This window comes from Marmota flaviventris, chromosome 3 (genome assembly GCF_047511675.1).
Source record: "Marmota flaviventris isolate mMarFla1 chromosome 3, mMarFla1.hap1, whole genome shotgun sequence".
Lineage (NCBI taxonomy): Eukaryota > Metazoa > Chordata > Mammalia > Rodentia > Sciuridae > Marmota > Marmota flaviventris.
In genome coordinates, this window is record NC_092500.1 from 165,121,044 (window position 1) to 165,263,058 (window position 142,015).

Sequence of the window (142,015 nt, forward strand, 5' to 3'; positions counted from 1 at the left end):
TTGGCATTAGTACTTAAATGTTTGTAGTACTTACCATAAAGCTCTCTAGCCTGGGTTTTTGTATATGTTGCTGGGGATGAAGCCTGTGCATCCCATGCTAGGCAAGTTCCCTACCACTGAGCTGCACCCCAGCCCAGTAGCCCATTTTGCAGGGGAAGTGGGACAATAGATATACTCAATCTTTCTTTTATTTTTTGAGTGATTTATGGTAAGTTGTAATTTTTCTAAAACTTTTTTTACTTTCTCAGTGTTTTCTAATTTATTGGCATAATGTTTTTGGAATTGTTATTTCTTAATTTCTATACTGTCCTGGAATTAATTTTTTTTTTTCCTGAGATGTGACTGTTTGTTTTAGCAAGGATCTTTGAATGAGAATTTTGGTTTGCTTTGTCTGAAAATGTTTTTGTTTCTCTCTCACTCTTGAAAGATAATATATGTGGGTATAGAAACAAAAAACAATTGGGGCAGGGTTATTTATTTTCTCACTTATTAAGAAGGTGACTCCATTGGCTCTTATTTTCAGCAAGTCTGTTGTCCCTCTCCTCCTTCTGTCTTAAGTCTGGAACAGTCCCAATTTACTCCTGTGGTCTTGGGATCTGATCTGGCTTAGCATTGTTTGAGATAAAAGTGTCTCAGTTTAGAAAATGAAATGTGTGTTCCCCCTATTTAAGATCTTCTCTTTGTTTTACATGTTTTACTACAAAGTGTCTGGTGTAGGTTAATTTTTATTGATCATGTTTGATAAGTTGCATCTACTAAAATCAAGTCTTCATGGTTTTCATCCATTCTGGAGAATTCTCTGATTTTTTACCTTTTCCATTCTCTCCCTTTCTGGAAGCCTTTTTTGGGATCTATTTGATGTCTCTTATGAATGTCTCAACCACTCTTTCATATTTCATGTTTTTTATTTCTCTTTTCTATTCTGAATTATTTATTTATTCTAAAAAGACTTCTCTTTTTAGAATACTAACTTGTTCTTCAGATGCAATTATTAAGTTGTTTAGCATAGATTTTGAGAAGCTTTTTATTTTATAGGATGATATTTTCCATTTTTCAAAGTTTTATTTCATTTCTGTTCAAATCTGTTCTTTTTTCATAGTGTCTTGTTCTCTTAAGCTTTTTAAACTTAAACAGTTATTCTCATCTCTGTCATATTATTCAGTTTCTTAGATTCTGAGCTGAATTGGTAGTCTTATCTATGGGAACCTCGTATGACCTGGGTTAAGAAAGAGGTTTTTGCCTTTAATTCCACCTGGCACAGAAGTTTCATTGGCCCAAAGACAGTTTATATGTCAGTTTCTTTTCCTGCCTGAACCAGAGTTTGACACCTGTCCTTGTTACAAAGTCTTAGTAAGTTTTTGTTTTTCCTTTACCCAGAGTTTAGATCAAGACAGACCAGGTTTATTATTTCCTGTACTGGTGGGCAGATTTTAAAACTTAGTTTCATTACATTTTTAGTCTACCTTTTTATTGAGATGCTTGGTTATCTAATATGAATTAAGAATCCAAGCTGGATGTAGTAGTGCATGACATTGTAGTCCCAGCTACCTGGCAGGCTAAGGAAGGAAGATTGCAAATTCTAGGCCAGCCTGGACAATTTAGAAAGACCCTACCTCAAAAATAAAATTTAAAAGGCTCAGTGGTCTAATACACCTGGTTCAATCCCCAGTACTGCCCAAAAAAAAGTAAAAGAAAAAAGAATCCCTAGGGTCTAGATTCTAACACCCTAACTGATGCAGGCCCAGAGCAATCTGTTGTGCTTATAGAGATTTAAAACTCAAGCCCCTTGATTACCAAGATCCCAGACCAACATTCCCCATCTGCAACAGAATGCTTGCAGGTTCAATCCATGTTTACTATGCTGGTTTTTAGTTCCCTATTCTGGTCCTAGTTGATTTGCCTTACTCTTTAGTACAGCCACACATTTAAGAGGATTGTTGTATTATTTTTATAGCAGTCCTAGATGTTTGTGGCAGGAAATTTGGAAGCTAACTGGTTTGCCATATTGTCAGAACCAAAAAATACTGAGTGCATAGGGTATTTTCAGATGCATTTTTTTCTTTAAAAAAAAATTTTTTTTAATATCAAGATAAAAGCTTCTTCAGGTGAACAAAATACTTGGAAATTAAGCTTTTGAGCTTATTTTTTGTTTGGTTGGTTGGTTTTGGTTTTGGTTTTGGGGTTTTTTGTTTATTTGTTACCAGGGATTGAACTCAGGGGCACTCAGCCACTGAGCCACATCCCCAGTCCTATTTTGTATTTTTTATTTAGAGACAGGGTCTCAGTGAGTTACTTAGCACCTCACCCTTATTGAGGCTGGCTTTGAACTCTTCCTGTCTTAATCTCCCAAGCCCCTGGGATTACAGGTGTGTGCCACTGCACCCTGCGAGCTTTTAAGCTTTTTAATCCAAAATCACACAACCAATGAGAGCCAGGATTAAAACTCTACTTGAACTCCAGGTTCAGGTATCTTGCCTTCTTTTCACAGAAAAGCTTGACCTTTTACTTTTTTTCTCATAGACTGAACTTTTTTTTTGTCAATGGACCTTTATTTTATTTATTTGTTTGTGGTGCTGAGAATCAAACCCAGTGCGTCATGCATGCTAGGCAAGCGCACTACCACTGAGCCACAACCTCAGCCCCTCATAGACTGAACTTTAAGGAGAATCTAGATTTTTAGTATAACTTAGTGGAAAGAGCATAGGATTTGAAGACAGACCCAAATTTTAATCCATTTAATAGTTTATTACTTTAGGCATACAACTTACAAAAAGATGTTTTGCATTGCCCATTCAGAGTCCCCTTGAGGAAAATATATAAAGTTAAAATATATTAAATATATATATATACACACACACACACACACACACACACACATATATATATATATATATATATATCACCTTGTACCCTACCTCAACGTACCAAATCAGAAAATTTTGCTTTTTTTATTTTGCTGTGCTGGGGATCAAACCCAGGGTCTCACATGCTAGTCAAGTGCTCTGCTACTGAGCAATGCCCCCACTCTGAATCTCAATTTTGATTGTGGCAATTTGTTTTTGTTTTAATCAGCACCCTCAAGTATTTTTTTGGGGAGGGGGGTGGTGCTGGGGATTGAACCCAGGGTTTTGTGCCTTCAAGGTAAGCATTCTACAAACTGAGCTATATCTCCAACCCCTCAAGTAATTCTAATTTGCCGCCATTTAGAGATCATTGGTAATTATTCCTTCCACCGTGACCTTTCTTTATAGCCAGTAGATGTGACCAAGAGAACAATTTTTGTCCTTTTGTTTCACAGAGGCAATTTGATTCTCAAAATTTGTAATCCCACATAACATCCAGTTTGCTACTTGGGAGGCTGAGGCAAGAGGATCACAAGTTCAGAGCCAGCCTCAGCAAGGGCGAGGCTCTGAGCAACTCAGCGAGACCCTGCCTCTAAATAAAATACAAAATAGAGCTGGGGATGTGGTTCAGTGGTCAAATGTCCCTAAATTCAATCCCTGGTACCGCCTCCCCACCCAAAAAAAAAAAAAAAAAGAGTAAGTGTGATGCCTTTCTCACCAATGTTAAGGTAAGGATTAAATCATACAGATTCCAAAATAGTCTCAAAAGTTTAATCCCCAAACTTCCATAAATCTTCAAATTTGTGAGACCACAAAAGCAGCACTTCCTCAGAGTTCCATGTATCATTGGTCTTAGAAATTGGAAAACTACACATTGTATATCTCTTAGAAATTCTTCTGTTTAAAACTGCCTTTACTTTAAATTGGCAATTCCCAAACCAGAATTTCTTGTATTCATGTAATCCTATTAGTGACCAGTAAGAAGTGCTCACTGCACTGTGGGGCGTTTTTAGTTTTGTTTTTGTTTTCATTTGAAATAGAGGAATTGTTTCTACTTCATGTAGGGTGGTATTGGGTAGAGTTCAGAGGCGACGCTGCCCCAGATCTGCTAGACTGTTTATTTCTTGCCTTGGTGCCTTGCTGCTACTCCCTAGCCAGCATAATCGGAATTTACTGTCATCAACCTGTGAGTCGCTCTTGACAGACTCAGACTAATCGAATCTAACCTTCAGAATCATACTCTTCTTTTTAATGCCTGGCAGAGTAAGGGCTCAAAATTTTTTAAAACCTCATATCTTCTGAAATTTTCAACAGATGGGCAAAACCTGTTTAACATTTAGAATTATATAATTATTGGTCCATTATATATTAACACCATGGAGCATATACAAATTTATGTTGACTGGAAGAATTAATCAATCTTTTGAGTTTATATTTTCAGAACATACCTGAGTCCATCATGAACTGTATTTGATTTTTTAAAATATTTTCGTAGTTGTAGATGTACACAGTACCTTTACTTTATTTATTTTTATGTGATGCTGAGGATCAAACCCAGTGCCTCAACCTCAGCCCCCTGTATTTGACTTTTTAAAGTATCTTGATCTGTTATGTTTCAGGCCCAAGCACTTTTGATCCCCCTAGCACTGAGAAAAGCAAACCTCTAGTGTTCTATGAATAATAGCAAAAGTTTTAATTGATTTTTGTTGTTGTTGTTTTGTTTTTTTGGTACCAGGGATTGAACCCAGGGTGCTTAACCACGGAGCCACATCCCCAGCCCTTTTTATATTTTGTTTAGAGACAGAGTCTTGCTGAGTTGCTTAGGGCCTCACTAAGTTGCTGAGGCTGGTTTTGAACTCACAAACCTCCTGCGTTGTCCTCCTGAGCCACTGGGTTAATTGATGTTTTGCTGGTGGACTCTGTGGAAGCTGAGTTTACCATACTTTCCAAACTGTGCTTATCTAGTTCCTTCAGATTCGGAAGGAGCTTCTAACTGTGTCCTTCTGTTCCCATTATTGCTTTTTGTCACTACAGTGTCCCCATCTGTATCATCTATCAGTTGTCAGCACAGGGAAGGGATTTCTTTTTTGAGTTTGTTAATTACTACAAGGCTTGTTAAAAAATGAGTTAAGAAGTTACTGACTAGTAACTTAGTTTAATTGTAGAGGATCAAGCAGAAACTGAAGTACCCTGACCAACAGGGAAATCAGTGCCTAATTCTTGGTACCTTTGTTCCTTATTTATAAAAGCTAGTATATTTATAAGAAGATATTACACTCAAAGTGATACTCAGTTTTTGTAGTAGAAATGTTATATGGATAAAAGAATCTTCAAAGGGCTTGGAGTAATTAATAAAGAAGGTACGAATTTTGTAGTAAGTTCCTGATATTCCTATACTGATTTATTACTAAAACTTCAGATATAAGGGCTGGGGGTGTGGCTCAAGCAGTAGCGCACTCGCCTGGCATGCGCAGAGCGCTGGGTTTGATCCTCAGCACCAAATAGAGATTAAAAGGAATGAAGATGTTGTGTCTACCGAAAACTAAAAAATAAATATTAAAAAATTCTCTCTCTCTTTAAAAAAAACTTCAGATATAAAATATGAATAACACTTATGAGTCTTTTGTATCAGTTCTTCTCAAACTTTCTTAATATATAACCCCCTTTTAAAGGAGAACAGTATCTCGCAGACCTTTCAGTGTTGATTTACTATTTTGATTTTAATGTAGTATATTAACAAACATAGAACTAGGTGTAAATTCCTCAGGGTTGTCACTCTTTTGTAGCTTTAGATAGAATGCCTTTATTTTGTTTATTTTTATGTGGTGCTGAGGATTGAACCCAGTTCCTTTTGCATGCTAGGCAAGCGCTCTGTCGCTGAGCTATAGCCCCAGCCTGGGTTGTCACTCTTATGTAACTGTAAACTGATATACAGATTTTGAACAAACCGTAAAACCAGTTACATTCAAATTAGCAGCATACATTTGATGTGCTTGATGATATCTCTAATACTGACAGTATGTCCTACATTCTATTCTTTGTTTTATGAGGTAAAATTCACATAGTATAAATTTACCAATTGAAAGTATACAATTCAGTGGCTTCTGACCATTCACAGTGTTGTGCAACCATCACCACGGTCTGATTCCATAACATTTTCATCACCCCAAAAACAAATTCCAAACTCGTGAAGCAGTCACTGTAATTTCCTTTTTGACTTCATTGTACCATTGCTGCTGTGTACCTGTGAGGACTCGACTCTTATGCCATTTTTCTGCATTCAAAGCACTGAGAAATTCTGATTCATAATGTAATTTGACCACCCCCCACCACACCCACACACCAGTGCAGAGGATTGAACCCCAGGGCCTCATGCATGTTAGGCAAGCATTCTATCACTGAGCTACAAACCCAGCCCTGGTGTTCACTTCATAGAAGGCATCATTTACCTATCAAGCCCACTTTGATCCTTTTTTATCAGCCCTCCACTAAAACACTTGGTAGTAGTATACCCCTAAACAGAAATGTGAACACCAAAATCATGATACAATGCTTGATCAGCAACTGATCCTAAATATGCTTATATTATTTCTTAACACTCATAAAAGTGAAAATACATTATTTTAAAATGCCCACTGGGAACTCATGGAGCACCAAGACTATCTCAAGATCCCATGTTGAGAAGCACTAATATAAATATTCTTGAAGTTTTACGTGTGCTGCTTAATAAGAATGAGGAGCATGGGCATTTTAAATCTGTTATTATACTTTTAAATGTTTAAGATAATTGCCCTGCTGTCTGGAAACTATCTTTTTGGGAAAATTTTATTTGTATCTCATTTTAGTAAGAGCAAAATTTTATTTACATAAGTTTTTTCACTGGGAATATGAAAAATACTCCCTTTTGGAAACTTCAAATTGATAATAAAGTGAAATAATTTTATATTTAGCCCTTGCATTCTTATTTTGTTCGTATATATTACTTTCTAACTTAAAATAGATAAATGTAGGCTTTGCCTACAGAATGCGCCCATTGTTTTTATATGCTTTTTTTTCTATTGACACAATTGCACATATTTTGGGGGTACGCTGTGATAATTTGATATATTTATGCAATGTGTAATGATCAGATCAAGGTGATTAGCATTTCCATCTCCTTCAACATTTATCATTTCTTTGTGTTGGAAACTTCTAGTTCTTTATATAATAAATAATAAGTTGTTGTAAGCTGTGGTCAACCCTACTGTGCTCTAGGACACTAGCACTTATTCTTCCTCCAATATAACTGTATTTTGATACCCTCCAGCCTCCCTGTCTACTCTCCCCCAAGACCTTCCTAGCTTCTAGTGAGTAGTATTTCATTCTCGGAGAACAGCTTTTTAAGCTTCAACATATGAATGAGAACAGTACTTATCTTTCTTTGTCTGGCTTTACTTGGGGATTTTTTAGTAACTTTAGAGTAATTACTTCCAATAATTGCGTCAGGATTTTTCTCTTTATACCAAAGTTAAACAAGTCAGGTTCTTATAAAATTGTAATATAAGTTAATTCAGGTGGATAATTTTTTAAACTATATGTCAGAAAAACATCTTCTTCAAACAGGCACAACTTTTCAAGGGAAAAAAATTATACTATCCTAAAAGATCAGAGAATAAGTAACAAAGTGGCAAGAGATGGACTATGCCCAAATCATGACATGCTTTATGAACTAAGCTAATAAGATTTAATTTTATTCTGAAAGCCAAGGGGAAGTCATTGAAGCATTTTTTTTAAATATAATTAGCAAGCATTTACTAAACTAGCCTTTTAAAAAATTTTTATCTAAATTTATTATATATTAGTGGATGGGATAAGAAAAGCATAAATCTTTTAATCTACCCTGAATTTTATCATGTATTTAAGAACAAATTAGTTATTAACCTTTTTCATAACTGAAATACCTTTGCTTATAGAGATATAGTTTTCAAGTGTGAAGTTGATCTTTATACCACTATATTAATGTGGTTAAATCTAGTCCTCAGTAGCCAAAACATGCTGTTTGAAAATTTTGTCAGAGGTTAACCAGATATGTTTAAATCCATGATTTTGTATGTTGCAGGGATAGGGTGCTGGGTGTAGGTCCTCAAACACTAGGCAGGTGCTCTACCACTGAGCTACATCCCTAGCCCCCATGAGTTCTTAATGATATTTATAAGTAATGATAAACTAAGCACAGTGGCACACACCTATACCAGCCACTCAAGAGGCTGAGGGAGGAGGATCACGAGTTCAAGGCCACGTCAGCAACTTGGTGAGACCCTGTTTGAAAATAAAATAAAAAAGAACTGGGATTATACTTAAGTGGCAGCATACCCCTGGGTTCGATCCCCAGTGAGACAAAAATAAATGAATTAATTAATAATAATAATAAAAATAATTGGTCACATGCAGAGAATGAATGGTAGGAGAACAATTCATTATCTTAAAAATTGGTCAAGAATTGAGTACCCTGCCTTTTCTATGTGATTATAACCAATGAATAACCAAATGGTCAATGAAGAACAAAATACTTTATAAATGTATTTCCACTAACAAATGATAAAGAAATGATATGTTTATAAGTGTCACCATTTCACAGTCCCTACTGACTGAATAGATGGGGTAGTAAGCTTCATTGGTTCTTAAAATCACAAAGAGAGGCATTTCTCTTGCCAAACACTCCCTGTGTATGGTCTTGCCAAGGATTGCGGAACCTAAGTCTGATCCAATCTCTGGATCCATCTGTCAGTTTTTAGAAAATACCCAAATCTGAAGGACTATACAGGTCGAATAACCTAGGTTCTTCCATAGATAAATTACAAAGAAGTGAAAGAATCCTGAGAAACCAATGAATTAAAAGAAAACTAAAAGACTACATTGTTTGCCTGAGCACAGCTGAACTGTAGAATCTAGGGAAGCACACATAGGTGCTGAAACCACAAAGAGAAAACAACTAGAAAGTAATCACTATAAAAATCAAATAACAGTTGCTTACATCTAGAGGGGAGTGTGTTATGTTTGGGGTGGAACACATGGAAAAGGCTTCTGGGGTGTTTGGCAAAGTTCTATTTCTGGATTCAAGTGATGTTCACTATATGATAATTCTGTTGGTCATACATTGCAGCAAATAGTGTTCCTAAGTATTTCTTGCTAAGTTGGAAAAATTGTAGGCATGGTGATGTTTTTCATTCACAATTCTCAAACTTTTTGGTCTTAGGAGAACCCCAAGTGCTCTTGTTTTTGTGGGTTATAACTAAAACATTTGCTATATTAGAAATTAAAGCAAAAGCCACATGCAGTGGTGCATGCCTGTAATCCCAGCGGCTGGGGAAGCTGAGGCAGGAGGACCACAAGTCAAAGCCAGCCTCAACAATTTAGCAAGACCCTAAGCAACTTAGTGAGACCCTGTTTCAAAAAGTGAGGGTTGGGGTGGGGGTGGGAGGTGGCTCAGTGGTTAAGCACCTCCGTATTCAATTCCTGGTACCCACCTCACCCCACCCCCCCCCCACCCCAAAAAAAATTAAAGCAAAACTTTTAGGATATATTTAATTCACTTAAAATAACCATCATAAACTCTTTATAATAGCCTGAAAGAAAACATTTTCCAAGACAAAACACTAAAATTTTAGTAAGATATCATTTGCATTACTTTAAAAAAAATATGTTTTTAGTTGTCAGTGGACCTTTGTTTTATTTATATATGTGCGGTGCTGAGAATCAAACCTAGTGCCTCACACATGTTAGGCAAATCTCTACCACTGAGCCACCACCCCAGCCCCATCTTTTTTTATAAATTTCTTTAATGTCTGTCTTAATGGACTAAAGGTAGATTCTCCCTTTTGTTTCTGTTTGTTTTTCTTTTGTTGTGTTGCTGGGTCTTGATACCAGGGGCACTTTACCCTAAACTACATCTTTACTCCTTTTTGAAGACAGGCTCTCACTAAGTTGCTTAGGGCCTTGCTTAATTTCTGAGGCTGGCCTTAAACTTGAGATCCTCCTGCTTCAGCCTCCCAAGCCGCTGGGATTAAAGTGTATGGATTGAGGGAAAGTATTTTAATAACCTTTTCAGATAATTGTGGATGTTTCTCAGTACTGTTTAAAGTGGTCATTTTGTAAAGCTTACTTGCAGTATGGAATCTGAAACTGTATCTGAACTTCCTTTGCTGTGCTAAGCAAAAACCATTGGTATGCTGCACAAGTATTTTATGCATATTTCCATTTTGTCACATGGAATATTAAAAATATATCTCAAGGTTGAGTTTAATAAAAAGAAATGTTCTCCTTCTTTCATCAAAGATGTTCTTAAGTCTTGAGTTTCTTCTTTTGTTTTAAATGAGTGTGTTGCAGCACAGAACACAAAGGCTGCCGGTACACTTTAAAACCAATGCCTTGATTTGCAATGAGGCACCAGTGGTTTTATCCACCATTGCCTTTGTACCTTTGTGTACCATTTGTGTCAGGACAGTGAAGAAAGTATAAATAATAACTTGGTGTTATTGTGAAAATAACCTGCATCCTACAGACCTTCCGGAAGAGTCTCAAAAATCCCCAGCAATCCTTTTACCACATTTTTGAGACACATGAACTAGAGAACTTTGTATATTCTCTCTGGCTGTTATAGTCAGCACTCATCTTGGTTATATTTTAAGAGAGATATGAAAATAACTTGTGTTTTTAAGGAATTGACATACAATATGGCTTTTCCTGGCTTGTCAGGAATTAAGAACTTGATATTTTATGGCAGTTTCTATTTGGGTGTCATCAATTAAATAAAATATTTAGGACTGTAGTGATAAGGTGAAATAGTGATTGACAGTGTGATTCAAAATAGTCTATTTCCCATCATCTGAGAAATACATATGCCCCTTTACTTTCTGGATTACTGTAACTGAATACATTTCTCTCATAAGCCACATCCCCAGCCCTCCAAAGCATATTTTTAAGGTCATCCTTATTAAGGTCTGGATTTTGGGAAGGGTTGGGGGAGGGGGGTGACCGCTTTTTGTTTAATTAGCACATGTCTGCCCATCCCAGCAACTTTGGAGGCTGAGGCAGAAATATCACAAATTTAAAGTGAGCTTGGACAACTTAATAAGACCCTGTCTCAAAATATATAATAAAAAGGGCTAGAGATGTAGCCCAATAGTACAGTGTCCCTGGGTTCAATCCCCAGTACCCTCCCCCCCACACACACACACACACAAAATAGCATGCATGTTAGATTAGGTTTGTTTTTTGTTTAACTCACAACCATACCCTAGACTACTCCAGTATCCATTTGGGCTGAATGAATGTAAATTATCTTCTCAAATGTAGTTTATTTTTTGTGGGCTTTTAAGGACATTGTTAAAGAAATCCTTGCCTGAAGACTTAATTAGTATTAATATCATTTGTTGAGGTATATTTCATGTTCATAAACTACAGAAGCTAATTTTTGAGAAGAGTAAGTGATATCCCCTTCCAATGAATAAGATTTGTTGGGGAGATTATGTTGAGGTGATTAGGTTGCGTGCGTCCTTTTGTTTCTATGAACATTATTGAGTTCCTTTCATTTTATCTTCTTTGATTCTGCACATTTTGCATAGATTTTCCTTGGATGAATTCAGATTGAGGTGTCTTGCATTAGATCCTGGTAATTTAATAAAACAACAGTGTTTTATGAATTAAGCATATATGTATGTATGTAGTACATTCATGCATATTCCTGTTTGTATTTCCATAGATGTTCTTTAAATTAACTCATGTGAAGTATGTACTTGTCTTTCATTTGTGTGTGTGTGTGTGTGTGTGTGTTGCTAGGAATTGAACCCAGGGCCTTGTACTTGTGAGGCAAGCACTCTACCAACTGAGCTATATCCCCACCCTAACACTTTTTTTTATTTAAATGAGCATAACAACCAATGGAACTTTAAATTTTGTATAGAAAATGAGATGTGCTTGCATGCCTGTAATTCCAATGGCTTGGGAAGCTGAGATAGGAGAGGATTGCAAGTTCAAAGCCAGCCTCAGCAACTTAGTAAGGCCCTAGCAATTTAGCAAGACCCTGTCTCAAAATAAAAATGACTGGGGTGGCTCAGTGGTCAAGCACCCTTGGCTACTATCCCTGGTACCAAAAGGAAAAGAAATACGTTTAAAATACCTAGCACATAGTTGGCACCCACCCAGCAAAGTGATCTTTCCCTTTGGAGGAATGTGTTTCATCTTACCTATTAAGGAGCCTTCTTGAGACGAGTAGATGTGCCTCTTGGCTAATTTCTTCACCCCAAAAAATGTGGATTCATTTTTTCGCTTTTCTATGAGGCCTACCTTAAATACTGTAACCTGTAGCTCTCTCTATCCTTATATGTACATATATACACTTTCTTAATTCTCCTTATTCTGTTCTAGTTTTTCATAGTGTATATCATATTCTAACATAGTTTATAGCTTTTTTATTGTGTTGAGTATTATTTGTCTTCCCTTACTATAATATCAGCAGCAGTGGTACGCAGGGATCTTTGTTTTGTTTGTTAGAATGGTGCTTTAGCACATGTTAGGCACTCACATTTGTTGTTGAATAAATCATGTTTCCTAGGTGATAGGAAAGAGACACTCAAGACTTAGGGTATTCTCATGTCACATAAATAGTCTGGAGCAGAATGGCACATAAAACCACTGATAAAAACTCTCTTCTCTGACCTTCAAGTCTGTGTTCTTTTCATCAGCCTGCCTTTCTTCGCATTTAGTTTAAATATTGATGCAGCCTGTCAGCATTTGGTCACACTTGGAGAATTCAGTAGTCGTATAGGTGTGTAGTCAACTATTTTCTTACTGTTTCCAACTGCTGCTAATGTTTTTCAGAGCCTCGTGTTCTTAGTTTGGAAAATTCCTTTTGAAGTGTATTTATAGTACTGGAACTTACATTAAGTTCTTATGTTAATTATGCATATATATTGTTTATAGTCAATTATGAGTTATATGGTTATGTTGATCCATAGAAGTGATGGAACACAGCAGTTAATCAAGATAGGATGGTGACAACTCAGTCCAAACTCAGAACATTTAAGTACAGTTCATCCAGTCCCACATGTACATTGTGGGGAAGTGTCTCCATGGTGTTGGCTTTTTCCTGGGATGTCATCTACATTTTGTCTACCCATTTCCTTTGTGAGAATTAGCTCAAAAAACATAACACCAGTTTAGGATGAAAGAGATGGTAAAATACCTGATACTTGTAGTCATTTCCTACGAGTTTGTTTAAAAAATTTTTTTAGGGGTGTTCAAAAATAAGTTTTTTGATATGATACATACTTTTTTTGTTTCACATTTTGTTATACATGCGGCAACAAATCTGTTACAGTTTACTGTCAACTGTTCCTCAGGTGAAGTGAGTGTTGTGTTTTGTTTTTCATGGAAACAAATGCATGATTAAGCTGGAGGAACTTAAAAGAGAAAAATTTTCAATAGTTGAATGTCCAGATTGTATTTAGCATTTTTCAGAGAAGGGCAGAACACCAGAGAGGGCATATGAAATAGCAGATCCCTAAGGCAAACCAAACTGTTTTTGTGTCCCATACAGACAAATATTTGAATGGGTGGTAGGGTGTAATTTAGAAAAGTAACAGTAATATATGTCTATGTGAGCATTACTTTGAAACAATATAAGTCTAACCATTAAAGATTTTTCTACCAGATAGGTATAGTATAGGTTCCAGTTTAGATAGGCAGAGAACCACAGTAACATAACCACGGTTACATCTTCTCTTACTATGAATACCTGTGTATTAAACTAGAGAATGGTATTCATTCTGCTGCCCTGTCACATACACCAGTGGTGGGGTAGGGTGTGAGCACTAAGATATATAATGACAGTGTTTTAATATATAAATACCATGGGTTAGTAAACCCAGAAAAATATTAAGATAAAAATTGAGGCGGGAGAGTTGGACTTCTTAAACTGGCAAATTAAATTCGGTTTTTGCAGACTTTGTTTTTTAGAACCATTTTAGGTTTGTGTAAAAATTGAGCAGAAAGTACAGAGAGTTCCTCCACAGCCAATCACCCTGCCCTCCCCTGTTTCCCCTATTTATTAATGTTTACTCTTTGTGGTGTACAGACAAAGGTGTAATGGCAGGTACTCCATGACAGTGTTAATACAGAGGCATTTCACTGCCTTAACATCTTGTGCTCCACTGTTCAACCCTCCCCACAACCCCGCACTCATCTTACTACTGCCTCTGGTTTGCTTTACCTTTTCAAAAATATAAAAATATCATTGGAATCATTCAGTATGTAGCCTTTTTAGATTGGTTTCTTTACTTAGCAATGTGCATTTAAGTTCCTCCATGTCTTTTACTACCAAGTTTGCCGCTTATAAATAAGACTTTTATAAACATTTGTGTACAGGTTTTGATGTAGACATAATTTTTCAATTCATTTGGGTAAATACCATGGAGCTCAGTTGTTGAATCATATGATAAGAGTATGTTTATTTTTATAAGAAACTACCAAACTGTCTTCTAAAGTGGCTGTACATTTTACATTCTCACCATCAGTTTCTGTTTCACGTTTTTGCCAGCAGCTGGTATTATCAGCGTTTAGGGTTTTAACCATTCAAGTAGGTGTATAGTGGTGGTATCTTTACTATTGGTGTAATGTGTAGTATCCTCATGATTCATAATGTTTGGCTGCTTTTCATATATTTACTTTCCATCTGTATATCTTCTTAGGTGAGGTCTGTGTATCTTCTTAGGTTTAGACTTTTTGCTTGTTTTTAAATTGGGTTCTTTTCCTATTGCTGAGTTTTAAGAGGTCTGTGTGCACCATAAACATACATTGGAGAAAAGATAGCCTCTTCAACAAATGTGCTGAGAAAACTGAAAATCCATATGTAACAGAATGAAATTAGACCCCTGTCTCTCACCCTGCACAAAACTCTGCACCTACTAGGAGAAAACGTAGACCCAACTCTTCATCATGTCAGCTTAGTAACCAAATTCCTCAACAAGACTCCTAAAGCAAAAGAAGTAAAATCAAGAATCAATAAATGGGATGGTATCAAACTAAATTAAAAGCTTCTTCACAATCATAAATGTGAAGAGAGAGTCTACAGAATGGGAGAAATCTTTGCTACCTGCACCTCAGATAGAGCATTAATCTCCAGGATACATAAAGAACTCAAAAAACTTAACACCAAAAGAACAAATAACGCAATCAAGAAATGGGCTAGGGTCTGTGGGTATAGCTCAGTTGGTTGAGTGCTTGCCTAGCATGCACTGAGACCCTGGGTTCAATCCCCAGCACCATAAAAAAAGAAAAATGAAACAGAAGAAATGGGCTAAGGCCGGGCATAGTGGCACACACCTCTAATCTCAGAGACTCTGGAGGCAAGGGGATCACAAGTTCAAAGCCAGTCTCAGCAACTTAGTGAGGCACTTAGCAACCCAGTGAGACTTTTGTCTCTAATAAAATATTTTAAAAGGGCTGCGGATGTTGCTCGGTAGTTGAGCACCCCTGGGTTCAACCCCCAGTACCAAAGGGTGGGGGGGGCCTAAGGAACTGAACAGACACTTCACAGAAGAAGAAATATGATCAGTCAACAAATATATTTTTTTAAAAAATCAACATGTCTAGCAATTAAAGAAATGCAAATTAAAACTACACTAAGATTTCATCTCACTCCACTCAGAATGGCATTATCAAGAATACTGGTAACAATAAATGTTGGCAAAGATGTAGGGGGAAAGATACACTCACTCATACATTGCTGGTGCAACCACTCTGGAAAGCAGTATGGAGATCCCTCAGAAAATTTGGAATGGAACCACCATTTGACCCAGTTATCCCACTCCTCAGTAAATACCCCCAAGGACTTAAAATCAGCATACTATAATGACATAGCCACTTCAATGTTTATAGTGGCTCAATTCACAATAGCTAAGCTATGGAACCAACCTAAGTGTCCTTCAACAGATGAATGGATAAAGAAAATGTGGTACCTATACATAATGGAATATTACTCAGCCATAAAGAAGAATGAAACAATGGCATTTGCTGGTAAATGGATGGAACTAGAGACTATCATGCTAAGTAAAATAAGCCAATCTCAAAAGAAAGGAAAGTCAAATAATATGCAGAGAGTGACTCACAATAGGGGGCAGGGGGTTCACCAGATTGGGGGAGGGAGGGAGAGAAAGGAGTGATGGGAATGGAAAAGAAAGTAGAATGAACCAGACATAACTTTCCTATGTTCATTTATAAATACACAACCAGTGTAACTTTACATCATGTACAACCACAAAAATGGGAAGTTATACTCCATGTAATATACAATATGTCATATCTACGGGGGCTGGGGTTGTGGCTCAGTGGCAAAGTGCTCACCTAGCACATGGGAGGCCCTGGGTTTGATCATCAGCACCACATTAAAATAAAGGTATTGTGTCCAACTACAAAGTATCTTTTAAAAATACAAAGAACACATTTTAAAAATTTTTAAAAAGGTATTTGAATATATTTAATACCACTACTATGTCAGATTTTTGGCAAGATTTTCTGCCAGCTATAGCTAGTTTTTGTTGTTGTTGTTTTTCATAAGCAAACTCGATTTCATTTGTAAATACATTTTCTATCAATCTTGGAAATTCTAAGAATTAGTAAATAGAAGGGTGAAAGCCAAAGATTCTTGAAGCTCCTTGAACATTTTCCAAGTCCATTTACATTTACATTTATTTGGGTAGCTTATTAATTGCTTTGCTTGAATATACCCTTTTCATGTAGTTAATGCAAAGCAGTGCTGAAGCCTGATGATTGGTGGACTCAGAGATGGTGATTGTGTTTGTGATCACTTCCTTTGTTATATATATAATTCAGTGTTTAAATGTGGCTTTTAATGTATTAACAGTAGTCTGCACAAAATGCCTCTAGTACTCTGAAGTTTGAATGTTGTACCAAATTGATATTAAAAACATAAATTTAAAACAATAAGTATGCTCTGGCCCTACAGTGTTCCTCTGCAGGGTAACTTAGAGAACTAAAAAGACAAACAGCTCTTGAAAACCAGGACTAAATGAAGTGAGTGTTTAAACTACTTTTATTTTTGTTCCTTTAATACCTAACTAAAAGGCTATCACTTTCTGAACTTTGGAAGTCAGTTGTTTTACCACGCTTGCTACATGGTAAAGATCACTATTAAGTTTGTAAATCTGCTAATATCAAGATAGTTCACACCAATTTAAATTGTTAGAAATGTATGGTAATATTCTTTTCAGTATGGGGGAAATAAACCCAAAGCCTCACACATATTAGGCAAACACTGTACCACTAAGCTAAAATAATTTTATTTTGAAACACAGGGTCTTACTAAGTTGCCCAGGCTGGCCTTGATCTTGCAATTTGCCTGCCTCAGCCTCCCAAGTAGCTGGGATTACAGGTCTCTACCACTATACCCAGGGTATGGTGACATTATAAACAGAAGTATTAAACCTCTGTCATGAGGATTGTTGTCCCTATATAGATCTGCTTATTAACATGGAGTTTTAAGGGAAATGTATTTACATATATAATTATTTTAAATTATAAATTTGGGTTCCCAAATACCTAGATGTTGACTTCCTTTCCTTAGGTGATTATCTCAGCCTACATAATCGACTTTCTTACTCAGCTATTTTCATAGCAGAGTATATTGTTTTGGTCTTTTAATACTGACAGCATAGCAGAATCAAGTCCCATAAAAGGCAATTTAGAGACCAACAGATTCTTTTTGATAAAGAAGGAAGTGAAGGTGGCAAAAATGCTAGTATGTGATGTTTTTTTTCTTCTTCTTCTTTTTGGAACTTCATTTGCAAATCACAAGATACAGAATTTTTTATGCCCAAAGCTTATTTCTCTTAACCACTACACTATGTTACTGTGTAGTGTCTATTTCAAAGCCAACCTTCAAGGTTGCACAACTGCCCTTGTCTTTGGAATGTTAGTTAAAAATGATTTTGCAGCTCTATAGAAAAACTTTCCAAAATTTGAAGGAGAACATGACTTCATCAGTTGAAGGCTTTTTATGTTAATTAAAAACTTCAACATGGATCAAAGTAAGGACTTAAAATGAGAAATCCCACACAGGTATTCTGTCCTCTGGTTAAAGAGGCCAGTGGTGGTAGGGATCTTGGTAGAATTCCACTTGTCCCTTGAGCCACTCTGCTTGAATAAGTCCTGGATGGTCTCCATGCCCGGCTTACTCTTCAGTAGTTATCCTGGGGTCTGTCTCACTTCTCCGTCTTCTCCAGGGATTCCCTTGATATTCTTGTCCTGTGTTGGATTCCCATGCTCTCCCTTCCATGCTTACCTTTCTCATGAATTACTTTTATTTTGATTTGAAGCACAATCTTTAATGGCTCCTTGAAAAAGGGAGCATGGATGAGAGGTTTCTTGGCCTAATATTCCCCAAAATAGATTTGTCCTGCCCAGCCCTTGCTTACCTCTGGCTGGGTAGTCTTCCAGGTTGAAGTTCATCTCTCTTCAGATTTCTGCAGGAACTCCTCTCAAGTCTTCTCGTTTCCATTGTTGCTTTTGTGATGTCCAGAGCCTTCAGACTCCTGATCCTTTATATGTCACCTATTGTTTTGTCTCTTGGTCATTCTGGCAGCTTAAGGAATCTTTTTGTCCTTGGGTGGACCTTTTCATTCTAGCAACTGATATTCTTAAGTTCTAGGAAGTTTCTCTGAATTTTTTTTTTTTTTTTTTTTTGATGATTTCTTCTTTCTCCCCAATCTCTGTTCTCTTTCTAGAACTTCTGGAACTGGATGAGGGACATTTTTCACTGGCCTGAGCTTAAATTTGCTCTCATATTATCCATATAGGGTCTTCTCTGCCGTCTGTGGCGATTTTTACTTTATTTCTAATCTGCCAGTAGATTTTTGCCTCTAATGTCACAATTTTATTCTCTAAGATCTCTCTCTTCATGTACCTAGAATGTCTCTTCAGTAGGCTTAATGGTATATCTTTTTTCCTGGGTGGGAGGTGGGGGACACTGGGGATTGAACTCAGGACCTTGCTAGTCACAAACCTAGCCCCTTTTTTTCTTTTTTATTTGGAGACATACATGGTCTCACTAAATCGCTGACACTAACCTTGAACTTCAGCTCCTGCTTCAGCCTCCTAAATAGCTGGGATTACATGTGTACACCACTGTGCCTGTCCCAGATTATTTTTGTGTACTTATTTAGCTCTCTCTCTCTTTCTTCCATGTGAAAGGCTTTCTTCTGATATCTGGTACTCCTTGACGGCTCACTATCAAGATTAGAGACTCCAAAGCCAGTTGGAAGCTTGAAGAGTTTGGGTGAGGCTTGTGGGCTTGAGGCATTGCAGGAGAATCATTTGCCACTTTTGGGGTAACCCCCATATCACTGTATCGTCAGCTATTTCCTTTGTGACTACTGAGATTCTTGAGGGGGGAATCTTTTAAATTCCTGCTTAAAGAGAACCATTTGTATATGACATATCTGGGTAGATGCAGTAATCGAAGACACAGCCCCCTTCGGGGTGGAGGCAGCCACTTTATCAACCCATTTGGTATGTAGTGCCCTTATCCTCAAGTGTGCACTCAGCAGGCTTGGTGTCTCCAGAGAGATGGACAGACATTTAGAGGCACAGAATAGGGGAAGATATCTGGTAATCATAACTTTTCAAAAAAAAAAAATCTTTGTTGTTCTTCCTCATCTAAGCCTCCCACTGTACCTCAGTGTCTAAGCAAGTGCTGTAAATCAGGTTGGTTTTGTGTATTCTAAAATTTTTTTGCTATTGTCCTTTGTCCTCTTTTCCCTATTCTTGTGGGAATATGAGGTAGTGGTTGTTGTTTTTAATGCACTCTTAACCTGACCATCCAATGTGTGTATACATAACTAATACAAGTGGCAACTTTAGCAGATTATTGAGACAATTCAAGAATTTTAAACAACATTATATATATTAATATGGAAGTTATGCAAATAGATTAATAAATACCTCTGTTTTAACAAATGACTTGAAACAATGGGAATAAATATAGTTGTTTCCGTGGGAAAATATGTAACTGGTACCTCCAGTGAGGCCAAAAATATGACTGCATTATAACTTAATTGTTCCCTGTAGTTATGTTCTGTAAAGTCACCAAGAACATACTGAACCATTTCTGTTTGGGGAAATACAAAGTTAAGTTCCTGTCAAACTCCAGTCACAAAATTTTCATCAACCAATCAGTATATAAACTTGCTTTATGTGTGTTTCTGTTTAAAGGCGTTATATTTAATGCATTTTGTTGATTCACTAATCTTGAACTCTGGACCAAAATATAGCATTGGATTCTTGGCCAAAAGCACTCATGCCTCAACAAGCTTTATCTGAGATACACATTTTCTCTATCAAGCACATCACAACCTTCTTGCACATAGGCACACTAGACAGCACTTCAGCATTGTGCTCAGGGCTACTCTAAGCAGTAAAATCAACAAAATGCCCAAAATTACCCAAATACTACCCAAAAAAATGCTACTAAGTAAAACATCAAACGGACTGTACACTTGTTTACACTGTGAGATTTAAGACAAGAAAGCAAAGTGTTACAGTGTTCAGCCTCAGCTGGAAATGTATGTCCAGCAACTCAAATTTTTCTCCCCTCTGTATATCCATGTAAAACTCCATGAGCAAATACTGATTTGTGAGTTACAAATATATTTTAGTAAGTACTGAATTCACAAAAACAGAATTCATGAGAGGGAGGACCAGTTGTATATCCTGTCCCCAGTCCCTCTAGTTCTACAGGGAAAGGGCATTTATAATTCCTTTAGAACAACCATAGCATATTAAGTAACGCATTTGTGCAAACAAATATAAAACTGCTGTTTTTTAGAGCTTTTAGTAGCCAGTAGAATAGATAATAGCCAGTAATAAACTCAGTCATTAATACATCACCTCACTGACATTTACAGCCTTATGAAGTAGGTGTTATTTCTATTTAAAAGAAGAAAAATCTAGTTTGAATGACTTCAATGCTTTATACTCCCACAGCTAATAGAAGGAGGAGTTGGGATTTGTCTGTAACCTAAAAGCTTAACCATTACTTGGTTTTGAACCTCAACTCAAAAGAACCCTTGTCCCTGCTGCTAGGTCACTGAAGTTGTTTGTGGGGAAGGGCACTGTGCTACAATGACAAGATGTGTGTATGTGTTACCTGATTTATATTTAAGGATAATTCTCTTTTTTAAAAAAAAAGTTGTACTGACTGTTGTCATGATTATTTTAATTTTAGTCTTTTGCCCACTTTTAACTCTGATTTACTAATATAGTTAAAAATAGAGAAAAATAGCATATTATAATCATAGAATTTTAGAACTAGAGTTTCTTTGTAGATTGTGTAATATAGTCCAGTTACTTTACACATGAGAAAACTGAAGCTCCTGGAAATAAACTTACCAGAGTCACATGGTTAGTTATCACCAGTGTCCAAATTGCTTAACTCCCAATCTCTTTTCTCTGCCTAAGTTTTTCATAGCCCCTTTTATTCAGAAGATTGTTGTAACCAAATTTGGCAGACTTAGTTAAGACAAAATCTACAGTACTGGTAGCTACCAACTTTTTACATCTGACTTCTTGGATTGAGCCCCTAAACCCAGGATATTTGCAGGGGAACTGGCAAGGGAGGAAGCCGGCCTAGGAAAGCACTTCCTTCTCTTTACCAGTGGCACTGGCTAGTGACCCTTCAAAATGCAAGTGTTTTTAGACTTTATAATTTTTCATAGGAAGCTGGAAAATCAGATATTGTTACAAAATATTGGCAGCCATGTCAAACTTTAACCCATATACTGCAAGACCCAAACCAGAAATAGAAATGTCTGTGGGCTGTTTTGGGGTGCTGGCTTGAAACCTCTGTCTTAGCAGATTTTTCTTATGCTACAGTTTTCAGTTCTCAACACCACTAGTGACTATGAGAAGGAACCCAGTTTTCAGTGACAGATTAAGTGAATGCTCTTGGGTTACATGTATAAGTCAAAAACCATTAAGTGACTAGGCACAATCAGTCTGGCTGTTTATTTTGTGAAATTGTTTATGTGTATTTTGGCCTCATATTACCCACAATGCAAAGACCATATGTGTTTATTGCAAGTTAGAATTGATTCATATTTGGAAGTTAGAATTTTGCAGTCTCATATGTTAGCAGACTTGCCATCCTTATCTAATGCATGCAAGGTTCTGGCACAGCATTATCACATGCTGAAGTATGTATTTTATCTTGTTTGAAGGCAGTAGACAAACTACACACCACCTGTTACTCCTCTTCTCAGTACTCTAAAAAGTAGAATGTCCCCAAATATATCCAAAAATCTTACCTTACTCGTTTCCTGAGAAAATAATGGAAATAATGCTTTTTCAATTTAAAAAAAAACATGAATTAATATGAAACTAAGCATTCTAAATCTGAAGTACAACTGCAGGTTATTGATGAACTTCTTTCCCATTCATATCAGAAAGTAACAGGTAAGAATAAATACCTGGAGAGTTCTGGGAGGAGCAATATCATTTATCTATATATTCAAAAATACACAGATTATAAATGTGCAATTTAGTGAGTATTCACAAAGTAGACATGCCTGGGTAACCTGCACACAGGTTAAAATGTGAAATATTTATAACTACTATTAATGGGTACTTGGCTTTTCATTTGTGAACTATTACATTTAGTGCTGCCATAAACATTCTTGAACATGTTCTTTGATGAGTTTCATATTCATCCCCACTGGGCCACATACCAGGCATGGAGTAGCAGGTCGTGGGGTATCCACAGGTTTAAGCTTTAATAGCTGCTGCCAGGTTTCCATTGTGTTTTGATCATTCAGACTCCTTGAGCAGCATGTGAGTTCCACATTCTAACCAACAGTGATCTTGGCTTTTCCGTTTTTATTCTAATGGGTGTCTGTCTCATCATTGTTCATTTCCTGAGTGATTACTGAGATTGAAACCTTTTCATTTGCCCATTGGCCATTTGGATATCCTCTCCTAAAGTACATTTATTTCAGGTTATTTCCACAATAGCTTTGTAAACTACTTAACCAGATTTTTTAAAATGAGTAGTTTGCATGTGTTAATATTCTTTTTTAAAAAATATATATATATTTTTTTTAGTTATAGGTGGACACAATATCTTTCTTTTCATGTGGTGCTAAAGATCGAACCCAAAGTCTCACACATGCTAGGCAAGCACTCCACCTCTGAGCCACAACCTCAGCCCAGCATGTGTTAACTTTCTTATTCAGAGAGCTAGTTAGCTTCCCCGTTGACTCCACTGCACAAATAACTTCTGAGAGATCTCTTGATATATGTATAAAACCAAAATGACTTTGGCCTCCAAAGATTTGGCCTCTAACTTTTGATCCTCCTGCCTCAGTCTCCTGTGTAACTATGATTAGAGGCGTGTGTCACCACTCCCAGCTTGCCTTTTGTCTTTTTGGGTTCATAAATTCTGATTGGTAACAGAATAGCTGTTAGTAAATATAGCATTAGTAATTAGAAGAAGAATGGAGCTTAAATTGCCTTTAAAAAATTTTTATTTTGAGAAAGGGTCTCACTAAGTTGCTTAGGGCCTTACTAAGTTTCTGAGGCTAGTCTCAAACTTATGATTCTCTTGCCTCAGCCTCCTGAGTTGCTGGGGTTACAAGGTATGAGCATCTGTCCCTGCGTAAAAAATATTTTATATGTACAGTTTTGGGGAATTTTTTTCCTGCTTATAGATTAATATAAACATTCACAGATTTGTGGTCAAAAATTCAAAACTTATAGAAATATATACCATAGATATTGCAGGTCTTCCATAATCTCACCTTTGAGAGATGATTAAATTTGGTTTTATTCATACAGATTTTCTTAAAATTTACTGACATATATTACAACTGATAATATACTTTATACCGTTTTACCTCTTGCTCTTTTAACCTAACAATAATTGTCGATCCTGAATTTTTAAATTTTTTAGAGTTTATGATAATTGGATACTTATTATTGAAAGTAAGAATGCCTTAGTGGATAGATTTTTAAAATATAACTTATATATTAGTCTCATTAACCATCTAAGCAGTGGCTCATTTTCTGGCAAGACTCAATGTCCATCTTTTAATTTACGTAACATTTGTGTTTCCTAGTATACAGAAGAGTTATAACTAGAAGAATCTAAATTTAACAGGTTGAAATTGACCTGTTAATCCTTTTTCCTAGTTGAGATAGCATAATTATGAAGCTTCAGTCTCCAAGCTGGTAAATGCACTCTCTGTTCTTTGAAACTCATGGATTACCTACTCTCTATAATGTGATGGTGGCTTCTCTCATCTCAGATGAGCAGATGACAGTTAGGTCATGGACATGTGCTCAGATACCTGCAAATCTGCTGGTTCTTCAAGAGTTATGCTTATTTCTAATTTGGTAGTTGCAATGGACAGTGTCATTAAACCCTTCCAAAAGCAAGTATCTTGGTCTCTGGAAATCTCTAAGATGATTTTTAATTTTTTTTAAAGCAGTGAGGCTAATTTAAAAATATAGAGTATAAGGCTATTTTTAAAAACAATAATAGGCAAATTAAATAAAATAGTTTCCAAAGTGTTCTGCTTTATAGAGGAGCATAACATCTAATCTACAAACAAAATTTTTATTTTCCTTTAATCTATGGCAACTTTTCAGATTAATCATTATTATATTTGAAGGTCTGTAGTTTCAACAAACTGCACCTTATGTGGAGAATTATTGAACTGCATTTTCTCTATCCACGCCAAAAGGACTAATGTACAAAATAATGTTACTAAATAAAGGTGGTGTGCTTTTTTTAATACCTTCAATGTGGTTTTTTGCAAAATCAGTCTGGTTCTATGTTTGGGGTTAATTGGCTGAGTTTCCTGTACTAAAGTAGTACTTTGCTAGTTGAGGATTGTCTTCCAGTTTTATAAATGTGACTTTCTGTTCCATTGGCACCAGATGGACGTTTCTGTATGGATTATAGGCTTGCAATCTCAGGAACAGAAAATAGACATTCTTCTCCAGAGGCTTTTTTGTGACCGAAGTAGCATCACATAATAGCTGTCCTTAACAAGAACTATGGAACAGGGAAAGGTTTGAACATCAGTGTTATCACATGAAGAGAATGCTCTGCTGTGTCATTGCCACCCTGAGAGTGAAATCTTGGTTTTAATAGCTAATCAAGGGCTGGGGTTGTGGCTCAGCTGTAGAGTACTCGCTTAGCACATGTGAGGCCCTGGGTTCGATCCTCAGCACTACATATAAATAAATAAAATAAATATACTGTGTCTAACTACAACTAAAAAATAACTATTAAAAAATAGCTAATCAAATAATTGTAAAATAAATTATTTTAAGTTGGGCCCCTACCCCCCCCCAAAAAAAAATGATTCAGAATAATCCAACCATTAAATTTGCTTTGGAAACACTAGGAGATGAAAGAGTATAAACTTAAATGTCTAATTCCTCCTTTCTATGGATGGTGACTATCCAAGACAAAGTGACTATTAACCCTGTTTTTCACATGTTACCACTAGTTGTTTGGGAAAACAAAATGGTTCCCCATTTGCTCTTCTGGAAACAAAAGAAATAGAGCTGTAGTTCTTCAAACTGTTTGTGTAAATGGTCAAATTACTTTTAAATTACTTTTGTTTTTTTAGCAGTCTTGTTTCCTGAGCTGAGAACTCATTACCAGACTTACCCCCAAGTATATTTTGTCTGCTAAATTAGCAAATCAAAACAAAACAACAAAAACTCCACCATAACTTGCATGTAGGTTTCTAGCAGTAAGGAAATACATGTGACAGATGCTTAGCCATTGTTGTGTGAGCAAGTTTCTTGCAATAAACATAAACAAGAATTGATGAGACCTTGAGGAGAGTCATTACACCCTAAACAGCAGGTCTGTCTAGGGATTGTCTGTTGGAGGTTGGAAACCTCCTAGGATAACTGTGGGGTTGCTATTGCTCCCTAATACCACATTTTATAGCTAGCTTTCATATTTTAGTTGGGGGGGGCGTCCTTCTGTTGATGTCTTCTATATTACCGATGTTTTAAATGTGTTCTGGAGGAAGTAAAACCAGATTTCGATGTTGAAACAAAACCTTGTGAAGGAGACTTAATCCCTTGTTTAGGAATGTGGGGATTTATAATTAAACTAATTTAATTTTTAGTAAGGTCTCGAGCCAGTACTGGCAAGCATAAAAGTTTCTTTAACACATATTTTATGGCATATATAAAATTAGCCTTGCTGAGCATAGTGGCGCACACCTATAATCCCAGTGGCTCAGGAGGCTGAGACAGGAGGATCTTGAGTTCAAAGCTAGCCTCAGCAATGTGAGGCGCTAAGCAACTCAGTGAGACCCTGTCTCTAAATAAAATACAAAATAGGACTGGGGATATGGCTCAGTGGCCAAGTGCCCCTGGGTTCAATCCCTGGTACATCCCACCCCACCCCCACCAAAAAATTAGCCTTATCTTCCATTTCTTGTGTTTGTGAGCCATGTGGGGGGGGCGGGACAGGTACTGTTTATAGACCTTCATTACTTGGTGTCTGACTTTACAATTGCAGTTTTCTCTGCGCTTTTGAATTGAAGAGAGTAAGTGGGACCCCTAATCAAAGACCTAATCAAAGACCCAAAATATTTTGAATGAAGGGTAGTTTTGTTGTTTTGAGGATAGAAGATGTTGTTTTATTCTTTTGGTGGCTCTCTGAAGTGACACTGAAGATCTTAGAATATCAGTATTTATCTTTCTTGTTTCCTTTAGGTTAAGGTTAGAAATTTGTTATATCGGGTTAAATAAAATAGCAATTCTGCCTTAAAGGCTTTCTTGCTTAGTGGAAAAGCTGTGATTTATAAAGCCACAGTGTAACAGAAAAAGGTGATCGTGAAAAGCCTTGGGGCAAACTGGCTGTGTAGTATATTTTAAGCAATTTATATAGGTTACTTTAATTATTATCTTTTTGTTGTTCTTATTAGAATGGCCATTTTTAATAGTAGGATCCTCCGAACTGCTTAAACCAAATCTTGCTTGCTAGTGTTGAAAATAGGTTCGGATTTCTTCTTAAAGTCCAAACCATTTCTTTAAAGGCTAACAGATGTTTACTGTCCTTCCATCAGTGAAAGGTGATAGTTAAGTGTGGTCTTAACTAGTTCCTTTCCTCTTTTCCTTGAACATCATGTTCAGTGCAAGTAGATTTGCTTGCATCCACTTGGGCTTTTGACCAAAACACACACCCATACCCTGCCTACCTCTCTGGAACTGGTTCAAGATTTGGAGAGAAGGGTTTATTTGGGGGTGTTTCCCTTGTCTTATCTCTGGGTGAGCAGATGCTAGGGTTGAATTTATTTTGGCCCTTTCGTTTTAAATTTGGAAGTGAAGCAAGAGTTTAAAGTACAACAGAAGAGACTGCCGAACTTTAGACATGAGGGATCCGGGGAGGAAGGTGCGTACCTGCATGCTGAAATATTCTTCTAGAGTTTCTCTCGGGAGTGATGGTCCTTATGCAGATAGATAACTGTAAGCTAATAACTACCACTCAAGAGGAAAATATTTAAAACTGTGTAAAGATCTGTGTAGCACTCAAATTGTATGTTTGTGTGCTTAATTTTGGCAGCAATGCCTCTTGTATTCATACTTGTAAAATTGATGGTAGAATCAGTGTATTTTGAATTTTATTTGAAAGCCTTTTGGAAAACTTAGGAAGATGAGTGTTTGCAAGGAAAAATGTTTCATTTGTTATTGATCTTCAAGGGAATGACTGAAAAAAGTATATAGATACCTTAAGCGTTCTGTCATTTTGTCTTCTAAAGCCTCAAATAAAGAGAGCTACAAATGGTTATCAGATAAAGGTTACCCAGCTTCTCAGAGATGAAAAGCAATTCTCTTCATTGGTTGTTAAAATTTATCTTTATCCAGTAATTTCAAGCACAGTGTCTTGAGTAGATAGGAGACCAGACTGACTTCTTTCTTTTTTTTCCAGAGCCTGGCCCAACTAGAGAATCTGTGCAAACAACTGTATGAAACAACAGATACAACCACTCGACTGCAGGCAGAGAAAGCCTTGGTTGAATTCACCAACAGCCCTGACTGCCTGAGCAAGTGCCAGCTGCTCCTCGAGAGAGGAAGTGTACGTAAGATTTGACAAATCCTAGAGGATAACAGAGGCTTAGGGAAAATATTCTGGTTCTAAGCTTAGGAATTCGTCAGGATGGCCTCTGTTCCTTGATCTTCTACATGTCCCAGCTCTCTCCATTTTTTTTTATATTTATTTATTTTTAGTTGGACACAATACCTTTACTCATTTATTTCTATGTGGTACTGAGGATTGAACCCAGGGTCTCACACATGTGAGGCGAGCATTCTACCGCTGAGCCACAACCCCAGCCCCTCTCCATTTTATTTTTGAAAAGCATCATATTTGCCAGATTTGCATATGACCTCAACAGGAAAATTTCTTGAAATGTGTATTAGAGTCCTGTCCCTGTTCATCTTGCAGAAGACAGGGCTATATATAAATGACCTCTCCTACCTAAAGTACTTATCGCTGTATAAGACCCTCAATCTTTTGTGTTTTGCCTCCTTCATATCATAGCTTCTGCTTATTACCTTTTACAAGTCTAGGAAATAAAGACCTTGACAATGAAAATTACAGGAAGTTTAGCTTTCAACATTAGAACCTCTTCCAGCTTAAAAATGGCATGGTAGTAATCAAAATAATACTTCTAATGAGACATAATTTGATAAAATTACTAGTTTTTGCAAGAAGGACATCTTAGTAAGATCCCATCAGGGTACCATGAAAGGGCATGGAGAGTCAGAATCACAAGTAGTTATTAGCAAGTAACGCTAGCTTGCTTGCTTTCTCTGTGTGCATGTATGCACATGGCATGCACATGTTGGGGATTGCACCTAGCACTTCACACAAACTAGGCAAGTGCTCTACCACTGAGCTACATCCCCAGCCTTTTGAGACAGGAATCTGAATTACCCAGGCTGGCCTCGAACTTATGACCCTCCTGCCTCAACTTCCCAAGTAGCTTGGATGACAAGCATGCGGCACTGTGCCCTGCTAGCACTAGTCTTCTCAGCACAAATGGTGACATAGTCAGGTGCAATTCTCCTGATTGTCCTAATGTCCAAAGAACTTTAGGCATGCCTAGCTACATTATCTTGTTTTACAAATGAAAGGGAAGAAACCAATAAGTGCAAAAAGTAACTAAAATTATTATCATTGTAGTAAAAGTTTTTAAAATTAGAAATGATAATCCAATATTATATCCTGATAGGAGGGTATCATTTTTAAAAAAAGTTTATCCCTAAAAATTGGTTTATAAAAATTACTTTCCATCTGGAAGGAGATGTAAAATAATGAAAGCAGTTAATCTGTTGAGAGGGCAGAATTCTAGATAACTTTATTTTTTCAGTTTTCATTACTATTGTCATAGTGTTGTTTATGTAATAGGTAGTACAAATTTTAGTTCAGATTATCCTTTAGTAGCTAAGGATTATAGAGAGTGAATAGTGGTCTATTCTATTCTAAGCTTTCTGAATCTAATATTTAAGTCATTTATCCTTTGCATTTGCCTGTGGGAGATGCACAGCCAGCACTTCCAGTTGACTTCTGCTAAAGCTCCAGTGCAGTCTCTGACTGCTAACTCTGGGGCCTTGTTGACAGTTCACAGACTGGAAAGCAGAATTGGTACAATATGTGCTGTGGTTATGGTAGACTCTTGCATTATTAGTGGTTTGACCTATCAGTCTAAATCGTGTTCTAAGTGACTTGAATAAATATCACATGTCAAAATTGCTTTTATTAAAGATTTTTTTATACCATGGTATATTACATAATTCTCACAGCTGTGAATAGCCTACTGTCTTTAGGACTTTTATTTTCATGGAAAATTATTCTTAGACTCAGGTGGCTCAGGCAGGAGGATGGCAAGTTAAAAACCATTCAGGGCAACCTAGTGAGACCCTTGAGACCCTGTCTCAAAACAAAAAATGAAAATGGTTGGGAGTGTAGAACAATGTTACAGTGCTCCTGGGTTGGATTCCCAATATGATTGATTGACTAATGATTAATGAATGAATGAATGAATGATAGATAGATAGATAGATAGATAGATAGATAGATAGATAGATAGGGCTGTTGATGTAGCTCAGTGATAGAGCATTTGTGCAAGCCCTAGTTCAATCCCCAGTACTGCAAAAAAACTATCATATATATTCCCCAGAGTTATAAATGATCAATAGGTTTGCTGGTGGAAAGAAATAATTTGGAGATTAACCATGCAGCATAATGTGGTAGTTTCCTCTAATATTTTTCTTTTTTCTTTTCCACTACCATACTACAGGAATATTTTGAGGTGAAACATCAGTATAAAATCTCTAACAAATCTTGTGACTGAATTACCAATACAATTTTAAGTCCTTCTTCCCCCTCTTTTACAGTCATCTTACTCCCAGTTACTGGCAGCTACATGCCTTACCAAGCTTGTGTCACGCACAAACAACCCTCTACCATTGGAACAACGAATAGATATTCGTAAGTATGGAATTTTCTGATCTGGCTTAAAGAAATTAATTTGTTTAGTGGTGTACTAGTAATAGATAAATGTAAAAAAGTTTGGTTTTTTTTTTCCAGTTTTATAATAGATATGGGCTTGTTTGGTAATGTGCTAAAATTGCTAAGCATACAGAATATCTAGAATCCAGGTTTTCCCCAGAATTTTTGGCCTATGAAAGTAAAGAGGATCTAATACAATTACTTCCAGATAAATCCCAAGTCATCCCTTTTGTTGTCAGATTTCTTTCATTTAGTTTTTATTGTCACCTATAACTCAAAAAACTTTTCTAGGGATTTTGAATTCTGTGTAAGACCATGTTATCTAGTCATGTAGGAGTAGATTCAAGGCTGCTATGCTTCATATGAATTTGAAAGCCCATCAATAATATTAAATATGAGGTCCCAGCATATTATTTCTCAGCATAAACAATTAAGAGAGTAAAGGGTGAACAGTCTGATATTATGATTTCTTGACCTATGCTTGCTTGAAGACAAACCCCCTTCTCTGGCAGAGCTGTCTATTAAGTGGATGTTTCTTCCCACAGGGAATTATGTGCTCAACTACCTTGCCACACGGCCAAAGTTGGCTACTTTTGTGACGCAAGCACTTATTCAGTTATATGCCAGGATCACAAAACTGGGCTGGTTTGACTGTCAGAAGGATGACTATGTCTTCAGAAATGCAATCACAGATGTCACAAGGTTTTTACAGGTATAGCATATGTGTTTGATATAATAGGAATGGGAAAAGCAACAGAAACATCTAACTTATGTTAATCTACTTAAAAAATTACACAAAATGGGGTTTTTGGCATATTCTCTTCTTCGTCTTTTTTGTCGGCACAAACAAACCTTGACTCATCTTTTCAAAAATGCCTACATAATATTCCCAGTGAAATGCCATAGTTTATTTATTTAGTCTCCTATAGCTGGGCATTTTGTTTGTTTCCATTTTTTGGCTGTTAAATATGTTAAGTCTATTCCAATATATATATTTTGTACTTGAGTAAGTGTATTTGAAAGGCAAATTTTTTGCCTTGGAATTAATTCAGCTGAAGGGATAGTTAATATTTTCAAATAACCCTCAAAATGTTATATCTCATTTATACTTCATCAACATTTTCTAAGTGTATCTACTTCATATACCTCAGCCTGAGCAGGGCATAGTGGTGTACTCCTATAATCCCAATGGCTCAGGAGGCTAAGGCAGGAGGATCGCAAGTTCAAAGCAAGCTTCAGCAAAAGCAAGGCACAAAGCAACTCAGTAAGACCCTGTCTCTAAATAAAATACAAAATAGGGCTGGGATGTGGCTCAGTGGTCTAGTGCATCTGCGTTCAATCCCAGTACCCATCCGCCAAAACAATACCTCAGCCTGAGAAGCTAAACATTTATTTTTCTTTTAAATAGGCAGAGCAATTCGTATCTCATTGTTTGTTGCGAATGAGACATGACATGTTTTTATTTATTAATTTAATAATATTTGTATGTACTTTTCTGTGAACTCCCTATTTTACGTTTTTTTCCTCGGGGTCTTTGTCTTTTGTCATTTACCTTTCAAATGTGTTTTGCATTTTATCTTATAATAACGTATATGCTGTAGTGCTTATCGGAACTTTTTAAAACCAAAGTTTTAAATCTTGCTGAGGTCAGATTTAGCAGTCTCTTCCAATGAAAGTTAGCTTTTATATCCTGTAAGGCAACAGGTTGAAACTGATTTCTTGCTGCCTTGTCTAGCCAGTTTTATTAGTGACCAAAGAATCTGTCATCCAGTAGCATGAGTGTATCCCAAATGCTAAAATCAAGCACACATGCCAACTCTTTCTGCCTTAACATATTTTTTTAACCAGGACAGTGTCGAATACTGCATCATTGGCGTCACAATTTTATCTCAGCTAACCAATGAAATTAACCAAGTAAGTGCTACAGCCTTCCTCATTGAAGTAAGTGACATATTTTTTCTTAGTCTTGGTGTTTTCTGCTATGTGTGGGATGATCTTTTTTGGCCGTTGTGTGCTTTTGCGGTAAGTGATTAATGCCCTTTTGAAACAATCTTGTTCCATTGGGCTTTCCTCTGTAAGTGCAACCTAAACTCATTCTTTTTGTCCTGGTCCCCTTCTGTCTCCAGAATATTCCACCCTCCCATCTCAGCTTTTCTCATTGGTATTAATGTTCATTCTAAAGATGAGAATAATGGTCCTAAGTTAAAACCAGGAACCTTAAAAATAGAACCAGCATCATTTGTGTGCCCCTTTTTCCTATATACATTAATGCATTATAGCCATTTATACATTACTTATTTCCCTGTGTTACTCCTAAAGATTTTTTCCTAGATTCTTTTTAGAATGTATGAACCATTCTGCTAATACCAGTTAATTTTTTTCTTGCAATTCTGGGGGTCAAATCTAGGGCCTTTCACGTACAGGCAAGCACTCTACCACTGAGCTGCAACCCCAGCCTGCGTGGGGTTTAATTTTTTAAATAGTCATTGATGTCACATAGTACTACAGAGGAAATACCAGTGGCTTTTGTTTCTGTTTGTGTTTTTGCTCTGGCTTTTTTTTTTTTCCAGTTATTTATTTTCATATTCAGCTAAAATTTTATAATTATTGAACAGGCCAATATTAATATTAATCATAATATCTCACCTTTAAGTTGTCAGTGTATTAATTACATTAGCACTATTGTTGCTATTGCTCATAATTATGCAGACATTTTTATTAACCCCAAGAAATTTTAACTGTGAGTCAATACTCTTTTAATGCACTAGCTTATAGCCTATTAAAATCTGAAATCCATGTGTTTTCTGTCACAGAAATTATCAGTAATTATCAAAATAGTAGCTTATACTTTTAAGTGGTTATGATGTACCAGTTCCTTTTCTTAGCATTTTATATTAACTAATTTTAATCTCATAGCAGTCCTACATAATAGGTATTGTAGTTATCCCATTTTCTGGATAAGAAAACTGGGGCACATAAAGGTTAAATAATTTGCCTACAATTAAATAGTAAGCAAGAGCATCTGAATTAGAACCCAGATAGTCTTGTTCCAGAGCTTGTGCTCTTAACTGACTGTTTAACCACTATTTCCTTTCTAGTAGGAGAGCATTCATTAACCAGAGATTGTGGCCTTAATGTTCTCCTCTTTGTAGTTTGTCCCCATAAAATACATAAATAGTTGATATAAAATCTTGCATGGCTTTGCTTCTCTTTCTTAAGAAAGTGATGAAGCGGTGTAGCGCCCCTGTAATTCCATTGATCAGGTGACTGAGACAAGAGGATCATGAGTTCAAGGTCAGCCTCAGTAATTTGGTGAGGCCCTAAGACCCAGTGAAACCCTGTCTCTGAGTAAAATATAAATAAGGGATGTAGATGTGGCTCTGTGGCTTTAAGCTCAGTGATTTGGTACCTTAGTTCAGTTCCCGGTACCAAAAAGAGAGAGAGGGAGAGAAAGTGATAAAAACATGTCTGCCATAGTTTAAGTGTACTCTGTATTATGAACAGTACAGCAGATTATATATGGTTCATGATATATGTTGTAGCAGCTCCTTTGTTATCTAAGACTACATGCTAACACAGTGACACTGAAACTAGAATTGGAATATTTTGAACCTTAAATACCATTCATTTTCCATAATTTTTTGGCTGTCACATTCAATTCAGAAAGTATATTTCTGTCAATTCCTGTTTGCACTTAGAAATAAAGTCAAGGAAAACTTTGTTGTCTGTCAGACATTTTGCTGATTTGATCAGCAAACAGATTTACATTTTTAATAAGGAATCAACTAAAGATACCCTGGATAACCTTGAAATTCTTGCATTCTATTTGTTGAGTGCCTACTATGTGTTCAAAATAGAAGGCATGTTAAAGAAGTAAAAGATTTAGTCCTAGTCAGTGTGATGACACAAGCCTGTAATATCATCCTCTCAGGAGGTGGAGGCAGGAGGGTAACAGGTTGGAGGCCAGCCTGGGGAATTTAGCAAGGCCCTGTCTCACAATTAAATGGCTGGGGATGTCGCTTAGTGGTATAGCACCCCTGAGTTCAGTCCCCAGTACCAGAGGAAAATAAAAGATTTGATCTTTAATTACAAAAATATTTATAACTTAGCTGAAAAGTCATGAACAGAAATAAGTAAAAGACCAATACACCACTCATTGTCATTTATTTTAAGTCATGACTGTTAAAGACTATTTTGGAAATTCAGCAGAAACTTCAGCCCTGAGTGGTTTGTTTACCAAAAATAAAGGCTTGCTATTCTGTTTTTGAGACTAAGCCACAATATGACATGACAGTAATTATTAGCAATGTCTGCCAATAGTTTGTTAAGTTTTACCTCTCCAAGTACAGAGGAAAATAAAAATTTGCAGTAAAAATATTTATCCCTTCTTTTGTTTTTCCTCTGTAAGCTATGAGAAAGAGATCCTAGCTAGCTGTCCTAGCAGGACACTGAAACTAGAATTGGAATATTTTCTCACTAGATGATTTAACTATAATTTAAGCTTTAAAAATGTGTTTTGTATTTATGTTGCTATTATTGGAAATCCTCTGTTTTAAAGTCTCTGAAAAATTCTTTCATTTGCTTTTTTTTTCCTATTAATTCTAAAACTGGCATTGGTCTATTCTGTTTCTACACAGGCAGACACCACCCATCCTTTAACCAAGCACAGAAAAATAGCTTCCTCTTTCCGAGATTCATCACTGTTTGATATCTTCACGCTTTCCTGCAATTTATTAAAACAGGTATAGTCATGGGTTGGGTCAGGCTTCCTACTTTTCTTTTGAAAAGATGAGAATATGTGGGAATTTGTTAGGGGACAGCTCCAAACTGAGGGCATTAGAGTTTTGCATTGCTTTAATCATTCCTCTCTCATATACTGTACATCTAGAGATATACAAAAAGCCAGCCAGATTAACCACTGAAGTTAAAGAAAAAGACTGTGATTTTCCTACTTCAAAACTATTCCCTTAGGTAAACAGCAGTAAGTGAACACTTATCCCATTCTCCTATCTTAAAGGAATCAAGAATTTACCACAAAGTTAGAGATTTTGCTGTTTGCTTTTTTATAACCACATAAAATCTCTATTCAGAGTGAAAGCATGTTAGTTTTATGGTGTTTGGATTCTTGGTACTTTGAAAGTAGGTTCAGACTGCACTGTTACCACACAAAACTAGGCTGATGCTTCTGTCCCCTGCTGAGTTAGAAACAGCAAATAAACAAGCAACATCTGTAAGGAAAAGTAGATTTTGAATTTTTAACATCCATTTAGATTTAATAACCTGAAGGGATATACAGTATCACATAAGGAAATTACCTATTTTAATGTAGAGAGTTGGTTTTCAATTCATTTATTGATAGAGTTGAAGAAAGAAATATTAACCTACACATTTGTAACAATATTTGGGTTCTTGGTCCCTGTGAGAAATTAAATGGGGTTAGCTACTAGCTTTTGTTCATTTTTGGTTTTGGGGGGGGTGGGTTTTGTTTGTTTGTTTTGTTTTGTTTTATTTTGTTTTTTTCCTCGTTTTCCAATATTTCCCAGTTTAATTTTTAAAGGCAAATTTGGATTCTTTCTGTTGTCACTGTTAATGATACTTATCTTTTACTCAGTTACTTAGTGTTACCTCTGAATTCCCGAATATTCCTGAGGTTTGGCAAGTTGCCTGGCAAAGCTGTTATACACCCTGAATGGGGGAAAGCTTTGGAGAAAACCCAGGGTTGAATCCTCTTCATTGATCCTATCAAAAACAAATGGCCAGCCAGTCACTGAGACACAGCTGGTATAACCTTGGAGTCAATAAACATGCTCACTGTGGAGCTATAATCAGTTGTATAGTCTGCAGGCACACTGCAGGTGAACAAATAAAAAGCATTGGTGATTTTGTTTTAATTATGGTTAAAAAGATTTCTGGTGATCATGGTAAGGATGGTGCTAAAAAGAGGGAGGAAGGAAGGTGACAGGTTGTGAAATTTCCTCAGAACTCCATCCAGAGTTTTACCATAGCCATGTCTAGAAATTGTTAGCCTCTCACAGGCAAATTTCACAACCCATCTTGCTTCAAATTCCCTGTGGCCATTTTGTCTCAACATATGAAAAATAAGTTTTTTAAAGTTTATTTAAGGGCAAGGATGTAGGGGGAAAGGTACACTCATACTCTGCTGGTGGGACTGCAAATTGGTATAGCCAATAGGGAAAGCAGTATGGAGATTCCTTGGAAATTGGGAATGGAACCACCATTTGACCCAGCTATCCCTCTCCTCAGTCTGTACCCAAAGGACTTAAAAACAGCATACTACAGGGACACAGCCACAGCCATGTTTATAGCAGCACAATTCACAATAGCTCAACTGTGGAACCAACCTAGATGCCCTTTAGTAGATGAATGGATTTTTAAAAATGTGGCGCATATATACACAATGGAATATTACTCAGCAATAAAAGAGAATAAAATCATGGCATTTGCAGGTAAATGGGTGGAGTTAGAGAAGTTAATGCTAAGTGAAGTTAGCCAATCCCAAAAAACCAAATGCCAAATATTTTCTTTGATATAAGGAGGCTGATTTGTAGTGGGATAGGGAGAGGGAGCATGGGAGGAATAGACAAACTCTAGATAGGGCAGAAGAGTTAGAGGGGAAGGGAGGGAGCATGGGGTTAGAAATTATGGTGGAAAGTGATGATCATTATTATCCAAAGTACATGTATGAAGACACGAATTAGTGTGAGTGTACTTTGTATACAACCAGAGACATAAAAAATTGTGCTCTATATGTGGAATAAGAATTGTTGCTGTCATATATAAATTTAAAAAAAAAAACGAAAGGGGGGAAAAAGTTTATTTAAGTACCAACTGTACGTTTTTATAATAAATGTTATTAGTAAAAAGGAACAGAAGGGATTTTTATAGTAAGATTAACATGATAAAGTACAGCATCTTTTTGTGTGGAAAACCATCAGTTTGTTCTGCTGAAATACAGTCCGCCTTTTCTGGCTCAGCATCCTGCTGCTGAATCTGGGAGCAAGCTGGGAAGAGAGGAACAATTGTTTGGGGCTCATTGTGTGCCAATTTTTCCAGGCTTCAGGAAAGAATCTGAACTTGAATGATGAAAGTCAGCATGGCTTGCTCATGCAGCTGCTCAAACTCACCCATAACTGCCTGAACTTTGATTTCATCGGCACATCTACTGATGAGTCCTCAGATGACCTATGTACAGTACAGATCCCCACCAGCTGGAGATCAGGTAACAGAGAAATCGCACTGCCTGTATCAGCCTGCCCCACAGCTCCTCAGCATGTTCATAGGATAATCCAAAGAACCCCAGTGATTGCTTGTTACTTAAAGCTTAGAATTTTGATAATTTTGATGTCTATTTTTATAATACAAGGGAGAGGTTGTTGGAGGAATCTTATAGATCCCCCAGCATGGGAAAACTCTTAATAATGAATAAGAGTGGGCATGTATGTTCTTGTATTAATCATTAAGAGTCTTGTTATCTATTTAGAATAATACTGCCTTTAAAAATAGTATCAACCCAGCTACTCAGGAGGCTGTAGCAAAAGGATCGCAAGTTCAAGGCCAACCTGGGCAACTTAGTGACACCCTGTCTTAAAATAAAAAAGGTCTGAGAACATAGATCAGAGATAGAATGCTCCTAGCCAGTACCAAAAATATGTATATATCATACAAAGAACTTGAGCTTACATTTGTTTTTGTGTTCCTAAGGAAAAAATTTTAAATTCTTGATGTGGTTGGAGGTGTTAGGATTGTCTAAAATTCCCTGAGAACCAAAGAATGAATGTTTCTTATAGTTGCTGCAATTGATATTTTAAGGGGAAAAGTGGAAAACAAAAAGATCCTAATAGTTACCACTTGCTAAGGAGATAGACATTCTGTAAGATAAGTAGGCAGCGGGATGTGCTCTCTTAGTATCTTAGAACAGAATAATATGATAGTACTCTGTGGACAAAGTAAAAGTGATGTCATTTGTCTTTTTTCAGCATTCTTAGATTCTTCAACTCTGCAGCTGTTTTTCGACCTGTATCATTCCATCCCTCCTTCATTCTCACCTCTGGTGAGTCAGAACCACTATTTCCAACACAAACTGTTTCTAAAAAATAGCAATGAGTGTTCATTCATTTTGTTTTATAGGATAGAAATACTAGGGTTAGTTATCTAGCCTTATGAGATTAAGCTTACAGCCTAAAGGTTCTGGCAATAACAGTTTCATTGTTTTTAAATTATTCCTGTCTATTGGCCAGTTGCTACAAATGGTCAAGTTCTTTTTGTTCATCTTGTGTCTGTGTTTGACTTTGTACTATACTTCACATCCATGTCACGGGCTAGAGCATGAGGATTCATCTGATACTATCCGACTGAACCATTAAGATTGTGCTGAGAAGTTTTGACAATCCCCCAGGCAAATGTTACATAGTGATAAATGGAAACTGTAATGGAAAAACTAATTTGCATACTGTCCTAAATAACATTTGAAAGATATTAGGAATGCTGTATTTCCTATAGCAACGATTAATCTCAAAATCATTCAGATTCTAAAACCCTATTGGTCCAGTGTTTAGATTGTTGGTCTGAAATGCTGTTGTACATAAAATATACATAAGAAAATACAGTGAAGTACTGGTTGTTCTACATGGTGTCCACAGTGGACTAATTTCCTGGCAATTGTAATACTTTTCCAAATTAATATGGACCTTTGATTTAGAAGAAATGTGAATTCAGTGCTGTGTGCATCATTCAGGTCACTGCAGGAGAAGGGAGCACAGCCATGAGGGCTAATTAATGAAAGGATTGTTTGCAAAGGTATGGGCAGAATTGAAGGGAATTCAGCAAATGGTAGTGGTGCATGATCACCCCCAGGAGCGGGGGCCTCCAGGAATGGAGGAAGGAAACCCTGAAGAGAGCTGAAGTTGTAGCCAAGGGGAGGACTGAAAGCAATAATTGTGGTCATTCATAGAGAAATTATGCCAACCCAGCCCAACCAGAGGGTGGGGAGAAGGGCTCCTCTTTTTTTCTGCCTTCTGACCTCCTGCTGGTACTTCCCAGTGGCTTAAGCCAATCAGAATCCAGAGGACAAGGGAATGCTGCTATTGTTGAGAGGTCATATAGTCCCAGGGGACAAAGAGCAGGGTGGAGAAGGATACAAAATAGATTTGGGGGGAGCAAACAATGTAAATATGTAGCACAGCAGGGAAAATGTTTTCAGTGTAAAAGTTGTTTTTTCGGGGAATAGATCTGACTTGACTTGTTTATGTAGTGATGTATATGATATATAAAGCCTGATTAGCCAAAAGTCTTTAAATTTTAAAACAAAAAAAAATAAAAATAAGCCTAAAGTTTTATTTAAAATATAATTTTGCTTCATATTTTCTAAGCAAGAATCATTAAAGAAGCCTATGGGATTGTCTAAGAATAGTGTCTAAGGGAGCTTTCCAAGCTGTTAATGTAACCAGGAGTGGTTACTGTGATCAACTTAGATCTGATACTCTTTCTTTTGTAAAGTTGTTCCAGATACCCTAAGGAATATTATAGGGGGGAACAAGGTGTGGTAAAAATAGCCGTACCATCCTAATCACTGTATGTGTTGTGTCCTGCTCAGGTATTATCCTGCTTAGTACAGATCGCTTCTGTCAGGAGATCCCTGTTCAACAATGCTGAGAGGGCCAAGTTTCTCTCCCATCTTGTCGATGGTGTTAAACGAATACTGGAAAATCCACAGGTAAGATTTTTGAGAATTTATATATGTATAGAATTAATGTATGACTAACTATAGGAGTCAGAAAGAAGTTCATCTAGATGCCACACTTAGAAATCTCAGAGAACCATTTCATCTTGATCTTTAAGAGTTCTGTGAGTCTACATTTTAATCAGATTCTGAGAGTATTTGCCCCAAAGAGGAGTCAGTATCCTCCAGCTTCAGAAATGTAGGAGTCTTGGGAAGAGATCACTTTGATACAAAATAATAAGGATAGAGTTAGTCATTTTCCCCCAAGAAATTTAGCCTCTAAAGTTTGGATTTCGTTTTTGTTTGCAGTTTTTTTAATATATAAAGATACTTAGATAATTGTAAATAATAATGATATAAATATATGAAACATTTGTATAACTTTGCCATTGTAGTAAATTACAGTATTGCGCTTAGTGATCAGTTTGACAGATGTAGAAATGAGAAATTTTATTAGGTTTTCTTTGGTGGGAAATACACAGGCCAGTCACATCAGAGGTGGTGTCCTTCTGCCATTAATCAGCTTTAGAACCATAGGCAAGGGTTATGGTCCCTCTTGGATTTCCTTTGCAAACTCTGCCTATTGAAACTAATAATCTCATCTTATTGGTGGTTATTATGAACACATAAAGTGTGATAAATCACATTTTCCATTTTATCTTCCCCCGTGTTGTTGCCAGAGTTTATCAGACCCAAACAATTACCATGAGTTTTGCAGACTACTGGCTCGATTGAAGAGTAACTATCAACTGGGGGAACTGGTAAAAGTGGAAAACTACCCTGAGGTCATCCGATTGATAGCCAACTTCACAGTGACCAGCCTACAGGTTTGTCTTGGATTGCTTTTGTGTTTCTTCTTAAACATTGGAATCTCTTCTCTTGCTTATTGATTTTGATCTTTTAAGGATACCTCTTACCTTGGCAAAGGTTATAAGTTACCCTGCAAAGTAGTTCCTGTTGTAGCTTCGTCTTTTTTAAGTTTACAAAAGTGCAGGGAGGAGCTTAAGTTGTGGCTCAGTGGTAGAGCGCTTGCTTGCCTGGCATGTGTGAGGCACTGGGTTCGATTCTCAGCACCACATATAAGTAAATAAATGAATAAATGAATGAATGAATGAATAAATAAAGGTTCCTAAACAAACAAAAAAAAGTTTTTTTAAAAAAAAATAATAATTTTTTTCAAAAAAAGTGCAGGGAGGGGGCTGTGGATGTAGCTCCATGGCAGAACACTAGATTCGCTTGCAAGGTTCTCTGTGTGATCCCCAACACAACCCAAAAAAAAAAAGTGTAAGGGATACGATTAAAGAAACGTGGGAATTACAAATATAATATTCAGATTAAAAACAGAGGAAACTCCCTTTTAACCTCTCTGAAAAAGACAAAATAGAACAGGGGGCTAGACCAAAGAATAAAAAGTTAGTAGCCTCTCTTTTTAGTCTTGTAATATAGATTTGTGGGTCTCGAACAGTTTTGCATCAGAATCACTTGGGAGCTTGATGAAGAATACTGGTGCTTGAGTCTCACACCCACCCCACCCATAGTTTTCAGTTCCCTAGGTCCAAGGTGGAGCCTTGACATCCCTATGTCTGACAAGTTCTCTAGGTGATTCTCATGCACACTGATAACGGAGAAACACAGAGGGCTTTCTTTGTGGGTTAGGTTTACATAGCCAGTATAGAACTGTCTTCTCATTAGATGCTTACCCTCTAAAAATACTAATAACTTTAAACTAGTTGCCACACATAGAACAAAGCCCATAAAATCTTATCCTCTTTTTTAAAACTTCTTTATCCTGGCTGGACATGGTGGCTTACACCTGTAATCCCAGCAGCTTGGGAGGATCATAAAACAAGGCCAGCCTGGGCAACTTAGACCTTGTCTCAAAATAAAAAAATTAAAATGGTTGGGGATGTAGCTCAGTAGTAGAGTGCTCCTGGATTCAGTCCCCAGTAATTAAAAAAAATAAGTCTTTCATTTGTGACAAGTGGTCTGGGACTATGTATACAGAAATGAAAAATATGCCTTCTGCTCCTTTGGTTGTCCTTAGCACTGGGAATTTGCCCCAAATAGTGTGCACTATCTCCTGAGCCTGTGGCAGCGGCTGGCAGCCTCTGTGCCATACGTCAAAGCCACAGAGCCCCACATGCTGGAAACATATACTCCTGAGGTCACAAAAGCCTACATCACATCCCGGTTGGAATCTGTGCACATCATACTAAGGTAAGGAAATTTGGACTGATTCCTTCATCCCATTATACACACCCACTTGGCAAAGGGGGACTTGACATGAGTTCCATCAGTGCCAGTACTGTTTATGGTTATCCCTCCTTGTCAGCCTAGCAGCATAAAGTCTGAAAGAATAGTCTTTCTTTTAAACATCCTGTTCCTGTCCGCCTTTTCACTGTCTATAGAAATGTCTTTGAATACAAAGCACATTTGTATGTTTGTTCTTGCCACTGGTTTTCTTCAAATGTGAGAAATTTATAGGACATAGGTGATAAGAATTCTTAATATGTAAGTTATGGTGCTTAATGTTCACTCCTAAAGAAATAAGTCCAGTCATCAACTCTGACTTCAGAGCTTACTCAAAGACAAAAGAATTCAAGGCAGCTATCACTGATTGCAGTATATTAACACAGAGTTTCTGTCTACATTGACTATTAACTGGATCAGAAACCTATAGTTAAAGAAATGTCAGGTTCTTTTAAAAATGACCCATATTAAATGAAGTTGTCTTTGTTTGGGGACTCTGAATGTCTGATATGTCTTTTTTAAAGTCACATTCTTAATTTCCTCAAAGTCAAAGTTTTAACTGCAATTTGAGTCATTTCAAAATCAGAATATTCATGAAGTTCACTGGAAAACATTGCTATATGCAGCAGGTTTCCAGGAGGCAGTGTTAAGGTAGAGAAGTGGGCCCAAGGAGTCAGGTAATAGCAGTGTGCTTTTGGTCAACTTTCTTCATTGCATTATTATAAAACACAAATAATAATAGGCCTACCTTATAAGGTTCTTACAAGGATATAATTAATATAAATTAATATAACCTTGCCTGGTGTGTGGGACATTGCAAACACAGTCAGCTGCGAACTAAGATGGAACAATAGCAGCACACCATAGAACAAGGGGTTAAAATCTAAGAGCCAGTAGATAAGGCAAGACCTCATACAGATCCATTTTTCCCCAGGTGCAATTCTGAAATCCAAGAAGATGCAAAGCTAAATTTTCTCAACAGTTTGGTGGCAAAATGTGATATGAGCTATTAGACCATTTATAGACTTATATTTTTAAATCCTGTTTAACATGACTGTTCACAATATTCATACATTTGCTATGGGAATATTAAGTCTAATAAGCCACAGGGCCCATCAAGGGCTTTATATTACATGGGAAAAGCATCATATTGCCTTCCTCAAATCTGAAAATTTCTGAAATCCTAAACACATCTGACCACAATAGCCTCACATAAAAGACTGTGTACTTATAGTCCCAAAGTTTATTGTAGTTAGCAACAAGTGAAAGGCTAAATAAAAGAGCTCAAAGAGGTGAGAAGATAAGGCTGCCAGGTTCACGGCAGACAAATTATTAAGGGATGGGAATTCAGGTGGGAAGATTTACTGCTAACAAATATAGTATACCTAAGGGAGACATGCCAGAGCAAAAGGCCTCTGCCTTCTTACTTTTAAAATATACTTCCTTGGGGCTGGGGCTGGGGCTCAGTGGTAGAGCATTTGACTCACGTGTGTGAGGCACTGGGTTTTATCCTCAGCACCACATAAAAATAAGTAAATAAAGATATCGTGTCCATCTACAATTTAAAAAAAAAATTTAAATATCCTTCCTTAGGAAAAAGTAGTATTGTCCTCTATGATAGGAAATGATAATTCAGTAGGCATATTTTAAGAGAGCGTCCTTCCTTTTACCCCTTTGCAAGTAGAGATGGCCTGGAAGATCCCCTAGAGGATACAGGTCTGGTCCAGCAGCAGTTGGACCAGCTGTCCACCATTGGGCGTTGTGAGTACGAGAAGACATGTGCGCTCCTCGTACAGTTGTTTGACCAGTCGGCCCAGTCCTACCAGGAGCTGCTGCAGAGCGCCAGCGCCAGCCCAATGGACATTGCAGTACAAGAGGGTGAGTATATTGTGCAGAAGGGTTCTAGACCCCTGAGGAGATGCTATCAGAACCCTTAACTGCATGCCACCCTCCTTTGCAACCCCACCCCCATTCTTCATCCTCCATGTACACAGGAGAGTATTTGTGAATGAATGAATATCACAGGGACAAGGGAAAAGTAACTAAAATCACACCTGCAGTGAGGGCTTTTAAATATAAAGAATTGCTGCATTCTAAAAGTAATGACCTTGTCTACATGGAAACATTGATTATCTGGTGAATTTCCCCCTTGGCATCACTGTTACTAGAGCAAGGGAATAGCCATCATGTGCAAGGAAAGTAAGACGTTATGACTTCACCAGAGTTTCCTTAAGATTAAGGAAGAGTGTCTTGGTGAAATTATCCCTGGAGGGGTCACTGATGAGGCTTCCTCCTGCCACAGGGAGGCTGACGTGGCTGGTGTACATCATCGGAGCTGTGATAGGTGGCCGGGTTTCTTTTGCCAGCACTGACGAGCAAGATGCTATGGATGGCGAGCTTGTCTGTCGGTAAGACCACTCCCCAGCCACTTTGGATGCCCTGTTGACGTTCACTTACAGACCAGTCTTAGGAAGCAGAACACCGTGAAAATAGGCCTGCTACAGCTCCAGCTTCCAGCCTTCATATGTGCAGTGAGAGCTCTGCCTACAAACTTATCAAAAAACATTTCAGTAATAATTCAGCAGGAAATGATGAGGACAGAATTAGGAAAATTAATGTGGGAGTAACCATTAGTTCTGTTTAAGGATCATGTCTCAGCGTTAGTGGAATGTAGGCTGCTTTTGCCATGCCAACACAAGTTACAAGAGAAACTGGTTTCTCAAGTGTCACCAAAGGTAAAATTATAGAACTACAGACTTTCAGATCTCTCTCTCAGCCATACATCCATTCATCAAGTTATTTTGCCAGTGTGTTGGCACATACCTGAAATCCGGGCAACTCAGGAGGCTGAGGTAGGAGGATTGCAAGTTTGAGGCCAGCCTCAGCAACCCTGTCTCCAGAATAAAAGCTGGGGTGTAGCTTGGTGGAAGAGCACCCTTGGGTTGAATCTCTATTACCAAAAGAAAAAAAAATTTTTTTTCAAGTTATTTTGTATCTGTGTAATCTTCATTTTATTAAAAACCTTTTAATGAACATTACAACTTATTGAAAACTTTTCGAAGTCAAAGAGAAGAAAGGTGGCACATAACTAGTGATTTCTGAAAGTTTACATAGCAGAAATAAAAGGCAGAATTTTTATTTATTTATTTATTTAAAGGCAGAATTTTTTTAAGGCAGATGTTCTCCAACATGTTGATCTTAGACCTACCTTACCCTCTTAAAGAAAAAAAGGCATTGAGGTCCCCAGAAGAGCAGTTGGGGTTTTAAAACAATATGTATATTAATTTATTGTAAAACACTAATGAGCCCATTAAATGCTAACATTGTTTTTTTTTATGAAGAAAACTATTTTTCAAAAAAATTAATTTGAAGAGCAGTGTTGTTTACATGTTTGCAAATCTTTTTTTTAATTTTTTTAATATTATTTTTTAGTTTTCAGCAGACACAACATTTTTATTTTATTTTTATGTAGTGCTGAAATTGAACCCAGTGCCCTGCGCATGCCAGGCGAGCACGTTACCGCTTTAGCCACATCCCCAGCCCCAATTTGCAAATCTTTTTCATGTCTGCATGGTGGAATTCAGCTGGATTCTCATACCTACTTCTGCACTCAGTCTGTGTGTCTCATGTGGCCTGTAGCCTCTGGGAAACCTACTATACACTCATGAGATTATAAGCAAAAAGGACCAAAAATGTCTTTCTACTGTTGTGAATGATTTTGTGACCTTGCAGAGAGCTACTACTGTAAAGAGTTTTAAAAGTTCAGATGTTCTCTTTAGGGATGCACAGACTTTAACCTGATGCCGTAGACTTTACTGGTCCCCAGACATCTCAATCTATAATTTTATTTGCAGTGCTGTGGATTGAACCCAAGGCTGAGCTGTACCCTCAATCTATAATTCTTATTCCTCTGAAATTCCCTTTTTGTCTCTTTCTATGCCCATTTGCCTTAGCTGCCTTAATCCTAACAAGAGTCTCCATGGTATTGTCCATTGGCGTTCTTTGACAAACTGAGCAAAGATGAAATGAGAACGATCAAGTGTGGTGGCACACACCTGTAATCCCAGCTCCTCATGTAACTGAGGCAGGAGGATGGCGAGTGTCAAAATAAAAAGTTTTAAAGGACTGAGATATAACTAAGTAGTAGAGCATTCCCCTAGCATGTGCTAGACTCTGGGTTCAATCCCCAGTACTGCAAAAAAAAAAAAAAAAGAAGAATGAAATTTAATGCCTTTCTGATTTTGCTGTCTATTATGGTACTGTGTGTATCATGATATATAAATTTAGTTTAGATGGTGTCTTATATTTCTTAGCTCAAGTGTTGCAACACAGTGACTGAGTCTAATTTACTTATGATATGTAACAAATAGTTTGCTGCTTGTTCTCACACAATGAAAATGTCAGATGACTCACTTAAAGTAACATCATGCCTATTCGTTCAATATTCTTTCACTTGCATTCCATTATGCTTTTTTGGGAAGAGAGCAGTGTAGGCAAAAGAGACAAAAACACGGGTGCACATCTCTCTTTGTCCTTGTCCCTGGACGTGCTATGAACATGATGTTTCACATATCTGTATCTCCTTCGTGGCTCTGAGAGAAAAGATTGAGAACCCTGGGCTAGTCCCTCATTTGTATAGATGAATGGAGTGCATAAAATTGTTCTATCCAATATCTCAGAAATTTTAGGAAATACCATGACCCGTCATGCCAGTGTGTTCCATAGTTTTTAAGCTGATTCTTAGTTCTACCCCTATCCAAGATCTTGGTGACAAACATCTCACTACTCATTCCTTAGTTGTGGTTCCTGTGGGGCAAGAAATGGAGACTGTTTTTTCCCTCACCCAAGCTTACAACCTGCAGAGAATGCCTTTCAGATAGGCTAGATAAGGAGAAGAGGAGGTATGTTTGGCTGTTTCGGGGTAGGTTGGGGTGTGTAGGGTGACGAGGCTATCCTGCTGTTGAGAGTCATTGCTCCTCTTCCTCTAGGGTGCTCCAGCTGATGAACCTAACAGATTCTCGCTTGGCTCAGGCGGGTAACGAGAAGCTGGAATTGGCCATGCTGAGCTTTTTTGAACAGTTTCGTAAGATCTACATTGGGGACCAGGTGCAGAAATCCTCAAAGGTAACAGACTTACAATTGGCTCCATTTAGTTCTCACTTCTCACACGTGAAATTGCTGATTGAGAGAAACTGTTGAGATACAGTCTCCAGATTTTAGGTACTGGGATACTACAAATGTTTTCTCTTAGTGTGTAGAATTCTGGAGACTTATTGAGGAATTGTGTCTGTTCCTCCTGAATTCCATATGCTTAACAAATGGCCAGTCAAAACATCTGTTGTTCTTCCCCAAATTGGCAGTTCTTAGTCTCTATACATGAATTAATGTTCAGAACAGCAGAAGGTTTTGGCAGACTTTTTGTGATTTCAGGATTGAAGGGGACCAGTAAGAGAGCTCAGCATCTATCCAGTATTTTGTAATACTTAGAAACTGGCTCATCCCTTCAACAGAGGTTCACAGGATTGTTTTCAATTTTCTTCCCAGATCTTACTCCCTGAATATGTACAAAAACAGTCCAGGTATGTGATTGTTCTAATATTCTCTGGTTACTTTCTTTTCCTTTAACATGACACCAGCTGTACCGCCGACTCTCAGAAGTTCTCGGCTTGAATGATGAGACCATGGTCCTAAGCGTCTTCATAGGAAAAATGTAAGTGTTTCAGCTTGCCCTCAGCAAGAGGCCCTTGCAGTCCTGTTGCAACTGTACAATGTGATCTGGGCATTGTGCTGCCAGTGCCTGGGTATTACAGCATTGATCGTTTGCGTCAGAAAATTGTGCCTTTGAGTGTGTGACAAGCTGTGGTTAGAGATATGGCCCGGCCCCAGAGCATTCCAGGCTTGTACAGAATCTTCTCTTTAGCCTCTGGGATCACAGGTGAAACCTTGTCATGGCATTAGCAAAATGGCTGTCCTTCCCCATTGACTGGTGCTTGACCTCTCACCTGATCCCTGAGCTACCCAGGATGCCCAGAGCAGGCATCACTTTCTGATGCTGATTTCCATTAGTTATGCCCCCAGGGGAGAGCCCCACTTTCAGATGGGCTTACTCCTGTCAGGAAGCATCATACCCACTGAGGGTCTTAAATCTCCAAAATCTGGTGCTATTATTTGAATTGTCTTCAAAGTTGGCGCTCCTGATTGGCCCTTTTTTTGTTTTTGTTTTTGTTTTTAAGTTATGCCCCTTTAGTTACATTTTCCCCTCTTTAGGAGCTCAATTTATCAAAGCGCACACTAGGAGCCAAATATATTACCCAGGGCTGTGTGCAAAGTGATGTTTTGCCTCCTTCCAACTATCCCAGCCCTAAACACGCATATCCATGAGCTGGTTAATAATTTAAGATGGAAAAAGCAAAGGGGGTCTAAAGGACTCTGCCAGCCAAGAATCCAGAAGCAAGGGCTACTAGAATTCTGCAGCTGACAGTGGATGGTGCAGGTGCAGAATTGCATACGTCTGCATGTTATCACTGCCGCAGAAATCTCTTACCCTTGCTGCAGAAATCAGCCCTGGAGTGCCCCAGAATTCCAAGGGCCTGGGTATGGGCCAGTGTAGCTTTGGAACCAAGTAGTGAAGATTATCTGAAGGATAATTTTTCTAGTCAACCAAATGTAAGTACGGAGATTTTATACCCATTTTTTTTTTGTGGTCGTGATGTCTGTGAATTGGTGATGCAGATGTGTGGTGACTTGATGGATGATATTCTTCTTCTCCCAGCCTTCAAGGAGACCAGGCAAATCAAAAGTGTCTCTTGCTTTTTTTTTTTGTTTTTGTCCTCCAGCATCACCAACTTGAAGTACTGGGGCCGTTGTGAACCAATCACCTCCAAGACACTACAGCTTCTCAATGACCTGTCCATTGGATATCCTTTTCTAAACTGGCTTCTGTGCACAGCAAAAAGTATGGCATGCTAATCTTGGAAATTATGGCCTCCTGCTGTTGCTACTTTCATTAACTATAGTATATACTTGGGTATCCTCCATTTTCCTGAAATTAAAGCAGTACCCACAGAGAATCCAGAATAAAAGTTCCCAGCTGATTGGTGGAAGCATCCTGATGATGTTAACCTTTGCAACTATAAAGTTTGAATTGTTCTTGGTGAGCTTTTCACCAAGAACAGTAAATCCTATAAAAGTATTTGAGCTATTTTTCTCCTCAATTCTCCCAAAGGTTGTACACGGCTGGTGTCATTCTGAATAGGAGAGGAGCTTATTCTTGATACACAGTGGTTACCTTAGGCAAGAGTTTAGGGCTCAAGTTAAATTCTCTCTTGGAACCCCCCACCCAGAGAGCTTCTCTAGAATATTCATAATTCATACGAGAAACTGCTGGGTTTTATCGATTTCCTTACAGATAGGTGTTTAATATGACTGTTCTCTTATTGATCAGTTAAATACTGCTTAGAAGAGAACAATTTTTTTCCACTTGGCAATAGTATACTCAAGTGGATTGGAAAAATAGATGTTTGGGTAAACCGTACTTAATCCAAGGAGTTTTTTTCCATCTTAAAGATTCTTGGTTGGCTTCACACTTTCCTTGACTTTGTCTTTACGTACAGTAGTGTAAGGAAGTTAGTGAAGCTTAGTGCGGTACAGTTCATGCTGAACAATCACACGGTGAGTGATTCAAACCCCTCTTCCATCCTCTCTCCATCGTCCACACACATGAAGGAGAGGTCAAGCTGAGGTCCTGGCTGCCACCACAGCACAGGCTGTTCCCACTCCCATCACACTGCCAGATTACAGTTCCAAGCATCAGAGCTGCTTTTTGGGATCAGGGTGACCTGAGTTACGTCGACATCACCTGCTACATTTATACCTGAAATAAGTTGTTAGCAGGCAACAACCACAATAATTTTAAAAAGAAAAGAAAAATACCCTTACATCCTTAAGGAATGACCATGGAGCCATTAGCCTAAAAGGGCTCAGTAATTCTCAAATTACTGGCTTGCATTCTGCCTCTAACCCATGTTTTCACCTTTTTAACGTGTTTTCTTTTTTTCAATAGAGCGAGCACTTTTCATTTTTGGGTATTAACAATCAGTCCAACCTGACTGACATGCGGTGTCGGACTACCTTCTACACAGCACTTGGGCGTCTCCTCATGGTGGATTTAGGTACTGCAATAAATCCTGAGGCTCATGAATTAATCTGGCACTGTTTAAATTTTTATTTGAGAACAGAAAACTGTATGTGGGGGAAATCTTCTCTGTTGTTTCAGTAATAGCAAAATCATCTGGAATAACAGTCAAATTTCACCAAGAACACATCATGCTGGCATAGTCCCTATAACTGGAAGAGAATACTGCATACTCCCAAAGTTTCTGATATGCTTATGGCTATAAAATTCTCATCCATAAAATAAGAGAATTGTGCTTTGAGACTCCTGAACGCATCCTGTTGGCCTGATACCTCCTCCACCCCAAGTTGAGGTGCAAACCCAATAGAGACGGTCAGCAAAGGGTTTATTGTTCAGGTTTCCAGCACATATGAACCAGGAGGGTTTGATCATCTCTGCAGCACTGATGGTGATAAAAGTAATTTGGGGTCAACTAATAACTGAAGCTCAGTGGTTATTCTAATTTTAAGCTATTTGAATTTAATCCTACTAAAATGACATTATGAAAAATTACTAAGTAAGCATGAAGAAAGCTTCCCAAGTACCTCTTTCAGGTTTGAGTCTTGCCTAGTTCTCATACCAGCCATTGTCCTTTCTTGACTGTCTCTTAATTCTTACTGAAGGCTAAGTCACATCGTACCTAATACACATACCTATATCTCTGATACTGAGACTCAACATCAAAAACTTAGGCTATCCCTGCACTAGAAAGTTTGTTGTTTTTTAGTTTCCAAATTTGTTCTTAAATTACTGTGAACTCTATTAGGATGACGGGACCCTTGGAATTACTCTGGGGCCTACTATTCTTTCATCCCGGCTTATTTCTCAGGCACTTGCAGCTTGGATTGTTTGGAATCAGGGTAACACATGGGGTTGTTTCTCTTTCAGGAGAGGATGAAGATCAGTACGAGCAGTTCATGTTACCACTCACAGCAGCATTTGAGGCTGTGGCCCAGATGTTCAGCACTAACACTTTCAATGAGCAAGAGGCAAAGGTGAGTCTGACACCCACCAGCTAATCAGCTTCTGGTGGAACACGGTCCCTGAGAGAGCCCAGGCTAGCAAGCACTGCCAGAATAGTGCTCATCCTTATACTACCCACTGGTTAGCACTAGACTTAATCTTTTGGGATTGTGAAATTGAAGAACTAGTAGAGATTTATTGAAGTCTAATATTTTGCATTAAAGTATATTAATTCTGAAGCAACTCTTAAGACTTTTTAATGTGCATTTTCAGATATATTAGCATAAAGTTATTTACAATTTCCTGACTTTTCGGTCACCGCTGTATCTTTAATTATGTCCCCTTTTCATTTTTGATAATGTTCATAGGACGTCTTTTTTTTTTTGGTACCAAGAATTGAACCACTTACCATTGAGCGACATTCCCAGCCCACCTCCCCCTTTTTTTCCCCCGCTATTTTGAGACAGGTTCTCACTAAGTTGTTTAGGGCCTTGCTAAATTGCTGGGGCTGGCTTTGAACTTGTGATCCTCCTGCCTCAGACCCCTGAGTTGTTTGGGGATTACAGGGGTCCACCACCACTGCTTTTCTGGATCAGTCCTGACTGAGAGTTTTCAGTCTTATTAGTCTTTGCAAAAAACAAAACATAGTTCTGTTTTACACATTCTATGTGGTTTATATTTTATTCATTTCTACTCTATTCCACTTTATTCCTTTCCACTCTCATCTTTGTTTTCATGTTATTTTCTTTAGAGTTACCCAGTTCTGACTTATTTGCAGCCCTTCTTTCCTGGTATAATCAATATATAAAACTATCAGTGTCTCTTAGCATATTATTCCACATTTATTTTTAATTGTGGTAAAACTTTACCATCTTGACTATTTTATGTATATAGTTTAGCAGTGTTAAGCTGTTCTACATTGTTGTGAAACAAATCTTCAGAATCCACAAGGGTTTTTAAAAATTTTTGTATACACATGATGATAAGTTTTTTTTTATAATTTATCATTTCTGTTAAGATTCCTGCTTCAAATTTCTGTGTGTATGGATCTTAAGTTACTTTTAGTTGTTAATATCTGGCTCTCAGAATTGTCATTCATTGATCGTTGCTTTCCTCATCTTTTTACTTCACACACACCTGCTCTCCTGACCTAGAGGTAACTGCTCAAATCATAAGATACCAGGATGTTAATATATTGGTAATGCTTTCTACTGCACTCCTAACAGCACCGTGGCTGAGTAGGAGAACCACCAGATAGGGTATTGCAAGGCTTTACCTGAGTTTGTGAAGTTCTCCTTTTTTATCTTTAAGTATCATAGTTTTCCATCTTCACATCAGCAGGCTAGTTAGCAACATCACTTTGTCCAACTCTCTACCCTTTGCCCTTGTGTTTTTGGGGTCTGATGAGTACAATTCTAAAAGATGAGGGTAAGTGTGGAACATATTGGTGACTTAGGCTACAGTATTAACCAGTATCAAGGACTTAACCAAGGGGGATCAGTGAATATCAGGTCTTTTCCCATCATATTAGTTACATTAAAAGCAAGTAAAAATTACCCACAAGAACCTCCTTGACAATGGACTATAGCAATCAGACACATCTTTGTCATGTCCCATGAAACAAGTCTTTTAGACTGACCATGTTTTAGACTAGAAAATTGAGCTCCTGGTATCAGCTCAGAAATAGAACCATATGCTTAAAGCACTCTATTCAAAAAAGTATGGTAATTTTTGCCAAAAGAGTGAGGATCCCCATGTGTTCTACCTTCTTGAGCATATTGATAACTGTTGGCGTTTAAACGCAATCTTAATGCTGATAGAACACCCCCCCCCCCAGTAGAAATTTTGTTGATGGAATATTGGGTTTGACATCTTGGTGCATGCTTGTGAGTCCTAAGATGGGCCTTCCTACCACCTAGCAGTATGAGCACTGGCAAGTTATTTGACCTCTTCAAAACCATGTCTCTGTCAGTGATTTACAGCCCCAAGGTTTGACATAATAGTCTTATTTCCAGACCCCAACCAAACAGAAGGTACTTTGTAAATTCCCCTTATCTTCCTTCTGGTAGGGTCTGCATTTGAGTTCTTTTAGGACCCAACCCTTTAGGATATATTCTTTCTTTTCTTCTGTGGGCTTTCCCCCTACCCCATTCTTTTGGAACAGCTTTTTCCCCCCCTTAAATTTATCATTTTAATATCTTTAAAACTTATCAGCCTTGATTTTTGCTATACTGAGCCACAGGCCATCCTGTTTTCTTAGTACAGCTTGTATGTCCCTTATCTGAAATACTTAAACCAGAAGTGTTTCATATTTTTTTTACTTTTTTTTTTTTAATATTTGCATACACATAATGAGATATCTTGGGGATAGGACCCGAGTCTAAATACAAAATCATTTGTTTCATATCACTCAAAAAAGTTTTGGATTTTTGAGCATTTCCTACTTTGGATTTTCATATGAGGATTCTCAACACAATAACAAGCTTTCCAGAACTCATTTTCCAAGTGAAAAGATCTCATTCTAGCATGGAGGAAAGTGATTCAAAATATTCAGTAAATATTTGTTGAACTAGAAGGAAGAATTTGATTACAAGGTGTGTGAAATCCCCCATTGTTTGGCTTTTCTTCTATTTTTACATTTTTGTCTTCTGTTACAGCGAACTCTAGTTGGCCTAGTGAGAGACCTGAGGGGGATAGCTTTCGCCTTCAATGCCAAGACCAGCTTCATGATGCTGTTTGAATGGATGTATCCTAACTCAAACTAGAATTATAGTATACAAGCCTCAACTGGAACATAACTTGGTGAAGGAGTTATGGGAGTTGGGGGGTTGGCAAGGGAGGTATGGTGAGGCAAGAAGATGAGGAGTTTCCCATAAGGTCTGCCATGTGTCTGTCCTATAAGCTACTACTTCAAAGTGGTCTAATGACACAATGTTGCCTGAGGTTAGGACATGAATGAGATCATTTCCCAGTTTCTCTTATAGGGCCCAGATATATAAATTCCTGTGGAACTGTTGCATGTAAACTCCATTACTTTTAGAAAAGAGAGATGGTTCCATGTACTCCCCACCCCCGAAAAAAAATGAAAGGAAGAAAAGAAAAATAGTTTTTAGTATTAGGAAGTCTAACTTTACTTCATAATCTTGAACAGATCATTTCAAATCTGTGTGCCTCTGTTTAAATAATTATGACAAGGAAATAGTTTATCCCCTGTCCCATCATAGCAGTGGTAAAGAGTAAATAACAATACGAAATACACTGTGCTTTGCAGAAAGAAAAGCACTGTATAATTTAAAGTGTATCATTAGATACACTTTACAGACTAAAAGAGTACAAAATCACTTCAGCGTTTTCTAGATAGAATGATTCCCAGGTTAGCAAGCAAGAGACAGGAAAGTAGAGGACTATAATTTGAGTTTATACTTGGCTAGTGCTGACAAATTATTTAAAATTCTGTATCTTTCTGGATTCAGAAATTCTTCCTCAGCTTCTTATTTACAGATACCCATCCTACATGCCAATTCTCCAGCGGGCCATTGAGCTCTGGTACCATGACCCAGCCTGCACCACACCTGTGCTCAAGCTGATGGCTGAACTAGTTCATAACAGGTAAACAGGTGGAAGACATCAGAAGGGCACAGCTACTCTTTAGCTGAGAAAGCCCTGAGAGAATTTTCTTAATCATGCTTTGGGAAGACTGTGGGAGATAAGATGGCACTGCTATCAAACTCGAAAACCTATAAAAGTTGGTTTTTCTTTGAAAGAAGAATATCAACCACACAAAGCCATAGCGCCTGCAGGAAATAAGTCACCTGTTAGTCTCAGGGTTTCCATTCTTATGAAAAGGTGTTTGGCAAACAAGATTCTGATTTCCCTGCCTACAGATACAAAAGTTAATGTGGTAATGGTGTCACATCTGGCACATTTCAGAGTAGAGATAGTTGAGAAGATTATGAAATAACCTTCTTTAGAAAAGTCCTTATTTAGACAAATTGAAGAGGGATCAATAAAGTTTTGCTTTTGTTGAAAAGTAAGAAATACTTCCAAAATACCAATTTTAAAAAGATCTGGGGATATAGCTGTCATAGAGTGCCCCTGAGTTCAATTCCCAGTACCTCCCAAAAAAAATTTAAAAAGAATTATTTATTTATAAAATAGATACTTGAGAGTACCCAGTGTCTGCCGGGCCACTTCCTTATCTGTTGTGCTAGGCAGAAAAGAAGACAATTTCAGGTTGTGATTAAGTGCTGTGGGAAAAAAGAAAAATTGAAAGGAATAGGAAGCTCAAAAGGCCTCTTAGAGACTCAATGACAAGATGACTCTGGTAGCCCTGCAAGGGTAAGGCGTGGTCTAAACTGAGAACACAACTGCAGAGTACTAAGAGAGGCAGAGTTTGCTGTGATCTGAGACAGACAAATGCCACTGTAATGACAGCCTGGCAAGGCAGGCTGTGATAGAGAGAGTCAAACCAGTAGGCAGAGGCCCAGTTTCCTGTGTCCCACACAGCAGTAGAGGAATTGGCATTGATTCTCATTGCAGTGGGAAGCTTCTAGGGCATTTTAAGCAAGGTTGTAAAATGATCTTGATTACATCATCTAAAGGTGTTGTTCTAGCTGCTACTGTATAAAGAATGGGGACCACTGCAGGCAAGAGTAGAAACAGGGAGGTCCTTTAGGCAGTGGGTGGATTCAGGGCACATTTTAGAACTAGATCTTCATGGATTTGATGGAGACGGGGGGAGTCAAGAAGGGCTCCTGGATTTGAGACTTCACCAACCTTTGTCAGATGCTCACAAGTAGAGCAGACAAATCCCAGCTACTAGGGAGGCTGAGGCCAGCCTGGACAACTAAGTGAGACTCTGTCCCAAAAGGGGATGGGGGTGTAACTCAGTGATAGAGCACTCCTAGGTTCAATTCCCAATATCACCACCACCGCCACCCCATTAAAAAAAAGAAAGAAAGAAATTTGACAAAAGAAGAGGTTTTATGCTCTCATGAACAAAGAACTCAAAACAATATTGTTGGAAAAAAATCTTCCTTTTCTACCTAGCTTCTATTGGAGCAATCCAAGTCCCTTTGTATCTTTTCTTCTTCTAAAATGATAACAATGTATATACCCCTCCCTCCCTTCATTGCCACTGAGGCTATAAGGGTGATTAAATTATTGTCTGAAGGGCTGTAATAGGAGCTATATGTTAAGTGAAATTGGGAATTATCAAAGAGTAATTTTAGATGTTGCCTCTTTTTGTTTGCTTTGGTGCTGGGGGATTGAACCCAGGGACACTCAACCACTGAGAGACATCCCCAGTCCTTTTTTAATTTTGAAACAGGGTCTCACTAAATTGCTGAAGCTGGCTTCAAACTGACATTCTCCTGCCTCAGCCTCCCAAATTGCTGGGATTACTGGCATGCACCACTATACCCAACTTGTTTGCTTTTTGGCTTTTCTTTTTCAGTGCAAAGGATGGAACTCAGGCCTTCACATATGCTAGGCAAGCATTCTACACTGAGATACCACCCAGCTCTGTTTGTTTCTTGAAAATATTTTCAATTTGAGTAGCAGAAACATGAATACAATATGTTGGGCTTCTGGGGATTAGCGACATAACTGTATAAATATCTTCAGCAAACTTGGTTATCCTCACCTTGGGACAAGTTGTCTGTATATTCTACTCCAGTAAGAGCCTCATGTACCCCTGTTTTCCAAGAAAACACTTTTGACTCTTTCTCCCTGTATATTCTCTGCTCAGATCCCAGCGACTCCAGTTTGATGTCTCTTCTCCCAATGGCATCTTGCTTTTCCGAGAAACCAGCAAGATGATAACAATGTACGGTAAGTACTTTAGAGCAACAGGCCCCTGGAAATAGTCAAGATAGCATTCCCAGGGGTGCTTTGTTCCTTATACATATGTATCACAGTGCCAGTTGCTAGCATGCTGGAATTTGTATACCTTTGGAATAGGAGGGTCAGGGTGGCATAAAAATATTAATTCTAATGTGGCTGATTAAATATTTATCTTACATGTCTACTCAGGCAATCGCATCCTGACACTAGGAGAGGTCCCAAAGGATCAAGTTTATGCCCTAAAGCTCAAAGGCATCTCTATCTGCTTCTCTATGCTGAAGGCTGCTCTCAGTGGGAGTTACGTCAATTTTGGAGTCTTCCGTCTCTATGGAGACGATGCCCTGGACAACGCTCTACAGACCTTCATTAAGCTGCTTCTCTCTATTCCCCACAGTGATCTCCTGGTAAGCCTTAAGCCTCATTCATTGATAGGATCTTGCCCCACATCATTTTTTTTTTTTAACCTAAGACTGTGATTGAATGTTTCTCCCAAGAAACCACAAGCTAACCCCTTTCTGCTAACAAACTTTTTTTTTTAACCAAGTGAAAGGAACAAAACTATTTTATTTAAGGTCTGCTTCCTCCATGCCGAAGACCACACTAACTAGGATGATTTTCTTCCTCCTCTGCCATAGGATTACCCCAAGCTCAGCCAGTCTTACTATTCACTACTGGAAGTCCTGACCCAGGACCATATGAACTTTATTGCAAGTCTGGAACCTCATGTTATTATGTATATTCTCTCTTCCATTTCTGAAGGACTTACTGCACTTGGTAAGCAACACAGTGGGCTGACTTATACCACTTAACAGAAGGAAAGAATCTTGCCCCAAAGTTCAAAGGATTATTGTTTTAGGAAGTACACCCCAACAACCAAGTATGATAGTCATAGCACATTCTCATGCAGCAAGTTCTTATTGATCCCCTCCTAAATACCAGGCACTGTGTGAGATACTAAGGATACTATAATTAACAACATATAGACCCTGTCTTTAAAGAACTTTGTACCTAGTGAATTAAACAGGCACACAAATGGATATCTGCCTGTTTACTATACTTACACACTGCAGTGAGGTGAGTGCAGTGTGCCACAAGCCCTCAGGAAGAATACCTAAACTCCTGGCTTTGAGAAGATGTGATCAGGGAAGGCCTGCTGAAGGCTTGACAGCAAAGCACCCACCAGGCTGGGCCAGTGGCACACACCTGTAATCAAGAGCAGCTCAGGAGGATTGCAAGTTCAAAGCCAGCCTAGTAACTGAAAGAGGCCCTAAACAACTTAGCAAGACCATGTCTCTGCATAAAATATATATTTTATGTATACATATATGTAATATATAAGGGCTGGGGATGTGGCTCAGTGATTGAGCACCCTTGGATTCAATCCCCAGTACAAAAAAAAAGCATACATAGCAAATCTGCACAGGTGTTACCCAAGTTGCTAGCCATGAGCCCTGCTGGCAAGGAGGAGGCAGGAATTCCAGATAGCTACAGTAATGCAGAAGAGTTAGGAATGAAGTGAGGCTGAATTCTGAGTAGGTACAAAAATGAATGTCATGAAGGGCCCTTCTAGTAATATTAGGGTGTGTTTAGACTCTTTCCTGAAGGCAGTAGAAACTCCATAAGTTTTTCCATCCTAGTCCATAGTCCATACAGTTCCTATTGACTGTTTTGTTTCTACGTTACCTCTCCAAAGTTTTTGTGTATACATATGCATGTGTGTGTTTTTAGAGAATAAAACACTTTTTTTTTTTATATTAGGGTGGGCAAAACAGAAATAAGGTTAAGTTAACTGCAGAATAATCAAGCTATATTACAAATGTACACAGAATGACTTCTAGATTATCGATTGTGAATTATCCGTATGTCTGGGCCATTTCTATGATACACATTTACTTCCATCAGGAGCTTATCCATATCGAGGACAGTCCAGTCAGGTGTCAGATCTTGCTTTGGAAGGCCATTTTATATCTTCTTAAAAACAGAGGGACCGAGCTGGGGTTGTGGCTCAGCAGTAGAGCGCTCGCCTAGCACATGTGAGGCCCTGGGTTCAATGCGCAGCACCATGTAAAAATAAATAAGTGAAATAAAGGTATTGTATCCAACTACAACTAAAAAATAAATATTAAAAAAACAAAAAGAAAAATAGAGGGACCTCACTGGGCACAGTGTCACACACCTGTAATCCCAACAGCTGGGGAAGCTGATCCAGGAGGATCACAAGTTCAAGGCCAGCCTCAGCAATTTAGTGAGGCCCTAACTAACTTAGTGAAGTGCTACCTTAAAAAGGACTGAGGATATAGTTTAGTGGTGCAGTGCCTCTGGGTTCAATCCCTAGTACTGAAAAGAAGAAAAAAATAGAGGGACCTCAGCACTCCAGGAATCAGAGATTTATTTACTCTTTGAAGTATTTATCATTCAGCCCATTTGCTTCACCTAGTCAGCATTCAGTCCACATGGGTTGTGCTATCATGTTGCCTTGGTAAAAATTCACAGATGAGTTGAGCACAATGGTGCACACCTGTAATCCCAGTGACTTGGGAGGCTGAGGCAGGAAGATTGCAACTTTGAGGCTAGCCTCAACAGTTTAGTAAGACATTAAATGGGCTGGGGCTATAGCTCAGTGATAGAATACCCACAGGCTCAAGCCTTAGTGTATATGGGGTGGCGGGGGGTGCAGGGGCAACAAAGGCTGGCTTTCCCCAAGATGCTTCAAAGATAACAATACACTCCATTCTAAAAAATGTAGATGTCCACAGGCTATATGAAGTTGGTTTTAACGCCATACCCTCTACACCAGGTAACTCAGCATAGGCCCACACCTCAGCCTTGTTGGATTCTAATCACAGTGTTTTCAGTTACTAGCGCTGTGTGATTTTTCAGCAAGTTTCACAGCCTCTCCAAACTGTGCTGTTCTTGTGTGTAAGGTAGAACACATACATCCTAGAGTTCTTGAGAGGATAGAGATAATACCTATAATGTACTCAGCACAGTATTTGGCACAAATGAAGTGCTGGATGAATGTAAACTAGTTGTAATTTTTTTAAATTGAAAGTAAAATTTAAGAAAATTCCACAAACTAAAAATACACACACATCTTTCTAAACTATTTGTGATTTTTTCACAAAGCAAAAGACATATATCCATAACACATTGAGCCAGTAATTTAATTAATATTATTACCATACACTCAGTATCAATAGAAATTGGACTCGGTATGGTGGCAAACACCGGTAATTCCAGGTCTGTGGGAGACTAAGGCAGGAAGATTGTAAGCTCAAGGCCAGCCTCGGCAACTTAACTAAATGCCGTCTCAAAAATAAAAAGTCTGGGGCTGAAGCTCAATGGTAGAGCACTTGCCAGTGTGCTACCAAAAAACTTAGAAGTTGGGCCTTGCTATATGATAGTATGATGGGGTAAGAGGTTAACAGGAGACATCCTGAGTTGGGCTTTGGCTGAAATGACCACATGCCCAGTCTTCATGGGGTACTTCTCTGGGATCTAGTCAAGCGTGATCCCTATTGCCCAAGTCACCTTCAACAGCTCAGTATCCCTCTCTTCCCCCTGCCCGCTTGGCTCCAGACACCATGGTATGCACAGGCTGCTGCTCCTGCCTGGACCACATCGTGACATACCTCTTCAAGCAGCTGTCACGTAGCACCAAGAAGAGAACAACACCCCTGAACCAGGAGAGTGACCGCTTTCTGCACATCATGCAGCAGCATCCAGAGATGATCCAACAGGTAAGGAAGCTGCCAAAGGTTAGGAAGCAGTGACAAGGTGTCCTACAGTAGAAGAGAGTGGAGGCCAAGCAAGATGATGAATTGACCTCTCAGGTTCACACTGCTAAGGTAGAATTCATGTCTTAAAATCAGTGGAGCTGGATGCTCATGCCTGTAATCCCAGAAACACAGGAGGCTGGGGCAGGAGGTTCACAAGTCTGAGGCCAGTAACTTAGCAAGACCCTGTCTCAAAAAATAAAAATTAGGCAGGGGATGTAGCTTAGTGGTAAAGCACTGGAGTTCAATCTCTAGTATCCCCCCAACCAAAATTAAAATTTATAGTGGATTTTTTTACTAAATAATCATTGGATATAGAAAGTCTAAAAAAAGTCAGGTTCTGAATTGTTGTTCTGAATGGCACAAACCTTTTGTCTTGATCCTATTTCATGCACTGTCCTCTTCCCATGCACTGCTGCCCATTGGTGAACACTGAGTGTAAGTTAGCAGTAATCAACCTTCTTTCTGGCTTATGCTTCCATTTGCAAAGCTAGAACAAGAAAGTAACTGACCACACAGATCACACATATGTCTCCATATTTTATTTGTAACAAAAACAAGATTTGAAGGAACCTGCAGAAATACAATACTAAAATGATGAGAAACTGGGATTAGTAGAATTTTTCATATTTAAACCAATAGTGTTTTAGACGCTGTCACCATTGTCTGTTCCTCAATAGCAATGAAATAATTCACAACTCCATCATATCCACAAAATGTCAAAAAAGCTGTCTGAGACCAGTACTTGGAAGCAATACTCTAAGGTGGTTTCGCGTACTGTAGTTGGTTTACTTGACTTCATCCCAGTCCCCACAAGTCAAAAATAAACTGGGAAGGTCCATTTGTAAATGAAATTATCAAGTCAGTTTAAAGAACAGGAAATCTTAGATGAAGAAAAACTTACCTTGAAATAAGACTGAAATTAAGCGTCACAAAATATTTATCTGGTTTACCCTACATAGAAAAAGCTTTTCCTAATACCCTCCTCTATTTGGGATCTATCAACTTATTTTGGGTAACCACATACTAGGTCACTGCCTGGTTTTCCATTTTCAGATGCTGTCCACGGTGCTGAACATCATCATCTTTGAAGACTGTAGGAATCAGTGGTCTATGTCTCGACCTCTGCTTGGCTTGATACTACTTAATGAAAAGGTAGGAAAGCCAGCTTCCTAATGGCAGAGGCAGTGGTGACATACATTGGCTGTCCCAGGCACTATGAGAAAGGCTTATAGAAAGCAGGCATGGTGGTTGTATGCCTGCAGTCTCAGCTACTCAGGAGATTAAGGAGGATCACAAGTTTAAGGCCAGTCTAGGCAACTTAGTGATACCCCATCTCAAAAGAAGGGGCTGGGAATATAGCTCAGTGGTAGAACACTTGCCTAGCATGCATGAGACTCTAGGTTCAATTCCCTAGTACGGCAAAAAAATAAAAATAAATAAAGGCTAATAGAAATATCCCAGAATGCCGCAGTCTGGCTGGGCACAAAATCACGAGCCACCACACAGCTTGTAGATTCAAACAGCAACTCTTTATTCCCGAACTCACACGAGCCGTCTACAATCACGTTCTGGGGAAATCCACGTTCTCTGCACAAATCCACCCCCACTGGGCTTCTGTCTCCCAAAAAATACTGTCTGAATCCCGTGAGAACTCAAGGGGAACTCAGGCAGCAGGATACACCCTATTCCCAGCAGGAATAACCTTAAACCTGGAACCACCCTAAACCCGGATTGTCCTAAACCGGGAACACCCTAAACCCGGATCCACCCTGGTCCTTGAGCAAGGTCACCTTACATGCAATGTCACTGCAAAATGTCCTATTTCCACAAGTCCTTCCACTAAGCAACATGGGGTACTCTGGCAAGGAAATTGTCATACCTACTTGGCTAATGGCTCCCAGCACCAGAAGTATGGCAAAACAGGGAATTTGGGCCATTTACTGAGCATACCCTATTCCTGCTTGCCTGATAGAAGTAGTCCATGTGGCAGTTCAAAGGGTAAAATTCATTTCCTCTAAGTAGTAAGAGGACTCCTTTAAAGGAAGAATGTACCTGGATATCACAGCACTTGATAACCCAAATTCTAGTTCCAGTTCCACCATAAATAAATAGGTCTTGATTTCTATAAAAGAAAACAGCTTAAGGTACTTTAGAAATTTAAAATTCCGGATTTTTAGTTGTGCACACTCCTGTAATCCCACCTGCCCAGGAGGCTTAGGCAGGAGGATCACAAGCTCAAGGCCGACCTGGGCAACTTAGCAAGGCCCTATCAGAATTTTAAGAAAAAAGAAGAGGGTGTAGCTCACTAGTAGAGTGTTCCCTCCTAATTATCACACACACACACACACACACACACAAATACTAATGATTTTTCTAAGTAGGATATCCTGAATTTTTAAAAAAAAAAGTATCCAGGGGCTGGAGTGGTGGCTCAGTGGTAGAGCGCTTGCTTAGCATGTTGTTGAGTCACTGGGTTTGATTCTCGGCACCACATATAAATAAATAAAATAGGCATACATTGTCAACTAAAAAAAATTTTTAAAAAAAAGTATCCAGTTTTAGTAGGTAGTGTATTCCATTCCTTCTTTAAAAACATTATTCCACCACTCTGTAGGTGAACAAAAGGCTAATCTGCCTTTCCCCCATCTTCCCTTACCTTCTGTTTCATTCCTTGCCCACAGTATTTTTCTGACCTAAGGAACAGTATCGTCAACAGCCAGCCACCAGAGAAGCAGCAAGCCATGCATCTGTGTTTTGAAAACCTGATGGAAGGCATTGAGCGGAATCTTCTAACAAAAAATAGAGACAGGTAAGCACAGAGGACCCTGCCAAGAAAACCTGGGCAGCTGTTAAATTTTAAATCATTGAAACAAGGGCCATTCTCTGTATTTGAAGCCCATCTAAACCAACGTTGTCCAATAGAAAGCACGCCACATATATAATTTTAAAGTTCTTAGTAGCCACATTTTTAAAGAGTCAAAAGAAACAAGCAAAATTCAATTCAATATTTTATGTAACCTAGTTTGTCTAAAATATGTCAATATTATAATCAATACTTTACAATTGAGTCTTAACATTCATTTTATTGTACTATCTTAAATTCCATGTATTTTATACTTACTGGCACACCTCAGTTCAGAAGCTAAATTTTCATCAGTCATCCTTGATATCTATTTAGATTTCATAAATTTATTGTTGACAAAGTAGATTCCCATACCCAGGTTGTTCCAAACATACTTAGATGTTTTCTAGTAGCTGAACTGAATATCTGGGTTTTTTAATTCATTTTTATTTAATTCTAGTTAAGGTATTTTAATTTAAAATTAACTAAAATCTGACTGGAAAACTGAATTTTAAATTCTATTTGATTCAGTTCTAAGTCACACAGGCCACAGATGTGGCTAACGTGGTTAGCAACTGCCATATTGGAAACACCAGCTCCATATCACTGATCTCTTGGCATTAATTAAGAGATGAGATAGCTTCATCCTCTTACCACCCTCTCTTTGTGAGGGGTTACTTAACACACCCCTGTGATTGATACTCCTTTTATACTGTCATGCTGAATTTCAGGTCCCCGGATTTGACCACCTCTAGCTTGCTATGAAATTGCCAGGTAGAAAGTGGGGCAGAACTTGGCCAGCTTTCCCTTATAGTTTAACAGTGAGATTAACTGACCTAGAACTAGAACCCATCTGTCTATTCCTTTGTTTTTCTTCTCAGTAGCCACTTCTCTGATGTCTGTCTGTCATATTCATATATATATATATATATATATATATGTGTGTGTGTGTGTGTGTGTATATATATATATATATATATACACACACACACACATATACATATATATGTATGTATTTTTAAGCAAAAACTTTTCCCTACCACCCTCCCCCAACCCACATGCATCCTTTCTTCAGGTTCACCCAGAACCTGTCAGCATTCCGTCGGGAAGTCAACGACTCGATGAAGAATTCCACTTACGGCGTGAATAGCAATGATATGATGAGCTGACACCTCCTTGGACTCTACTTGTACAGAGCAGCATCCCTTTGGTGTGGCCCAGAGGGGCAAACAATTACAAGGGAAAGGGCCTGGCTGATCCTGGCTCCTTCCTCCAGGGGTGTGGGGAAAATGGCAAAGGTCAACTAGCTACTTCCCCAGGGAATAGGGGTGTGTGTGCACTCACTAGTGGGCAGGGCGCTGCTGGTTCCTGGGCAACTGGGTGGGAAGGGTGGTGGGAGGAAACAGAGACACAAACATCTGAGACTCCAGCCCCTTCCTGCTGGGGCCACCCAATGGGGGAGAACCCCCAGTGTCCTGCCACAACCTGCCTTGTATAAACATGTACATTTTTTCATAACATTTTGAACAAGGTTTATATTGACTCAAGTTTAAAAACAAAAAGTGTGACTGAAAAATTTTTACAGAGTCTAGTGCACCAATGCTGATGTGAGGGGTTATGTATGCGAGTGAAGAAAATGTGTATTCTGGTGGCCTGAAGCTTTACTGGACAAGGATGTGTGAAAGTGCAGAGATATATTTAGTGACACAGTGTAGAGAGGCAAAAAAAAAAAAAAAAAGTAAAAATTCCAAATGTATATTTTTTCTTATCGCCCTTTCCTTACCCCAGAAATGATCACTTCCTGTTGCTGTATTAACCCTTGTTATTAGGAACTCTAAGCCATGCCAGAGCACTGTCCTTCCCGTTTAACTGTGGATGCTGCCCTAGGTCCCCTGACCTCTTGCAGTGACAAATAACTCCAGCTAAAAGTGTTTGGTGTTCTTATCACCATCCTTTCTCCCACTTTGCTTACCCTCATCCTCAGACAGATGCCTCTTGCTTTTAAAAGTTGGATTTAACTATGTGTTTTAGGGTTCTTGGTCTCTGTATAAAGGAGAGACCATAGAGAAGTAAATGAGCCAGTTGCTCTCTGGTTGAGCAATTTGGGTGAGTCCACCAGAGGCCTGACTGTGTGTGGCCATAACTTTGTCTTCCCCAGCCCTCGAGGCAGTGTGTGTGGGTGTGTGTGTGTGGATATTTATGTATGTACCCTGCACTCGTGAATGTATGTACTGGAGGAAGTTACGACAGGGGAGGGGTTCTTAATAACAAGGTCTACCTAGCATGAAGTATTTAACATTTTCCCACCCCTTGAAAATATACATTTTTATAAAATGAAAACCATAATAAATGTTTTGAATATAAAAAATTAACCTACAGAGGAAAATTAATGGAGAAAGCTATTTGCCTTGTACTTTTTCCACAATTATTGCTGCTAGTTGTTCACATCTCTAGTTCAGCTCTTGCCCATGGGACACTCATCAATTAGGTTTTGTTTTTATTTCTCTCCTCTACCCCCAGAAACAAGCCTGTTGATTTTTTTTTTTTTTTTTTTTCCTTTTCCTCTGGCGACTGTGTGGTGACTCCTTTCTTGCGTGATCAGGTTGCGGATAGACTTGTAAGGGTGTTTGCTGCATACAGTGTAAGCATTGTGACCGCCAATAAACTTCAATGGTTTCTACTGACCTGGTTTCAGCAATCAAGTCTAGTGTGTGTTCAGGGACGTGTCTCACTCTAAACACAAAGCTGTTTGAAACATGCATTCTTAAAAGCCAGTGAGCGACAGGGGCCTCTCAGCCTTAAAAATTAACTTTGTTTCTCGTCAGAGTAAATGCAAGTGGTGGCCACACCTATAATCCCAGTGACTCGGGAGGCTAAGGCAGGAGGATAGCAAGTTCAAGGCTAGCTTGGGCAACTTAGTAAAACTGTGTCTCAAAATACAAAAAAAAAAAAAAAAAAGTCTGGGGATGTTGTTGCCCAGTGGTAGAGCACCCCTAGTTTAAAAAAAAGCATTGGACTAAGTCTCACTCAACTTCGTTTTCAAAGTATGATTGGTTCGGCTGACGTGCATAAGGGATAGCATATGTTGTCCACAGCTGAATGAAGCCACCTCTTTACTAGCATGGTACTAATGTGGCCACCCGCAGACAAGCAGTAATTGAAGAAAGCCCAGCTTTGTTAGTGTCTTGACATCTGCTCTTCTGGTGTGGGCTGGGCTTTATTCAGTAGATCCTGACAAGTTCAAAGGCAAATGCTATCCCCTGGAATACTTCCAGACCTTATGGGCCAGATTTAGCAAATGAAGAACACTAATGAAATGTGAACTCCTAATTCCTAAGCTGCACGCAGTACCTAAGTATGCTAGAGCTTCATTACCAAAAACACTGGAAAGCAGGTGTGTACCTTACTGTGGGTTAATAATATCCAGTGAGGGGTTAGGGATGTGGCTCAAGCCGTAGCGCGCTCACCTGGCATGCCTGTGGCCCGGGTTCGATCCTCAGCACCACATACAAACAAAGATGTTGTGTCCACCGAAAACTAAAAAATAAATATTAAAAAATTCTCTCTCTCTCTTTAAAAAAAAAATAATATCCAATGATTCATAGGTTCAAGAGTGCCATCTTGTCTGACTTAAATACTCATTTTTATGCTGTTTCAGCCTTCTTCGAATAGGTATAACCTCAGTTTTGTTTTGAAGGCAAAAAAATTGTATTCTAATGGCACAAGCTCATATCTGTGATCCTGGCAACTCTAGAGGCTAAGATGGCTACAAATTCAGAGACAGCCTCAGCAACTTAGCAAGACCCCATCTCACAAAGACAAAAAGGACTGGGAATGTAGCTCAGTGGTAGAGGACCCCTGTGTTCAATCCCCAGTGCCACCAAAAAACAAACCCAAAAAAGGCAAATAGAATTGACTGATATTAGCATCTGTAAGCCTAGCAGAGAGATAAAATAGTGAGTGGTGAAGTTCCATTATTAAGCAAAATTCTCCTGTGCTCCAGGGACTTAGAATTCTAATTCTGAAGACAAAACAGTAACAACTTTCTCACAGGTACTTGAAAAAGAGTCCCTTTTCCCCAACTATCTTGACATGCCTATCCATCTGCAAAATCCCAGAGCCCTCTTCCTTCCCTTCCACAAAAATAATTTGAGGCAAGAAACTCATCAGGCATGGTGGTCTCATCAGGACAGGCTGAGTACATGGCCAAGGGACTGTTCTCTCCTAATTGCCAATTATAAGAGCAGGTACCCCCCCGCCCCGTAGCCTTTTTTGGTAAAACATGATTATTAATTTCATATAATTCAACCTAATAAAAGCCAAGTTAAATCTTAAGTTCCAGTTTCTCTAGAAATCATGTGGTTTTTATTCAGTCAAAAAATGAATTTATGTAGGAGTCTCTAGACTATTACTAGGTACTTTTTCCTGAAACAAACTGTACCTTACCCTGAAACAACAAATTCTTTTATTTTTTAATTGATTTTTAAAAAATAAATGACAGCAGAATGAATTACAATTCTCACTACACATATAGAGCATAATTTTTCATCTCTGTATATAAAATATGTTCATACCAATTTGTGTCTTCATACATGTACTTTGGATAATGATGTCCATCACATTCCACCATTTTTGCTAACCCCCTGCCCCCTCCCTTCCCTTCCCACCCCTCTGCCCTATATAGAGTTCGTCTATTCCTCCCATGCTCCCCCTCCCTACCCCACCATGATTCAACCTCCTTATATCAGAGAAAACATTCTTCATTTGTTTTGGGGGGGATTGGCTAACTTCCCTTAGCATTATCTTCTCCAACACCATCCATTTACCTGCACATGCCATGATTTTATTCTCTTTTATTGCTGAGTAATATTCCATTTTGTATATATGCCACATTTTTTTTTTTTTATCCATTCAACCAGTGAAGGGCATCTAGGTTGGTTCCACAGTTGAGCTATTGTGAATTGTGCAGCTATAAACATTGATGTGGCTGTGTTAAAACAACAAATTTTTTTAAGAGAGAATTATTTTTTAATATTTATTTTTTAGTTTTCTGTAGACCCAACATCTTTATTTTTATGTGGTGTTGAGGATCAAACCCAGGGCCCCCGCGCATGCCAGGCTTGAGCCACATCCCCAGCCCACAACAAATTCTTTACTGTCAATTATTAACTGTTTTGTGTGTGTGCACTGGTTTTCTTTTCCCACTAAAGTATTAATCAAAAGAAGGGAGGCTGGGCACTGTGGTGAATGCCAGTAATCCCAACCACAAGTATGGCAGCAGATGCCTCTAATCCCAGGGACTCCAGAGACTTGAGGCAGGAGGATTGCAAGTTGAAGATCAGTCTCAGCAACTTAGACCCTGTTTAAAAAAAAAAAAAAAAAAAAAAGTGGGGGGTGGCTGTAGATGTAGCTCAGTGGTAAAGAACTTCTGGGTCCAATCTTAAGTACTGAAAACAAATAAGGCTCAGGTTCACATTTTTTAGTTTTTAAAATTTTAGGAAGTAAGGACTCAGAATTTCTAACTTTCTGATGACAAATGATAGCCAACTAAGAAATTTTTTTCATTCTCCAAAATATGGGTTTATTAAGGATTTTTTACCTGCAAGTGAAAAAATGTTGAAGTACCCTATGAAATTTCATCCAGGTACACAGATACTTTCCAAAATATCCATGGTAATGGGATAAGAATGATAAATACAGGTCCAAAACACCACCCCCCGTGTCCTACTTGCCACCAGTCAACCCTGTCCTCATACAAAATTTTTGGTTATATCTAGAAACCTAAGCTGACATCTAATGTTGCCAAAATCTCAAGTGTCAAAGCAGAAGAATATAGTCACAGGGAAATTTAGAAGAATAAAAATGTATTTATCAGCCATAATTATGCAACTGTTAATTAGATTCTAGATAATGTCTAGAGGGGTTCTTGCCTTTAGCTGTTTTCTGGATCCATTACCTTTACCTTGGGTGCCTTAGATACTCTGAATTCAGTGGTTGTTAGCCACTTTAGTGTGTTTTCAGAACCAGTGGATCAACTAGAGGAAGCAGCTATCAGACAATTGGACATGAGACCATCAGGGTAGAGAATGGAATCAAGTTTGGAAAGTACTCCCCTTCCTCAGAACATAGTTCTTGGGAAAATTTAATGTCTGTCCTTTATGATGTGTTCATTTGTCAAATACTAAGCATCTATAAATAATTTTCTGATTGTCAGCAGTGGAAAAGGAAACTCAAAACAGAAAATGTCATCTGCAAAGCAAATTTATTTCCACTCTTAGGTGTAGATCCCTGATAGTTCAAACTGGCTTTAAAATACAGTCAACAGGTGATGCATGTTCCAGAGGCTGAGGCAGGAGGAGGAACAAAAGTTCAAAGCCAGTGTCAGCAACAGCAGGCACTAAGCAACTCAGTGAGACCCTGCCTCTAAATAAAATAGGGCTAGGAGTATACTTCAATGATAGAGTATGTGCTTAGTATGTGCCAGGTCTTGGTTCAATCCCCAGCACCTCTTATTTCCCCCCCCCCCAAAATAAACAGTGAACAGATCTTATAGCACCTTACAGTTATACTTTCGAGATCCATGAAGACAATTCATGATGCACTTAAGCACATAGTATCTGTACAATCTAGCCTATCTCATTATTGGGTTGCAAAGGAGTGAAGAATGACAAGTGAGGAATCTCCTAGACTCTTATTACTGTTTCACAAATTTATCAAGTTAGACATCAGAATTCAAGATCCAGAGGAACAACCAAGCTCACTGGATAAAAACTGACCAGCGGATAGTGTGTTTGTCCTATGTAAAGCTTAAAGAGATACTGATAAGTAATCACAGCTAGTAAAGGGGTAGGAGAATTTTGACCGAAAATTCAAGCTGAATTATTTCAACTGGAAAATGAGAGTACCAACTAAGATAATGGAAATGAAACCATTTTTCAAAGTAACTGGGCAGCCAGGTGTGGTGAAAGATGCCTGCTATCCCAGGCACTTGGGAAACACGCAAGAGGATAAGGTCTGGAGCAGTCTGCAACTCAGCAGGACCCTGTCTCAAAAGAGCTGGGGACCTAGCTCAATGGTACGGCGACCCCGGTTCAAACCCCAATATCAAAAGAAAAATGTAACAGGCCTTTATCATTTCATCAGAAAACTATTCCAGTCAACCATGGGGACAAACTTCACCAACCCAGCTACAAACACCGCAGTGGAATCCTTCCATTCAACTAGACAGATGCAACTGCTGCCACACCTTCTTTGATGTCTTTTCCAACCCTCTTTTCTCATCTAAACTTAATGCCTTTTGTTCACCTACCCTTTCCCACATCACAAAATCGAGCCTCACGTCCTCTCTAAAGTACCCGTCTACAGTTTCCATCCCTAAACGCCTAAACCTGCTAATTTATTTGAGCTGTTCTTAAGCCGTCCCCTCCCTACCAATCAAACCAGGCTCCCGACGAGCCGGGACCCGACGATCTTGGTACGTCATGATGAAGACAAGGAAGTGTGAACTCTGGGTTGCGGGAGCGTCCGCACAGGCGGTAAGTGGAGAGAGCAGGTGGAACTATGCGAGTGACGCCCTTGCGGAGCCCTCCACTGCCTGGTGCAGAGCGGTTAAGCCCACACAAGCGCGGCAGACCTCTGCGGAAAGGGAAAGAGCAGAAGGCGACACGGTCCCGCCTCAACCTCACGAAGAAAATGGGGAAACGTCCACGACCGACAAGCGACCCCTCACTCTTCGTTGGCGCTGCCCCAGCAGCCGCCGGACCGCGGACCCGGAAGTGGTTCTTCGCGTCGGGAGCGGCGGTGTCCCCGTGCGTCTGCGCACACCGGCTCCAAGCGCGCCCTTCGTGCGGCGTCGCTAGACAAGCCCCGCCGTCCTGCGCAAGCGCAGTCAAGGACTCGGTCCTGCGGTAGGTTTGAGTTTGGGACACCGTCTTTACCTGCTCTGCGAAGTTCCAAAGGCACTTGTCAAAGCCACCTAGTGAGGAGTCTTTCCACCCCGGTGCGCTTGCTAGGAGTTAAGTTCGCTCGCACCCTGGAATAGGGCTGGGGGACGGGGGTTGGGGACTTGGTCGCTGGCTGGGAAGACCCCAGTGGAGCAGGCCGACTGAGAGGGATGCGCACCTGCGGCCAGGAGCGCGGGGAGAACGCCGAAGGGGCACCCAGGCGCAAGGGGCAGGGCTGGCCAATCGAAGAAGGCACGGACGCAGGCATGAAACGTCGTTTGCCTTCCTAGGAGTTTCGGAAATATGACTAGAGAGCGCAGCCCTGTATGTGTCTAGATGAGGGGTGGAGCACGAGAGGTGACATTTGATCCTAAAAGCTCTTAATTTCCAAAGCCACTTGTCAAAGCCACCTAGTGAGGAGTCTTTGTTTAACCCACCAGCTAGTGGGTAATACATTGGAACGAGGCAAGGGTTGGGAAAAGGGAGTGGAGTGAGATTAAGGGAAATGGAGGTAACTGGGCTCTGTGACCAGTTGGATTTGGAGAGTAAAAGATGATTCTTGCTTGATTATCAGGTTCCAGAATAGAGCGGCCGCTAAATGAGGAAAAGAGGGATCGAGGGCAGTACAGCTCCTGAGTACTGTAGAGAAGGCGGGGTCTTTGAAGAGTCTCAGCGAAACTCTGATCCCAAGAGGATTCCCTGCTTTTGCACGCAGTGCCTGAGAGACATCAAACTGAGGAAATAATACCAAACACAAAAGTTCAGTAGGCGGGAGCACTTCCCAACTCATTTTACCAAATAGGCATCTCCCAAGCCGAAACCAGAGATTAAATGAAAAAAGCAAAACAAAGAACCCTTTAGATTACCATATTTTATGAATCCATATGGAAATATAAACAAGGCAAATCCAACAATATATAAGAGCTACCTTGACCAAATGTGATTGATTGATCTAGGAATCAAGATCAAGGTTGAAAGCATTTGAAAAACAACAATAAATTTAATTTACCATATAAACAATATTAAGGAGAAATAATAGATGGTTTCAGTAAATAAAAAACATATGACAACAAAATTCAATTTTTATTCCTAATTTTTTTTTCTCAGTGCTGGGATTGAACCAGGGGCAATTTACCACTGAGGTACATTCCTAGCCCTTTTTAATTTTTACTTAAAAATTGAATAAAATGGCTCACTAAATTACTGTGATCCTCCTACCTCCTGAGTTCATGCACAGACATGCACCACCATACCCAGCTATTAATGAATTAAAAATATTAAAAAAATTTTAAAAGCTTAACAAGTGCTGGGGTTGTGGCTCAGTGGTGGAGCGCTTGTCTCACATGCATGGGGAACTGGGTTCAATCCTCAGCACCACACAAGTAAATAAAATAAAGGTTTTGTGCGCATCTACAACTGGAAAAAAAAGGCTTTAAAAAAACTTTTAACAAACTAGCAATAGAAAGAAACTTTCTGGTTGGGGGGGGTTTGTTGTTGTTTGTTTGTTTTCTTTTTGTTTTTGTTTTACTTTTGGCTGAGCTGGGGATCAAACCCAGGGTCTCATGTATGCCACCATCTATAGCTCCAGGTCCAAAATAAATGTTCTCAAACTGATAAAGGATATCTACAAAAAGCCTATCACCAACAGCACAGTAACAGGTGAAAAACAGTGTTTCCCCAAAAGCCAAGAAGGTAAGCATGCCCATTCTTACCACTTCTATTCAATATTTTACCTGAGGTCCTAACATGATCACAAGAAGGAAAAGGCGCACTGATCAGAGAGGAGGAAGTAAAACTCTACTCACAGATATCATGACTTAGGGTACAAAAAAGCTACTGGGACTAATAAGCAAGCAGAAAACACAGAATACAAGACTAATATACAAGAAAAGCCACAGTTGTGTAGAGTGCTTGCCTAGCACACACACAAGAACCTGCGTTTGATCCTTAGCAACACACAAGTACACATACACAAACTGTAATTCTGTATACTAACAGCAATTTGAGGAAGACATTTTTAAATATATACCATATGCTGTGGCATCCAAAACATGAAGTATGTAAAAATAAATCTGCGCTTGGGATGTAGCTCAGTGGATACAGAGTGCTAGTCTCGCATGCACAAGGCCCTGGCATCACAAAAAATAATAATAAATAAATAAATTTAACAAGATAGATGTCAGGCCTGGGCACAGTGGCTTGAGAGACTGAGGCGGGAGGATCTCAAGTTCAAAACCAGCCTCAACAACTTGGGGAGGCCCTAAGCAACTTAGCGAGACCCTGCTTCAAAATAAAAAAGGTTGGGAATGTGGCTCAGTGGTTAAGCACCGTGAGTTCAATCCCTGGTACAAAAAAAAAGATACAGATCTGTACTCTAAAATCTACAAAATACTGCCAAGGAATATTAAAGATCTAAGCAGATTGTAATGCATTCATGGATTGAATAACTCAAAACTATGTCAGTTATACCTATATTGATCTTTGCATTCAATAAAATCCCAATAAAAATCTCAAAAGGGTTTATTAAAGAAACTGACACACTGATTATAAAATTTACATGAAGGGCTGGAGCTGTAGCTCAGTGGTAGAGCACTTGCCTAGCATGTGTGAGGCACTGGGTTCAAACCTCAGCACCATGTAAAAATAAACACATAAAATAAAATTTACTTGAAAACGCAAAGAATCTGGAATCCCTAATGTTTTTTAAAATAGAATAACAGAGCTAGTGGGCTTGTGATTTCAAGATTTTCTATGAAACTAGAGTTATCAAGACATTGTGGTATTGGCCTTAGAGCAGGCATATAGATCAATGAAACAGAATGAAGTCCAGATATAGAACAACTTTTACAGCTGATTTTCAACAAAGGTAAAACAATAGGGAAAGGATAATATTCAAAATTGGTGCTACAGCCAGGTATGGTGGTGCACACCTGTAATCCAGCAGCTTGGGAGGCTGAGGCAGGAGGATTATGAGCTCAAAGCTAGACTCAGCAATTTAGCAAGTCCCTAAGCAACTCAGCGAGACCCTGTCTCTAAATAAAATATATAAAAGGGCTGGGGATGTGGCTCAGTGGTTAAGCACCGCTGGGTTCAATCGCTGGTACCAATATATATGTTGGTGCTAGAGGAAATGGATATGCCATTGGGAGGCAGACATTGATCCTCACCTAAGAGTATTTACAAAAGAGTATACTCAAAATATTTCATAATATTTCAAGTTAAGCCAGATGTCTTAACAAACCAAAACCATTAAAAAAAAATGGGTTTCATCAAATCTTGAAAAGATACTATCTAATGGAAATAAAAAATCTTTGAAATACATAATTTGACCCAAAACAAGCATACAGCATATATAAAGAATCTCTACAACCCAATAAGAAAAATAACTCTTTTAAAATAGGCAAAATAGGCCTGGGGTTGTGGCTCAGTGGTAGAGCACTCACCTAGAACATGAGAGGCCATGGGTTCAATCCTCAGCACCATACAAAAATAATAAATAAGGGTATCGTGTCCAACTACAAAAATATGCAAAATATCTTGGTGCAATGATGCATGCCTGTAATCCCAGCAGCTCACACAGGCTGAGGCAGGAGGATTGAGAACCTAAGCCACTCAGTGAGACCCTCTCTCTAAATAAAATACAAAAGGGGATGAGGATGTTGCTCAGTGGTTAAGCATCCCTGGATTCAATTCCTAGTACCAAAAAAAAAAAAAAAAAAACAGGTAAAACAATGACTAGCATGGAAAGAATATCATACTGCATATCACTAGGCTGTAGGGTCGTTGCAAAGAATAAATATGATATATGTATTACTCAAAATAGCACCTGATCTCTGAAGAGCACTTACTACTGATGATTTTCATTACTTCATACTGATGATTTGCATTACTTCAATACAATTTTAATTTGTATTGAGTTTCAGCATCTATCCATCTTTAAAAGCTATTTATCTATATGTTAAAAACCATTTGTATTTAGGACTTAAAAATAGGCAAAATACTTGAACAGGAGTTTTTCAAATGACTGTATACACGTGACCAGTAATTGCTTTAAAAGATGTTCAATACCATTTTTCGTCAAGGAAATACAAATAAAAACCACAAATTAAATATCGCTAGAAAATCAAATACACCCGCTGGAATGGCTAAAGTTAGGAAGAGTGACAATGTCAAGTGTTGATGAAGATGCAGAGCAATCAGAATCTCCACACTTCGCAGGCAGAGATGCAGAATGGTGGCCAATGGGAAGAAGGAGCATGCACTAGGCTTAGTGAATCCCTGTGGCCGTGACAGTGGTTCTCACTGAGTGGTCCTGCACCAGCAGCAGCGGCCTCACCTGGGTGCTTGTTAAAGATGCAAATTCTCTTGGCCCCACTCAGACCTCTTCAATGGGAAATTAGAGGTCAGGCCCAGCAAAGTGTGTTTTAATGAGCCCCTCCAGGTGATTCTGGGGCACAGAGGAGGAGAGAATAGGATGGGGGAAAGGACTGCTTCTTGGATGCTGATTGGACAGCTCCCCTTCCTCTTCCCCTTCCCAGGCTTCTTTAACAGCCTGGTGTGGACATCAAGCCTCTGGTGAAGGAGGACGAGGCCTAAGTCAGTAGGACAACACATGACCTGAGCAACAGCAAGGTGAGATTCAAGAGGGGCTGAGGAAGGCTGGGACCCAGGGCATGAGTGGCATTAAGCCCAAACTAGACATTCTCTCTGTTTTCTGAGACCCCCACCCCAATGAGGTCACACACACCCTGGCACCCTCCCACAGGGCTGGGAGGGCCCAAAAAGTGATCTCACAGCAAGCTGGGCTTGACAGAACCGCCTTTCTCTCCCTGGTACTGCTGTTTCAGGTCTGGGCTGCCCTCATCTGTAGGGCCATGGATACTTGTCTGTCCTCCAGGAGTTTATAATGAGCCCTTGACCATGGCGCCACTCTTAGGCTGCAACCAAGGCCTCATCACCTAACCCTGCTAGCCCATCGGGCACCACTCAGCTGACAAAGAGGGCTGCTGAGTACCAAGCAGGGTCCCTGGACCTTGACTCACGGCAGGCCCCCTCCTTACAGCTGTCCGGCCACCCCCACTGCTCTGCTCAGCGACATGAGTCGCCCTAGCATCAGCAGCACAGCTGAAAAAGCAAAGACCCTGCTCTGGGGTGAGTGAGGGCCAAGAGCAGCTCCGTCCACCCTCCCTGTCCCCAGCAGAGGCAGGATGGAGATGCTGATAACCTTCCCCTGGGGGTGGGCTGCAAGGGAGCTTGGAGAGTTTTCATGGGCCTCCCAGCCCCAGCCCTACCCATCCCTCTCCCTTGGCAGGCGGTGAACTAAATGTGGAGAGGCGAAGTTGCACCTTCAGACCTCAAGCAGAGAGGAAGGAGAACTGTAGGCTGTTGCTCAATGCGGTGGGTGCCCCTCAGGGAGGGGAGGAAAGAGGGAACAGAAGGGATTCTCTGTTCCCAGTGAGCGACAGTAGAATTCCAAGGTCTGCTCTTGGGGTGATGAAGTGCCTCTGTTTGCCACCACCCTCAGATTTGCCTGGGGGAGAAAGCCAAAGACGAGGTGAACCGTGTGGAGATCGTGCCCCCCACAAACCAGGAGGACAAGAAGACGCAGCCCATCACCATTGCCTCGCTGAAGGCTTCAGTCCTACCCATGGTGAGCCTTTCCCCATAGCTGCCTCCACTCAGCTCAGGACCTCATACCCCAAAAGTCCTGCTGTACTGCTGGGGAAGCAGTTTAGTCCACCACTCAGAGCCTGCTTTTCATCTCAGCTTCAGGACTTTGGGCAAGTCAAATAACTTCCCTTCAAAAATTCCAGCTTTAAACCAGGCGCAGTGGCATAGGCCTGTAATCCCAGTGGTTTAGGAGGCTGAGACAGGAGGATCGTGAGTTCAAAGTCAGCCTCAGCAACAGAGAGGCGCTAAGAAACTCAGTGAGACCCTGTCTCTAAATAAAATACAAAATAGGGTTGGGGATGTGGCTCAGTGGTTTGAGTGCCCCCGAGTTCAATTCCCAGTACCAGGGGGAAAAAATTCCAGCTTTAGTTGGACACACATTTGTAATCCCAGTGCCTAGGGAGGCTCAGGCTGAAGGATGACAAATTCAAGGCCTCACTCAGCAACTTTGCAAGACCCTGTCTCAGAAATAAGAAGTGCCAGAAATGTGACTCAAAGAGCTCCCCTGGTTTCTACCACCTCTATCAGAGAAGGGCAGGTTACAGCTTTAAACTGTTCACAGCTAGTGAAAGAGACACTTGGTATGCATATTGGTTTTATATGCAGAAATTTTCTTGTTTTCTTATTTTTTCCAGTGCCAGGGATAGAACCCAGGGGTTTGTGCATGCTAGGCGAGCACCCTACTCCTGAGCTACAGACCTAGCCCCAGAAATTCTCTGTTTCTAATAATTTATCTTAGCTTTTCTGTACAATTAAGCAGTGTTTGTGAATAATGTCAGTTTTGTTGGGTTTTTTTTTTTTTTTCCTTATTCTTCTGTAATCCTACTACACCCCTGCACTGGTGAGGGTCTCGGAGGTAATACAGATGGACTTGTGTTCTGATAAATGCAGAGTGGAGAATGGTTTACTACACCTAACCACCTAACCACACTGTCCAGGGTTGGTTATTTGCCTGCAGAATGTGGGGCTGACAGGGCCACAGCTCCTTGCAGTTACTCGCCATCAACAGAAAGGATTGAACCATGTGTGACTAGCCCGGAAAAAGTCCAAAGTGAGTATTCAGATATGGTTTCTATTGACGTGTGCGGCTTTCATAACGCTTTATGAAATGTGAGTTGAACCATCGTTAAATCGGGGATTGTTTGGGATAAATGTAAGAATAGTTTTCTTCCTGATTTTTTTGTTGTTGTTTGGTCTGGTTTTTTTTTTTTTTTTTTTGTTTTTGTTTTTTTTTTTTTTTTTTTTTTGAGACAGATTCTCACTGAGTTGCTAAGGGCCTCACTAAGTTACTGAGGCTGGCTTTGAACTTCTAATCTTCCTGCCTCAGCCTCCCAGAGCCACTGAAATTATAGGTGTTCTTCCTGTGTGTTTGTTTGTTTGTTTTAAATGCTTCTAATGCTCCTTTATTAAGTATGAAGTGTTTGGCAAATACCCTTTCCAAGTTAAGAAAGCCCCCAACTAGTCCTGCTTTGTTTAATAAGAAAACAATTTTTTAAAAATTAACTTAAATTTTATCAAATGCTTTTCTACTCTTATGATCCTGGGATTGTTGTTCTTTATTCCATTAATATAGAAAATTATATTAATAGAATAATATATGAATCTCTTTACATTCCTGGGATAAACACTACTGGATCACATAACTTCTAGATTTGCTTTGCTAATGTATTATAGAAATGTATTTACATATTGAGACCTTTCTTCTATACTCATAAGTGAGATTGGCCTATAAATTATCTTTTTGGGCATAAGGCATAGTAGCCTCATGAACTGAGGATGAAGTGTTCCCTCCCTCTGTTCCCTGAAACAGTGAGCAAAAGTCTATGCTTAGTAGTCCTTGAATCTTTGGGATTCCCATCTGTAAAACTGCCCTGAGACCTACTTTCTTCTCAATCTACAAACACTCCCTAGAGGGGAGGGTTTCATCCAGTCTCTTGGGTTTAAAAACCCTCTAGACAAATGAAGACTTTGAAACCAGTTTCTGTAAACCCAATATCTATCTATCTATCTATCTCTCTCTCTCTCTCTCTCTCTCTCTCTCTCTCTCTCTCTCTCTCCCTCCCTCCCTCCCTCCCTCCCTCCCTCCCTCCCCCTTGATCCTATCTCCAACTCAATATATTTAGTAAAAGCCAGGTGCAGTGGCTCAAGCTTGTGATCCCAGCTTTTTGGGAGGCTGGGGTAGGATGATCACAAGTTCAAGAACACCTTTGGTGGGGCTGGGGATGTGACTCAAGCGGTAGCGCGCTCGCCTGGCATGCGTGCAGCCCGGGTTCAATCCTCAGCACCACATACAAACAAAGATGTTGTGTCCGCCAAAAAATAAATAAATAAATATTTTTTTAAAAAAAAAAAGAACACCCTTGGCAATTTAATGAGACCCTATCTCAAAAATAAAAATAAAGAGCTAGGGATGTAGCTTAGTGGTAAAGTGCCCTTAGATGATTAAATTCCCCAGTACTAATATATATATATATTATATGTATATATATTATATATATAATATATATATATATAATATATATAATACATATATATATAATACATTGGTGTAAGTACATATATATATTATATGTATATATATTATATATATAATATATATATATAATATATATATATATAATATATATATATATAATATATATACTTACACCAATGTATATATGTATATACCTATATATTTAATAGAAATCTAATAGATCTCCCAAACCTAACATGTGCAAGCCCAAATTCTTGATTTTTATCTGTAATCCCCTGCCTATCTTCTCCCAAATAGCTGTTCTTCCAATTAATCATACAAAATGTCTTTGTCTCTCATTCCCTATCTTACCTGCAAACAAATCCTATTGGCTCTACCATTATAATATACCTGACCCAGTCCTGTCTCGCCACTTTCCAGCTATACCCTGGTACGGGTGACTGACACTTCCTCCTTTATTTTATTATGGGACCTCCCAACTGGTCTACCTTCCTTCCCTTACAGTTATTCCTGGGGTTAACTGTTTTCAGCCCTGTGTGAATAACTGTATCTAGCCCACTGCCTGTTTTGTAGGTAAAGTGCCATTTGAACTCAGCCACACTCCTTCATTTCTATATTGTTCTTGGCTGCTTTGCCTCCATAACAGCAGAGCAGGATAATCTCAACAGAGACCACACAGTTTGCAAAACTAAAATATTACTGAGCTAGGTAGGGGGGTGCATAGCTGTAATCCCAACAACTCAGGGGGCTGAGGTAAGGAGACTGCAAATCCAAGGTCAACCTAGGCAACTTGATAAGACCCTATCTCAAAATTAAAGTTGGGGGTGGATGTTGGGGATATAGATCGGGGGACAGTGCCCCTGGGTTCTATACCCAGTACCCCCCCCCAAAAAAAATCTGGCCCCTTACAGAAAGGACTGATCCATTTTGTACAAAGCTGCCAGAAAGATCCCTCTGTCTGTTTGTTTGTTTGTTTATTTATTTATTTTTATTTGCGTGAGTGTGGTGCTAGAGATGGAACCCAGGGCTTCACTGCATGCCAGGCAAGCATCTACCACTGAGCTACACTCCCAGACCTGGAAAGATCCTCTTAAACACAAGTGAGATCATGTTGTTTCTCCTCTAGAATATCAGGTCAATGGCTTCCCATTCTACTCAGAGTAAGATTCGAGCGTTTAAGCCGGGCAGGGTAGCACACACCTGTAATTTCAGCAACTCCCTAGGCTGAAGCAGGAAGATCACAAGTTTGAGGCCAGGCTCCATAATTCATTGAAGCCCTAAGCAACTTAGTGAGATGCTGTCTCAAAAATTAAAAAAGGGCTGGGAATGTGGCTCAGTGGTTAAGCACCCCTGAGTTCGATTCCTTGTACCCAAAAAAAAAAAAAAAAAAAAAAAAAAAGTCATGTAGCCCAGCTCAAAGCCCTCAGCAACCTCCTTAAACCTGTTCAAATCACATTGGTTTCCCTGACTCTACCTTTGAAATAATTTTTTTTGGCACTGGTGATTGATCATAGGAGCACTCTAACACTGAGCTACATCCTCAGCCCTTTTGTTATTTTGAGACAGGAGCTTGCCAAATGGTAGAGGCTTGCCTAGATCTTGTAATCCTCCTGCCTCAGCCTCCTAAGTCCCTGGGATTATAGGTGTGCTTCCCCATGCCCACCCCCTGAATATCTCTAAAATGCCAAGTGCTCCCCCTCCTCAGCATCTTTACCTTGACTGGTTCCCCCTGTGTGTTCCAGGGCTTGCCTTCCCACTTGAGTCCGGCCTTGGTTCCCATGTCATCTCATCTGGGAGGTCTTTCTTGACCACGAGCAGCATGGCCTCTTCCTGCCTCACCCATGAGTCCCCCCCACATACACACACCATGGGACCCGTCACTAGCATCAGTTTTCATTTGTGCACTGTCTTTCTCCCCAACCAGAATGTAAGTTCCAAGAGAGCAGGGGCTTGTCCTGTTTAGTGTGCTGCATTATCTGTGAAGCCTACGTAATAGTGCCTGCCATAGCGTAGGAACTCAATGTACCATGAATGAGTAATTAGAAGAATGAATTATATAGAATTGGTATGATTTTAAGCTATTATAATTTATCTAATGGATCCACCCAAATGTTTTTATTTCTTTGAATCAGTTTGTCAGCTTTATTGAGGTAGAATTCATGTCATGCCATTTAACAGTGTTAAGTGCACAACTGGATGTGTGTGTGAATGGTTTAATTGTGTGGCCACAACCACAATCAAGGTAGAGAAAATTCCCATCACTTCCCAAAACTTCCCTCTGCCTCTTTGGCAGCCCTTTCCGCCCATGCCTGACTCTGGCAACCATGGATCTACTTTCTACCACTGTGTTCTTCATTTTCCAGAATTTAACTTAAATGAAATCACGCAGTATGTAGTCCCTTGTGCCGGCTTCTTTCATTTGTGTGATGCTTTTGAGATTTATCCGTATTGGTAAACAGTCACATGCTCCTTTCTGTGTTGCAGTAACATGCCATGTTATGGCTCCATGTCATGTTTGTTGAATAACCTATTTATGGACATCTGGGTGGTTCCCAGTGTTAAACTATCATGAATAAAAAATGCCATGACTATTCGAGTGTAAGTCTTTGGGAAAATGTTCCATTTAGCTTGAGCACAATGGTGGAAGTGAATCACTGGCTCCTATAATAAGCATATATTCAACTTTATACCAAATGGCCAGTTTATTTTCCAAATTGCTGTGTGATTCTTGCCTTCCTACCAGCAAAAGTTTGAGGAATCCAGTTGTCCCTTTTACAACATACCTCTCACAGCTCGTGTCTCTGTTGGGCATTTGTCTATCTTCCTTGGAGAATTGTTGATTCAAGTCTTCGTTTTTTTTTTTTTTGTTGTTGTTGTTGTTTTTCCCTTTGGGTTTCAGGTCAATTATTTTAAGATTTGTCTTTCTGCCATAGTTATGCTAGTTCTTTCTATCCCTTATTAGATGATTTGCAGTATTTTGTTCCATTCTCTAGATTTTCTTTTCACTTTCCTGCTATTATTTGCAACAGAGAAGTCTTTAATTTTTATAGAGTCAAATTTATTTTTGTTTCTTATGTTGCTTGTACCTTTGGGGTTGAATCTAAAAACTATTGCCTAGTCCAAGGTCACAAAAATTTAAACCTACAACTTCTTCTAGGAGCTTTAGAGTTTTAGTTCTTATATCTAAGTCTGTGATCCATTTTGAGTTAATTTTTGTATATGATGTGAGGTACACAGGTGGGATTTTTTTGTGTGTGGGCATGTGGTCCTGGGGGTTGAACCTAGGACTTAGCACATGCTAGGCAAGTGCTCACTGAGTTACATTTCCACCATTTTTATTTTGAAACAGCATCTCACTAAGTTGTCCCAGATGGCCTTGAACTTGTAATTCTCCTGCCTCAGCCTCCTGTGTAGCTGAGATTTCAGGCATGTGCTATGGCCCTGGCCAGATGGGCTTTTTAAATTTTACTTTGTGATTGTTCATAACTAGTCTACAGCTATACAATTGGTTTTATATCATATGTCTTTTATATCATATGTCTTTGCTAAATTTATATATTAGTTCCTTTGAATTTATGTGCATATTCGTGTCATCTGTGAATAAGAGTTTAACTCCTTTAGTTTCCATATGCACACCTCTGTGCCTCTGTGTGTATTTCTGGCCAAACTTCACTGACTGGGACCTTGAGTATATTGTTGACTAGAAATGGCAAGAGCAGGACCATCCTTGCCTTGTTCCAGGTCTTCGGGGAAAGGCAAGCCATCTTCCCAAGATGTCCTGTACCAGGTTGAAGATGTTCCAACTATCCTACTCTTCTGAGATATTTTATCATACATGGCTACTCAATTTTGTCAAAGTATTCCTTTCTGTATTGAGGTGATTTTTTTTTCCTCCTTTGTTATTTGGCAAATTAAATTGGATTTTCAGTCCATTATATTATTGATCACTGTGCTTTCCTGGAATGAGCCCCATTTGTCATATTATCCTTCTCTTTATTGCTGGATTCTGTTTGCTAATATTTTATTAAGGATATCTGTGTCTGTTGATGAGCAACATTGTCTGTAGTTTCTTTTTCTCATCTGGTTTTAGTATCAGGCTAATGCTGGCCTCCAAATGACAGGGTATTATCTCCTTTTCTGTTTTTCTGTAACAGTTCATATAAATTGGTAGAATGAAACAATCTGGTTAACTTGTATATGTGTGAGAGAGAGAGAGACACAGGGTCCTGTTGCCCAGGCTGGCCATGAACCCAGGCTCAAGCGATCCTCCTGCCACAGCCTCCCAAGTAGCCAGAACTGCAGATGTGTGCTGCTGCACTCGGCTCTGATTGACATTTAATAGGCTAAAGGGCTCTCATGGATACAGGACTGTTTGAGTTGTAGGTCTTTTCATGACAGGGCTTCATTGTGTCTTTTAAGGAAATTTTTCATTTCATCTAATTTGTCAGATTTCTTGGTGTAAAGTTGTTCATGACATTCCTTTGTTTTGTTTCTGTTAGCTGTAATGACATCTGCTCTTTGGCTTCTGATATTGGTAACTTGTTTTTCTCCTTTTTTAAAGCTTGTCCAGAGATTTAATATTTTACCAATTTCTCTCAAAAACTACTTTTTGCGGGGCTGGGGCTCAGTGGTGGAGCGCTTGCCTAGAGTGTGTGAGGTACTGGTTCAATCCTTAGCACTACTTGCAAAATAAATTAATAAACAAAGATATTGTGTGTCCCTCTACAACTAACAAAAATTTTTTTAAAACTAGTTTTTGGTCTCATCAATTTTCTGTTTATCTACTTTCATATTTTTATTTCCTTCTCTGTTTTGGATTGAGTTTTTCTTTTTGTGGGTGTGGGGGGGTGTGTGTTGGCACTGGGGACTGAACTCAAAGTGCTTAATCCCTGAGCTACATCTCCAGCCCTTTTTCGTTTTCATTTTGAGACAGGGTCTTGCTAAATTGCTGAGGCTGGCCTCAAACTTGTGATCTTCCTGCTTTGCCTCCCAAGTCACTGGGATTACAGGCATGCGCCACCCCACTCGAATTCGCTTACTCTTTTTGTAGTTTTTGTTTTGTTTGCAGTGCTGGGGCTTGAACCCAGGGCCTCACATGTGGTGGGCAAGTACTCTATCACTGAGCTACATCCCTATCTCTGCTCTGCCTTTTTTATAGTTTATAAAGGGAGAAACAGCCAGGCGCGGTGGCACACACCTGTAATCCCAGTGGCTCCAGAGGCTGAGACAGGAGGATCGCGAGTTCAAAGCCAGCCTCACAAAAGGGAGGCACTAAGCAACTCAGTGAGACCCTGTCTCTAAATAAAATACAAAATAGGGCTGGGGATGTGGCTCAGGGGTGGAGTGCCCCTGAGTATAAAAGGAAAAACGTATTTGTGTGTATACATACATATATATTTACATATACACACATATATACAAATGTATACATATATACTCTACCATATAATATATTATACTATATAATAGGTATATTTAGGTCTTCTTTTTATAATACAAGCATTTCAGGCCATGATGTTCTTCTAAGCATCTTTCTAGTTTCAACACATTTTGATAAGTATTGTTTTCATTTTCATTCAGTTCAAATCATTACCACTTTCCTTCATCAGCCCCTGAAGTATTTTGTGAATGTGTATATTTTTAAATTTCCAAATAATTAGGCATCTTCTATGACACTTTAGTTGTTTCATAGCTTAATACCATTGGGTTCTGAGAATGTAATTGGTCAGAATTCAGTCTAAAATGTAGTGACTTGTTTTGTAGCCCAGAATATATTCTGTCTTGATAAATATTTGTTTACACTAAAATGAAAAATTGTGTTGTGTTGGAGGTGAATTGCTCTATATCAAGTTAGATAACAGTTCTGTTTATTTTATACAAATAGGCAGGCATGGTGTCTCACACCTTTAATCCCAGTGACTCAGGAGGCTGAGGGAGAAGGATCATAAGTTCAAGACCAGCCTCAGAAACTCAAATAAAAAAAGGGCTAGGGATGTGGCTCTATGGTAACATGCTCTGGGTTCAATCTCCAGTAGCTGTACCCCCCAAAAATAGTCAATATCTTTTTTGTTGAGTGCTGGGGCTCAAGACGAGGGCCTCACATATACATGTCATTGAGTCCACCACTGAGCTACATCCCCAGCCTTAATATAGATCTTTTGATTAGTGTTTATGTGGTGTATTCTTCCTATTCTTTTCCATTATCATTTTAGTTTACGAGTTACTTAGGACCTCACTTTTGCTGAGGCTGGCTTTGAACTCACAATCCTCCTGCCTTAGCCTCCCGAGCCACTGGGATTACAGGTGTGCACCACCGTACCTGACATCATTTTACTTTTACTCTCTATATCTTTATACATAAAGTGTGTTTCTGGGAGATAGCATATAAGTGAGTCTTACTCTTTTATCCAGTTAGATGTCCTTCCCTCCCCCTGTACTGAGGAATGAACCTAGGGGCACTCTACCACTACTTATAGTCCTAGATCTTTTTATTTTTTATTTCAACTCAGAATCTAAGTTGCACAGGATGGTCTCAGTCTTGTGATCCTCCTGCCCCAGCCTTCCAAATAGTTGAGATTACAGGTGAGTGTCACTAATCCTAGCCTATACCATTAACATCTCACATAATTTATCAACCTGGGCTTAAATGTATCATGTTGCTATTTGTTTTCCTCCATCTGTTTTCCTTTCTTCCTCTCCTAGCCTTCTTCTTTGAATTAACTAAATAGTTTTCATGAATTTTTTTTTCCAGTGCTGGGAATCAAACTCAGAGCATCAAGCAGGCCAGCCAAGCTCTCTACCACTGAGCCATATCCCTGGTCCTTTTATGATTATTTTTTTTTAAGCTGCCTGTGTAGGCCAGGCGCGGTGGTGCATGCCTTTGATCCCAGTGGCTTGGGGGGGTGGAGGCAGGAGGATTGTGAGTTCAAGGTCAGCCTCAGCAATTTAGTGAGTCACTAAGCAACTCAGTGAGACCCTGTCTAATAAAATACAAAATAGGGCTGGGGATATGACTCAGTAGTCGAGTGCCCCTGAGTTCAATCCCTGGTACTGAAGGGGGGGGGGGGGGGGCTTCCTGTGTAGTTATATTATAGATGGACACAATACCTTTGTTTTGTTTATTTTTATGTGATGCTAAGGATCAAACCCAATGCCTCACATGTGCTAGGCAGGTGCTCTACCACTGAACCACAACCTCGGGCAATGATTAAACTTTTATCTCTACCATTAGCCTCTTAGCTATACTTAAACATTTTTTCTGTATGTGTGTGGCTGTTTTAGGATTTACAGTGTGCATCTTTAATTTACAATAACCTACCTCCAAATAATATTCTTCCTGTTAATGTACTCTAAAAGACTATTACTGGTGAGCATGGTGGGTGGTGTTATGCCTGTAACCCCAGCTACTCAGGAGGCTGAGGCAAGAGAATCATAAGTTCAAGGCCAGCCTCAGCAATTTAGTGAGATTTTGTCTCAAAATAAGAAATGAGAAAGAGGGCTAAGGCTTGGCCCAGTGGTACACACCTATAATCCCAGAGATTAAAGAGGCTGAGGCAGGAGCTTAACAAATTTGAGGTCAGTCTCAACAACATAGTGAGACCCTGTCTCAGAAATAAAATAAAAAGAACTAAAGATGTAGCTCAGAGATAGAACATTCCTGGTTTCAACACCACTTTCTACTGAAATTAAAAAAAAAAAAAAAAAAAGGAGGAGGAGGAGGAGGAGGACGGCGACGACTCGGCCTACTTCCATCTCCTACCTCCCTTCTTCTGAGGTATTATTGTAACAACTTTTACCTGTCAACAAAGGCTATAAATTCTATACTGCACTGTTACATTGTTTTACTGTTACATTGTTTTAAAGACTCTAAGGGGATTATAAATTAAAGTATCTCATTTCTAGTATTTGTTTACATATGTACCATTTTGGATACTTTTCATTCCTTTGCATAGATTCATGTTTCCATGTTGTAACATTTTCTTCTGCTTCAAGGAGTTGAAAATTTCTTGTATTGTAGGTCTGCTTCTGATGAGTTCTCTCAGCCTTTGTTGTCTGGAAATTTTCATCTTGCTTGTTCTTTCTTTTTTTCTAACATGGGATTGAACTCAGGGGCACTTGACCACTGAGCTACATCCCCAGCCCTATTTTGTATTTTATTTAGAGACAGGGTCTCACTGAATTGCTTAACGCCTCGCTTTTGCTGAGGCTGGCTTTGAACTCGCTTTACTCCTGCCTCAGCCTCCTGAGCTGCTGGGATCATAGGCGCACGCCACCATGCCTGGATCATTCACCTTACTTTTGAAAGACATTTTAGGTCGAAGCTAGGCATGGTGGCACACACCTGTAATCCCAGCAGCTTTAAATAAAATAGGGCTGGGTGTGACTCAGTGGTAAGGGCCCCTGAGTTCAATCCTCAGTAACCCCCCCCCCCCAAAAAAAAATTTTTAGTTTGAATTTTTTTTCCCCTTTCAATACCTGAAAAACTTTGTTTCATTTTCTCCTGGTTTGTATTGTCTGGAGAAATCTACTCATATCTTTATCTTCATTCTTTGTAAGTAAAGTCGCCCTCCCCTGCCCACCCGGCTGCTTTTAAGATTTTTCATTTTATCATCAGACATGGTGGTACAGCCTACAATCCCATCAACTCAGGAGGCTGAGGCAAGAGGATCCCAAGTTCAAGGCCAGGCTCAGCAATTTAGTGAGACCCTAAACAACTTAGCAAGACCCTGTCTCAAAATAAAAAGGGCAAGGGTTGTGGCTTAGTGGTAAAGCACCCCTGGATTTGATCCCCAGTTAAAAAAAAAAAAAAAAAAAAAAAAAAGACTATCTATTCTTTGGTATTTGTTGATACCTGACATATAGACAAATACATGGTGGTATCGTAGGATTCTATGTGTGTCTGCTAAATCAAGTGTATTAAGCATTCAAACCTGCGTTACTTTTTAAATCTCCTTGATCTATCAGTTACCAAAAGAAGTGTGTTAAAATTTTATTATTCTTGTGGATTTTCAGTGGATTCTTATAATTTTATTGTGTGATGTATGTTTATTTTTAATTAAAATTTAAAAAAATAATTGCAAAGTTAGCCCCCAACTTGTAATGGTTCAAATTATAATTTTTCAACTTTACAGCACACCATGATTAGATGCATGTTGGACCTTCCCCATTTAGTTTCCCATGTATTAACCTTTCTTTCATATTTTTGTCTTCTGTTTTTTTGTTTTATTTTAATTTATAGGATTTAAAAATTTTTTTAATCTTTCATAGTTTTGAAATCTCTCCTTTACCTCTTACTAGGTAATTAATTAATTATTGGTACCTGGGATTGCACCCAGGGGTCCTTAACCACTGAGATACAGCACCCTTAGCCCTTTTTATTTTTTGCTTCGAGACAGAGCTGCACTAAGTTGCTTAGAGCATTGCTAAATTGCTGAGGCTTGCTTTGAAGTTGCGATCCTCCTGCCTCAGCCTCCCAAGCCACTGGGATTACAAGCATGCACCACCACGCCCGGCTTGTACTGAGTAATTCTTTACAGCATCACTTCATCTTACTAATTCATATATATATTAGTTATAGTTATATAGTTATAGGTGGACTCCATATCTTTATATTTATGTGGTGCTGAGGATCAAACCCAGTGCCTCACGCACACTAGGCGAGCACTATACCTTTGAGCCAGCACCCCAGCCCTGTCTTACTAATTCTTGCTTCCACTGGCTTATTCTACTTTTTTACCATTTGATCATTTTATTTTAATGCTCCTATTTTTCATGGCCTTGTGACTGCATTTGCTTCTTACTTTCATGGGTTTTTTTTTAATGGTTCTGTTTCCCACTTTTACATTTATAACCAGGTTTATTTTGAAGTGTTCAGTCATTGTTCTCCTATCTGGACTCCTTGGTTGTACTAACCTGAAGTCCTTTGCCTCTTTCTGCCAATTCCGGCAGGGTTGTTTCTCGTTTGAGTTGTGACTTTTCATGGTGAGCTCATCTTCAGGGGTTTGGTTTGCTTGTTCTGCTCTGAAAGCTCTCCGTGTGGCCTGGGCTTGGGGGGTGTCCCAGTGGAGTGGTTTTGTGTTTGCATTACCATTTGCTCTAGAAATATCCCAAGGCTAGGACTTTGTTCCAACTTCCTGCCTGGCAGTACCCACGGTGTGAATGCAGCCTTTGCGGGTGTGAGAGACACAGCTAAGGGTTTTTAGGTTCTCCCAGCACTGGCACTTCTGTTATCTTTCTTCAAGTCTGCTAAGTGGGTTTGTTGGTTTTAGGGGGTTGGTTTGGGGTTTTTTAGGCCCCAATCCTCAACATTCCCCATAGCCCTTGTGTTAAGATCTTGGAGGGGCCTTCGCCTCCTCATCGTAGGCTAGAAACATTAATTTTTGGTGGAGCAGTTCTGAGAATTGAAGTCGGAGGCACCCAACCACTGAGCCCCAGCCCCAGCCCTATTTTGTATTTTATTTAGAGACAGGGTCTCACTGAGTTGCTTAGCACCTCACTTTTGCTGAGGCTGGCTTTCAACTCACAATCCTCCTGCCTCAGCCTCCTGAGCTGCTGGGATTACAGATGTGCACCACTGGCTGGATCACAAACTCTTAAGTGGATCTCTCTAACCCTTAGCTTCCTCTTCTATAAACAACAGTACTTCTATCATGGGTGTTGGGGTGTGGGGGGTAGATTTAAGTGGGATAAAGCAAGTAAAATGCTTATCATGGTACCTAACACATGGTAGAAGCTCAAAAAATATAAGTTGTTGTTATTCTAGAAAAGTTGGGCCAGGTGCAGTGGTGTGTTCCTTTAGTTCTAACACTCAGGACACTGAGGCAGGAGGATCACTTGAGCCCAAGAATTCAAGGCCAGCCTGGGCAACACAGTGAGACCCCTGTCTCAAAAGAAGAAAGAAAGAAATTTGGGACATTTGGAAAAGTATAGATAATAAATACCTTACTTTCCTCCGACAGTTATCACTAGTTCTTTAACTGTTTCTAACCTTTATTCATATGTATATCCATATATTTCTCATAAAACCAAAGCTGTTCTGCATGTCCCACGTGGCATTTTCACATTTGGTCAACACGTTACTCGGCTCAGACGGCTTGATTTTCTCAGTTCTGGAGGTTGGACGTTCAACAGTAGGTGCCCAAGTGGGTGGGCTCTGGTGAGGGTCCTCTCCCTCATGGGCAGCCCCCTTCTCAGTGTGAGAGGAGAGACGAGCCCTCTGGTATCTCTTCTCGTCAGGGCGCTATCCCACCAGAACCCTCCACACCTTTCGCCTCATCTGAATCTAATCACCTCCCAAATCCCCACCGCCAAATACCATTGCACCAGAGGGTTCTGGGGCCTAACCATGAATTTGCACACAGGAGGTCCCAAGTCAGACCACAGCCTTCAGACTTCTCTAACAGCTGCCCCTCATCTTGGAAGGCAATCTGTGGTCTTGAAGCGAGATTATAAGGTTCCCATCTTGGACAAGGCCCACCTCAGCAGAAAGGGAGCAGGCACCAAGGTCCACACAGCCCATGAGCGTTTGTGGTGGGAGGAGCATATCTGAGTATTACCTAGGCCAGCCCACAGCAGCTGCCAAACCTCAGTGACCCTGTCTCCTCTGCTCCTGTCCCCACATCCCTTCCACTGCAGGTCACCATGACAGGAGTAGAATTTTCTCCTCCAGTTACTTTTCACCTCCGGGCTGGCTCAGGGCCTGTGTTTCTCAGTGGCCAGGAATGTTATGGTAAGTATGATGTTGGTGGGCAAGTTTGAGGGTATGGTGCCAAACAGGACTAGGGACATACTGGGTACTCAGACATTTGAGAGATTCTTAAATTGAGGGACAAAATCCCCAAAGGCAACAGGATCACCTGGAGCCTGAAGTGGAAGGCCACGGCAAGTGTCCTGGCCCCAGGTCCTCTGTGGGCCTCAGCCCCTCATCTGTAGCTTGAGAATGGGGCCTCCCTTGGCTTCATCTTTGAAGAATAGTTTCAAGAATAAATGAGGTGGTCAGAAGGAGCACTTAGCAAAACACCTGTACACAGGACCACCCCAGACCTGGCTGCTGGTTCAGTTCGAAGCTGTGCAGTGTAGGAAACAGCTCGGTATAACGTTGTCCCCTTCGAGACCCCTTCCGCTGGCCTATTCTCTGTCCAGCTGTGCCTCTCTCTCAGGGCACTCTCCTCCCCAAAATCCTCTGGCATCTCCCACTTCCCTTAGGCTAAGGGCATTAGTCTACTCGTGAGGGTGGAACCCCAAGACCTAATCACCTTCCGCTGGGCCCCAGCTCTGCTCCATCCCACCACCTCAACTGTGCCATGCTGGGGACCATGTCACCAGCACTGGAATCTGCTCGCCCTCTCTGCCCACCTTCGTGTTCGCCCCCACCCCTTCCTAATGGTGTGTGGTCCTCCTGCCTTGCCCTCTTTCTCCCATGCCCACCTTCTGGGGGCTTCCAGGGTCCCATGCCCCACCCTGGCCCCCACTTTGTGGAGGAGAAAGGCCCTGGGCAGTGGGTAGGCTAATACCTTCAGCTCCATGCAGGATCCCCTCAGGACCACACTTGGGGCACAAGTCTTGGGACAGGAGGCAGGTGTCACCCAGCTGCTCAGAAGCTCCGCCATTCCCCCACCCCTGCCCCTTTGCCCACACCATCACAGAAACTTCAGACCTACCCTGGGAAGAAGAGGAGGAGGAGGAGGAAGAGGTGGAGGAGGAAGAGGAGGAAGAAGAGGAAGAGGATGACGATGAGGCAGATGTGTCTCTAGAGGACACGCCTGTCAAACAAGTCAAGCGGCCGTCACTGCAGAAGCAGACCAGCGTTGCCAAGGTGGGGGAGGAGCATAGATGCTCTCACTGAGGTGGGACCCTGCATAGGACCTGGGAGGGACTGGGCTCCAGCATGTGGCCCAGGCTCCCAGGCGAGCCTGTGGGACAGGCCAAGGCTACTGCCACCGAGTCCTGCCAGGTGCTCAGCTGGGCCTATGTGGGGCTTGGGAGTCTGCTCCAGCCCTTGGTCCTTCCCTGGCTCTTCTAGTAATGCTTGGTTTTGGTTTCCAGAAAAAAAAGCTGGACAAAGAAGAGGAGACAGAAAGGTAATTCTTTCCATCTATTAAATTCGCCAGAAGTCGTTGGCTGAGGCGTGTTGTGCTGGAAAGAGCAGGCCCAGCAGGCGTGTGCGCAGTGAAGGGACAACCCTCTCAAAGGCATGCAGGTGTTCTCTTCCCCTGCAAGGAATCCTGTTCAAGATGGGGGGGGGTGGGGGGCTGGGGCTCAGTGGTAGAGCGCTGCTCGCCTAGCATGTGCGAGGCCCTGGGTTCCATCTTCAGCACCACATAGAAATAAAGGTATTGTGTACAACTACAACTAAAAAATAAATATTTTTTTTTTTTTTAAAATTGAGAAATTATACACATGGCACGATTCAGATACTAGTATTCAAATACCATCGTGGCATTATTCAAATACTAGTAAAAGCAGCCAGGCATAGTGGCACATAGCTGTAATCCTAGCAGCTCAGGAGGCTGAGGCAGGAGGATTGCAAGTTCAAAGCCAGCCTCAGCTGCTTAGCGGGGGCCCTAAGTAACTCACTGAGACTCTGTCTCTAAATAGAATACAAAAAGGGGCTGGGATGTGGCTCCATGGTTAAGTGTCTCTGGGTTCAATCCCAGGTCCAAAAATAAAATAAAATAAAAGTAGTGAGAAATGCAGGCATTATAGATGTGTACTAACATGAAAGTCAACTAAATGATGCGCCCCCTTTCCCTTCCTCTTTTTTTTTTCTTTGGGTCCTGAGAGTGAGCCACAGACACTCTACCACCTCAGAGCTCCACCACATCCCTTTTTTATTTTATTTGAGAGTACTGGCGGCAGAACCCAGAGGCATCTTTTACCACTGAGCCACATCCCCAACCCTTTTTTATTCCTTAAGACAGGGTCACAAAAAAAAAGGGGGGGGGTCTCACTAAGTTGCTGAGACTGGCTTCAAACTTGTGATTCTCCTATCTCAGCTTCCCAAGTAGCTGGGATCACAGACATGCGCTACCATGCCTAGCCACATAATGCTTTTGAAGCTTATAACAAGAGAAATTATTGATGGTTCAAAGAAGAGATATCAAACTATTTTTATTTTATTTCACATAGTTTTAGAAATAGTTTACAGAAAAAAGTCCGCTGAAGTGTTACTATTGGTAGGAAGTAAAGAAAATTATAAATAACTTATTCTTGTTTTTTAAAATATTTTTTAGTTGTAGGTGGAAACAATGCCTTTATTTTTATTTATTTATTTTCATGTGGTCCTGAGGATCGAACCCAGTGCCTCACCCATGCTAGATGAGCACTCTACCACCGAGCCACAACCCCACCCCTATTCTTTTATTTATGTGTGATGCAGTTAGAATTATTTTTATATTTTTATATTATCCTGGGAAAGGCAGGAGGACAGGGCCATGCAATGGTCATTCAGGCCACTTCCCTGCTGTCAGAAGGAAAAAAAAAAAAAAGGTTGTTTAAATAAAACTGGACAGGCAGGACCCTGGTGGCAGCCAGGGTGCAATGGACCCAGTAGCTTCACCTCCCCTGGCCCAGGCCCCTGTCTCCTAGGACCATTCAGGCTCAGGAGGACCCAAGCTACTGGCATCAGGCCGAGCTCTCTTGCCCACCTGTGACCCCAATTCTTGCCAACCCCACCCTATTCCAGGTCCAGCCTTCCAGAGAAGAGCCCTGTAAGAAAGGTGAGTGGCAGCAGGTGAGGCTGCCCTCCGGGGAGCCTCTGTGTTCTGGGAGGCCGCCCAGGCCGGGGGAGAAAGTGGAGACGGGAGCTTTCCCTCATCTTCACAGGCCAAACCCACAGTCAGATCTAAGAAGCTGGGTTCCAAGAAGTGAGGAGCCAGGATGGCCTCGCCCCAGTGACGGAAGAAGGGCCTCAAGCCCACCGCACAGAGGGTCTTCCTCCCTCTGTGCTCTGGGTGCAGATGTCCCCCTACCAGCCCCCTTCACCTGAGCCTCAGTGTGACAGGGTATTGTGAGGGCCCCACAGGAGCCTCGCACCCTGAACCCTGCGGTCTCAAGAGGCCCTGGAGAGAAGAGCCCGAGAGCACAGGGCCACAATAAACTTTGCTTTGTCAGGACCTCTCTCCTCTTTCCTGGGGCAGGCTCGCCGACTACAGCTGTCCATGTACCCAGTAGAGGGCAGCCTCGAGCAGCACATGGGCCCTGAGGGTGCCCAGGGCACTGGGGCCAGGCCCTCAGCCTGCCAGCTGCCCAGAGCTTCAGGATTTACCTGTTTGTGCTACCAAGAAGGGCCTGTCCCCAGGGCCCCAGCTCCCTTCTTCCTCCTGCCCTCCTCCTGTCAGGCAGCCGTCAAATGTACAGAGCACCCACAGGAGTGGGGGGAGCAGCTCAGGGGGCCTTACTCTCTCGGCCTTCTTCTGGGAGGGTGCTGAGCCCCATGGGCCACTTGAACAAGGCCCAGAAAGTGTTGGAGTGAAGCCAGTAGACAGCAGGGAAGTGGCCTGAATGACCACTGCATGGCCCTGTCCTCCTGCCTTTTCCAGGCCTGCTACAGTGGCTTTGGGTTACTGACCCTGGCTTAGCTCCTGATACAGGCAGGTATGCAGGTGGCTCTAGGGACTGCACTTGCAGGGTTTCTCCCAGCATGCCGTGGGCCAGGCCTAAAGCAAGACAGCAGAGAGCTGCCCGGGAGCCCCAGGTGCAGGTCCCAGGAGGTCAGGTCCTTGAACACCTGCATGGGAAAGTCAGCAAAAGGCTTGGGACTCTGGTCAGCTCCTCGGGCCCTTGGTAGGCAGCTAGTGTTCACTGAGCCTGGTTTTGGCCACAGCCATACAGGATGGATAAAACCAATTCCTTACCCTCAAGTCGCCTCTGATATAGTGGAAAACAAAAGTCAACACTGTAATTTCAATTACCATTCAATGCTTTGAAGGAAGTAAATAGGTTAATTTCCATGGTAGGAAGGGCCATTTGGTTAGGAAGTATGTGAGGAACTTCAGAAACTGAGGACAGGAATTAGTTAAGTCCAACCAAATACTGTGGCACACAACTGTAATCCCAGAGACTTGGGAGGCTGAGGCAAGAGGATCGAAAGTTAGAAGCTAGCCTCACCAACTTAGTAAGGCCCTAAGCAACTTAGACTTTATCTCAAAACAAAAAATAAAAAGGGCTGGGGATGTGGCTCAGTTGTAAAGTACTCCTGGGTCCAATCCCCAGTACCCCCAAAAAAATTAAGTCCCAGTAGCCATCCCACCAAAAAAGAATTGAGTCCAAAGGACAGTCTAGCAGATGGCTGAGCTTCTTCATAGTTGAAGGTATGTAGCAGGGACTTCCTCCCTTCCCCCAGCTCCCTTCCCCCAGTCCCAGGCGAGAGCCCTGGGGATCCTCACAGGAGGGCTCTGAACAGATAACCAGCGAGCATCTGATTTTTATTTGCAGACACACAGTAGGTATCAACTGGCAAATGGGGGTCAGTCTGCATTCCTAGGGCGCCCTTTGCCCTTCTCCCTTCCCCTGCCCTAACCCTCCCGCTTTCAACAGGAAAAGGGTGAGTTGGGGCTGAAGCAGGCGCTGACAAGTGGCAGATATGCAGGTGGGTCGTGTTTGCAGCAGCTGGCTGTTGGGAGGAGCAGGCGCTAGACGGCCCCAGTTGGGGGGTGTTGAACTTGGCACTAGGGGGTGGAGATTAGCTGTGCAGCCAGGCTACTTCTCACTTCCCTTATCACCTCCTGTAAGCCCCCCCCCCCACCAATGCTAATGAGCTGTACCCTTCTCCCCTCATCCTTTCCCCCAGCTCCAGTGAAGGACAAAGTCGAACAAAGTGTAGGTAAACTGAGGTTGAGCCACGAGGGTCACCGCCCCCTTCCCCTGTTCTTGCAGCACTTCAGACTTTTCAGTCATCTGAAAAATGATCACAAATCTCAGCTGACCTTCCTGGTGGCAGCTCTGACAACATTAGTAGTGGCCATTTCCTTTTATGAACTGGGAACCTGAGACCAGAGAAGGAAAGGGACTTGACATGGTCACACAGCTGTGAAGGCCAAGCAAGGGGATGGGAAAAGACCCAGGTCCCTGCCTACAGCACCCCAGGCCTTGTGGCTCCCCACCTGGGGCACACCACTGAATCTCCCCTGGGGGCAAAGGAGCAAATTGAACCAGAAGCCAGGCCTCCTAATGCCAAATGGACAGGACAAGGAGACAGAGATCTCACCCAGGAAGCAGGCTACTCTGCCATGCCCCAGAGCCCCCTGGCACCAGCCTCCGGCTGAGCCCCAAAGCCGATCTTGACTGCTGGCATCTGTTACCATGGAGACCTGGGCTGAGATTGGGCCAGTAATGGCAGACCCTGTCCCCACACACAAGAACCTGGAACTCAGGCTTAGAGGCCTTGAACAAATCCCACTGTCCCCTGGGGGATGAACCCTGAGGGCATAAGGTCGACTCCCCTCCCTCTACCAGCGGAGCACCAGGACCTGAGCCCTGGGAATCTGTGCCTGCGACCCCACCTGACGCCTGGATTGGAGGTTGGCTGGAGGTGGCCTCTAACACCCTCTCTGGGAGCTGGTGGGTTTGGGCATGAAGGCAGAGGTTCCCCAAGGGATCAAGACAGAATCTGATGGGGAGAGACACTGGGGGAGGTTCCTGGAAGAGGCAGAGACTGAAACAGACCTGGAGTAATGGGAAGAATGTGGAAGAGGGGTGCAGAGGATGGCTCAGCAGGGGGCGAGAGGCGGGCGGGCTGGGGTGTGGTCAGGGAACAGCAGGCACTGTGCTAGGATATGAGCATCTGGCCTTTTGTCGTGCCCCACCATGCCAGCAGTGAGACACCAACCCACTCTGACTCTCATCTGTGGAATGATCGGTTGAACCAGATCATGAAGCTCTAAAATCGCTTCCAGTTTTGATGCCATTTGAATCTGATCCCAAAGCCCTGGATTCCCCAGGTTACTTGAGCCTCCACCCTCCTTAAACCAGTTCAGGCAACTTACTCCTGGGCCCCCTGCTTGGGGCTTAAGCCGGGGGAGGGCGGAGCTGGACAGCCCCCTGCTGGAGCTGGACGGAGCCCTGGAGGGGGCTGCTTGGCTTGTTTGTGTGTGTGGCCAGGGTGGCAGACCACTTTGTGGATTGCTGGAGCTCAGAAAGGTGAGAGGAACCTGGAGGTGAGAGTTTCACCCTAAAAGTCAGCTCCTTAGGTAAATGAACCCACACCTGGCATTTCCCTTTTCCCTTCCCAGGGCACCAAGAACTCCAGGGAGTCAGAGCTGAGACCTGGGCTTCTCTCCGAGACCCCCTCCTGCACTCCCCACTCCCACTGTCACCAACATCCCCTTTCTGTAGGGAGGAGACAGCACAGAGCTCCCTGGCCATCAGCTTTCAGGACCTCCCTGTCATCTTAAAACACAGAAAGGCTTCTGAGCCCCTACAAGGAAGCCCTATGGGGTTGGGGCTCTGGAAGGCACAGCCCACAATCAGAGGAGAGGGTTCATGGACTCACCTGGTCACTCCATCCACTGGCTGGCTCATTTTGAGCAAGTGACCTCCCAATGTACCTCAGTTTTCTCATCTGTAAATGTGGGTGTGAAACGTGAGCTGGCCCAGCACAGCGCTGAGAGCCTGGAGGTCAGCCCCGCAGTGCTAGGGACCTCGAGGTCGGGTGGGGGCCTGAGCGGCTGGGGAGAGTAAATGGGGCTGGTTTTCGGGCCAAGAGTAAGGTTCAGAATGTTTTATAGATTTTGAAGTCTCCTAAATGCTGCTCTCTCATTTGGTCCCCCAACACCCTGAGGCATTGTTATCCCCATTTCTCAGAGAAGACTGCAGAGTCCCCCTGGAAAAGTGGCTCAGGTCAATGTACCCTGCTCTTCTCCATCTCAGGCCAGCTTTTGTGACTCAATTCCTTGCAAGACCCTCCACCTCCAGCCCAACCCATTGCACCCAGTATTTGCTAGGGTTGGATGGCCTTAACCCCTCCTTCCCAGTGGCTAGGGGTGACGAGAGACAGCGCCAGCGGCTGCTCAAGCCAAGCCCACCCCTGCCCCCTGGAGGGAGGCTCCTCCTTTTAAGGCTGCTTCTGGGAATTCTCACCCTGAGCCAGAACCCGCGACCCCAGTCCCAGCTCAGTACCTGCCCCTCACCCTCGGGGAGATGGGGCACCAAACCTGAGGGCAGGAGCAGCTGACCCTAAGAGGGGAAGGCGCCCTCCCTCCCCTGCCTGCCACACGCCCAGCACCGCACGGAGTAAGGCAGGTCCGAAGGGTCAGGAATAAAGCAGGAGACTGACTGCAGGGGCCAGCCTCCCAATCAAGAAGGCTCCCGCAGCTCCATCCCTGCGCCTGGGTAACCCAGCCCGGGGCTGGCAGCCCAGAGGGCGCGAGCTGGGGAGCCCCCACCAGCGCCGGCTTTGCAGCCTCACTGGCGGGGAAGGTGGACACCTCACACCTCAGTCTCCCAATTACGCCCTCCTCCCCTCCTCCCCCTCCTCTCCCTCCTCCTCCCTTCTCTCTCTTCTTCCCCCTGAAAACCTGTGGCTCCGAGAGACCTTGACTTCTCTGGGACTACCCCTGGGGCCTGGCCACATCTGCTCCTGAGTTTGGGGGCAGGGGGGTGACTGCCCCAAGAAGTCTCTCCAGCGATGGGAGCCGCCCGCCTGCTGCCCAACCTCACTCTGTAAGTGCGCTGCCTGGGACTGGACTCCTATTGCCATTTCCAGCCCCGGGGCAGACCTGTCTCCCCGACTCCTATTTGGGTGGGCTGGGCCAGGTGGAGCAGGGTGGGGGCAGGTGGAGCACGGCAGGGATGGGGGGCTGGGGGGGCCTGGGTGCACCCGTGGGCTTGCCACTGGCACCCACACTTGGGTCTGCCTTGTCCCCTTCACAGGTGCTTGCAGCTATTGATTCTCTGCTGTCAAACGCAGGTAGGCGCCCCCACTCCCCAGCTCCCCCACCGCACCTAAGAGAGGGAGAAGGAGGTCTCTGAGCCTCTGGTACAGGCAGGCTCTGGCCTCTCCAGCATCTAGAAGGTGCTGAGGTTTGGGGGATCAGCTTTTGGGGGATGACTGGAAAGGGGACTAGGAAAGCCTTGGGGATAGAGGGAGGTTTTAATCTGAGGTCTCCCTCTGAGGACCCTCGCTGCTCCCCTTGAGTCTCTGCCTCTCTGTCCATCCCTCTGCACTGGGCTCCCCCAAAGGCTAAGTGCACATGCTCTCAAGACTCCAGGGATGGAGCCCAGGAGCAGTTGAGGGGAGGGGACAGTCATGGCGCAGGTGAGGCTTGAGCCTGCAAGCACCTGAAAGGACAGGTTTTGATGCAAATCCACTTGTATGATCCCCCCATTTCCCCCCTCCCACCTCCACAGATGTCCAGCGGGGTCCCGTGGGCACAGTGGGAATGCCCAGCTGGGGTGGGGCAACTCCCTACCTATAGGGCAACGAGGTCAAGCCCAAAGATTTGTTTGGGATGGAATTCAGGGTTTGCTTCTTCACATTCCCCCCACCCCAAGTCTGCCCTCCACCCCCCCACCACGCACACCTCCCACCCCCAAGCCTCAGCCCCCTGTGCATGGCTCGTCCTTTTTTTGTGATCCTCCATAAAAGTGCAGCTATTAAAATGCACTGGTCCAGAACCGCTCTGGGGAGAGACCGCCTGGCTTTCCCAGGCCAGAGGCCGGCTTCTCTTCCTATCCAGTGGGGACTTTTTTTGAAGGTAAATGCCTTTTCTCTGGGAAGGGACTGGGCTGCCTTTGAAGCAGTGGGGGGGTGGGAGAGAGAGACAACGCCCCCCCTTTTCCTTCCCCCTTTTGCTGTAGCCCCGTTCCAGGCCTTTTGCTTCACACATCCAGGGAGAGCAAGAAGAAAGCCCCCAGCCTGGCCGGGAGGGGGCTGGGGGTGGCCCAACCTGTTCTGGAAGGGGAATTAGCACAATGGTGCGGCTGGCCGGGGCGTTTATGGCCTGGCTGAGGCCCCATTCAGGACGCGGGGAAGGTGGCAAGGCTGTCCTTTCCCCCTTGAAGTGCCCCCTCACCCCCCTGTGAAGGGGGGCGGCAGGCTGAACCACAGCCATGCTTGAGGGGCCGGCTGACAAGCAGCTGTCTGCGGCTGTGGAAGGGGAGGTCCCCCCGCAGCGGGAACATGAAAGGGACAGGCAAGGTCCCGCGGGGAGAGGGACTTGTGGGCTGTGGGCTGTGGGGGGGCGTGGGCTGCTTTTGTGAAAGGCTTGAAGGGGAATGGGGAGAGGAGGGGGCTTTGGGGGGCCCTCTCTGCCCCTGACCTGGAACAGACTGCCAGGAGGAGGCTGCCCGCCAAGAGGGGCGGACAGCCTGAACCTGGGCCAGGAGGCTCAGGCTGGGACAGTCAGGGACCCCACCCCTGGCAGGGAAGCAGGGAGGGGCAGACTGGCAGATTCCCCCACCCCAAATTCTCACCTCAGGTTTTTCCAGGGTGGGATTCAGGGTAGCTCCCCAAACTGGAGAACTCCCTGGAGTCTGCCTAGGGAGTCTGGCGATGACAATGGGCAGTGACGCATCAGAAGGATTAACCCAGGGCAGGTTAGACCTTTGGCCTCAGAGCTGCTCCTTCATCTCTCCCTCCTCAGAGCTGATATTTCCCACCCCTCTCCCTAGGCGACAGTGGCCCCTAACGGATGCCCAGTTGTGTCTAGCTCTGTCCAGATGGTTGGGATCAGGCCTGGTATAAAGATGGAATTAGGGCCAGGCTCAGTGGCACACACCTGTGATACCAGCTACTCAAGGCCCTGAGACAGGAGACAGGAAGATCACAAGTTCAGGGCCAGCCTGGGCAACTTAGCAAGACCCTGCCTCAAAACAAAATTAAGGCACAGCAGGCTGAGGGTCCAGCTCAGAGGTAAACCACTTCTGGGTTCAATTCTCAGTATCAAAAAAAAAAAAAGGAGGAAATTAGGAATTCTGGGCAGGGCAAGGCTGTCCCCCAAATGGCCAATAGTATCCAGATAGAGAAACAAGTGAGGTGCATCTTCATGCTAGAGCTAAGGCGATCTCCAATGGATAGGAACTGTCCTCCTGACGGGCACCTAATAGGATGGCAGGAAGTGATCTGTTTCTCCCCGGCTCAATGTTACAGAGCGGTAAGGGCAGCTCCAGCGTGGAGATGATGGTGGTAGTGTGCTTGGGTGGAAATAGCTCCTCTCCTGGCCCTGGGAAGGAGAGCAGGCTGATGGTGGCAATACCTTCTACCTGCCTGGGGAGCCTCAAGTACACTATGGCACCAGAGGTCACATTGTGGCACCAGCAGGCAGGCAGCCTGTGAAAGCAGCCATTGAATCCCACTGATAGCACTTCCCATGAGGGAGGTATTAGACCCACAGAGCCCACAGTGAAGTGAGCACCGCAGGAAGGGGAACCAACTGCCCAGAGGGCCCCATGTACTTGGGGAAGACACAGGGGGGGCAGGATCTGGAAAGGCAGCTTACAGGGCTGACGGGGCCCTAGATAAAGATAAGGGCATAAGAGATCCCAAAATATTCTCCAGTGACCCTAACTCAAAGCACCTAATAAACCATCTGCTCTGTGCACAGGCACTAGGGCAGGGATCTTTCAAAGTGTGTGGGGAGGATAAAGGAGAAATCAGGTAGCTCTGGCTAATGGATCCAAGACCCCAGAGGTAGGAAAACAGGGTCTGTCTCAGGTGAGCTGTGTGTCTCTGTGCACGTCCTCCACACAACATGGGAAGGGACACCATAGCCTTGAAGGTCCTTTCCAGCTTCCCAAGTTATGCTGTATCACTGTGTCCCCCAAGCCTGGGCAGACACAAGGCTCCTGCCTTAAGGTGGATGCAACCAAGAGGCCATGACTGTCTCACCCAGCAGCCTGGGTAGTCATGGCCCCATGCCAACTTCACCTTGCACCTTCTACTCTGCAGGACACAGGGCCTGCCCCCACTGCACTCACCTAAACACCCCTCTCCCCGATGGACCAGTGGTGGTGTCATCCAAAGCAAATTGACACTATTTTTCCCTTGGTAACCGCAAAGGGGGAGAATCACCCGTCTCCTAATTTTAACCAGTACGTGAGGGACCAGGGTGCCATGACCGACCAGCTGAGCAGGCGGCAGATCCGTGAGTACCAGCTCTACAGCCGGACCAGTGGCAAGCACGTGCAAGTCACCGGACGTCGCATCTCCGCCACCGCTGAGGACGGCAACAAGTTTGGTGAGACCTGGCCCTCGGCTGCAGGCCTGGCCTCCCGGCCCATCCCCAGAGCCTGTGCCAGGGCTAAGGCCACCGCGGGAGGGCCCCAGGGCCTGACAGTTCTCAATCCCTCTCACCTGCCTGAGTTTGGAGGGCAGACTGGTTGGGGATCCTTTCTGCACCCCTGGCTGGCAGCCCTGTGACTGAGGCCTTTCTCTCCTCCCCCATCACAGCCAAGCTCATAGTGGAGACAGACACATTCGGCAGCCGGGTGCGCATCAAGGGGGCGGAGAGTGAGAAGTACATCTGTATGAACAAGAGGGGCAAGCTCATCGGGAAGGTGAGGCCTGCGTGCGCAGGGCCTGCTGGCAGGGCAGGCAGGGCCGACAGCACCCAGCTCCCCCTGCGGAGCCCACCCACAGGAGCAAGACAGGGACCTCAGTGGGACTGTGACTTCTTACTGTCCTCTCAGCACACCTACTGTGCCTCCCTGTTTCTCTTTCAATGGCTCTCTTAGCCTTCTGAGGGGACCCCTGACCCACAAGGACCCCTGGCTCTGTTATAAGGTGCCTTTCCCCAGCAGCGATCAGTAAGAGTGTTAATACCCCCATGTCCCTGTATGAAGGGCTAAGGGCTCATGAGGGTTGAAAGTTGGGGCACATAGAAGACAGAAGCTCCCCCAAGTTCAGTGGGTCCCCCAAGTTCAGTGGGCTCCAGCTAGCAAGATGCACACTAAATACTGGGCAATGAACCCTTCCTTAGTGGGGTCCATCCAGCTTGTCGGTAAAGAGGATTACATTTCCTTTGGAACTGGGCACTCCTGGCTTCCAATTCTAGCTGCTGCTCACCAAATAACCTCAGGCATGTTGTCTGAGAAAGGAGCATAGGGCATGGGGTCCATAGGGTCAAGTGGGGCTGTTGTGTCCGACACTCTTCTTCCCTTCTTTCTTTTCTTAGGGGGCAGGGAGAAGGACCTAGGGATTGAACCTAGAGGTGCTTTGCCTCTGAGCTATATCCCAGCCTTTTATTTTATTTTTTTTTTCCCCTCAGCAATTTAGTGAGACAGAGTCTCACTAAATTGTGATCCTCCTGCCTCAGCCTCCCAAATTGCTGGGATTATACGCATGTACCACTGCATCCTGATCCTTCTTTCTTTTTTGTCAGAGACTCTTGCCTCCCTCTCTCAACTCAGCAGCACCCCTCACCCAGATTGAATGAGCGTTTTTCATGTACCAAGTGCCCCAGGGAACACATTACCTTGATCTTTATGTCACGTCAGGAAACTGAGCCTCAATGCCAAGTAACAAGCCTGTATCTAAATCCAGCTCTGACTCCAAGCTTATTCATTTTGCCTTACTAGCAAAGATGCCCGTGTCACTAGGCAGCTCCCTCCTGGGAATAAGGGACCTACAAAATAGGTCCAAAGGCAGATAAGCCCTCTGGGGCTGGGTGGACAAATTCTCCTTCTCCCTTCTCCACAGCCCAGCGGGAAGAGCAAAGACTGCGTGTTCACTGAGATCGTCCTGGAGAACAACTACACAGCCTTCCAGAATGCCCGGCATGAGGGCTGGTTCATGGCCTTCACCAGGCAGGGCCGGCCCCGCCAGGCCTCCCGCAGCCGCCAGAACCAGCGAGAGGCCCACTTCATCAAGCGCCTCTACCAGGGCCAGCTGCCCTTCCCCAACCATGCTGAGAGGCAGAAGCAGTTCGAGTTTGTGGGCTCAGCCCCCACCCGCAGGACCAAGCGCACTAGGAGGCCCCAGCCCCTCACGTAGGGAGGGAGGCGGGAACAGCTGCCCCTCAGCAGCCTTCCCACCCCCTTCCCTTCCTAATCCAAAGACTGGGCTGGGATGGAGGGAGGGGAACCAGAGCCCCAAGGAGGACCCTGAGGACCCGAAGCATCAGTGCCCCCAGCTGGGAAGGGACAGGACTGTTGCTCCCATGGGCTGGCGCCACACACTGAAATAGGCTCCTTTCTGGGCCAAGGGCAGATCCCAGGAGAGGAACTAGTGTGTCACCCTGATCGCAGAGCCAGCCTCCCAGCAGTGGCCTGAAACAAGCGGACAGGTCAGAAATGTGAGGCCTTGCACAGGCAACCCGGGTGGAGGCGGCTGGCTTCAAATCTTGTTCCCCAAATCCCCCTCAGTCTGTCCCCAGCGCCCAAGATCCTCTTGGCCAGAGAGTAGGAAGGGACTTTTGGTTTTGTTCATTTAAAAAAAAAAAAAAGGAGAAAAAGGGCCGGCCATTCCTCACTCTCCTTGACCCAGGCCTGCACCCCCACCCCGAAACCCCAGAATAAAACCATTTTCCTGCAAACGGGTTATCTGGAGTGGGGTGGACTGGAATCAAGCTGGCTGCTGCACGCGGCACAGAGAAGCGCCTGGCGCTGGCCGAGGGGATGGGCGGCAGGTGCAGGGGCCACTGGCCGCACGTCCGGCAGGGGCGGGGGGCCGTGCGGCAGGAGGCCGGCGGCCCAGGGCGTGCCCAGGCCCCGGGGACCGGGCGGCCACTCCCTCTGCGGGCTCCGGTGTCCTCGGCTCGCACGGTGCGTCCCGTGCTACCTGTTGGGGCGGAAAGAACCCAATCCCTTGGTGGGGCCGGGGCCGAGGGGCCGGGTGTCCAGGGGGCCCAGGCCCGAGGCACCGGCGCGGGGCTGGCGGGGCCGGCAGGAGCGAGGCCGGCGGCCCGCGGACGCCCCAGCCGCGTCGCGGGGAGCGAGATTGCTTTCTTCCGGTGAGGAGGGCCGGGCGGGGTGGAGGGCTGGACGAGCGGAAGGGGGGTGGGGGCGAGAATGTGTCCTCTTGTTCTCCCAGGTCCCCGCTGGGGTGGGGGCGGGGGCCACACCTGAGGGTAAATCTCAATTAGAGGCGGCGGCGGCGGCGGGCTCGGTCCGGATGGCCCCGGGGAGGCGGGAGGCCCTGCCCCCACGGCGCTCCGGGGGTGGGCTTTCCCAGAGGCCTCCAGGTGTGCCCGGGGCTGCGGCTCCAGGCCATAAAAGCCGCCTCTTTGCTTGTGCGCTGGCTTTTAATCTTGTTAGGGGGCGGGGCTTCCTAGCTGCCCCCCGGCCCCGCCGCGGACTCTCCTCGGCTGCTGAATCCCCCGGCCTCAGTTTCCCTCCCCCCCCCCGCCCCGTCCCTTCACTGTACTGAGAAAAAGTTCGGCAGAAGGATTAGGGAAAGAGGAGAAAAAGGATGAAAGCCATCCCTTCTTCCCACCGGTCCCTTTGGCCTCAAATAAGGCGAGAGGAGGGAAAGGGAGGTGGCAGCCGCAGTCCAGGTGGACGGCGAGGGCAGGAGCCCAGCCTGACCCCAACCCGGGGCCATTTAGAAGGTGGGGACCGCAGCAGCCGAGAGGGAGGTCCCCAGGCCTCAGGACAGACATTCTCCTTGCAGTTTGTCATAATTGCTTTTCACCAGGTTGCTTTTTTTCCTCTCCCCCCATCACAAAGAATCTTAATCCTGGTGAAGACCGTGGGCTGTGTTGGGGGTCGTTTTCTGGGGTGTGTAGGGCGGGTGGTCTGGAGCGCAGCTGATAACTGGCGAGTTCAATGGGACTTTAAAAACTGGGGCAACACCCAGCAATTACTTGAGGACAAAGGATTGGGCCCCCCAGGTGTGGAGGACTGGACTTTGGGGAGCGGGGGGGCGGGGGCCGGGAAGGAGGTGTGTTGGGGAGTGGGGACTCTTACAATCACTCTGATTTCCGCAGGAATTTGAGACATTCTTTAAGACTTTAGACGGCCTCCCCCCCAGCCGGGCCTTTGGCCCACCCCCATCCCCCACCCCCTTGCTCGGGTTAGAGACGGCTTCAAAGGTGGACGGGGCTCTTTGTCTTGCCTGAGCTTTCTTCTCAGCCTTTTTCTGGCCCCTCCCTGGCTCTCTTTGACCTCCCCAGCACAGACAGGCCTCTGGGGGCCGGCTCCAGAAAGCCCTCACTGTTTCCTTTCTTGCTTTTTGAGGTGAGACCTGGCACGCAGGGACCAGGAATGGGGAAGGATAAGGGAGGGCAGTTTCAGAGGCCTGTGCATCTCAGGTAGTGTCTTCACCTCCAGCCAGGCCCTGGCCTGGGTGTCTGATGCCTGCTCTGGCCTCTGGTCCCTGACTGGGCTCTGAATTTTCTCACCACCACATTTCTTAGTGCCTCTGCCCAGGATCCAGGTGCCCTACGCAACCCTTCACACCCTGGGGAAGTCTGCTCAGTTCATTGCTTCCTCATAAAAGATGCTTTAAAAAAAGGAGAACCTGCCACCAAGTCAGGCACGGTGGCGCATGCCCGAAATCCCAGTGACTCAGAAGGCTGAGGCTGGAGGATTTGCAAGTTTGAGGCCAGCCTCAACAATTTAGCCCCTGTCTCAAAGAGGGAGGCAGGGCAGGGATGCTCAGTGGCAAAATGTTGTGGGTTCAATCCCCAGTACCATGGGGGAGGGGGTAGGAAGCCAAAAGAATGGATCTCTAAGAATCTGGGAACTTCAGAAGGGAGTTAATATGCTTATGTACTGATGGGAAAGATGCTTCCCCAGGACCAAGGACCACACCTGGCTTCAGCAACCCTGGTTGCTTCCTGTTCCTGAAGGTTCTAAGCAAGAGTGAGCAAGGGGTGGCCCCAGGGGGCTGATTACTAATGGCCCATTGCTATTGGGGCAAGATGAACCCATCAAGGGGAGGAAGTGACAAGGTAGAGGGCGACTGAAGAAGTATGCCTCAAATCCTGCACCTGTTTAAGTTTACTGAGACCCTCAGCCTAAGAATAGCCTTTCTATTGATCTCTCCTCCACCCTGTCCTCCAAAAAGCCAGATGAGGTGGAAGGGAGCCAGAGCAAGAGGCTACAAAAGCTGGTTTTACTTATGTTCCCTCCAATGGCCAGTAGCCTCCTATTCACCAAACTAAAAGCCTTGCTTCAGTCCTTCCAGAGGAGGACCGCTTCTTGAACTGCTTCCCCCAGCCTGCTCTTGCCTGGCTCCTCCTGTAGAAGCAGTTCTAGGATTTCTTCTGTGTTCTCTCCTGTATGCTGTCTCTTGCTAGCCATCTCCACACCCTCAACCCCTTGTGCAGGACTGATTTCTCTCCCAGACTCTGGAATTCTGCTCTGTTGCAGGCCTCCCTTGACTCTGTCTACATTACTGCAGGGGTTTCCTAGTGGTGCCTGCCCCAGCTGCATCCACTGCACAGGTGGCTCTGCCGACCCGGAGTACCACACACCAGCTCTGTGCAGGCCCCTCACCAGCCAACTCCTGGTGTGGCTTTTAAGACTCTTGTCCAGGGCTATCCAGTCTCCCTGCCCCGCCCTCTCCTTTAGTACATCCCCTTCCAGAAATGCCATTAAAACAGGAACTCTTGCCATCACGAAGTGCACTGTCTCCATCTTTGCTATGAGCAACCCCTGGACTGGCAGGGGAGCAGAGAACATTGCGCACCAGGCGCTCTGAGAGTTCCTGCTGCTGGGCGCCATGGCACATGCCTGTAATCCCAGCGACTTGGGAGGTTGAGGCAGGAGGATCACAAATTCAAAACCAGCCTCAGAAACTTAGGCCCTAAACAACTTAAAAAGACCCTGTCTCAAAATAAAAGGGCTGGGGGGCTGGGGATGTGGCTCAAGCGGTAGCGCACTCGCCTGGCATGCGTGGGGTGCTGGGTTCAATCCTCAGCACCACATAGAAATAAGATAAAGATGTTGTGTCCACCGAAAACTGGAGAATAAATATTTTAAAAATATAATTAATTAATTAAAGGGCTGGGGATGTGGCTCAGTGGTTGAGCACCCCTGGGTTCAATCCCTGGTACCAAATAAATAAATAAATAAAAATTCCTGCTGCCTGACAGGCCCTTCTCCAACATGCTCGCTCACCTGGAGACTAGTGGCCTCCCCTGCTCCACAGGTATTTGACCCTCTCTGGCTCTGCTGCTGCTGGTCTCTCTTGCCAGTCACTTACCTTTGCCTTTGGCACATATCACATAGCTCATCCCGCATCGTCATTACGTATGTTTGTATGATGGTTCTGCTGGAGAAAAGGACCTCAGAGGTAAAAAATAGTGTTGCCACACCCACCCACCCACTGCTTGTGCCCAGCCCAGGACAAATCACAGGGGGAATGTATATTGAGGGGATCATCCAAATGAGGCCCCAGAAAGAAGTCATTGCCCGGCACCTAGCTGTTCCTCAAGGTGCAACTCAGGTGTGAGGAGTCTTCAGCAGTTTCTGTAATACTTACTTCTTCCGTACAGTTCTCAAGCTCTGTGCTAATCCTTCAAGTAATTTTAGAAGATGGACAACAGGGAACTCTCAAGGCACTTCAAATTTAATTGGAAGGGTAAACTCATAGACTTTTTTTTTTTTTCGTACTGGGTATGGGTAGTGAACTCAGGGACACTAGACCACTGAGCCACATTCTCAGCCCTATTTTGTATTTTATTTAGAGACAGGGTCTCATTGAATTGCCTGGCACCTCACAGTTGTTGAAGCTGGCTTTGAACTGGCGATCCTCCTGTCTCAGCCTCTGGAGCTGCTGGGATTACAGGCATGTGCCACTGTGCCCAGCCTATTTTTTTTTTTTTATGTGAGGTTTTCTTTCTTTCTTATTTTTTAGTTGTAAATGGACACAATACCTTTATTTTATTTATTTACTTTTATGTGGTACTGAGTATCAAACCCAGTGCCTTGCACGAGTGAGGCAAGCAATCCAACATTGAGCTACATATCCCAGCCCAAACACATAGACTTTTGGAAATCTCTGTTATAATATTTTTATTTTGGCAGGATTGAACCAGGGGTGCTTTATCAATAAGCTCCATCCCAGTCCTTTTACATTTCTTATTTTGAAATAGGTTTTCCCTAAATTGCCAAGGGAGGCTGGGCCTCGAATTTGCATCAGCCTCCTGAGTCACTGGGATTACAGGTATGCACCACTGCACCCTGATTTAGGGCAGGAAGTTTTTTCCCATGTGTCCATGTGGGCAATCTCACATTTAGAGATCTCCAACCATCCACAGTGGCACAGCCAGTGAGCACTATGGTCCAGACTCTTGCTATCTTCAACACCAGGAGTGCAATATTCTCTAGTCCACTGTCCTGTGGGTGCTGAGGTGGGAGAGAGTGTGGGGTTGGGGCACCTGGGAGGATGCAGTGGTATAGCTGGGATTGGCACTATCTCATTGGAGAGAAGATGCACAAGGTGGGAATATGGAGAGGGGAAACAGCACTGGGAGGAAGGCTTAGAGGTATGAAAATGTGAGGCACATTCAGGGGAAGGTGAAAGATTGATCAGTTTGGCTGGAACTGAAAGTGCATAGAGAGATGGCAGGCAATGGGTGAGTCAAGTCATGCAGTTTGGTCTTGGTACAGTGGCGGGGAGGAGAAACAGGAAGGCTTTGAGAAGGGGAGTGACAGATGGAATCATCTGCAGGCAGCATTCTGGGGACTAAGGTCTGGGAAAGTGGAGGCCCAGAGTCCAACACCCAGAGGGAAGAAGATGTGGCTTCCAGCCTCTGGTGAAAAAGGTCCCTTCCTTTTCCTCTCCTTGGCCTGGATCTTTGGAGAAAAGGGCCTCAGAGGTAAAGGGCCTCAGAGGCCTCTTGGTGCTGTGGCTCAACCTCTCCAGGAGTTAATATTTAGACAGGATGGGGGGCACTCCTGATGCTCCCCCTCCCAGCATGTTGGTACGCGGGGTGGGGCCAGGAGGCACTGGAGTGAGACAGACAGGAGCAGAGAAGCCTGGTGCACATGCCTGGGAGAGGGGGCAGGTGGCAGGACCAGAGTCCGCTCAGGATCTCTGGCACCAGTGACCTTGCTGGGGAAGGGAGCTAAGAAATAGGGGTCTGGGGCCTGGAACCCCTTGCCAGAACCCCCTGTTGTGAATGAATGTGCCCACTGGGAAGAGCTGAGAACTCCTGGACTTTGAGAGGTAAGGTGGGCCTACCTGGTCAAGTGGTGCTGAGGAAGCTCACCTGGGCAAGGACTCACATTCACTGGGTCACTGTTGCCTGTTCTCTCATCCCAGCCCTGTATTGGGGGCAGGGGGCAGGCAGGCCACAAGGAGGGCCTCCCCTTCAGCTGGCCTTGGGAAGACTGGGACCTTTCCAGGAGGAGGGGGCTGGACACAGAGCCAGCCTCTGCTCAGGACAGAGGTGAGCGGAGAATAGACAGAGGCTGACAGGGGAGAGGGTCTCCTGGCCCTGCTGACCCCCACACGTGCGCCTGTGCAGGAACTTGTACACACACACACACACACACACAGCAGGGAGAGCCCTTCCAACAGGAGTGACCTTGGCAGCTACCACTCCTCAGGTCGACAGAGGGAGCCCTAACTCTTTTCTGCCCTCGGGTCCGGAGCTCGCTGGGCCTAAGACTATTCCTGCCCCAGGTGGCTGGCCCATGGAGGGTCATTCCCGAGGACCGTGGGTCTGAGGCATGGAGGACAGTGGGGCAGGACCTTGAGGATTAGAAGAGAGCAATCTAATGCTCTGACTTTTCTCTAGGTTAAGGGAAATGAGGGAGGGTTTGAGACTAGGAGGAGGTGAGCAGGTACAGAAGTAGGGGCCGGACTGCCACATGCCGGCCCCTGCCAGTGCCCCTCCTATCAGGGACCATCCCTCTGACCTTCTGGCACCAGGGTTGCTGCTCCCTTGTCTCTATGACCCTTCCCCAGCTGCATGCTAGGCTTCCCAGGATGGGACGGTTTCCACAGCATGTCATCCCCCTTCAAGACCAGCCTGCTGTCTGGCCCTGACTTAGGGTTCTCCTGAGGCCATCCTGGGAGCCAATCCTGGAGCCTGACAGAGTGGGGGAGGGGAGGCCTGATGGGGCCTAGTAGGAGCCCCCACCCCAGCACTAGAGGCTCCCTGCAGCTCCCCCCACCCCACCCCCCCAGTCCCTGAGGAAGAGAGGCCGTAGGAGCCACAGCTTCCTCCTCCTCCCCCCGCCGCTGCTGAGCCGGGCCTGGGCTGCCGGCTGGTTGCCTTGGCAACCACAGGCGGAGAGGAGATGCGACGAGGGATGGAGGTGTATGTCACCGCGGAGGCTGCTGTGCTCCTGCCCCACGCCCCAGGCCCCTGAAGGTACCGAGAACCCTCCCCCTCCTCCTACCCTCCTCCAGCCCTTTCCCTGACTCCCTGCACTCTGCCTATACCACATGCCGGCTGCCATAGGGGAGAGTCCCTTCCTCCTGGGTTCAGCGACTCCCACCCAGGGCTCCCGACCCACCTCACTCCAGGCCCCTGTCCATAGTGGTCCTTCCAGCATCAGCTCATCCCAACTTTCCTTCCCTCTAGGGACCATGGTACGGGGGAAAAATGTCTCCTGGGGTGGGGTCTGGTGGAGGGCAGGCGAGAGCAGGGAGGAACCCAGATGATGGAAAGGTCAGGAATCCTAAAGGGCTGAGTTGTTCTAGAGGGTTGAAGGGAGACTTTCGGGACTGGAGTGGGCCCAGGGCCTCTCCTCTCTCTCTGATTCCAGAGCACTAAGGGTGGGGCTGCAGGAGAGAGAGCCCGGAGGCTGGACAGAGGCCAGGCTGGTTATAGGAGAAGGCCTGCTGGCCCCTCCTCATGGCTATGGCCCCCTCCTGCACATTAAAGGTATACCCGCTCCCACGTCTCTCCTGGCCTTTTTCTCCCTGGTTGTAGGGATGTTTCTCCCACCCCCAGGTTGTCTCTGTACCTTCCACAGGGCCCTCCCCACACCCCATCCAGCAGTTAAATCCGGGTTCTCTCTCCCCTTTCCCAGCCACTCGCTACCTGCCGCTACCTGTCATTTCTGTCCAGAGCACCCTTCAGCTTACACTCTGCTCTGCCTTCTCCGAATCCAGACAGACCCCTCCCTTCCTGTCCCTTCCTGTCCTCTTGGAGTAAAAGATCCTGGCGCACTCACACCTGTCCCCTTCAAGGTCTCCCCCTGTGAGTTTCCATCCAGACACCTCAGAGCCCCCTCCCCAGTTTCTAGACTTCCTCAACAGCCACTGGATACCATCAGCTGACCCGCTGTGGGCAGTGGTTACCGGGGCAACAGCGAGGCTGCCTAGGTAGGCAAGTCTGTGGTCGAGGCAGAGGGGGAAGAGAGGGAGCTGGCCAGGGAAGGTCAGGGTCACTGGCTAGGCTCTTGCCCTCCTGCCCCTGCCCAGGGGGGCACCCCAGGCCAATGACAGAGGCCTAGAGTGGAGGAGGTTTTGCCAGACCGGGAAGGCAGGGCTTAGTAAATTCCACACTCCAGAAAGGGGACCCCCTGGCGGGAAGGGGAGAGTCAGGCTCCTTCATCTCTCTATTGCAGTTCCCCGGGCACTCAGGTTCCTGAAGGGCCAGCTGAGTCTCTGGTACTGAGGACCGGTTTCCTGCATCCTTGGGTGACCCATTCTGGTACCTCTGCCTGTACCCTCACCCTGAGAGATGGGGCCCCAGAGGCCTCTGCTGCTGCTGAAAGATGATGGGGTGGCTGTGAATGGGGTAGGAAGAAGGCACAGGTGCTTGGAGAGCCACATATTGTCCCCCTCAGTTATCAGTAGTGCACCCCGCCCCCACCCCCAGCTACTTGAAGTCTCTGGCTGTTTATGAGAAGGTTTGAGGGGCTGAGTGTGAGTGTGCGTGTGCGCGTGCACGCATCCGCGTGGGTGTCATAGAGTAGGGGTGTGGGAAAGGGGAAAGGACAGCGCAGTGGATTCTGCTTCGTCATGATGCCGGCTAATGCTTCTCTTGTTTGAGATGGATTGACTGCAGCCCGGGTGGAAGAGCGGCAATCCAAACACACACCCTCGCGGCCACTATCAGCTGGAGGTGGGGAGGGTGCGGGAGGGTGTGGGGAGCCGGCCAGTCAGCCAGCCATCCTGCTGCCCGCCCATCAGACGCGGGCTCCCCAACACGGGGACCCAAGCCGTGGTGTGGCTTGCGGAGCAGCAGGGTGGGGGCGAGGGGGGTGGGGGCCCAGAGGGGAGATCAGCGCTCAGCCAAGACCAGCTCCCCTCCTTTGCCAGCTCCCACCCCACCCACCCAAAGCCGGCTTTCTTCCTGTTATTTGTGCTTCGGAAAGCAAGGCTGGTTTCCTGCAAGAGACGCCTCTTACCTAGGCTCCTGAGGAAACGCAGCAGCAGCCTGTGGAGCAGGGCCTGCGCCTCCCGGGGCCTTAAGGGCGTCTGGGCCACAGCCTGGGAAGAGGTAGGTGGCAGGGTCTCCGCCTCTCTTCCCCTTTGTGGGCACTTTGGGCTGCAGCCCCTGCCTGGAGCAGGGCTTTGGGTGGTAGTAGGAACGCCCCAGCTCTGGCACCTTGCTCAGTGGGAAACAGGACTTTGGTGACCTAGGTTTGATGTGATCTGGGGAAGAGGGCCTGGGGCTTTCCATGCACAAGGAGTCCATGCTGCCAGTCCAGTACCCCCTTCTCTGGCCCTGCCTACCTAGTTTCACTGACCAGAAATCCTAGGGATGTGGGGGCATGCGTGGGGCAAGGGAGCGGTTCCCTCCTTGCTGAATAATGGAAGAAGAAGCCACAGCCAGCTACCCACCCACCAGGTGTCCTCCAGGTGGGAGAGGGCCAGTTAGGGGCCCCTATGCTGTTGATTTGGAGTCTGTTCCTGAGCCCCTCCTAACTCTGGCTGGCCAGGCTGGGTGGGGACCAGTGAAGAATGAGGCTAGTGGCAGGGCGCGGCTGTAGGCCTGGCCTCTGCTCTCCGGGTACTGGGACTTGGTTGCAATTGGGCCTGAAGGAGCTGGGTGCTGAGCAGACACAGGCCCTTCCAGGGTCCTGGGGTCACCATCCCAGCTCTAGAGGTTCCTAGGCCTAGCAGGACGAGCTTCCTTTCTCGGGCAAGAGCACCTGGTGGTTCCCTCTCAGGAGACTGGTTGCCAGGTTGTGAGAGTCAGGGGATGGGACCAGTCTAGAAGGCAGGCTGTGCAGCTGTGGGAATGGGGGACATGGGGAGGCTTCAGGGACTGGGATGGTAGGTCCTGTGAGTGTTGTTACTTGTACACGTGCACAGCTCAGGGATGGTGGCAGCATGTGGTGTGGGGGGCTGAAGGTAGAGAACGGTTGCCAAGGGGAGGATCAGTGGGTGGGTTCAAGTGGGTGTCCTCAGCACCATGTGTCGCTGTGTGGGGGCCTTGCTGGGAGAGTGGGGGCGTGATCTGGCAAGCAGGGCTGTGGAGTCTCCCTGCACGCACCTGTGTGCACGTGTTCTGTCTCTAACCGTGTTGTAAGAGCGGGACTGTGCTACCCATGTGCACCTGTAAGTCTTGTCTCAGTGCTGCCAGCCTCTCTGTGGCCTGGTCCACACCTGGGCCAGGGTGTTCTCTGGTGGTCGGATATCTGCAGGACTATTCTTTTGGAGCTCACGAGAGAACAGGGATGTTCCCAGAATTTCAAAAGCTGAATTTACTGTGAAAGCGCCCACCCTCTCCCACAACTCTTCCCATCTCGTTTGCACATGGGGACCAGATATAAGCAGGGGCTGGAGCAGGAGCAGGTTGGGACCAAGCAAGCTCAGGGGGCTGGGGAGCTAGAAAATGGGGACCTTGTCAAAGGGAGGTGTAGAGAGATTATCTTCAAACCCAGGGAAGAGAGAGACCCAAGAAAAAATGGACAAGTAGATATACATTTATGGGGGGTCAGAGGAGAAGGCAGCCAGAGGCTTAATCCTGTGGTCATCAAGAATAGTAGGGCAGAGCCTGGACAGGTGTTCTCTGGGCTCACACTGCCCCTGCCTGATCCTGTTCGGGGTGAGAGAGTGTCTAGGGACCCTAGTCTTAGCAGGCAGAACAAGGATTTTGAAAATTGCCTGGGGTGAGTAAGAAAATGAGAGAAGAAGAAGAAGTGCCCAGGTTTGCCATCCTTTGAAAGGTCAGGGGTTCAGGCCTGGTTTCAGTAGGGGACAACCTGGTGAGCCATTGGCCTACAGCAGGCCAAGCCCTCCCTTGTCCTGTGTCCTGCCCCACTCTCCAGCACATATACACACACACTGCCACTGGAGTGTGCCTGGTCCCTGCCCCGTGGTCTGCTTCCGGCCCTTGCCCTTCTCCCCACCCGGGGATGCTGTTTTGGGAACTGGTGACCTAGCTGGATCCTGCCTTTATTTCTGGCATTTAGTTGTTGCCACAGCAACTGCGGAGGTGGGGCCCAAAGGGGGAGAGGGAGAGGGTGAAAGGGAAAGAGAGAAGGAGGGAGAAAGATGAAGAAAGAAAGTCAAAAGGGAAGGAGAGGCAGGAAGACTGAAGAAAGGGAGGGGGCAAGGCAGTCACACTGAATGACACAGAGACAGGGCAGGGCGGGGCCAGCCTGACCCCAGCCCACTGGAACAACTCACCTCATTTCCTAACTCCCTTACTATCTAGAGGCCTCCAGCCTGGCTGACCCTGCCTGGTTGCACAGAGCTGGGTCCCCCCCCCCGCCCCCCACCGACTCCCCACTCCTGTTCTACAAGTGAGATTGGCAGACCAAGTTCCAAGTTCAGACTAAAGTGTCTTTGGGGGAAGTTCATTGCAAAAGCATTCATTGGCTTTGGCCCAAGCTGGCCTGGGTAGGAATTCCACCTTGACTCCCCTGGGGTGGCATTTGGCCAGTCACCCTCTCAGCCTCATCTCAAGTAAGAGTTCATTGGGGACATGTGAAAGTCCCTAGCACGGGCGCTGGCACAGGCAGTTAGTGGCTGGTAGAGGATGACAGCAAAGGTTGGATTAGAGACCCTGAGGCCTAAGGCTCCCGTTCTGCCTGGTGTTGGGGTGTAGGGGCTTGCAGGGGATGCCTTCCTTTCTCCAAGTCTAGGGCGCCACAGTCTGGATTCACCCTTGCCTGGAACAAAAGGCTTGGAGATGGGTGGGCACAAATTTAGAGGTTCCCCCCTCCAGGGCGAGTCTTATCACCTACTTCCCAGGGAGCTGCCTGGCTCTGGTTGGAGATGAGAGGGTGGGTGGTGTGAGGTGGGGCTGGGCTGGTGGCTCAGATAAGACCAGGACACACAGCTGGGGGAGGGTGGGGCTGAGATGGGAGGGTGAGAAGCCTGCTGGCAGCCTCCCAGAGCCTGGAAGGCTGAGGAGTCCCTTTGGCCACCTGGGCTTGCTGGCTGCCAGGCTTTCCCCTTCCCTCCCTCCCTCCCTTCCTGCTGCAGCCTGCCCTTTTGGTCCCTGTCTGTGGAGGTCGCTGGGACCTCTGGAATGCAGGGACCTAGGCAAGCAGTGTGCATGGATGGGAGAGGGCGCCGCGCCTGGAGGAGGCGCCCGCCCGCAGGAATAAGCTTTGGGGAAGGGGCTGCACCTGGGTCGAGTGGGCAGGTGCTGCCTGGTGATTTGAGAGGAGCCAGGAAGTGCTCACGAGCACGCTCATGCTTTCTCTCTCTTTTTCTTGCTACCAAGCCCAAACATTTTCCCTGCTTGCCTTCTGGCAACCTAAAATTTCAGCAGTTATAACTTTTTTCCTTAAGGCTCAGCCCAAATTTAAAAGCAAATGCTGGGCTGGGGCTGGGGCTCAGTGGTAGAGCGCTTGCCTGGCACTTGTGAGGTGCTGGGTTCAATCCTCAGCACCACATAAAAATAAATAAAAATAAAGATATTGTGTCCAACCACAACAACAACAACAACAAATATATATATATATATATATATATATATAATTTTTTTCTCTCCTCTAAAATATATATATATTTTAGAGGAGAGAAAAAAATAGAAAATGCTCCCCGAGGGCTATGATTGTATTTCTGTCTTTGGGACCTCCAGGGAAGTAACTGATCGATCAGCTCACTCTCTGACCCAGGACAGGCACTGGAACTAGATGTGGAACCCTGAAAGAGCCAGGGGCAGGAACCCCAAATGCTTTGTTCAAGACCTGCAGGGGGGCCTGCTGTGGATAAAGAGGGGCTGAGGGGTAAGGAACAGAGGGGCTGGTGACTAATGTCACAGTTTTGCATGGGGTGGTATGGTTTTGGAGCTGGGGCCTTCTGAGAAACTGAGGCAGCAAGAAGACCCCCTCTTCGATTCTTGTGACCAAGTCAGAAAGATTTTAGACACATGGCTCAGAGTAACAGGAATGACTTTATTGAAGGGATAGGAAAAGGGAAAGGGGACACTCTCAAGGAAGAGAGTGGGTCCTCTCAGAAGAGAGAGACAGTGTGCCTCTCCTGCTCTCCTGTTTTACTGGGGATCCCAGAGAAATTTCCAGAGAGAGAGAGTCCTTCCCAAGTCTACCTCTTTTTTTTTTTTTAAATTAGTTGGGCTATATCTTCTTTATTTTTTTTTAAACTGGAATTTGAATCCAGGGATGCTAAGCAACTGAGCAATATCTTCTTTTTTATATTTTGTTTAGAGACAGAGTCTTACTGAGTTGCTTAGAGCCTTCTAAATTGCTGAGTCTGGCTTTGAACTTGAGATCCTCCTGCCTCAGCCTCCTGAGCCGCTGGGATTACAGGTGTGCACCACCATGCCTGGGTTTTTTTCCTTTTCTTTCTTTTTAAATACTTTTAGTTGTAGATGATCATAATACCCACAATACCTTCATTTTATTTATTTTTACGTGGTGCTGAGGCTCTAACACAGTGCCTCACCCATGGGAGGCAAGTGCTCCACCACTGAGCTACAAACCCAGCCCCCAGGGCCACCACCTGACTTTTGATTGACAGCAGGGTGACATCAGACTTTCAAGTCCCCACTGTCATGGCAACACTAGGTCACTTTAGCCCACACTGACCAGTTCTAATTGGATTCTTAACCAGACATTTTTTTTAAATATTCATTTTAGTTGTAGATGAATATAATACCTTTATTTATTTACTTATTTATATGTGGTGCTGAGGATCAAACCCAGTACCTCACACAGGCTAGGCAAGCACTCCACCACTGAGCTACAACCCCAGCCCCTTAACCATACATTCTTGCAGATTTTATGGTTATGAAGAACTAATTCTTATCTCCCAGAGTTTCAGGTTCTGGTTACAAAAGTCTCCTCCTTCAGTGGAACTTGGGTTCCTCTTATCAGCACTATTTTGGGCCTGCATTTCTCCTGCAGTGAACAGGTAGTTTGCTGAGGAATGTGATATATCCTGTCCACTAAGGTCAGGCAGGGCTGCAGGTAAATTGCTCCTTAGAAATCATGTGGGGGGTCAGCACAGTGGGCCCATTTTATAGAATTATTCTCTTAACCTTGTGTTCCCACCATCACATCTGTCTGTCCCCTAACAGTGTTATGGTTAATGGGCTTAAATTTTACATAGTAATGTGTCCTTAACTGACTACTTGTTTAACTCAATTTCCTCATCCACAAACCTGAAACAATAATAATAATCACCTAGCAGGACTGGATGTCAGAATTAAGTGGAACAAAGAGTGTAAAGTGCCAGTCATAAAGATGATATTCCATAAATACCAACTGTATTATTATAATTATCATTATTATCACTGTTTGGGTGGTACTGGGGATCAAACCCAGGGCCTTACACATGCTAGGCAGGTGCTTTACCACCCTGCTATATCCCCAGCCCTTTTATATTCTGAAACAAGATCTTTCTAAGTTGTCCTGGCTGGCCTTCAACTTGGGATCCTCCTGCCTCAGCCTTCTGAGGAGCTGGGCAAGCCTGTGCCATCGTGCCTGGCACACACCACCTATTAAATCTTACTCTGACCATCAGTATCTGGACTCATATTCCCATGGGCTATGCCCATGGCCTGGTGTTTGTGCACATGTGAGTGCGGGTCTCAGTGTCTGACCACATGTGTGCCCTGGGACCCGGCTCACCCCGACCCCTCCCCACACTCCTTTCCTGGGCAGTTGCCACCTTGATGCCATGTTGGCTGACAGCCACTGCCCCCTCAGCACTCCAGCACATGGTGTTTAGGGGAGGGCACCAGGGCCACCTCCAGGCCTAGCTGGAGGCTCCAAAACACTCTTAAGCCACCCATTTTACCAGGCCCTCGCTGAGCTCAGTTCTACCTGCTCTTCAGAGAGAGCCTCCAAACTCTCCTCGCTGCCCTAGGCCACCTGCAAGATCAGCACAGAACCTCTCTCAGTCTCACTGGGAGAATACAAGTCTCTGGTTGGCTCCTTCTAAATGTCCCTATGTCCCTGTTACCCAACTTCTTGCCCTTTCCTCTCCTTTGAGGGAAGGAGCTCTCTTCCAAAGCCAGTGCTCCGCTTGGGCACAGACCCGTCCCCTTTCTCCCTGCTGGCACCTTGCTCCGACAAGTGTCCCCTCTCTGCTGCAGCCTCTGCATTCCCTTCTTTGCTGCCTCCCAAATCATGATTGACTCTCCTTCCCTTAAAAACGCGCAACTTGCCTCTTTCAAAGTCACCCTCCTGTCCTGCTAGGGCACTGCTTAGAAGTGCCACTTCCCCTTGGCATATAGCCTGGCCAGGCCCTGCCTCTCTGTCGTCCCAAACCAGGAGGCCATCAGGGCCTTGACAGGGAACTGGAGGGACATCACTCTGGCACCTCTCCCTGCCCTCCCTCCCCATGGCAACAGCCTCTGGCTCCCCTGGCACTCCGGTTTCAGAGCCCTTGCACTCCTCCCGTCCCCTGTCTCAACGTGGAGTGCACACTTAGTGGTCTCAGGCCTTTTGCTAAAGACACAGAGGATCACTAGACACACTCCCTGCCCAGGAGCTGGCCACCTCCTTTCCCATCCCCTTTCTGATTGTGCCCTCCCTGGCTATTTCTTTCTTCCAGTCCCAGAGTGTTTCTTGGGATGCTGTTCTGACCTTCCTTCTCCCCCAGCAGTCACTGGGTTCAGACCACCACCCCAGGCAAGTAACTCCCAAACCACCTTTCCCAGCCCAGCCCCACCCAGCTGCTTTCCTCCTGGACCTTCCCACCTGCCTGCCGGCTGCTTCCTGCCACCTCCACCTGTCCCCTCCCCCTCCCAGTCTCTGGATGGCGCCTGCCCTCCCCTGGGGGGTCCAGTCTTGCTTTGCACCAGCTGCCTCTAGGTTTCCTGGTTTGCTTGCTTCCAGTCCTCAGCCCCTGCCCAAGTCTAGACCTTCACAATCCTCTGCTTAAATACTACCGCAGCTCCCTGTTGTTCTCCCTGTGGACTGTCCAGTCCAGCTCCAGGGCTGCAGCTAGAGTCATTTCCCCCAAACAGTGTATGGATCCTGTCACTTCTTTGGTTAAAAAAAAAAAACAACTAAGTTTTTACTTCTATGATCCCTCTTTCCCATAGAACATAATCTAATTTCAGTGTGGGATCCTCTTACTGTCCCAAAAGTATCTCAAGCTCCCGAGCTCTACCATCTAGCTATATCTGCCATCCCCCAGACAGACCCATTGTGTCCCCTTTCCACCTTTGCTCATGTCACTTTCTTTGTCAAAATTTCTTTTTTTTTTTTTTTTTTTTTGGATGACCTCAAACTTGACCTCCTCCTCCAAGGAAGCTTATTTCCCCAGCCAATACCCAGGCAGGAGTAATCTCTCTCCCTGTCTCCTCCTGGTCTGTGCTGTCTTCCTGCACATGTGATTCTCTATCTTCCACTGGAGCTATCTGCAGTCATGCCTTCTTTCTGGAACGGCAGCTAAGTTGCTTTGACTCATCTTCCTGTTCTCCTTGAGGCTCATCACAGAGCATCATGCTGTGCTTGGTGCAGAATAGGTGCTCAGAAAGGATTTGTTGAGTGGATGGATAAAACAATACATGCCTGGGTGGGTGGGCGAGGGATGGATAAGCATTTGCTTCTAGGGCTGAGCCAAATGTATAGCTAGTGTGACAATAGCTATTAGCAATAGTAAAAGTCAGAGCAGAGTGGGAAGACTGTACAGCTCTTCTAAAGTGTACGAGAATGGATTTCGTTGCTTACACCTAGTTAAAAGCGTCCCACAGTGAGCACTAAGAAGACAAGGGGAGGATGAGGCTCGGAATGGAGTCTTCTCTCTTTTTTAATCTTTGGTATTTGGGGTTAGTCTCACTGAATTGCTGAGACTGATCTTGAACTTGCAATCCTCCAGCTTCAACCTTCCGAGTTGTTGGGATTAAAGCGTGCACCAGCAAGCCTGGCTGAATGGGAGTCATTCCTTGAGAACCAGATGCCTAGTGTGCGTCAGGTGGCCAGAGTCTTGTCTTGGAGGTTCTAGGATTCCAAGAAGACTTGAGAAATCGAGCAGATTCTAGTCTGTACCCATGGTACACAGAATAGACACCATGGATTAGGCCATGCTGAGAAGAGTCATTTTGAGTGCCTTGACCCTGGACAAGTCTTTTTACCTCTCTGAGCCTCAGGTTCCTCATCTGCAGAATGGGTCTACCATATAGGATTGTTGTGGTAACGAGACAGCTCTCCTCGTCGTTGTTGCCCTCCAGAGTTAGGAGTCGGGCAGCGTGTGATCAACTGCTTAGTTACATGGCTCTTTTTTAGGTCCACTGAAATTCAGAGGTGGGTTTGCCAGTGAGGACTAGAAGAGTGGGGAAGTGGATTTGCAGATGAACCTGGAAGCTTGGGTGGCACTGGGGAGGCAGAGATGTGGGCAGAGGTGTGCCAGGATGTGAACTAAGGCCTGGAAGTGGGAAAAAGGACTGCTTGTGTGGCAGGTGGGTGGTTTGGTGGATGGCCTGATACAAAGTACAGGTGAAAAGATGAGGAGCACCAATAGCCCCCCTCAGTCCTTTGTGGCTTTTGCCAGGAATGGCTACAGAAAACCCCCCTAAGTCATCAGTCCATGAGGAGGTAGAACTAATAATAGCTACTCCTTTACATGGAATGTATCATATTTTACACACTCTACTCTTATTACTTACCTGATACTCATAGCAATCCTGTGACTCGGGGATTATTACTACTCCTCATTATATAGATGAGAAATATGAAACACAGGAGGGGTAAATAACTTGCCCAAGGTCACACAGCATCCAGAGTAGCAGAGTTCCTCAAGCTGAGGCACCCTGGCTTAAGAGCAGTTCCAAGCTTGTAGCCACCACGTTAACCTCCTTGTACTTTCTATAGCTGACAGCTCTCTTCATTTTTGTGGCTTACTGGCAGCATATGGATAGGCAGCTCTGCTGGCACTGCCACTGCCACCCTGGACCTAGCTGGAGACTCCCTGCATGTTAAGGGGTCCAGTGCAGGGAGTGGGGGGAATTGCTGGGAGAGTCACCAGGAAGGAGAAGGCTTGGGCCTCCCTCTGGGGCAAGCCGCCGTTTCCAGCCAGTGGCCTGGCCTCGTGCACTTGGCTCCACGGCCCCTTCCTGCCCTGCGTCCACTCTCTCCTGAGTATGACTAAGTCCCTCTGCGTTAGAGCATCCCCGGGAGAATGGGGAAAGGAGACCGACGGGGAGTGGGCCTAGCGGCCTGAAGCCGGGACTCCGGCGGGGGCAGGGCACGGCAGGTGTGAGCGCGCAGGGGATGTAAAGGCCACCCGGCACTGGGAAGCCGGCTGACCCCTGCCGTCATTTCCTTTGGAGCCGGAGAACAATGGCTCAAAAACAAGTGCAGCGCGTCCGCTCGGCCGGCCGGTCCGCACGCGCGCCTGGTCGGGGCCGAGCGAACGGAAAGCTGAGGCCAGCGCCGCGGAGACCCGAGCCTAACGGCCCTCCTGGCGCCGCCCTCCCTGTCCTTCCAGACCTGCCTCGCGGTCAGCATCCTGGAGAGTCGCCGAGGGATGAGGATGCGACAGCGCGGGGGGACGCCCTTGCTGCGGGAGCCGGGCCGCGCCTGACCCCCTGTCCTCTCCCCGCGCACAGGCCTCTGCGAGTGAGCGGCGGCGTGGCGAGCTCCGGGCCGCATGGAACGGCTGCAGAAGGTGCGCGGGCTGCACCCGCCCGGGCAGGGGGCGCAGGGCCGGGTGGGGGCGGGCTGCCCGCGAGGGCCAGCTCGGGAGTCGAGGGTGCCACCTGGTGGCCGCCCGCCGCGCAGCACGCCGGGTCCCCAGAGGCCTAGGGCAGACCCGAGCCCCCGCCCTCGCACCCACGCACATGCCCACTCGGCCGCCTTCTCGCTCTCCCCAGCAACCTCTTACCTCCCCCGGGAGCGTCAGCTCCTCCCGAGACTCGAGTGTGCCCGGCTCTCCCTCCAGCATCGTGGTGAGTACCCCTGTCGGGCACCAGCAGCCGCAGGCCGGGAGGAGGGAGGGCGGCACCCGCTTGCTTCACTCACAGGCCCCCACTGCTGGTCCTGCCGGTGCTTGGCAGGTGGAGAGAAGCCAGAGAGCCAGGGAAGGTTCCCCACTGCCCCTGGCAGGGTCTAGCCTTGTTGCATTCAAAATGCTAGTCAAAGGACTATCCTGTCTTTTAAAACTATCTGTATCCCTAAACTTAAAACAATGAGCTGTCAACTTGTGAGAGTGGCCATCTAAAATGGCTGCCCACTTTCTTGGCAACAAACTAAGCCCAGCCAGCAAGGGTGGTGCCCTAGGTGAGGCTTCCAGCACATCTGTTCCATTTACCCCATTTCACTTCAGGCCAAGATGGATAACCAGGTACTGGGCTACAAGGACCTGGCTGCCATCCCCAAGGACAAGGCCATCCTGGACATTGAGAGGCCTGACCTCATGATCTATGAGCCCCACTTTACCTATTCCCTCCTGGATCATGTGGAGCTTCCCAGAAGCCGAGAGGTGAGTGGGGTTAGGGACTGGCTCCCCAGCCCACTGGCTGGTGACTGGAATCCCTCTGGGTCGTCTTTCCTGGAAGCCAGACTTCACCCAAGGAGAAAGGGACTGTGCTTGGGAATCAGGTGGGAATCATGGAATCGACCTGAATGACCAACCAGCATTTGGCAGAGAGCAGGCAGAAGAGCTCAAGGTTAGGGTGGGGCCACATGTAGGGAGCTGGGGGGCCACATGTAGGGAGCTGGGGGGACCACATGCAGGGAGCTGGGGAAGCCACATTTGAGCAGCGTCTCAAAGGGTGCGAGTAGGCAGCAAGAACAAAATGTGTAGAAAAAGCTTGGAGCTCTGAACTTAGAGGCTTGCAGTCCTAACTCAGGGCCCATTATGAGGTTGGGGCCTCTGTTTCCCCTCCTGTAACACACAGGTGACAGATAGCTCTGTTTGTCCACCCACAAGGTGCCTGAGGCAATACATGGGCAGGTACTTTGTCATTTGTATTTAAGAAAGGGACAGGGTCATGGCTGAGCAGTGAACTGGGGCCAAACTGTGGAGAGAGATTTAAATATCTGGCCAGGGAGCCCAGACTTCCTTCCTGGGTGCTTGATGGCATTGTCCCTGCCATTCCTTGTTAGGCTCTGAGGACAGGGCCTTAGCTGGTTGGCAGTTGGCCCTCAGAGCACCGAGCACACTGTTCCAAGATGGCGGGCTGCTTCGTGCTTCATACGGAAAGACTCAGGACTGGGTCCTGAGAACACTGGGAAGAAGGATGGAAAGCCTGAGCTTGGAAATGGCAAGGATCCCAGAGAGAAAAGAGTGGGCTAGGGAAGTGGGTGGAGTTGGGTGGAGGATGAAGAGGCCCCTTTGAGGTTCCAGGGATGAGGGTTGGATCCCACCCTTGTGACTCTGACCAGCCCCCTCTCCATTCACAGCGCTCTCTGTCGCCCAAATCCACATCCCCCCCACCATCCCCAGAGGTGAGTCTGTCCCACCCTGAAAGTTGCCCAGCCCTGCTCTGATGGGGCCCCAGCTCCCCTCCCCCCAGACATCCAGATTGAGCTCTGCCGAGTACAGGGGATGACAGACTCAGCAGATCCCAGCCCGACGCTGGCCAACTCTGTGCCCATCTGTCTGTCTGACCCAGGACTCGTTTAACACTCTCCCTGGGCAGATGGAGTCCTTGAATGCCCTTCCTCTGCCACAGCGTCGCTCTGGGGCTGGGATGTGGGCTGCCTGGGTAGGAAGAGGGAGAAAGGTGAAGTGGTGTCCCTGTGGGCCCGAGGGGCTACGTGGGGGACCTGGAAGCTGCACACTTCTGTTCTGCAGGTGTGGGCGGAGAGCCGGACCCCTGGCCTCATCTCTCAAGCTTCAGCCCCGAGAACCACGGGAACCCCCCGCACCAGCCTGCCCCACTTCCACCACCCTGGTAGGTGTGGTTGCATCTTCTCCTTGTCACTCTCCTTCCTCTCAAACCCCTATTCTCAATCCCCTGTTCTTAGGGATATGAGCTCACCACAGACCTGGCTGGACCCCAGGACTCAGGCAGAGCTACCATGACAGTGGGCCTGTCCTGTTTCCCTCCTCCCCAACCCCCCTGAGGGTCAGTCCAGGACCTCCAGTTCTGTCTGGGCTCTTGGTCCTGTCCCATGTGTCCCTTCCACTTGTCTCCACTCTCCAGCGTCTCCTGCCATCAGCATGTCTCCCTCCCTTCTCATCTGCTCTTGTTCCTTGTCACAGAGACCACCCGCCCAGACTCCAACATCTACAAGAAACCACCCATCTACAAGCAGAGAGGTGAGGGTCCCCCAACTTCCCAGGGTCCCCCTTCCTGCCACATGCTGGGGGGCCGTGGCGTGTGCCGAGGGGTGCCTGGGAGGGGACAGGAGATTAACCCTTCATGACATCATGTGATATTTGTCCTGTGCTCCTTGCAATCCATTGCTTCTATATCCAGGAGCTCACAGGTGTGAGGGGAGAGGTGTGGGAGCTGGGGGCACACTGGCCAGGTGGGGTGGGCTGTGTGGGTGCCAACTCTGGCCTCTGTCTGCAGAGTCCATGGGAGGCAGCCCTCAGAGCAAGCACCTCATCGAGGACATCATCGAGTCGTCCAAGTTCCCCGCAGCCCAGCCCCCTGACCCCAACCAGCCGGCCAAGATCGAAACCGACTACTGGCCATGCCCACCGTCGCTGGCTGTTGTGGGTAGGAAAAGCTGGGAGAGGGGAGGCTGGGACCCCTCCTCACTACTCCACCTTGGTCCCTATTAAAGGGCCGTGAACCCAGTTCCACCCCACCCCACCCCATGCCCTGTGGCTTTTAGACCTACATGAACTGTCCCCACCCCACTGAGCACCTGCCCCTGCTCCCCTGTGGCACTACAGTTAGTCATTCCTCCCAGTTCCCTTCATTGATCTGGTCACTCAATAGACATTTCTTAAACTTCTGCTGTGACCCAGGCCCTGTGATAGGAGCTCTGGAAGAGAGAAACAAACGAGAGGACTTGTTTCCAGGAATTTAAGCCATGTTTTTTTCCAATCCCTGTTTTCTTTCATACCAGGGATTGAACCCAGAGGTGCTTAGCCACGGAGCCGCATCCCAGCCCTTTTTATGTTTTACTTAGAGACAGGTCTCGCTGAGTTGCTTAGGGCCTTGCTAAGTTGCAGAGCCTGGCTTTGAACTCGAAATCCTCCTGCCTCAGCCTCCCAAGGTGCTGGGATTAGAGGCGTGCACCACAGCACCCAGCCCCATGTGTCTGTTTTCTACCCAGCTTCACAGCAAGGGGAGGAAATGTTACTCTTACTTTGAATTTTTTTTTTTTTAAGTAGGGATTGAACCCAGGGGTGCTCTACTACTGAACTACATTTCCAGCCCTTTTTATTTATTTTTCTTTTGAGATAGGGACTCACTAAGTTGTTGAAGGACTGCTAAGTTGCTAAGACTAGCCTCAAACTTGTGATCCTCCTGCCTCAGCCTCTCAAGTTGCTGAGATTACAGGCATGTGTCACTGTGCCCAGCTTTATTTTTATTTTTATTTTTTGAGTTATTATTACTATTTTTGGTGCTGGGGATAGACTTTGTGTATACTAAACACATGCTCTCCCTCTGAGCTACACCCCTAGCCTCTATTTAATTAAATTAATTACTTTATTAATTTATTAATTTTTATTTATTGTGGTCCTGGGGATTGAACCCAAGGCCTCATGCATACTTGACAAGTGCTCTACCACAGAGCCACCTCCCAGCCCCTTTATTTTATTTTTTGGGGGTAACAGGGATTGAACTCAGGAGCATCCAACCACTGAGCCACATCCCCAGCCCTATTTTGTATTTTATTTTAGAGACAGGGTCTCACTGAGCTGCTTAGCGCCTTGCTTTTTCTGAGGCTGGCTTTGAACTCACAATCCTCCTGCCTCAGCCTCCCCAGCTTCTGGGATAACAGGCATGTGCCACCGCACCCAGCTCTCCCTTTATATTATTTTTTTAAAGGACTTATAGTTCTGGGCTTGGTGGCACAAGCTATAGTCCTACCTACTCCAGGGGCTGAGGAGGGAGGATTACTTGAGCTCATGAGTTTGAAGCCAATCTGGACAATGTGGCAATACTCCCATCTCAAAAAAAAAATTTTTTTTTCTTTCAAATTAAAAAAATTTAAATAAAAATAAAAAAGAATTTGTAGCTCATCAAGAGCCATCCCAGTGCCATGTGCAGCGCCAGCCTCTGAGACACGCTTGTTGACCCCTGGCTGATTGGCTGCGCTGCCTCTTGTCTCCTAGAGACCGAGTGGAGGAAGCGGAAGGCATCTCGCAGGGGGGCAGAGGAAGAGGAGGAGGAGGAAGATGACGACTCTGGGGAGGAGATGAAGGCGCTCAGGGAACGTCAGAAAGAGGAGCTCAGTAAGGTAGCGTCTCGTGCCCCCTTGTCTTCTGGGGGACCGGCGTTCTGGTCCTGTAGCTAGTCCACAGGGTTCATGGCAGAAGAGCATCCTTGTTGAACCAGTGAGAAATCCCTCTTCTTCCCGGGATTCCAAGTGCTGCTTTTGAAGGGACATCGGGACTTCTAGCTGCTTTGGGGGGATGTTAAAGCACCGAGGAGGGTGGGCCCATGGCACCAGGCTCAGCAGGACAAGCAGGTCAGGGGAAGAGAAAGGAGAGATGGGCGACTGGCCCAGGGAAGGGGAGAGAGTTGGGAGCCATGGAAAGGCTACCACCCATGATATGGGCTTGGGCTTTGGCCATGGTGACATGGGACAGGGAAGTCACTGCAGCAGAGTTCACCTGAGTGCTTTGAAGAACCTAATGTGGCTGTGGGGAAAGAACAAGGGCGTCCCTGGGCCCCAGGGCACAACCCAGCCACCTGGGAAAACCCTTCCTCCTCCTTCCTGCAGTTCCCAACTCTGGGCCTTGCAGAGGTGAGAGACGAGTACCTGTGTCTCAGCCTCATCTTCCACTTTCCTTCTTCAGGTTACTTCCAACTTGGGAAAGCTGATCTTGAAAGAAGAGATGGAAAAGTCGTTGCCTATCCGGAGGAAAACCCGCTCCCTGCCCGACCGGACACCCTTCCATACCTGTGAGTGCTGTAAAGGGGTTCAGAATCACTTGGCCAGACCCGGGCTGCACTGCAGTTGTCTGTTGAGTTGTGAGACACAGAAGGTGCGGGACCTGGTGTGGTCGGCAGGTTTTGTTTAATTTAACCAACACTAACCGAGGGTCTGCCACGCCCTGGGTACCGGGATATCACAAGTGAAAAAGTCCAGTCTCATCCTCTGGGAGCTTATGGTCAATGGGGAACTGACATGGAACCTGGGGTTCTGGCACATGTGGCAGGTGTTGGGACAGAGGGTGCAGTTGGTGTTTTACGAGGACAGTGACAGGGCCTGGTGGCTAACCTGTGTCTTAAAGAGTGAGACAGTGAGACAGACAAATGAGTGAGAAAGACCGTCATCACAGACATTGGGAACAGTGCAGAGGCATAGGAAGGGACATGAAGCCTCCTGGCCTGCTCAGAGAACTGCCAGGAGCCAGGATTGCAGAGCACAGAGGAGCACGCAGTGAGGCCAAGAGACTGGTGAACCGGGGCCTTGAGTGCTGGGCTTTTGGTGACCCCAGGTTTGCCTGGACTTCCCTAGAGCATGGTGACGATAGAGAGGAGAGACCTGGGGACCCCAAAATGAGAACTGCCAGGCCTCCTCACAAAGGCTAATCCAAAAGCCACATAGCATTACTTCTGTTGGCCAAAGCAGGTCATGAAGCAGCTAGACATAAGGAGGGGAGATAAGCTCTGCCTCTTGATGCAGGGAACTTAGGGTCGTGTTGCAAAAGGCAAGCAGGATAGGCATTGATAGTCCCAGCCATCTTTACAAATGATCTGTCACACTCTCCAGTCATCTGAGTGTGTTAGTCAGCTTTCCATCACTCTAGCAAAATACTTGAGGCAGCTAACTTTATAAATAAAAAAGGTTTGTTTAGTTCATAGTTCTAGAGGTTTTGGGGCTCACATCTTGCTTGCAGAGTACTGAGGTGGCACAGGGTTCACATGACAAGAGACAGCAGGTGCAGGTGTGCGTCTGTGTGTCTGTCTGGTTTCTCCCCCTCTTCTTATAAAACCATCAGGATTCAATCATGGGGGTTCTATCCTGATGACTTATCTAATCCTGATCACTTTCCAACAATGCCACCTCTGCACATCATAGCTGGATTAAGTCTTCGTCTTGTAGCACCTCACAATGAGGATTAGATTGCACTACAGCTTTGGGGGACACACTCAGACTGTACCCAAACCATAGTAGTAGGAGCAGCTGTAGATCTGCATGGGCCCAGGAAGCGGGGACGGATCTGAGGAGTACCTAGGAGGTGGAATGCCCTGCCGGGAATTTGGTGGCCCGAAGGATGTGGGGTGGGGAGGGAGGAGTAGGGCCTTGTCTTAAGTCCTGGGTGACAGACTCAGAACTGAGATGACAAGAGGTAGGTTCCAGGGAGAGGAATGGCCTGGTTTCAGGAGGGTTGGGTTTGAAATGTCCTGAAGAGCGTGTAAGCAGGGACCGAGTTCGGCTGCGCTGGGAGCGTGAGAGCCTTCAGCTTGGAGGTGGTAGTGAATCGGTGAGAGGATAAGGCTGTGGGTAGAGGAGGGAAGGACAGGGCGCTCAGGCTTTGCCCTGGGGGACACCTCAGTTAGGATCCAGTGGGAGGGCTGGTTGAGAGCAGCATGGGAAGGGCACGGTGCCTCAGAATGTGGGAGGCTGGCCTCCCAGAGGGCCCCTCCTCTGAGGCGTGAGGACAGCTGTGGGGACAGGCCAGCTCAGGACTTGAGGTTGTCTGCTGTGCTTCTGTGTGAGGTGAGGGGATCAGGGACTGGTGCAAGGTTTTACCTTGATGGCTGGGTTTCTTTTTTTTTGGTGGGGGGGGGTGGTACTGGGGATTGAACCCACGGGTGCTTAACCACTGAGCCACATCCTCAGCCCTATTTTGTATTTTATTTAGAGTCAGGGTCTCACTGAGTTGCTAAGTGCCTCGCTGTTGCTGAGGCTGGCTTTGAACTTGCGATCCTCCTGCCTCAGCCTCCCGAGCCACTGGGATTACAGGTGTGTGCCAGTGCTCGTGGCTTACCTCGATAGTTCTGCTGATCCACAGTATGGGATTCTTCCTCCATGGCTGGCAGCAGGAGGGCAGAGGTTGGGTTGATTCAAGATTAGTGTGTGTAAGGCAGGTGCTGAGGGCCAGGGAGGCCAGCACACTGCTGCAGAGGTGCCTGACCACAGGGAGAAGCTGAGAAGGCACTGGCTGTGGGCATGTAAGAAACTGGAGTTCTCTAGGAGATGGAGGAGCCAGGGTGGTGGGGTGGGACTGAGCGGGAGCTACAAACAAAGACGACTGCGGCCACCAAGTGGGTGTCTGACAGCTTCGAGGTACAGCTATGGTGACCGACAACAGGCTCTGGGGTGTGACCCTTTGTTTTTCTTTCACTGGAGCTGGAACCCAGGGGTGCTTTACCACTGAGCCACATCCCCAGCCCTTTTTATAAAAGAGACAGAGTCTTGCTGAGTTGGTTAGGGCCTCACTAGGTTGCTGTGGCTGGCCTTGAACTTGCAATCCTCCTGCCTCATTCTCTCCAGTTGCTGGGATTCTGGGTGGTGTGTACTACCCGCTTGGCAGTTCTTCTGATGAACAGAGGGAGAAGCCCCTGGGACTGGGAATTGAAGGACCTATAGAGTGACACGTGGCTAGGATGTGGAGAGTGCCCAGGATGCAGCACAGGGTGAGAAGTTCCAAAAGGCATCTTAGAAAACATGCACTCAGTAGTCAAGGGCTGGAGAAAGGGGTAGACAGAAGGATGCTCCAGGTTGGATTCTCCCTCGGTGTTCTACCAGGTTCTTCTGCTCAGCCAAAAAAGAGCCTGTGACTTCCTTTTGGGCTTTGTGAAGTCGAATAGCCAACTACTACCTGAACGCCACTTTCAGCATGGACTTATGCATGATCCATGGTCATGGGATTCTGTAGGTTACTGTCGTATTTGATCACCCTTAACAGTTCTGAAGCATGACAGGCATGCCTTTCTGACTAATGGTAGCCTCGCAACTGTCAGTACCAAACATAAGTAAGGAGCCCAGCACAGTGGCACATGATTGTAATCCCAGCTACTCAGGAGGCTGAGACAGAAGGATCACAAGTTTGAGGCCAGTCTTGGCAATTTAGCGAAACTCTAAGCAACTTAATGTCTCAAAAAAAAAAAAAAAAAAAGAGTAGGGATGTGGATCAGTGGTAGAGCTTCCCTGGGTTAGTTCCCCTGTAACAAACAAAAAAACAAACAAGCACAAAATATCGGTAAGCACCTAGAAGTGATTTGCAGTGAAAAATCTTCCTATGTGTTTGGCAGGTTGAGATGGCATCAGTTGGTCATGGTATAAATGTGTACTTACTGCAAGAGTGCACAGCGTTTCAGTAATGAATGGTGATTGCAAAAGCTGATGATTTCCCATACTGGTTGAGTATTTCTTATCTTAAATGCTTGGGACTAGAAGTGTTTCAAATTTTGGAGATTCCCACCCCTTCAGATTTGGGAGTATTTGTATAAACTTTACTAGCTCAACACTCCTGATCCTAAAATCTGAAATCAGAAATGATGCTACGAAATCCAAAACCTTGTAAGCATGATGTCAGCAAAATTTTGAAGAACTTAAAAAAATAATAATCACAGTATTTTTATTCCCTTGTCAAGATTTGCTTAGAAATGGGCATTCGAGTTTATTCTGGTCAACACAAAGTGAGGGGGAGTTTGTCTTGGAAAAAAGTGTGACCACTCTCGTAGAAAAGGTACAAAGAGAAACTAGTTCTTCTTCTTCTTCTAGAGATGTCATGCCTGGATGTGGTACCTAAAACTGTTTTTGAAGAATTTCAAAATTTTAAAGAATTTCAAAATTTCAGATTAGGGATGCTAAACTTGTCCAAAAAGAATCCTTAGGTTCCCCCTGGGTGTGTTGGTGCAGGTCTGTAATCCCAGCATCTCAGGAGGCTGAGGCGGAGGGTCACAAGTTCAAGGTCAACCTTGGCAACATAGGGAGACCCTGTCTCAAAATAAAAAATAAAAAGGGCTTGGGATAGCTCAGTGGTAGATTGCCCCTGGGTTCAATCCCCAGTAGCAAAAATAAGTAAATTAATAAATAAAATAAAAGAATGTTTTTAGGAAGATAGCTTCTTACAGTTTCAAATCTACCGAGGATGAACAAATTTATGCATGTATATGTATTTGTTTATTTATTTATTAAGCATGGGAAGAGACTTTACTCAGGACCCTCATAATAGATATCAAGACCTTTGCAAAGGGATCTTGGAGTGGAGGAGAGTGACTGGGTTTAACTCTAAATGCAGTGTGAGCAAGCAGGAGCTTACAGCAAGGAGCATGGTGTGTGTGTGTGGTGGTGGTGGGGCAGGGTGTCAGTGGCTAGAAAATGACTAAAAGGAAGATCAGGGTGAAGGGAATTCTGGCTAATTTGACCATACAGGATTCTTTTTAGAGACAGAATAGGGTGACCAGACATCACCCAGGGAAGGTAGCAGGTGAGGAGCCTGACCAGAAGTGGAGGATGAACAGGCATTGGGGAAGCCTGTGTTCTTGCTAAACTGACTGAGCAGGATTCTTTGATAGCCCTGGATTTTACAGGAAAATGCATCCACCAGCCAGGTGTGGTGGCGCACACCTGTAATTCCAACGGCTTACAGGGCTGAGGCAGGAGGATCTTGAGTTCAAAGCCAGCCTCATCAATTTAGTAATGCTCTAAGCAACTCAATGAGACCCTGTCTCTAACATAAAAGTACAGAAAAAGGTGGAGGGCACTGGGGATGTGGCTCAGTGGTTGAGTGCCCCTGGGTTCAATCCCTGGTACAGAGAGAGAAGGAGGGAGGAAGAAAATGCACCAACAGGCATAAGAGAGGGTTCTGCAGTCTGGCAGAAGTTTGGCCAAGCTGAGAGAGTCTCTCTCTCTCTCTCTCTCTCTCTCTCTCTCTCTCTCTCTCTCTCTCTTTCAACATTTTGATAGTTGTCAATGGACTTTATTTATTTGTGGTGCTGAGGATTGAATCCAGTGCCTCACACATGCTAGGCAAGCGCTCTACCTCTGAGCCACAACCCCAGTCCCGGTTTCCCATCTTGTTCAAGAAAAGAGACATTCTTCTCTCCTTTGAACAATATAAATCCATATTCTCATTTGGTTGCCTTCGATTTCCTAGGAACCAGTCGAATCATCTGTTGGGACTGAGGAATAAAGAATAGTTGCTGGATGGTGCTAAAAGCCAGGGATTTAATGAGAATGAATTTCTATGCAAATAAATAAAAATTGGATTATTCCTGTGGTGGGAAACCCAGTGTCTGAGTCCAGAGGGAAGCCAGCTGAGATTTCTCAAAGTTGGTTTTGAGGATAATGATGATCCAACAGATATTCTGGTTTGCAGCTTGAGTGTCTCTGGGGATGGCATCCAATGTTCTGATTAACCTTCTGAGTGACCCAGAGCCAGCAGCTTGTCTTCCTTTATAATCCCCAGCCACAAACCTTCTCAGTAGGAGGAGTGAAGTTTTGCAGTACTAGTTATCTGCTAGGAAGAATCCGGTCTCCCAGGATTTTCTTCTGCCTGTATTTTAGAATTTCCAAAGTCTGCTTAATTTCAGGAATCTGACCTTTTAGCCTCTTTTTCTTTTAAGCAAGTTTGAGTTCCGTAAATGTATACATTTGGTACTGTTCACCAGCTTCTTCCGTACTATATGTGCAGTCTGCTCCTCAGGCTGTTTCAGGAAGGAATCTCCGTCTTCCACAAACATGGCCTCAGGAATCCCCAGGTGGAGGCACAGCCTGTTCCCTGCAGCCACTTCTCCTATGCCAACGAGAGGCTAAACAAATTTAAGCAAAAATACCTGTCAAAACAACTCCTATAGAGCCTGTATGTATACTGTGTGCAATATAGGTAGCATATAAACTGCACAGAGCCTGCGGTGGTGCATGCCTAGCTGACTTGGGAGGCTGAGGCAGGAGAATTTGCAAGTTTGAGGCCAGTCTCAGCAATTTAGCAAGGACCTAAGCAACTTAGCTAGACCCAGTCTCAGAATAAAAAACAGAAAGGGATGGGAATGTGGCTCAGTGGTTAAGTGCCCCTGGGTTCTATCCCTAGTACCAAAACCAACCAACCGAACAAAAAACAACTGCTATAGAATGCCAGCTATTTCCAGTAATTGGGGATGAAGGAGCACATTTGGGGAGGTGGGGCTGGGGCTGGAATCCAAGGTCTCACTCATGATAGGCAACTGCTCTACCACTGAGCTATACCTCCAGCCCAGTGAAGGAGCTTTGAGATCCATTCAAGCTAAGAATCTTAGTTATGAAGTTCTTTCTAGCAAAGAACGTTACTGAAATCAATTTTCTAGGATTGTTATCCACAGTGCTTGGTTTCGAGGTCTTATGAAATGTGTAAGTTGCTGGGGACATCCAGTAACAGAAATGTGAAGTAGGCTGGCTGCTGGTGTGACCTCCAGCCGACTGTGCCCAAATGTTGATGGCTTCTATATTATAACATCGGATGTTCAAAATTTGATTGCTGGTTGGGTGTGGTGGCACATGCCTGTAATTCTTGTGAGTCTGGAGGCTGAGGCAGGAGGATCACAAGTTCAAGGGCAGCCTCAGTAACTTAGCAAGATCCTGTCTCAAAATAAACAATAAATATGTTTGGGGTTGTAGCTCAATGGTAGGACAACCCTGGGTTCAATCCCCAGTACCACAAAATAATTTTTTTTGTTTGGTTTAGTAACAGTGTTAGTTAAATTATAATAATAATTCAATTATTTTGGTTAGACTTAGGTTTATTTGTATATCCTAGAAGCCTGTTTCATGACAGCAAGCCTCTACTTTGGCTCTGGATTTTCACACTTAGACTTTTGGTCCAGTTGGGCATTTGGTGTGCTTTTAGTTAGAGAGGAGGGAGGGGGCAATCTAGATAGATCACGAACCCCAGCACTGTGTCGCTTGCTGAAGTCCACGGGTAGCAACTGGGAGCCAGCCAGAGCGCACTGGGATCCCCGACTTCCCCTGTCTCTGCCCAGCACTGGCGGGGGAGGCCAGCAGGGCAGCCCTCTCGGGAAAGACTATCAGGTCCGAGGGACTGAGCCTCTTGCTCTCTTCCAGCCTTGCATCCAGGGACGTCTAAGTCGTCTTCTCTCCCCTCCTATGGCAGGACCACCCTGAGCAGGGTAAGGCCTCAGGGTCGCAGGCTGGTGGGAGAGGCTGCATGCAGGGTGCTTCTGGGGGACTGAGCGCGGGGGAACGGGGAGGCCTTCAGAGTGAAGGGGACCAGTGCGGAGCATCCTCAGCTTCCTCTGATCCGTCTGTGTCCTCTCCTAGCTACAGTCCACAGACTTCAGCCCTTCAGGAAGTGAGGCTGGAAGCCCAGGTGAGAAGCGGGCTGGAGAAGGGGGAAGGGGCAGCCTGCGGGTGGGGGTCTGCATGAGGTGGCGGCTGCTGAGCTGCCGGGTGTGGAGCTGCCCTACCTGGGCTGGCCTCTGAACAACACTCTTATCTCCCACAGGCCTGCAGGTGAGTGCCCCCTGGAGGGGAACAGGCGGAGCGCCAGGAGCCAGGGCCGGGCACCTGGCAGTGTGGGGGAAGGGGGGTGTGGGGCCAAGGAGTGAGCTGGAGGAGACCGAAGAGGCCCAGGGTAAGGCTGGGAAGGTCTCCCTGCCCCACTCTGGCTCACTGCGGCTTTGGTCTCCCCAGAATGGAGAGGGCCAGAGGGGGAGGATGGACCGGGGGAACTCCCTGCCCTGTGTGCTGGAGCAGAAGGTGAGGGCAGGGGACCTGACCGCCACAGCGGGGTGGGCAGTGGGGGGGTGAAGCCAGGCAAGTTGGATGCGCTTGGGGTCCTCCTGGAGATGGTCCGGGCAGCAGCAGGGGAGCTGTGGGAGGTGGATGGCGAAGTGGCATGAACCTCAGTGGCCTCTGCAGGTGGACAGGGGGCCTGGGGAGGAGAGGGGGAAACATGGACAGGAGCTTCTCCGAGCCTCAGATGCCCTCCCTGCCCCCTCAGATCTATCCCTATGAAATGCTGGTGGTGACCAACAAGGGGCGAACCAAGCTGCCTCCAGGTGTAGATCGGATGAGGCTTGAGGTATGCAGGGGAGGCCCTGGGGGCGTGGGGCTACCAGTGGGGCTCCTCTCTGGTGGGGAGAAGACCTGGGCCTCTATTTGTGTCCCCTTAGTCCTTGGCACAGCCCCCACCCTGAGCTGCCTGTGTGTCCCCTCGCAGAGGCATCTGTCCGCGGAGGACTTCTCGAGGGTCTTTGCCATGTCTCCTGAGGAGTTCAGCAAGCTGGCCCTGTGGAAGCGGAATGAGCTCAAGAAGAAGGCCTCCCTCTTCTGACTGCCTGCCCATCGTCTCCACGACCAGCCCCTCTCCTATGCTGCTTCAGGGCCCTGGAGCTGGGGCCACTTGACCCCGCAGCGTCCTCTTCCCCTGGTGGGCTAGGAGCAGTGGGAGGCGGGGCACAAGCAGAGTGGGTTCCATTCCTCAGGGCGAGGGGGTGCCCGGGCCTCTGCAGTCCCAGAGCCGTGAGGCACGGACTTCCTTCCCCACAATGGGCCGGGGCCTCCTTCTCTTGTCCCTGGTCCGCACTGCCCAGCCAAGCCCAGCACATACAGAGTTAAAGTTTGCACCCTCTCCCTGCCTGTCACCCCACACGAAGGTCCCCAGAATCAGGTGAGGAGAAATGAAGGGTGTGCTAAGTGGTTAGACTATCACCTGTCCTGCACAGTAGGTGGGATGAGGCCAGGTAGGGACAGCTCTGGGACCCTGTGTCCGCCTGCCCAAGCACTCCATTCCCTTCTGACAGCTCCCTGCGCCTGGGCCTCCTGCTTCTCTGACTGGCAGGAGCAGGCTCCAGCGGGGCCTCCCGCAGGGTGGTCTGCCTACCCTCCAGCTTGCCCTGTCTTCTATTGTGACCCCCAAGCTTTGAAGCCTCCTACTCGAGCCCCATGGGCATCCGGCATCCACTGAATGTGTGGAGAAGCCCTGGCTTAGAGTGGAGATGCCGCCTATACAATGCCTGGCCTGCCACCAGCCTCGGGGAAGCCAGCCAGGGTGCCTTCTAGCACCTGCCCAGGGACCAGAGGAGCCCAGGCCTTGAGCCTCCCAGGAGGCAGGCTCAGTCCGTCTCTGAGAGTCCTGGCTCCCAGGCCCCGCCCATACCCATGCACCCCCCACCATGCTCTCTACAGAATGTAATTTATTGGGGCACCCCTGCTGCTTTCCTCACCCGACTCCCTGCCCTGCCCAGTCACGTGCCCAGCTTTCCTCCTCTCCAGATACGTATGTGTATATAATTATATATATATTTTTGCCCAGGTCTGGGTTTTGTTCCTGCCCAGACCCTGGCATTCCCTTTCCATGTGTGTGTGATCATGCTGGGAGGGGGGACTGTGCTTGGAATTAAAAGGTTGCATTGGGTCCCTAAATCTGTTCGTTCTCTGTGAGCCACCAGCCCTGGGTGAGAGGGACAGAAGCCGTGGGAGGGAGGGTTCACATGGGATCACATAAGAGTTGCAGTGGGTGCAGAGATGGTACCCACACTACCCTGCCTGAGCCCCAGGCCCCAGAAGCAGGGGCTAGGTCTAAGCATCTGCCTCCTCTCCGTTAGGGGCTCTGTGATGGTGGCAGGGAGGTGGCAGGAGGGAGACAGAAGCCTTAGTGTTTAGGGCTGGAGGGAACTTGAAAGGAAGCTTGAGATGACCACCTCTGTCTTCCTCCAGGACCCTGAGTGCTCACCTTGGCGGTCAGGCTCATCAGCATCAGACCTGATTGCACCTCCCTGGGGGGGGGGGCAGTGGGGGAGGGGAAAGGCGTGTGAGGGTGTGGTGAGCTGAATGTCAGGGATCAGGCAGGGCAAACAGGAAGCAGCGAGGGACAAGTGAGGCCATGGGAGGAGGCCGGTGATTGGCCGTGGTTGATTGGGCAAAGCCTCCCAAGGGACACAGACGTGGCACGGCATGGCTGAGGGGTCAGATTTGGTCAGAACATCAGAAGGAAGACTTTAGGTGTGTGTGTTGAAGGGGGTCAGGACTGGCCTCCCCTGACTGGACATGCTACATGTGAGTGGGGGAAAGGTGGTTGGAGAGATGTCGCAAGTCGGACACCTCTAAGACGGGAGCTGGGCTTGACCCAAGGCCCCCAGATGAGTCTCTAGACCCTTTGGTTAAAACAAAAGCAAAGTAGGTAAGAATCACTCAAACTTGAACGATTATTTTCAATTCTAATTCTGTTGCATCCACAATATTGTTTTATCCTTTCAACGAACCAGTGAAGCTAACAGCAAAATGGGAAATCGTAGGATAGAATTCATCTGAAGCCCGAAGCCACATGTAACCAATGAGTGGACGAAGGGGACAAATCTCCTAGTTTTCTGACTTTGATTCCTGTCCTGGGAATGGAGCCACTGAGCCACATCCCCAGCCCCCAGTTTCCTGACTTCCAATGCAGGTCTCTCCCTCTAAGGAGCAGTAGTACAGGGCAGGCAAGGGGGTGCAGGGACAGACACGTGGATTCCACATGTGTGTGCCCAGTACCGGCATCCACTGAAGGTGTGGAGGTTGTCCTGTGCTGGGCATTAGGGACACAGCAGTGACCAGGCCAGCACAGACCCTGTCCACATAGAGCTCTCAGGTTGTTGGGAAAAATGTCAAGGTCACTGAGCACCCAAGGGTGCCAGAGGTGGTGTGTGACAATAGTTAATGTGGGGGGCTGGGATTGTGGCTCAGCGGTAGTGCACTCGCCTAGCACCGGCGGGGCCAAGGTTCAATCCTCAGCACCACATTAAAAAAATAATAAAAAAGGCATTGTGTTGTGTCCATCTACACCTAAAAAATAAATATTAAAAAAATTAGTTAATGTGGGAATGTTTGCTGTGGGCCAAATCTAACACTACGTCCCAAAGGATTAAAGTGGCTGGTAATTCAGAGCTGCTCAGAGTGGGGTGCAGCCCAGGAAACAAAGTCTTACAGAGAGCCCATACCTCCTCCACACAGAGCACTCACACGGGTGGAAGACCAGGAGATTAGTCCAGTGCTTTCCCAAACTTCATATATATATATATATATATATATATATATATATATATATATATATATATTTGTAGATGGACACAATATCTTTATTTTGTTTTATTTATTTATATGCAGTGCTAAGGCAAGTGCTCTACCACTGAGCCACAACCTCAGCCCCTCCAAAACTTTTAATAGCAAAGCTCTTAAAAAAAAAAAAAAAAGATCTTACTATAAGTAATTAGGAAACATATGTTGAATTTTATAGTTAATTATGAAATTAACTGAGGACAAAGAAACCATCTGATTTTTTAAAAAAATGCCCAGTCAGGGGTTTTGTATGATAGTTGCATTTCTGTCAAATGCAGCATCTAATTTATTATTGTGTTTGGTGGCACAGTATTGAGGAAATCCTGATCCACACAGATAAGCAGTTACAGAATTGTGCTTTAACACCGTGTGAGTGGATCCCTTCACACTCTTCCCATGGAGAGGCGGCCACCTTGGCCCTCTCCTTGCTTCTCATTTAAAGCAGATGGCTCTGCAAAGACCTGGACTCTTCATTCAAGTTGATAGGAGAAGTTTTATTCAAAAGTCCTCCCCCGAATGAGCTAAGCTGGCTGCAGAATTTAATACCTCAGTGGTCTCTAACATCTTCGACTTTCATTGAAGTTTTTAAAAGCATTTCTAAAAATCAAATGGAAGGTTCTGGACTCCCCATGCACTTCCCTTATTCCCTGGAGTTCCTGGAAGCACAAGAATGGGAGAACAGCCAATCTGATCCAGCCAGCATCCTACATCTGTGAGGAAGTGGACCCACAAAAGTGCAGCAGCTGGGCTGGAACTCAGGTCTCTTGACTTCCTGGGTTTTTCCCTAAGGTGCCACCCCCCACAAAACAGCCCTTGCTTCCCCTCGTCCTTACACATTCTGGCCTATGAGTCTCTTCGCATTTCCCACAGGGGTCCTCATGCAGGAGCCTGCCTGCAGCTGAACTGTTTGACAAATGTTTTTCCCAAGCAGCTGCCAGACCCTGACTCAGTTGTATTGCAGCCTCCACTTCACACACTGTCAACTCTGGCAGGTCTTGGTCTCCTGGGCCTTGATCTTACTGGAGGATAGAGCCCAAAAGGCTTGGCAGGGCCTGTGGTAAAAAAGCCAAGACTCTAAAGAAAGCTCTAGATTCTACAATTCTGGTAGAAGGTTACTCTCCTCTCTAGTCTCACTAGAGAGGAGTTTTGTTGTTGTTGTTGGGGTTTTGTTTTTTGTTTTGGTACTGGGGATTGAACCCAGGAGCACTTTGCCACTGAGCCACATCCCCCGGCTCCATATGTGTGTGTGTGTGTGTGTGTGTGTGTGTGTGTGTGTGTGTCTTTCTCTCTTAGAGAGAGAGAGAGAGAGAGAGATTTTTTTTTTTTAAGTTTGAGACAGGGTCTTGCTGAGCTTTTAATCCTCCTGCCTCAGCCTCCTGAGTCACTGGCATTATAGTGTTGTGTCACCATGCCCAGCTCTAGTGGGACTTTTTATGTGTGCGGTGGGGTACCGGGGATTGAACCCAGGGGTGCTTGCCCCTGAACTACATCCCCAGCCCTTGTTATTTTTTGAGACAGGGTCTTGCTAAGTTGCTGAGGGCCTGGCTAAATTCTGAGTCTGGCCTGGAAGCTGGGATCCTCTTGCCTCAGCCTGGTGAGTTGCGAGATTTCAGGAG

General features: G+C 44.4%; 4 protein-coding genes across 14 annotated transcripts; all 4 read left to right on the top strand.

Moving 5' to 3' along the window:
- Positions 1–27,256: 27,256 nt before the first annotated feature.
- Xpo7 (exportin 7) lies at positions 27,257–66,712 on the top strand. Of its 3 annotated transcripts, none has more exons than XM_027926871.2 (28): positions 27,257–27,315; positions 27,853–27,999; positions 30,324–30,417; positions 30,984–31,150; positions 32,287–32,379; positions 35,076–35,180; positions 37,513–37,678; positions 38,436–38,509; positions 40,052–40,171; positions 40,858–41,004; positions 42,222–42,394; positions 44,112–44,305; positions 44,730–44,835; positions 47,416–47,551; positions 48,064–48,137; positions 49,264–49,344; positions 50,035–50,098; positions 50,490–50,598; positions 51,489–51,595; positions 54,221–54,309; positions 55,065–55,172; positions 57,313–57,395; positions 57,597–57,811; positions 58,043–58,181; positions 60,987–61,147; positions 62,240–62,338; positions 63,868–63,995; positions 65,104–66,712. In XM_027926871.2, exons 1-28 carry the CDS (start codon positions 27,295–27,297, stop codon positions 65,195–65,197), a joined length of 3,294 nt encoding a protein of 1,097 aa, XP_027782672.1. In that variant the 5' UTR covers positions 27,257–27,294; the 3' UTR covers positions 65,198–66,712. The 3 variants fall into 3 exon arrangements, with proteins under 3 accessions (XP_027782672.1, XP_027782676.1, XP_027782674.1); XM_027926875.2 differs by having other exon boundaries at positions 66,631–66,712; XM_027926873.2 differs by having other exon boundaries at positions 32,287–32,352.
- Positions 66,713–71,534: 4,822 nt separating this feature from the next.
- Npm2 (nucleophosmin/nucleoplasmin 2) lies at positions 71,535–98,660 on the top strand. 7 transcript variants are annotated; one of them, XM_071610554.1, is made up of 12 exons: positions 71,535–71,935; positions 72,546–73,663; positions 76,510–76,603; positions 77,034–77,122; positions 77,283–77,368; positions 77,496–77,621; positions 91,752–91,845; positions 92,762–92,931; positions 93,162–93,196; positions 94,801–94,834; positions 96,654–96,705; positions 98,348–98,660. In XM_071610554.1, the coding sequence occupies exons 4-12, from the start codon at positions 77,068–77,070 to the stop codon at positions 98,647–98,649; spliced, it is 954 nt and encodes a 317-aa protein (XP_071466655.1). In that variant the 5' UTR covers positions 71,535–71,935; positions 72,546–73,663; positions 76,510–76,603; positions 77,034–77,067; the 3' UTR covers positions 98,650–98,660. The 7 variants fall into 7 exon arrangements, with proteins under 7 accessions (XP_071466655.1, XP_071466656.1, XP_027782835.2 ...); XM_071610555.1 differs by lacking the exon at positions 72,546–73,663 and having other exon boundaries at positions 71,535–72,027; XM_027927034.3 differs by lacking the exon at positions 72,546–73,663.
- Positions 98,661–99,690: 1,030 nt separating this feature from the next.
- Fgf17 (fibroblast growth factor 17) lies at positions 99,691–105,586 on the top strand. 3 transcript variants are annotated; one of them, XM_027927040.2, is made up of 5 exons: positions 99,691–99,776; positions 99,987–100,023; positions 103,114–103,291; positions 103,504–103,610; positions 104,752–105,586. In XM_027927040.2, exons 1-5 carry the CDS (start codon positions 99,742–99,744, stop codon positions 105,043–105,045), a joined length of 651 nt encoding a protein of 216 aa, XP_027782841.1. In that variant the 5' UTR covers positions 99,691–99,741; the 3' UTR covers positions 105,046–105,586. The 3 variants fall into 3 exon arrangements, with proteins under 3 accessions (XP_027782841.1, XP_027782844.1, XP_027782843.1); XM_027927043.2 differs by having other exon boundaries at positions 103,147–103,291; XM_027927042.2 differs by lacking the exons at positions 99,691–99,776; positions 99,987–100,023 and having other exon boundaries at positions 101,429–103,291.
- An 8,545-nt stretch (positions 105,587–114,131) lies between these two features.
- On the top strand, positions 114,132–138,728 carry Dmtn (dematin actin binding protein). The gene is made up of 16 exons (XM_027926954.3): positions 114,132–114,403; positions 123,766–123,945; positions 124,151–124,225; positions 124,603–124,758; positions 125,682–125,726; positions 126,076–126,175; positions 126,487–126,543; positions 126,800–126,949; positions 128,521–128,645; positions 129,208–129,313; positions 136,407–136,471; positions 136,623–136,671; positions 136,807–136,814; positions 136,995–137,060; positions 137,305–137,385; positions 137,524–138,728. Exons 2-16 carry the CDS (start codon positions 123,928–123,930, stop codon positions 137,635–137,637), a joined length of 1,215 nt encoding a protein of 404 aa, XP_027782755.1. The 5' UTR covers positions 114,132–114,403; positions 123,766–123,927; the 3' UTR covers positions 137,638–138,728.
- Positions 138,729–142,015: the final 3,287 nt, after the last annotated feature.

Coding starts and splice junctions, on each gene's coding strand:
- Xpo7 (XM_027926871.2), top strand. CDS start 27,295: ATGAGGGATCCGGGGAGGAAG. Junction 31,151..32,286: donor ATGTCACAAGGTTTTTACAG/GTATAGCATATG, acceptor TTTTTTAACCAG/GACAGTGTCGAATACTGCAT. Junction 47,552..48,063: donor AGGTGCAGAAATCCTCAAAG/GTAACAGACTTA, acceptor ACATGACACCAG/CTGTACCGCCGACTCTCAGA.
- Npm2 (XM_071610555.1), top strand. CDS start 77,068: ATGAGTCGCCCTAGCATCAGCAGCACAGCTGAAAAAGCAAAGACCCTG. Junction 77,123..77,282: donor AGCAAAGACCCTGCTCTGGG/GTGAGTGAGGGC, acceptor CTCCCTTGGCAG/GCGGTGAACTAAATGTGGAG. Junction 92,932..93,161: donor AGCAGACCAGCGTTGCCAAG/GTGGGGGAGGAG, acceptor TTTGGTTTCCAG/AAAAAAAAGCTGGACAAAGA.
- Fgf17 (XM_027927040.2), top strand. CDS start 99,742: ATGGGAGCCGCCCGCCTGCTGCCCAACCTCACTCT. Junction 103,292..103,503: donor TGAGGACGGCAACAAGTTTG/GTGAGACCTGGC, acceptor CCCCCATCACAG/CCAAGCTCATAGTGGAGACA. Junction 103,611..104,751: donor GGGGCAAGCTCATCGGGAAG/GTGAGGCCTGCG, acceptor CCTTCTCCACAG/CCCAGCGGGAAGAGCAAAGA.
- Dmtn (XM_027926954.3), top strand. Junction 124,759..125,681: donor AGCTTCCCAGAAGCCGAGAG/GTGAGTGGGGTT, acceptor CTCCATTCACAG/CGCTCTCTGTCGCCCAAATC. Junction 137,386..137,523: donor TAGATCGGATGAGGCTTGAG/GTATGCAGGGGA, acceptor GTCCCCTCGCAG/AGGCATCTGTCCGCGGAGGA.